At 38.0% G+C, this 118573-nt stretch overlaps 2 protein-coding genes and 1 long non-coding RNA gene across 4 annotated transcripts; 1 reads left to right on the top strand and 2 right to left on the bottom strand.

Annotated features, from left to right (window-relative positions):
* Positions 1-1698: 1698 nt before the first annotated feature.
* On the bottom strand, positions 1699-3918 carry LOC128086175 (uncharacterized). Its single transcript, XR_008209274.1, has 4 exons — positions 3752-3918; positions 3046-3173; positions 2072-2143; positions 1699-1913 (listed from the first exon to the last, which is right to left on the bottom strand). It is a non-coding gene; the product is annotated as an uncharacterized LOC128086175 (long non-coding RNA).
* A 6982-nt stretch (positions 3919-10900) lies between these two features.
* Positions 10901-111011, bottom strand: PHIP (pleckstrin homology domain interacting protein). Of its 2 annotated transcripts, none has more exons than XM_052694345.1 (40): positions 110787-111011; positions 110635-110693; positions 110430-110459; positions 110274-110333; positions 100440-100590; positions 100248-100346; positions 90753-90913; positions 84330-84551; positions 83708-83808; positions 75699-75769; positions 74794-74894; positions 74643-74683; positions 73539-73637; positions 70969-71122; positions 69955-70089; positions 55543-55671; positions 50586-50811; positions 48806-48943; positions 47497-47680; positions 46448-46571; positions 39593-39733; positions 38885-38961; positions 37941-38172; positions 35432-35551; positions 32814-32921; positions 32294-32418; positions 32027-32109; positions 27006-27117; positions 26744-26805; positions 25149-25304; positions 23085-23205; positions 21048-21173; positions 19846-19918; positions 19426-19476; positions 18916-19065; positions 17541-17693; positions 14563-14726; positions 13820-14097; positions 13326-13487; positions 10901-11683 (listed from the first exon to the last, which is right to left on the bottom strand). In XM_052694345.1, the coding sequence occupies exons 1-40, from the start codon at positions 110830-110832 to the stop codon at positions 11043-11045; spliced, it is 5466 nt and encodes a 1821-aa protein (XP_052550305.1). In that variant the 5' UTR covers positions 110833-111011; the 3' UTR covers positions 10901-11042. The 2 variants fall into 2 exon arrangements, with proteins under 2 accessions (XP_052550305.1, XP_052550294.1); XM_052694334.1 differs by having other exon boundaries at positions 10901-11686.
* A 43-nt stretch (positions 111012-111054) lies between these two features.
* Positions 111055-112178, top strand: LOC128086131 (translation initiation factor IF-2-like). The gene is made up of 2 exons (XM_052694402.1): positions 111055-111516; positions 111674-112178. The coding sequence occupies exons 1-2, from the start codon at positions 111217-111219 to the stop codon at positions 111719-111721; spliced, it is 348 nt and encodes a 115-aa protein (XP_052550362.1). The 5' UTR covers positions 111055-111216; the 3' UTR covers positions 111722-112178.
* Positions 112179-118573: the final 6395 nt, after the last annotated feature.

The raw sequence follows: 118573 nt of genomic DNA on the forward strand, positions 1-118573 counted from the left end.
ATCACAGAGGAATCACAGCCTGTGGCAAAAAGAAAGTGCCTGCTTATTCCCTCCACTGCTCTAACAGAGGGATGAGATCAGGACCTGAAGAGGAAATACAAATATGTTTCTTCTAGGATCCTCACTTCCAGCATCAAAAGCAACTGGGAATAACAGGAAGGAAGAAGGGTAGAAAGGCACAGTTCTTGTCTGAAATACCTTCCTCCAGGTGGATGTTTGGTGCACAGGCAGCTGTGATGTTGGTTTCAGCATCTAAATAAGCTGGCTGGATATGAAGAAACTCATTAAGGAAGAAGGGATTGAGAGGTTCAGGTGACTCTTCCTGCTACTTGAATAAAGACCATTTCCTTCCAGACAGCACATTCCTCCCTAGCGTTGGAAAGGTTATCTGTGCAAGGGCAAAGTCTCTCCATACAAACAGGTTGGTGTACATACATATACATACGTCTTCCCCTAAGGAACAGGCATGCTGGCTCGTGCAATGGGGCGAATTGGGTTTTGTTGGCTTCTGGCAAAAATGAAAAAATACAGTTGTGACTTGATCCACAGGGCGTCAGGTACTGGGAAAGCAATCTAAATCAGCACTTCTTTTTTGTGAACGATATGTAATGTGGTGAAAGGTATTCTTAGTTTTTTCTATTAATCCTCTCAGCATCTTGTCCTTATGTGTTCTTGGCATTGATAGGACTTGAAGTCAACTCTTTTGTTGCCCTGGATTGAATTTGTATTTTTTCAAATATTAGAAAACATTTTCTTCCACCCTTTCTTTCCCCCTAGACAGTAGAAGGCTTGGGGGAAACAATACAAGAAGAATTTGCCATGATAGCAATCAAGTAAAACTATAAAATTGAATAAAATAGAATAGAATAAAATAGAATAAAAATAAAATAAGGAGTCAGACTTGTAACTCACTGACAGCAATACCAGCCTCAGCATTTTTAAGGGCACCAGATACCAAACCAGTATTACTGTCCCTCTAATCTCACTTTTGCTCTGACCACAGCTCACAGCTGTAACTGCTGGCCATCTTTCATAGATGCAACTGTGATAGTGACTGAGCAGCAAATGTTCAATAATACAGAGCTAAAGCTTTTCTTCTGGTGAAAGATCGAGCTCAGTGAAACAAACCTTTGAAAATCAGGCAAGAGAATCTGATGTACATTTTCTGAACAGGCTGAGTCTGCGTTGTTCTTTACCTTTTTTTGAGCAGCCTCTTCCTGCGCTGTTCTTTCCTTGTCCTGTTAGCAAAGAAGTCATTTCTAGCAGTCTGAAGGCTTTTCCACTGACATGAGCTGCAAGTACCTGATGACTGAGATAAACTTCTTAGAAGGCAGAAGTGATTAAATATTAAGTGACCCATTTTCCCTGAAAACATGGAGCAGCCTGTGCAGTACAGCATGGGTAGAGCCAGAGATGAATGCCAATGTCTTTCAACTCCAGTGTTTTTGCTATCATCACCTCCATGAAGAACTTTCAGTTCGATGCAACTGTATTTCACGCAAGTTTAACCTCACACATTTACACGTGACAGCACATAACAGTACCAGCCATTTTGTAGTTAAACAGGGTCCTCTCCCCCAAAATTGAGATCCACACACACACCGTTGGAGAAAGGCATTAGCAGACAGAGCTGCTTCAGCATGAGCCTTCTCAGACTGTATCTTCATTCCTCAATGGAAGATGTTAAAAGCAGGGCAGGAACATCCCTACAAGCAAGGCCAAGTCTCAGTCTTTGCTAAAGCAGGCAGTTCGTTTGAGGGGGTATAAGAAATGATCATAAAAATGGCACCCTGCAGCACATTTGTCTCCCCATCACTTAGTTGTGTGCCTGGAAACAGTCCTGGGTTTGGTGGGACCAGCTGCAACACCGCTGTGCTGTGCTCTGTAAGGACACAAAGTTCCCCACAGGAGTTCTAAAAAAAAAAAAATAAAATAAATAAATTAAAAAATCAGGAAAAAAAAGTAATAAATGCTGATATAAAAGGAACCACGGACCAAACACTCAAAAAGCAGCTGCTTCTTGATAAAATGTAGTTGCATGCACAAAGGGAAACTGGAATTTTCCACTGACCTGAGTCTGGAAAAGGGCATTCCTCAGCCATCTGCACTCCCAGCATCCATATTCCCTGTCAGTACCAATTCTCTAAGAGAGAGAGAGAGAGGGAGAGAGAAGAGGCTGAGCTGGGAGCCAAAGGCACCCAGAGGAGGGCACAAACAGAACCAAAACTCATGAGAAGCCCTATGTAATTTTTTAATACAAATTTTGACCCTGGTACACAAACCAAAGCATTTTCTTTGAAGATTTCCAAAGCAGAATTCTGGTTTGATAAATGAGCATGTAAGAAGAAAATGCTGCCCATAAGACAATTTCTTGACAGAGAGCTTATATGTATTTTCTATTCATTTTCCTAAATAATTTAACCTCTCGTTTTCCTCCCAGCTTTAGCTATCGGCAGACTTTAATATTAATGCACATTTTACAGTCTCAAATTCTTTACAACCATTAGGCTGAATAGAAATCTCAAGTTTTGGAATCCTAATCCTTCCCAGTGTATTTTTTTGCCAGAGAAGGGACGGCTGTTGTGCATGGAGTGCTCCTGCACAAAGACCTCCTCCATGCTGAGGTGCTGCTTGGGTAAAAGCATACAGTGCTATGGAAGCTGCTGACACAATTATCAGTTGAAGGAGTTATTATTTTTTTTCCTAAGTAGTTTTGTTCTGTAAATGTAATTAACATAAAACCTTGGCAAACATGAAGATTTTGACAGCTGTATTCCCACTTTTAGCTGTTGATGGCAGCTTGCCCCAACCTTAGTAATAAAGAATATTCAGATTAGGATCTGTAATAGGGGTAAAAATAATCCCATTGCATTTCTCTACTGTGGGATGTAAATCAAGCAATTCTAGTGGTTTAATCATATTCTAAACCAGTTTTGCATTTAAGTTACAGTCAAATATCCTTGTTCAAACACAAAATCAGAGGCCTGAAATTAATCACACGTTAGCAGATTAGATACAGTACTGTATGGTACTTTGAACACTAACCAGTATAGACTTTGAGCTTGATGCTTTCAGGAATCAAACACGACCCTGCAGAAATGTGATATTGGATGAAACAACTACTCATTTCTGCTCTTTTTTTCTTCTTTCTCTGTTTTTATTCAGTGATGTACCTGAAAGATAGGTACATCAGGTAGGACCAAGTTTACGCAACATCTCCCCATTTCTGAAACAGGAAAAGGAAGTATGGATTAGAAGCAGCACTCCACAATTCTCTATCCTGTCCTCCCTTCAGCCAACACAAAGATTTCAGAGTATGAGAGAGGATCCATTACTCCTTACTACACCTCTCTCAGAGTAAATGAAGCTTGTTGTGAGAAGATCTAGCACACAGGATGCCAGCGAGACAGAAAAACAGCTGGGGACACTGGGCCATGAGTTTCCTGTCCGCAGTAGTAAAACTCATACAGATTATTTTTCCTGCTAATTTTAAGCAGAAAGTCAATTATATGCTATTTGAATTCCAACCACCTTCCACATTGCTTGCTGTATTTAGTTGTCTGCCACCTCTTTTATTTCCACACATGCTTCAAATAGAAACATTGATCAATTTTTACAGCCATTACACTTTGCTTATTTGTCTTTGGGAAAAATGACAAACCTGCTCTTTTGTCAGTTCATATTGACTGCCAGAAAAAAAAAACCAAGGGGTTTTGTATAAGAACTTTTCACTTGAAAATAAAATACCCACCTTCAATGACAGTACTTGATAGCCTTCATTTAATGAGCATTATGATCCAACAGGATTGAATGGTTTTAACAAGGTGATGAAGTCTTGGTGCACTCACAGCATCTTCTAGCAGTCAGACGTCTTTTATGCCACCTGCTGTAGTGGAAATGCAAAGTCACAGTCTGAAACAGCGACTGAACACCTGGTGGGAAGGCAGAGCCAATGCAGTGGAGCTCAGGTGCGTGCAATGTACCTGAGTGACCAGAAGGATGGAGCCAGGATCCAACCCTTCCCAGGTCACATTTAAGGGTTGGCAATAGAGATGAGGGCATCTTATTGGAGATTTCTGCCTCCTTGAGGCTTTCCAACAGAAAGCAGCTCTTTTCTTTCATTTCTTCACCTGGGGCTCCTGCATTTGGGCTCATTCTTATTTGCTGGAGCCTAAGACTTTGCTACCCTGCTATTATTGCAGTACCTTCTGTCCTAATATAGCATTACACCTGCTAATCCCGAAGGAAGCCTTGCTTTCTAATTCAAGTAGGACAACTGCAGTAGGGTTCAAAAATACATGTCTGACGTGATGAGAGAGAACAGGGACGTGATTGTATTTTAAAGATGGTGTTCACAATTACACTGAACAATGTCCCTTCAATATGGAAGACTATAAACTTGCTATACAGTCATTTCAAGTGTAGTTCTCTAAAAGAAAAGAACAAACAAAATAATTAGCTGCTGAGATACAGGCTCAGTAACAAATCTAAAGCCAGGCCTAACACCAAAACCCTTGACCCAGGGTGGTCAGCTTAGGGAACAAAAACACCACTTCTTGAACACAGTAATATTGAGAATGTGTAGAAGTACCAGTACTCCACACGAATGTGGGGGGAAACATTTGTTGCATTTTCAGAACTCTGGAAGTCTTCCTCTCAATTGCAAGACACGTTAATGACTAAAACTCACACGAGGGAACAATAGACATCCTTCTCCCATGCAAACAAGTCTTCACTTTTCCATAGGCCCCATCACGGGCAATTCTGCTAAGCGTCATGGACCCCCATTCCTGCATCATGACTGCCCCTGGTCCCAGCGCTCAGCAGCAGCCCTACCTGCATCTGTTTGGCTGAACAGGGTTTTGCTATCACTTCCTTGGGGCTTCAGGTAAAGTACGTGAGGAGAAAAGATCATTTGTTAAAGCAAGTAAAGTAACAGGTGAAATTCAACAGAATCCACACGGTGCGGTATTTGAAATATCCAGTGTTTCTTTCTGCCTATAAGTTTTTAACTTCTTCCAGAGCTGCTGAGCAGCGGTTCCTGCACAAATCGCTGCAGCTGTGATAGAGGCAGCTGTCACATGGGCAGGGTGAGAATGCCTCCTGCAGGATGAGGTTACCCAGCTGATGTGTGAAAACCAGCAAAGAGAGCTGACACCATAGCACCTTCAGTGCCAGATGCTACTGCCTTTATATTGCCTCCAGATCTGCAGTTTTAAGTGAAAAGGGTGAAAAAATAGCAAGTTCTGATTGCTCTTGCAGGTTACTGTAGCTGTAATTCTGTCTATAGCCACATAATGCATTAGGAAACACAATTCCACAATGAGCCAGAGCCAGCTGATTGTAGGCTGTTTTGAAGAACACAACGTGATTGTCCCAGCACAGTAATTCAGTAGATAGAAACAAACACTGCTGGACAACTTAGAAAAACATGTTTTCTATTTATTTAAAAATAAGTTTGTAGTTACTACATTGCAGTGACAGTAATTCTTACACATACATTCTAGTTTGTATAAAAGGATTCAAAGTATTATGCATCAAAACTAACATAGAAAGTGTCCACATAACAGTAAAGAAATTTCCAATCCTTATGTACAAAAAGAAAGGGCACTGTTATCCTGGTGAGATACTTCAGGTTATAACATGATAATCCAGAGTTCTGGAAGGAAAAGAAAAACACAACCAAACCCCTCGATAAAGCTAAGGAATTGTAGTTTTTAAAACTGTTACTCATTACATACAACAGATGTGTTTTACATAATTCTGTACAAAATAAGTGTAATTTTTTTTAATCTGAAAATGTGTCAGTTTCAAAATTAACCTTTCTCGGTAATTTCCTTAAAGTTGAGCTCAATTCTATACATATTTAAACATTATGACAGAATTTAATTCACTTGTGATCATTATCCAGTTGTCTGCCAGTTCTGCAGTTTTAGTATGGTCCAAAAATGTAACTTCTGTATGGTCTCAATGCACCAAACCAACGCACGCAGTTGTAAGCACAGAACAGTACATGTACATCGCACAGGCACGTGTACACGCCAGGTACTTGGATTTCTTTCTGCTCCTAATTTTTACGACCTCGTTCTTCTTTTGGGATAGAAATTGATAGCACAATACTACCTTCCCTCTCTAAAATGTGTGATTCGCATTTGAAGTGAATTTCCTGATGTATTTATCTGCATTAAAAAGGATTCGAATGACTACTTGTCTCACTACCTCACCCCTAAAAGCTAAATGGTGGGAATAGCACTAATCTCCTTGATCTGCAGTTTAAGAAGCCTTTTAAACCAGCCCTCTTGGGGCGTTTCCTCCTCTAGCAGGTTGTAAAATAACATGGCAAATTCCCACATAAGAATTAGCACAAGCCACAGTGCCTTGTGGTTAGCTGTAGTTCACCAGGCTACCTGCTATTTCCCCCAGACATAGTAGCAAGTGTACAAGCCTATTCCTGCCTCAAAAATAGGAAATCACATCAACCATCGTTACCAGATTTGTTATTGGAAACACATTGTCAGCTTCGGCCAAACTTATGGAATTGGATACACTTCATTCTGCATACGAACAAGCATTTATATACAATAATTTACAGCAGAAAACAAACAGCCCTTCTATCAGTTGAATGCCTAAGTCCCCTTGGAAACCAATCTGTTACAATGACTTTGGGGAAAAAAAAGAAAACATGTAGGAATCTGTAAACAGAAAATGAGCTTTTGCTGTCTCTAGGTGATGTCTGAAAGCCCTCCACCACCACAGCCTCATAGCACTGCTGCACAGATGCACTAATATTTTTTTTTAAAACATACAGCTGTATTTAAAAAGAAATGACAGAAACCTTTGAGTAACTGTGGTGGACAAAAGACACTACCTTAGAATAAGGCAAGGACTTGGGACACAATGCAATTACTATGATACATCTGTATCTCAACTGACCAGCAGCAGGCTATAATTACCTCTGCAAGATTCGCACAAATTAAATGCAAATGTTGATGAAAGTGAGCTTGAAGTCCTCCAACCTCCCACACAGCGTTTAAGCACAGGGGGAAAGGTCTCCAGTTAAGTGTACTGCTTTTATAGAACCAGCCAACCACTTAATGTGTGCCTAGATTGACATTCCACATGAAAGCATGTACCTTTAGACCTCAGTCCAACAAAGGTGAGCAAAAGATTTAACAACATGGTGCAGAAATTCTAACAAGCTCAAAGTTACCAAACAGACACACTGTTGTTTTGTTGTGTCTTGTCTCTGTTTCTATTTGGTAAGGCAAAAGCCTCTGGCACAGAATCAGAATTGGTACTCAAATATTTGTACAGCAATACAGTGAGTAATTTGTCTCTACACTACAATTTATTTTTTTTTAATAGATATTATATATCCTACGTGCTGCATCAGGGTCCTTTATCAATTAATAGTTTTACAAATATTAAGTCATAGAAATATTCAACTCAACCAACTCAATCTTACAAGTCTACCCACAAACTGATCACACGTACAAACAGACACTGTACAAAGAAACATATGCAAATATATCACAGGGCAGTCCAACCACTGGAGGAAGACATTTTTCTGTAGAGTCGTACCACTGTCATTGCTGAGTGACAATGAACTCCAGTCACTACTGACATCAACGATCAATATACCAGTAAGATTTAAGTTCAGTTCCTGGATAACACGTTAACAACAGAAAACAAAGTGGCAGAGGAGTTGTTAAATATGTAGGCACGAGTACAGTGATTTCTGTTAAACATTTAAAGCACTGGTATCACAGAAACAGAAATTACTTCCTCATCCGCAGTCAAAAAACACACTGCTATTAAGATACCACTCAGTGGTCAATATCAATTGGAACGTTCCCCAGCATAGAGCAGAAATACCAGAACAGTATCTTCATATTCATGTAAGTATAAATGAATGGAACGAATGTAAGGGCGTTAATCGCTGCCAGGTCTGTAAGATCATTTGACCACATATGACTATAAACCTATGTAATATTTCAAATGCTGATGTGAAACGAGCACATGGGAATCTGATACTCTGTTTTCTGAGTTGTTAGGTACTTGGGATGGCATTACAGAACATGCATACGGCTGCAAGTTCTTCATTATCAGAACAGTGATCAACAGTTTATTGCTCACATTTAAATATTTAAAACTTGGCCATCTAAAGCTCCTTTTCTGTCTCGATACAGCTTCAAATAACACAATTTTTCCCAACCAAATGCAATCTGATGGTGACTAAAGTCTCAAGCAGTTTGCAACCTATTGAAACTAAATGATAAAAATAAACCTTTTAAATCTGATATTCACTTCCAATTGTGTGTGTGTGTGTGTGAGTGTGTGTGTGTGTGAGTGTGTGTGTGTTCAAAGTTACCCAACTGATGCACAATTGATTTTAGAAGTTTTGAAAAAAAATGATTTATCTAATATGAATTTCACAATATTGCCTAAGTCACCACTGTCACTGGGTGGGAAGAGTAGCCCTGTTCTGCAGATAAGGCCTTCTATTCTCATAAAGTGAAGATGGATAATTTTCTACCTAGTGTTAAAGGGAACAGATACTATTTAAGTCTCCAAAACTTACATACAGGGTATTTCTGATATATAAATATATACATAAACATGCCATATAAAACATTATTACAAATGGAGTAAATACAGAAGTTGAATTTTAGATATAATCTATCTCGTATATTACAATGCAGATAACATCAGGAAATTACACGTTTTCAAATGATTGCCTTCATCAGTGAGAACTGACAAAATCAACAGGTGAAAGCAATTAGCTCTGAATTATGAAGCTGTGCTGTAACTGAACAGCCACAGTTCATCTTACCACATGATCAGTGATGCCATTGTAATTGAATAATACAGACATGTTTCTTAAAAAATAGATATAGAACAACAAATGAAATGCAAATTGATCCCTGTTCCCCAAATTCATAATCACAACAATTCAAAGAGGATCTGGAAGAATATTATAGTCTTTTTTTTTTTTTTTTTGTAACAAAATGACTGATGAAATTACATTAAACTAAGCACGATGGATACCAGTTTGACACTTACAATAGCATATTTCCATTCCTCTTTGTGCCAGATATCAGTATTCTTTGCTTAAATATTGATGCTTTCTTGTAACAGAAAATAAAGAGTGAGGAATTAGGCCCCAAATGCGTACACAGAATCTGTGCAAAATTAAAGGTTTTAATTCTGTATGCCCTCCCGGATGCTGTCAATGTTGTTTGCTAAAGAAAAGTACTACTAATAAAAAGAATCATTATAAAGTAAGGGTGTACGGAACTGAGGTTTCACGTCAGGTTTATTTCTTGAGCTAAGTTAGGGTCACACAGAAATCTGTCACACCACCCAAAGGTCCAAAATAATGCATCGTCAGAAAAATTTGGTTACATTTTTGTACCATACCAGATTTGAGAAAATAGGACTACTTCCGTATTTGTTCCTTAACACTGGACAACATTTGCTTTGAAGTGATAGAAAATGGTATTAAAGTTTGTTTGTAAAGGTATAAAATAACTAAATGTACCATAAACAAATAAATAACTGCTCTTCTTTTCCATAGCAGTACATATAACAATACATTCCCCTAAGTCATATAGTTATCATTTACAATAGACAACTTAATTTTACTAAGGATGCAAGAAATAATAGAATACAAGGCACAATCATTAAATGGAATTTTTCTTTAGGGTGAATATTGACGTATGTCAGCGTGATATACCATAAAAAGTGCAGAAAAACGCAATGTGCAATGAGACCACTGTATAAAACATGATTGCATAAAAAGTGATTTGGCCTTTTTAACCTTAATAATTGAAAATAACCAATCTTCCCCTTAAAATTAAACTATAAAGTATGACATTTTAAAATTTATTTTCAATTCTAGTGCTATCTAAAAAATCCTGAAAAAAATTTATACCTGGGAAATATTTTATACGTATGTGTTTATGTATATATTAATATATACACATACACTCTTCTTTGTAGGTCATTTTAGCCTCTTAAGCACGTCTCAAGTCGTAGAAACAACAATCAATCTGGATCTGAAAGTAAACATCGTAATTCCATACCTGTCCTGTAATTTCCTTGAATCCTTTAACCAATTGTACATGTTGTCTAAAACATCTCTGTCAAAGGACCCCACCAGTGCATTATTTTCTACCAAAAGTACCAAAAAGGATACAGTTCAGAACAATGTTAACAACTTACTATTTAAAACAATACACAGCTTTTTCACTGCAAGTTGTATGCTGTACTGACACTCAAAAAGAAAAAAAAAGGCTTTCCACTGCACTGATTCTCAGTCTTTGGCACAATAAACAGAGATTTAGTGATTGATACAAGAATCAAGGTCTGAAAAATTAGACATTAGTCAAACTTTTTCCAATGTGGATATATATATATATATATATTTGTGATTACATTTTTGCTATGTTTGGCAGAACTTGGATAAACCAACAGCCTGTGGTAGGCTTCTTTTGCAGTTGAATGTTCCAACACTACTGAAATCAAGCATTTTCAGATTAGCAAAGTTTGGTATTTTTGTATTCGTACTTAATAGAAATGCAAGTGAATTTACTGCCACTTTTTGTGAAGATCTGCCTTCCTAGGCAACCTAACTTTACAATCAGAGTGTACTTTGCTTGGTCAAAAATAGATTTCTGTTTTCAGTTTGTGGCATTAGAAGTTCCGTCACCTTTTTTAACTGTGTAGAGTACTACACACCACTCGAGTGGAATAGTTCTCAACTCTGTATGTCAGCTGGAAACTGTTTTAATTATTCTCAACTATGAACAAAATGACTGTTGAAATGCATAACCTATTTGAAGGGCAATAAATAGCAAAAGTTTAAAATATATATTTCTTTCAAAGAACGTTCTTTCAGTTTGTTTTTTTTGCTAGATCTTTCTCCCAAATCAGAACATATTCTTCTAGCCCATAATAGCAGCAGGGAAGCAGAAGTCTGTTCTGCTGTTCCTTAACTGTACCTGCTTCATAGCATTCTGAAGTAAAACACCTGGTAAAAGTTACCAACCAATTAAATTAGCTTTTGCTTTTTCAGTCAACTTTCGGACTCTGCCTCTGCTAGAAGTTCCAAAAGTTAAGGAGGTGTCTTCAAACAATAGCTGCCTTTGCTCTTCCTCAGAGTCATCTTCATTGTAAAAGGCTGTCCTCCTACCCTGGTTTCTAGTTCTCATGTGAGGTTCAGAATCTTTAAGCTCCTCAGACCCTTCTTCCATAGGCTCATCTATCTTTTTCCTCCTGCTTCTTGTTTGCATTTTAACATTTGCAGGAACTAAAAGGTCCGAGCCTGACGGATGTGTCTTTATCTTTCTTTTTGGCTTTCTACCCCCACGGCCTTTTTTTTGTACCAAGTCTTCCTTCATATTATTTTCAGAAAGCGAATTGCATGCAGTAGAAGCAGAGGCTTCTTCTGGTACATCCTTTGTGGTCTGGACTGTATTCTGCTCTGCAACCTTTTGCTGATCAACAATTTGCAGCTTTTTTGGTTTTCTGCCTCTTTTCTTGTGCACCACTTCACAAGTACTGTTATTAGCCTCAATCTTCGGTTTCCGTCCAGGGCCTCTTTTAACTGGAGGCTTTGAAGGCTGCCCTCCGTGTCCATTTACCTGAATGCTTCCTGATGCCAAAGCATTATTCTTGCAATCTGCTGTAAAGAACAAAATGAAACAAAAGATGAGAGTATGGATGATGCAACAGATTTGCATTTACATTTACTTTCTCACTACTTTAATAAAGCTCTTAGTAAGATTTTTTGAATGGATTCAAAGTAATTATCAAACCCAAGTATAACTCAAGAGTTTCATATCAGTAGGCAACAATGACCAATTTCTAGCTGGTCTTAGCTCAAGGTAGCTTGAGACAAAAAAAAAGGGAGAAAAAATACAGAACAAAAAGAACAGAAGAACAGGCGTGGTCTTTTTCTTGGCTGATGCAAAAGAAGTGACCAAAAATTTATACTTGTTATTTATAACAGCAAAAAGTTGCTCATAAAGCACTGTTGCAAGGATATGGAATATCTCACAGCAGGTCATCTCTAGATAAATGCAAGATCCTTGCAGCCCAAGGTATCATCTTTTGTAGTGATTTCATTAGACTAAGCTTATTTCAATAATAAGTGAGGATAAGGTTAGAAATGTGTGAGACAAAAAAACAACAACAAATCATGCAATTTGCAAAGACATCTCATCAGACAAATGTCAGAAGGAGACATTTGGAGAACTGTATGAACTATGAGGCTTTCTCAGCTGAGTGGTACCGAACCTGGTCATGCCACAGGACCTCTTACAGAGGTGCCCTCATACCAGAGCCCTTGCTTAAAACATGACCAAGAGCAGATTCATAGTATGATGCACCCACTCCTTTGACTGAACAACCATGCACAGGTTCTGCAGTGTTCAAGTACACTCCATAAAGCACTAGTAACACAGGGCTCCATTTTCATGAATGGTTGTGCCACAGACACCTGGATTTTATGTGACCAATCCTCCGGTCACGTAACAGGTACATGTTCTGCCATGCAATATGGTAATAACTGAGGCCCTTGTGAGAAAGAATGGCAAGGAACAGGACAGGCTATTTAAGTTATCAGACCACAGGTTGCTCATTTGGAAAGAACAAACAATCCTCAGAGAGAAGAGGATGACAGGCAGTAATCAAAGTAGGTGAGGTCCAATTTGCAGACTACTAGTTTTCCTGAAGATGCAGAAAGAAATGCTCAGCAGATCTATCTGCTTTGGTAACAGCTTAACATTTCAAAGCTTCTTCATAAGCAGGACAGCTTTTATGTTAGGGAGATTAATTTCAGTCTCCACAGAAACTTTGGGCTTGAACATATCCAGGCATGAAAAGACCAAGCAAGTTCAGCCAGAAGATTACATGAAACTAAGTCCAATCAACTCATATGCTCAACAGAGAGCAAAGGCTGCATAGTCCTGTCTTGCTGTGACCCAAGAAAAAAAAAGCAGCAGGAATGCTATCACATTTATGCTTATTGCAATGGAGACCAACAGCATCCCTCTTGAAATAACTTAAAAGCAGGTAATGATAATTTAACATATCAAAATTGGCTAGACAACCATGGAAACGATTGGTGCTGTGAGCAATCAAAATCACGTTAATTGTCAAGAAGAAAACTGTGATCAAATTATTCCATTAGACTTCCTTATTATGCAAAATCATAACATATATTAATTATTCTACTTATAAAGTTTGAAGTGCAACTATAGCCACTAAATGAGCAAGAAAGTGTATGTGGGGACAGGAAGTGTTCCAAAGAAACTTTGTACCTTGTTGATTAACAGCAGAGGATTTTACTTTGCGTTTGATTGGCTTCTCTTTCTCAGGATTTTCTTTTGTGGAGTTATTCCTAGTGTTATGACTGTTATCAGATTGGCTAGAGACTGGTAAAATATTCTGGTTCTTGGAATGTTTGGTTGAATTCTCCAGTACTAGAAGGATAAAAAGAAAAGGATAAAAAGAAAAGAAACATATTTATGAAGAGTACTTGATACCACGTTCAATCTTATCCGGCTAAAAAGTAATCACATATCCTACTACAAGAACGCAATTCGAATTGTGATCTAGGAGTGAAAAATGTTTTCTGGATTAAATAACATACCTTAACCTGTTCAATTTTTCACTGATGAACCTCAAGGCTTGAAAACAACACCAGTCTTAACTGAGACAAACACATCTGATTTTCCAAAAAGCAGCATTTATGTTTAGAAATATTCTCCACATAAAAAAAAAGCTAGCAGGAAAAGTAACTCCAGCAACTCACCTGACTTTCCTGACCCTGCAGTAGTATTAGGTTTTGTAATTAAAGGCTTTATTGTTAAAGGCTTTCCTCCCGAAGATGTAGATGGTTGCTCTGTAGAAGCCACATCTGTTGTCCCCCTATTGCTTCTAGTCCTTACAAGAGAAGAGGTTTCAGCTGCTTTTCCATTCATCTGAGGCGGAGCATGTCTCAGTGTTGTTGATCGCACAGGTATAGAAGATGAAGAGGCAGAAGGTTCTCCCTTCAGCTGAGGTTTTATTAATCTCCTTTTCCTTTCAGGACTGCAAAAGAAGTAAGAATTTGAAACCTGGATGACCACTGTGACATTGTGCAGGAATACATAAAAATAAATACTAGTGTCTGAGGCCACAGGAGAAATACCATCAATCATCTCTGTATCAAGTATGTTACAAATATGACATTTTATGAAGAAATTTCTGTATTTGTAAGCCTCTAAAAAGTAAATGTTTAATAAAGGATCACAATACATGCGAGTATGACAAAATACGAAGCTATCACTGCCCTCAAAATACTGATTTACTGTACATGTTCAGCACTTACACTAGGATAGCTCTAGTTAAAGGTTTAAAACCTCCCACACCATAGCAACTTGCATTTCAAAGCTGTCATTTTGCAACACAGGCAAAACTAAAGGAAGTATTAAGAAACCACCGCACTAAATTCCACTCTTTAGGTACATCAAACATGCACTGCTTTTCACAAATACTGCAAAGAAATGAACATACCTCGATGCAACGCTACTGGAAACTGAGCTGCTTCTGCTTCTTTTTTTCCTTCGTCTCTTTATTGTATTTCTTTTATGAAAGCGCAGGGCAGATTTATAATCTGATAAAATAGAACTTATATGTTCTTCAAAGAAAGCAGAAAGGCGCAAACTCATGCTGTAGATCTAAAAAAGAAAAAAGGCAGTAAATGAGCAAGTTTTCTACTCTTCCAAAGCATCCGTTTATATATCTATCGCAGTGCAATAGCTAGAAAAGGGTACAGACTAATACGGAAATGTTCTAAAGAAATATACAGTTTCTTGCAACACATTGACACTCATCCAGTTTGCACTAACTGTTCTCAGTTTGAAAAGTATATCATGACTGAAGATCACACACAAGCAAAAGGAAGATATGGAAAAGCCACATTTCCAGCTGTCACTTTCCAACTGCATTTCTAGAATGTGTTCCTTTCCATATTGTTCTCAGCTGAACACGAGCCAGCAGTGTGCGCAGGTGGCCAAGAAGGCCAATGGCATCCTAGCTTGCATCAGGAACACTGTTGCCAGCAGGAACAGGCAGTGATTGTCCCCTGTACTCAGCTCTGGTGAGGCCGCACCTTGAGTACTGTGTCCAGTTTTGGGCCCCTTGCTGCAAGAAAGATATTGAGGCCCTGGAACGTGTTCAAAGGAGGGCAACAAAGCTGGTGAGGGGTCTGGAGCACAGGGCTTATGAGGAGCGGCTGAAGGAGCTGGGAATGTTCAGCCTGGAGAAGAGGAGGCTCAGGGGAGACCTCATTGCTCTCTATAACTTCCTGAAGGGAGGCTGTAGTGAGCTGGGGGTCGGCCTCTTCTCTCATGTAACTGGTGATAGAAGCAGAGGGAATGGCTTCAAGCTGCGCCAGGGGAGATTTAGGCTGGACGTTAGGAAATACTGCTTTTCTGAAAGAGTGGTCAGGCACTGGAATGGGCTGCCCAGGGAGGTGGTGGAGTCACCGACCTTGGAGGTGTTCAAGGAATGTTTGGCTTTTGTGTTGAGGGACATGGTTTAGTGAGAACTATTGGTGATAGGTGGATGGTTGGACTGGATGATCTTGAAGGCCTTTTCCAACCTTGGTGATTCTGTGATATTATGAAGAAACAATTGAGAAAGACCCCTCATGGAATTTACTTGGTCATACACAGGATCAAGAAAACAAATTTTCTTCTGCATTATGTTGCACCCATACATCCTAAATTTGAGCACCACTTTATTCCTTTTAGTACTACTAATTAGTACTACTGCTGAGTTGGTTGCAGTAACTATGATAAATGAACTATGTAAGCACACAACACACATTTTTCTTTCTTCTTTTCTTTCACCCCCCTCCCCTCCCGTTCCTGGATGGCTTACAGAGACACAATCCAATCAAACTTCACTTTAGATCATAACTAACTGATGGCACACAGTTGCTATTAATTCTGAAAACAGAAATTCATAAATGAACTGACTAGATGCTTTAAGAAGGGACACAGAAAGGTCTCGAAATACGAAATATAACAACAGTATTGCAATAGTTGCCTATCCCATGACATACTGAATAATTTGAGTGCCAGACTAAATAGTGGAAGTGACAGATACTGAGAGCATTTCTGGTGAGGACATCCAAAGAAAATGTGTAAAAATACATGAAAATATGTAAAATTAGATACAAATGTATGTCTGATGTGCCAAGAAAAAAAATCCAATGGATTTTACATTTACTCTTCAAGAAAAGCATCAGTGATGCAGAGTAAGATACTAAAAATATCACTGAATTGTTAGAGTGAGAATAAAAACAGTGCCATTCCTATACACAGAAGCACATAGATTCCAGAATAAAAAAAATGCCTAACCACAAAACACTCCACTTTTCTTCTACGTAAAGTAAAAAAGCTTAATTCACTGACCCAATCTGTTTGGAAGAACATGGAAAAGAATATAACAATGTCAGAAGAAACAATGAAACCACACTGGAGTTTAAACAACAGCTAGAATTCTTCTATCTTGGTTTTAGCAGATAAAGTAAAATCATGACAGAATCTAGATCTACCCCAAAAGCTTTGCTCTTTGATACAACGACAGGAGAAGGGATTGATTTTTTCAGTCAGCTCAAACTGTGAGTGGGACTGCTACTGACTGAAAAGAGAACAATCACTGATAAAGTCTTGCTAAGAACCCCCATTAAGACATTTGTTCATGCACTTTATGATGATAAAGTCCTAATGATTAATATGCTGCTTAAAAGTCAGTCGTGAAAACTAGCAAAGACATCAAAGCATATTACCAGAAGAAAAGCTACACAGTATGCTTGGACATGCTTAGGTAGCCTTCAACAAAAGCCACATTTGTACCTTTCACCTCCAACAGATAATGCACCTATGAGCGAATTTGAGAGAAAATGTTAAGAACTCTACCAGTAGAAAGGTATTTCAGTACCAGCTTAGTAACAGCAGCTTTGTAGGCTCAATTTTGTGCAAGATTTTTGGGAAACAGAACTGTTTAAGTGCCTCTTCACTATCTCACCACATCCTAGTGAACATTAGAATTCTGTTGTTGTGATATTTTCAGTTTTGGACAACTTCATAAGTGGAGGAAGTTGGGGGTACATATATGTTCAGATCTACATGCACAAAGAAAATCCTGTTTCTTCTCCAAAATACCAGTTACACTCTACTACTGTACATACAGTCACCATCTGTGTGTACACCATTTCTACCATCTTTCCTTCAGCACAGATCTCCTTCCAGATCCACTTGGAAATATTTTGAAACAAACTTGCAGAATATCAGAAGTACAGACACTTAAACAGCAAACTTTCTTTCAAAATACAAGGTTGCACTACCTTCTCAGAAATATTCATGTTTGAAAATCAGAAATAATTGAACTGATTACTGCTTAAAAAAAAAAGTAATTTCTGATTTTCTGCCCTGTTAGATTTTTCTAAAACAATAAATATTCTTAAATAAATAAAATCTTACCCTTGATCTTTTACTTGGTGTGTAGGCCTTTGAATTGCTGAAAATTAGTCTCACATCTTTACACAACTCCATTGGTGACTCATAGTTACCAGCTTCCAGTGTTTCTCTAACAGTAGCAAAATCCATAGGTGTGTCAATAATATCTCTGTAATCCTGTTAAAAAACAGCGGAGTATTATAAATTTTTTTTCCAAGCCTCAATATATCATTTTGATTTGAATGAATTTGACACATCTACTAAAGTCTCATATTGTTTTCACATGCTAGCGTTAAAACACGCAGTTTGAGTATTTTAATCTGATGACAGTCAGTGCATTTCTGCTGAAACCTGAGCAGTCCCCCAGGTGGAGATCTGACAGTTTAAGGAAGTTAATACTGGAATAACAAAAACTGCACAGACCCTGTTCAAACCAATCATAGAATTTTTACTAGGCTACAGAAGAAACAAGAGAACGGTCATATGATAAGAAGTTCAAATACCCACAAGAAGTTAAGTTGAACCATCAGAACGTGCACAAGCAGTGCAAGTAACTCTGTAAAAAGCTAGGGAAGAGAGCATTTCATGCTCAAACCTAGTAAGGTGCTCCTTATCAGCTCATGCAAGAATCTGAATCACAACGGCTGGCTACCTGCAGTTAGCCATGGCACAAAGTTAAAGTTTCTTCAAAAATTATGGTGTACAGAGCACCAAAACTACAGTGAATTAATGTCCCCAGAGCATCAAGACCAACCTAACCACTGACTTCTGAAGAGAATCCTCTCTTTTTTTCTAATTGAGAAATGATTTATCCCAGAGATTCTTTAGAGAAGGAAGAAAGAGATCCAAGGCAACAGGACTTTTGTGTTAAAACATTCAGTTTTTACAACTGGCTGCTCAAAGCTATTTTCATTCCAACGAAATCATCCTGGCAGAAAGTTGTTATTGTTATTACAGTTAATATCTCACTACAGTGCTTCAAAAGGTACTTTTTCCACAACAGTCTTGATGACTGTGATATGAAAATTACTCTTAGTTTGTATACTTCTGAAATGAAAACAAAAAAATGTGCCGCAGTAATATGTGTCGCAACAAGCAACCAAAAATATTCACTTCATATGTGACCATTTTTCACCCAGGAAAGGATACAGGCATCTTAATCTCAAAAGCTGTGTACCTAATAACACAGCCATGTCTTTTAAGAGAGCAGAGATGCACGATTTATTTTGAAATTAAAGAGATAATAAACATTATTATGAAGCGACAATCAAGCACGGGTAGAAAAGCTCTGTCAATAACAGTGCCTGAAGTTTCAATTAACTGAGGTGAAAGAATGGTCACAGTTGAAAGAAACCTAACAACGGTATTATGATCAATCTTGCTGTTCTCAAACACTCACTGGATATTCAAGGAGATCCACCGGCTGCCGAAATGGTTCAGAGTCCTCACACTGAAAAATGAGATTCAGCAACTCCTGGCACTGTTTCTTCCATGACTGAATGTCGTATGACTGGGCCCTATTACGTAGCCGCCTCTTCGGCTGATGATCCTGAAATGACAATATTGTCTGCTATTTATTCAATAAACCATCTCTCTTTTTACAAAGTCAAATGTAAAGGGTACCCCTGCAGGACACAAATTCTAATTAATTATTTAGCAACATGCAACAGAATCACAGAACTGTAGCAGTTGGAAGGGACCTCCAGAGATCAGAGTCCAACCCAAACAGCCCATGCAGATATTCTTTTATACTGGACAACTCAGGAGAGTAACGCTTCAGTTACAATAAATTCAACACTTTCCAAAAGATGAGATTACATAATTAAAGACATACAATTTTAAATCCAATTTGTTTACAAAGACATTTCATATTATTTGATGCACTATAAGCAACAAAATATGATTTTACCTTTCTTTTTCTAGTGGAAGTCCCTGGCACATTTGTATCTTTCTCTTCTTCCTTTGAGCAAGATAATGAGTTGCATAAAAATGTTAAAAAAATATAAGCATAGATGAGTAGGTAAATTCTGTCATATTTCATCTCATAACTTGAGTCTTAACAATTCCATCCATGTCCCTCTAGAAAGCATTTCGTGTGACCATCAGTTTTGAGAATCTCTCAGTAGTCTAAGAAAAAGCTCTCTGCACTACAGGGAAGAGAGGAATCTGGATTTTTACCAGTTTCCCAGCTAACAAGAAACATCTAATTGGCAGTATACCCTACCCTATAACAGTGACTGAACAAAGTACTTTTGCATACAGCGAGAAAGATGCTTCAGTCTCATTTGTCCCATCCAGCAATGCCAACATTCGAGACACAACCACTTACCTCATCAGAGTCAGACAACACTTTCTTCTTCATTGCATTGTATAATAGAATTATGTCATAGCAACTCTGGTCTCTGTACAAGAAGAAATACATGCTAGTTTTATTTTCTGTCTTCATCTACGGAATCAACTGTATTTTGCATAGAGTACGGACAATATTTATTAAGTCATACTTAAATGAAGTGATGAAGTGTTTAGTGCCTTAGAAATACTTAGAGGACCACATTAATAAGAAAAGCTAATCTATAGTTCAAAAGCTGCAAAATATTTTTTATATTCCATAAAATACAGAATGCTTAACAGTGATATTTCAAAATGAAAAACCATAATCCCTTACCATGAGCTTATTAGCATTAGGAAAATCTACTATATCTCATAAAGGACTGTGGAGCCTATTCAGCTTTAAGAAACATTTAATATGTGTTTCTAGTTCACTTAAATGAGTATATTAATTGGCACAAGCTATAGACCATTATTAAATAAGAATAGTCATGCATTGCAGTAATTTAGGAAAGTCAATTAAAAACACACACTTTTAATAACACCAGTGTGCTTAATTAATCAAAAGAAAAGAAGCTATGTAGGATAAAGACATTAAAGAACTAAAATTATTAATAGCCTTTCTGGTGTGTATCTGTTCCTAAAGGTGGGTTTCACTAAAACTTTAACATCTGAAGCAGTTAAGTACTTTTCACTGTTTTTGCCAGTGTCTGATATCAAATCGCAGAGATTTATGTTGCGGTTACAGAAGTCTTAGATCTTCCAGTAAGTAATGTAATTCTAATGTTTTTAAAAGAAAATACTAACGCTGTGTTCGACTAATGAAGCATCTTGCCATTTAACCACGTAAAAGCAGATGCATTCACTGCCTACAAGCAAATCAGGACAGCGGGCATAATAAGCTCTAGCAAACTTTAGATTGCAGACAGTCACGAAAAAGGTTTGAGACTGTTTCTATTGACTGCAATGCCTCCAATTTTTATTTTGTACACCAACCATCACTTTCAGGCACATTCAGCTGTAAAGATTTTAGAATTAACTTCCCAGTTATACTAAGAAAAGTAGTAACAAAATTAAATTGTTTTGTAAACACAAACTTTCTTTTTTTCTTCCCTAGCAGCAGACAGCTGGCTTATTGAAGCTACAGAACCACCACTTTGTAATTTATATTTCAAAGAGCTAAGACCTTGGTAAGAAACTCACTTTATGAAGTGTAGCAGAAGATCTGTGACAAATTTGGCAGACTTGACAATAGGACTTCCAGGTTCATTAAATGTGCGAGTATTATGTTCTATGTATCGGACTTCCCACATTAATGAAGAAAGTCGTCTGTGCAAGAGAGATGAGTCAACATCATGGAAAAAAAACAAAACAGTATCAAATAGACTACATTTCTAACAATATTTTTTAAAAGAGGAGAAAAAGCCTCATATTCTTCTTCTAGTGTATTATTCTGTTCATTTTTTGACATTAAATTAGAAAACATATACGCTCACACACATTACCCTACATGACCAGCAGAAGGAAGCTTCCTCAGGCTTCTTGTCCTCCCATGTCCTGACATTATACTGACAGTTTGCAATCCTCAGAAAGATTCACTTGTAATGCTTTAGCTATTACTAATCTTTTATAATATAAGTAACCCAGCATATATCACTTCTTAAGTCACAGTTGAGAATTACCAAAACTGTAATGATGAAAACGTATTAAAAGTACACATCTTAATAAGTGGCAATGATCAGAATTCCTCACATAGGTCTGATTTAGTTCCCTGACTAAAGAATAGTCACAATATTGTGACTACATATACAAGTATGTATGTATGTATGTACAATGAAAGCAAAATAAGTGCGTGTGCGCGCTGTAGAAACATACTGGCATTATAAGACTCTTGTTTCAGAAAAGGAATAATGCCCTAAGGGCAGGCCTCACGAAAAGCTACTGAAGACATCAGAAGCAATCTGAACTGCCATTTCCCCACACATTAAAGGAAAATAATTCACTGGAATACACAAGGCAATAATAATTAGCTAACCAAGCCCAGACAATCCTACAAACTAGTAAAAACCAATTTAATGAAGAAGCTATGCCAGTGACCAAAAATAACTGATGATTTTGACAAAAGGAAACAAATCCAACTGACTGAAAACTCCTTGCCACTGCTGACGATGTGGCAGTATGTTAGAAAAGCCAAAGCTAGATCATCATGCAATTAACATGGAACCAGATGCATGTACATTATGGCATTATAAAATATAAAACCTAGGCATCCTTTAAAAAATGAAAATGTGATTTCCATTTAGAATACTATCTCCAGTCAGTACATGTGAAGTTCTATGAACTAACATTGAAATTTTGCCCAAATCAACATGCTGTGGAATCATAGAAATGTTTGAATTGAAAGGGACCCTTAAAGATCGGCTTGTCTGGCTCCCCTGCAATGAACAGAGATACCTACAGCTACACCAGGGTGCTCAGAGCCCTGTCCAGCCTGACCTTGGATGCCTCCAGAGATGGAGCATCCACCACCTCTCTGGGCAAGCTGCTTCAGAGCCTCACCACTCTTACTGTAAAAAAACTTTTTCCTTATATGCCATCTAAATCTCCTATCCTTTTAGCTCGGAACCATTTCCCCTTGTCCTGTTCAGATGAATTCAACAAAAGCATTAGAGGGAGACTCAATTGCAAACCATAAATTTTCCAAGACAAAAAAGCAAAAAGTAATGTTTTAAAGGAACGTGCACCTTAATGGATAATATTTTTACTGCATATAAAATACTATGATTGCAATCACAGTTTAGGGAAAATGTCAAAACCGCGTAAAAAAGGTTAAAAATTACTTTTGTTGCTGTCCAATCATTTAGAATTTCAGGGCCAACAATTGAATAAACTATGCTCTATTTCATGTCTTAACATGATAATGGAAGATTTAAAATCAAACAAACAGAAGTACATTATATACCTATAGAACACTTACAGGTGTCTAAGGTTTCTCCCATTAAAAAAATATCAGAAGCAAACCTAATTTACTTTGCAATACTCACATGACATAAACAAGAATTGACATCACATAATTGTAAACTGCATTTTGGTCAAGAGATGTTCAATCCCTTTAGAATAGAAGATTAGACAAACAAAAGCACACCTGTGCACATTTCTAAATTGGGTATAACAAGACTAACAGCTACCAAAACCACTGCTGGCAATATTTCACAGTAGTAACTGAGACTTGGATCTAACCTGTAAAATCTGCTTTCCAGTCTTTGTTTAATGGTACTCAGGTCTGTAGGATATGCCACAACAGTGCAATACATTGGGTAAGCTTGAAGATCCACAGGGGCCACAAAAGCAGATGCGATATCTACACAGAAATCAAAATCAATCCAAGTTACATATCACAAAAACAATTAGAGTTCCAAGAATTTCAAAGTTTCCTCCTGCAACACATGCTATTTTTTCATGCTTGAAACACATGGCATTTACCCAAAATCAACAGTAATAACCATGCTAGATACTCTGAACAATTCGTATTATTTTACACATAAGTTTGCTCACATGTATGCTGCTAGTACAAGTGCTGTATTGCATACCCATGCTATTATGCATGAAGCACCATGCTCTTCAGAGACACAGCAAGTGAATGCAAAATAAACACATTTGAAAAGTAAATTTAAACATATAAATTACACATATAAGAAGATCTGCAATTCAGAATTATTATTTACAAGACACATTCATTCCATTTAGTTTTATATTGCCACTCTCTCAACTTCAAACAAAACAACTCATTAAATTCTCACCATAAAAGCCATAGTAGTATTTTGATCTCATTAAGATATGGAGAAGAGCCATTCTCAATATAAAACAGAAATACAATTCTTCCGTCTTGACCAAATAGCAAAGAAGCTATTTCGTACCGATCCACCATAAAGCCAAAGAGCACTGGGCAATTTAAGTCTATGCACCTGGCACAAATTTTGCTTGTTTTTCCCCCCAACTATGCTTAAAGCATCATGTCTGCTTAGACATCATTCCAACATTTCAAACCAAGAAGGAAAATAAAAGAGAAAAGCAAATAACACCCTTAAAGTACCTGTCCAATGTTTTCAAAAAACAGAAACTCTCTTCTTGTAAAAGCTGTTAACTTTCTCTTGCAAACGTTTGAGCAACAGCTACTTTGGACCAATACACACCACGTATGCTATAGTTAAATCCCAAGCTTAGTAGTATGCCATACAAAAAATGAAAAATGTGAAACTATTTCTCTGATAAACATACACAGTGAAAACAATCAAAACTTCCTTTCCTCAAAATTTTTGAATATAATTCTGTAATTTGGATTAGTGCATTTACATATAGATTTTATTTCTTCTGGAAGCAAAAGGACGCTTCTTATAAAACCAAAGGAGTCGTAATGTAGGATACCCATGAGTCAGAAGTATTTCAAAAATTAATAGTTTTCTAGGATTTTTGAACATAAGTAATTCAAAATCAGAACTGTCTTTGGCAAGCTATATATATGTAATTTACTACCATTGTTACCCAAAGATCTGAGACTGCTGACTTGTCACAGAATATACAAAGATCTGTGATTCAGCCAGTATTTCACTGATATATCTCCAGCTCACACACTCATCCTTGACCATGAGAACGTCACAGTGATGTGTTTAGTGTTTTAACAATTACCTTTTCAAAAGCTGCCTTCTACTTCTAAAGAGTAATTGTTCTACATCCAAATAGCAAGTGGCTTTTCATAAGTTAATCAATTACTTTATCCTCAATATTTGCTTTTACAGAACTTCTCTTCTGTTTTTTTTTTCCAGACACAACTAAGGTTATGTGGGGGAGAAAAGTGGAGTTAAAAGAAGGCTAATACAGGAGAAACCTAGACAAAGGAATCTCTTCACTAAATATGTATGATTTTTTTTATATCTACCTGTAGTACAGTTAGTATTCTGTGCAACAGAAGGCTGGCACTTCTAAGCCTAATGCATAATTTGAGTAGCTAACAAAAAATCAAGTACTTGTTTTTACCATGCAAGACCCAACCCCCCTCAATGTCAAGTTAAAAAAAATAAATAAATGAATTACCTTTCAAAAGAAAGTTCAAGTTTTTGTATGTAATTCACTATATGGAAAATTTAATATGTGCAGTAATAAAGTTCTGTTCCATTTAATCAAATAGAAGGTGCATTATTATTATTAGCAACATTAGCAGTTACTAGTTTTCGTAATTTCAGAAGTACACATATCATAGGTACAAAACATAATACAAAAACACTTCCTGTAATATTCAAGCCATACCTAGAGTCATGAGTTGGTTTATGCCTGCAATAATTCTGTCACACTCCTGGTCTCGTGTCCTGGAGCCCCACTCTCCATCCAGAGGTTTATAGAGCAGTGTTCTACGCTCTTCATCTGTTAAAGGAACACTAGTTCCCAGTTCTTCTGGAAATACAGCTAGAATGTAACATGAAAATTCAATGAAATACTCATCTTTGTACCTTAGGAAATACATGAATCTACTCAACTAAGAAAAATTAATTCAAAATACAGATCATGATTCCACTAATCAAGACAAACATCAGTTTTGTATTAAAAACGTTTTGAGCAAATCATTCAGTATCCTTTCTATTGTTGTATTTTAAATTTAAATTTTTACAATGTAATTTGGTGTGCAAATCCTTTATTAAACTAGATTTACTGCCTTCCAAATAGCTAACTGCAGAATTTATTTTACAACCAATTTAGGGTAAACTTTTATCATAATTAAAGTTTGTTTGTTTCTTAAAACCTCAAATTCTTGGCAATGCAGCAGGATTTGTAGTGGATGATTTTCAGGCAGAGCTTAAGGTGTTTGATGTTAGAGACTGAAACAGTCTCCATGGAGGGATTCAACCACCGACGGATTCAACCCCATCAATTTTCTCAAGTCAAATACTACAAGCGCAACTTCTGAGCAAGCAAAATGAGGTGCCATCAGTCTGGCGTTCTTAATGATCTACCAACTTTGACAGCCCATAATGTAACAGGTGGATTTTCAGAGCACGATGCACACTGCTCTTCTTAAACTTCCTTTTGTTTGAAAAAAAGTTATAAGACAGCATTTGTGGATGCAGTGCGGATACAAATTCAGGTTCAGTTATCTGCTTGCTGTAGTTATTTACTCTGGTCATATTATCACTCTTGATTTTGACTTATTTATAAGAAGTACCAATTAAAAGAAGGGTTGAAATGAAATAAAAAGTGGAAATGAAACATGTACAACTTGGAAGAATGAAGAGTTACACATGGTTACTTGTGGATGACAAAATTAGCAAAAGTTTCCTGTAAAATAGAAGGAAAAAATGCTGATTTTGCTTTGCTTTTTAACCAGATTTTAATAAAATCATCAAAACATTTGAGTAAAGACGAAATGCAATATTCTGTTCTTGGCCTGTGAACAGTGCCCCTGCTGTACTGCCCACTCTGTTGCATGTTTATCTGCCACAAGTTCTGGATCAAACAGGCAGCAAAGCCTATTTCGAATGCTCTCAATGGCACATGTTGAGACTTCAATGCACAGAACACCTGCAAGTATGCCAAGAGTTCTGAGAATAGGCAGCTCAAAGCTGACATGGGGCACAGGCTTATCTTCAAAGATCTCTAAATGCACAAGTTAACTGCAACAGTACACTGCCTACTAGGATTTTTTGTAACACTCCTGGCTATTTCTACACACTTTGTTTAAGCCAGCTTTTTTCCTAAGGGAAAGGTGTCAGTCCATTTATTTTGGTCCATATTTAGTTTGGTAATTACCAGTGTTCTTTAAATGCACTCCTTAAGAGGTGAAATTGTACAACGTTTTTTACTTCTTTATATACACTCTTAAAGCAAATTGAGTTCTTAATGTACCATACCATTAGTTGGTATCAGCTCCATGTCCCAAGGACTCATCTTCTCAGTATCTCCATTATCCCAGCTTAAAAAATAACCACATTTAAATTACTAATATTGCTTAAAGTAATTTAATGTTTGTAACATAATTTATTTAGATTTAAAAGACTATTGTAATAAACTGGTACAGTGAGATGCATGACTGAATTTAATGAGAGGAAGTTGCTCAGTCAATACGTCAAACGAAATATTTAATTATAATAGATTGAAGATAAGTTTGCTAACCAGACATTGTAGCACTGAAATAAGCTATCGGGATAATCGGGCTGAAGGGGTTCCTGGCTTTCAATTGTTCCAAACCACCAGGCATCATCTATCACTGATCTGAAGCGGTCGCCTAGGTAAGAGCACAAAATAATTTCATCAATACAGGGCACCTTACTCCTATGAAGAAAATCAGTTTACAGATACCTTCAGCTTGATCTTGAATAGAGATCCCTTTAAATGCTTGCAGCATGAACAGAAATACGAATCACGTTATTTAAAGAAACAAATGGAAAAAACAATCACAATGAAACTCTTAAATTCTTTCTGAAGGTTACCTTTAAATCAAAATGAAGCAGTTAAGAATGGGCACAAATAAAAACAATCAACGGCTTACAAATACAATCCCATGACCCTTATATATGAATTTATTTCTTAATTTCATACAAAACTAGGACATTGCAATGTTGCACCTATAAGACTAAAATCTACTTGCATTAAATGCCACATGCTATCTTAAAATAACTACGCACTGACACATCCGTACAGGGAATACTTTTACATGCTGCTGAGCAAATTCTCCTTGGTTTCTGAAGTGCTTTTCAGCTATGTGTATAAACAATTTCCAACTGCAAATCAGAGGTTCATTTCCTTTATTCTGCAGGCAATCTGACTGATAGAATTTAATTTATTAAAGATTCCTCAAAAACTTTGCAGTCATTTATGATGACTTGAAATGGTTCACTATCGCAATGCAATTGTAGAGCTAAGCAAAAAGGTCAGAAGCATTACTTAAAGAATTACACATCAGAATATAAGGAACACACGTCATTGTAATTTTTAACACTTTCAATAAACATGCCACAGAAATTAGAAACAATTTTAGTGAAGCACTTACTTCACTCAATCCAAGAACAAAGATCATTTAAATTATCTGAGATTCCTAGAACTGTACACTCTTGCTTTCAAGAGATTTGAAAACTATGCACACTACTTTCTAACCTTCAGCAATGCTTTTCTCCTCCTCCAACAAACTCACATAAAGGAAATAGCCCACAACCTTTTGCTCAAATGCTTGCTGCAGTTGTCTGAATTATTAACAACTACATATATTCTCAAGACATTCTGCTGTCTTTGTTGCACTTTTTTTTTTTTTTAAATGGAATGCGAGTATACATATCAAATACAAAACTTCCATTCAGTGTGCTGAAAGTAACAGAACAAAGTAATTCATACCAGTAAAATCTGAAATGCAATATCCAAAACGAAAATAAGGGTTGATGCTGTATTCTATGGGCACAGAGTAGCCTGAAGAGATCTTACAGAACAGTCTCCCTACATGGCATTCCCCAGCCATCAGTTTTAGAAAGAGACATGAGTGGGTATGATTGTGAATTGTGAGATTGTGAGATTAAGCAGTTCAGAATCGCATAAAGGAATATATACCAGCTGTCTCTTCGCATATTTTCAAAAGCCACAGCATTCCTATGGACAGAATGCTAAGGTAAGAAGAGCACATAATTGAAAATGCTCACAGATGGATCCCTTCGACAATTATTTTGTGTGATCTCATCCGTGGGATAAGGAAGCTATCTATGAAGACATTAAATCAAAAATTCTTATTAAAAGAGGGATTTAATATAATTTTCCAAAATTGAATATCAGCAGATACTGTCAACTTGGTAGAATTATAAAATATATGCTAAACTTACAGTGGCTACTATCCAAGAGGTATGTATGCGTACCTGTCTTAGATGAATAGCACATGCTCAAGGAATCCCACCAGAATATGTTTTAGCTCAAATATGAGATGCAATAAATACATGCCTGAGTACGAAGAAAAACCTGTCACTCCTCAACCTTTATAAATGTGTTATCTTAAGGACTGATACACTTAAATCACAGGAACTCTTGGTATTAAAAAAATACAAATAATGTATATGAAAGAAATATTCTTCCTTTTCACCACCACCACAAAAAATCTCTATCATAACAAAAAAAACACATCCCACCACCTAGGATCATTATTGGTTAAGAAATAAAATATTTTAATGACTTAGAATGAAGCCAGAATATTTAATATTCGGTGATCCTTCTAACAGTAGCTATAAAAATATTCATCTGTAGGCTAAGAGACAGAAAACGTAGAGAAATAAGAAACGATGGTAATGGTAGTCCTGAGAGGTCAAACTAGCAACTGCTCAGAACGTTTTAATATTGTGTTCTACACTGCAACAAAATACTGCAGTGTTTGTTCTAACTACATTAAGTATGCACTTGGAAAATACCTATAGTGTCAAAAAGAGACCAGGGTTGCACTTCAGAAGACTCCTGGAAGAGCTGTAACAATTTTAGCATCAGTGCCCTTCCTAGCCCTGCTTTAGTGTTTCATATAGTCTCACAAAAGGAGACTATTTTAACACTATTCTTACCACCCAGAAAAGGAGCTGAACAATGAACCCTGAAACACAGTTGTCAGAGTTACGAACTGGTATTAACCAGTAACAACTTGAGACTTACATTATTTGCCCAGAAATCTTGACAAAAGATTCTGGAGCTTAGAAAAATACTTTTTGTGTAGTCATGAATCTTTCACGACTTCAGGTTTCTCAAAAAATAATTGTGAGCCTAGGGAGGAGATGCTACCTGTTCTCATAGCCTTGAGAGTAGAAAGGCTAACAGCTTAAATTCCCTCCACTACCTCTGGATTTGTCACTTATTTCTGTCTTGGCTGTATATATGAGACATGGCAGTCATTCTTTAACTACTGCCACAATCTTGTGGAAACACCTTTATAGAGTGGCAAAGGAGAAGGCCACAGATTAACACCTATCATACTAAAATGGTGACATTTTAGTAGGTGTTCACCAAGCTTGTTTCCTAAGGGATCTTCATACTATATTAATCTTTAATGAGGAAATGAAGTTATATTTTCCTAATGATTTAGAAGCTATGGGTTTTCACCATACTCCCTTAGATTTGAAGGCTAGCTGTCCTTTTGAAGAAGATCATAATGTGCGACAGGATATGGAACTTTATTAATATGGCATGACATAAGTTATATTTATATATGCTATTGGCTTTCTTGGCCCCCTGGGCACGCTTCTGGCGCATATTCAGCTGAACCAACCAGTCAACCAACATCCCCAGGTTCATTTCTTCCCACAGTCTTCTAGCCACAGATGGTCAAGAAGGCCAACGGCATCATGGCTTGTATCAGAAAGTGTTACCAAGGACATGATTGTCCCTCTGTACTCAGCTCTGGTGAGGCCACACCTCGAGTACTCTGTTCAGTTTTTGGCCCTCACTACAAGGAAGACATTGAGGCTCTGGAGCTTGTCCAGGGTAGAGCAACAAAGCTGCTGAGGGGACTGAATCACAAGTCTTACGAGGAGCAGATGAGGGAACTGGGATCGTTAAGCCTCCTCTCGTCCAGACTAAAAGGAGACCTTATCACTCTCTGCAACAACCTGAAAGGAGGTTGTGCTGAGGTGGGGGTCAATCTCTTCTCTCATGTAACTCACAACAGGACTAGAGGGAATGGCCTCAAGTTGTGACAGGGGAGATTCAGGTTGGATGTTCGGAGCATTTTTTTCTCAGGGAGTTGGTGGACTCACCATCCCTTGGAAATGCCCGAGAAATATTTAGGTGTTGTACTAAAAGGAAATATTGATGGAAGGTGGATGGTTGGACTGGATGATCTTGGGAGTCTTTTCTAACCTTCATGATTCTGTGATTCAGAATATTACTAATGCACGCACATACTCAACAAGGATGTCATAATTTACAAAGGACAGGATACCAATTCACCTCTCCTGGCAGAAAAATCAGATAAGAAACAATTAGAAAGAGCTTCTGACATCCAGCTGTTCCACTTGTTCAGGCTACTTAGCTACAATGAACTTAGCAGATGACATCAAAAAGGAAATAGTGAACTCAGAATAAAAATGAAGTGCATTTGCAGAAACATGTACCATACCAACTGTTACTGAACAGGCAATCAGATATACCATCATGCTGTTGCATTAAAATCTTCCCTTCATTTATATGATGCTTTGCCTGAAGTGGTAAATAAATAAATAAATGCCACCAAGTCAGCTTTGTATATGCTACATGCAGCTCCTGAACAGAAGAACTGCAGGAACTCAATCTGTATGCCAATCAGTGCTAGTTTACAAAAACTCAGAGTTAGTTTAATATTATAACTATATATATGTTGTCTTATAATTCTCAAAACATGGTATAAAACCAAATTTATCCCTTAGGGGAAGAGTTCATCCTGAACTCTGAAGAATCAGTCACACTTGCTCAATCTTTCAAGTTCAGGGACAATCTAAGAGTGTTCTTAGGAATAAGAACATGTTTATTTCATGACCTCCTGAAAGAAAACAGAGAAACATTTTGTCATAACGTAGCTCTCTCCTCTTGTTTGATTTCATTGTTAAAAGGTGATCTTTGCTGTTGCACAGAAAAGTTGACTAGGAAGTAGACCTGACTAGAGTTTAACAAACACTCCTCAGTATCCAACACTTTACCCAAACAAGTAAAAAGAGATAGGAAGGGTATTTTGTTTGAATAATCTAGAGATCATAAATTTAAAATGGTTGAAAAAGCATTTCTGTATTTCCAGAAATAAGCAGGTCTGAAAGAACTGAAAAAAAATATTCTAGTAATAGTTAGGTTGAAAGAGGGCCTTCAATCTGAAAAATAGAGAGAAAGGCAATGCATGCGATAAAAGATGTCAGTTACCAATAAATATTGTATTTCTGTGAAGGTATTCTTCATTCCTCCCTGTAAACACACAACTAAGATTTTCTTTGCACCTTCGTTCACAAATCAACTTCATTATTCTGTTTGCTTGCCTGTTGCTTCAGTCAAGGACAAAGTGAGACTCACATGCAAATATAGCCAGAGCTTATCCTCCAATTCCAGTATAATATAAGGATTTATTTACTACAACCTACCTTTAAATAAGTTATAATGAAAATATAGAGACGTGAAAACAATCAAATGAAAAGACCTAGAAACCCCACACAACTTACCTATATTCCATCGTCTATGTTTTGCATCATCAAATTGCTGCCTCAAAACTAGGAAGTCTATGACATCTGGCATGTCATGGTACCTAAATACAATAGAACACACAACTAATAAGTAATACAAAAAATATGAAATAAGGCACTTATGTAATAACTCAACACTTCGACTTCAAACCTTCAAAATCTACAGTTCTAATCACTGATTTTCAGAACAATCCAGAATTACAAAAAAAAAATGTTCCAATTTGAATATAACAATGCTTTTCTTACTTCATGGTGAATGATCCTCCAGTTAGTTTACCCGTATCAGGGTCAAGAAAAGCTAGTTTAAGACAGCAGAGAGTAGGCAATCCCACTTCATACTTAATCCCAACTATTTTCATCAATTCTTGCTCCTGGAATAAACAAAATGCTATGTTAGTTATCTTTAACTTCACTGGCGGTACAACTTTCTGAAACATGACAATATGAGCATACCAAAATTAGCAGATACTCAACAGCACATGTCAAAAAAACCAAGTATTTAATTCTGTATTGTTTGGAATATATTTTGCTATGAGATATAAGTAGAAGTAAAAATAAAATCAGACTAACTGAGTTTTGCTCAAATAATTCAGGGAAGAAATACAATTTAAGGTATGATTTAATTTGGCTTTTAGGTTAAATTTTTTCCCCTTACGTCTACCTTAAGAATCCAATATTAGGAACATCTGTGTCAGCAAACTTCTTCCAGATAGTCTCCAAAATTCTTATATTAAGATACCAAAGAAAAATGAAAAAGAAATCGTACCCGTAATTCCATTTTATGCCATGGTTGTTTTTTGGGATTAATACTATATATTTTGTTCTTCTTAGCCATTACTACATATGCTTCATGACCTTGTCGGAAATAGTAGACCTAAAAGGGAAATGAGACAGTTAGCTGACTAAGATTTTGAGTAATCTAAGTAATAAAGAATGCTAGTGTACTGCTGTCATAAAGCGTATGCACTCTCTCTTTTGTCAACTTCTTTTCTGCTTGTTTTTCCTGTAAAAGTCACAGGTACTTAAAGAAATTAAGAAGACAGACAAAGCAGGTATCATAAAAACTTTTCTGCTTAGAAAAGAGTAGGAAAGGATTTACACCACCATTTTCAATATGAGTAAAACATCCTAAATTACATGTGAGACCAGAACTACATCAACAGCAAAACCCAAACCATCCATTTATCATCACACTATAGCACAATTCCACAACAGTAAGAAATCCCACTAATCCACTTGCTTATTCAACACAAGACAGCCCTAAGATGACAGTCAAGTATCACTAAACGGAGTATATAGATAATTGCACCTTTTTTGAACAAGAAATACATTGGCTATTTTATTGGGAAGATCTTCACTTCCATACCACCAAATAAACAACCTAACATAAACAAAAATAAGTTTTTTAAGCACTTATAACAAATTATTACAAGTATTTTCCACTGCAAACTTCGACAAGTCAGAATCTAAAGTTTTAACAGAAATTGGAGGAACAGTTATAACTCCTTGCTGTAATAAAGAAGTAAAAAAAAAAAAGAAAAAAAAAAAAGTAGGATGAAGGAAGAACAGCTTAAATGTGAAGGCCTCACAACAAAAAGCAGAGGAAATGGCTCTCAGTAAAACTACCATTGTTTTTCCATATGTTCACAAAACAGTTGTATCACAAAATACTATAGAGAGCATCTGTCAAGCTTCTACACTGACTGCTATTGAATTTTCTTAATGTTTTATGGCACTTTTTTTTCCTTTGACATAGAGAAGGATTTCAGCTTTACTTTACATCATAAATGTTTTATGCCCTTACATTTCAGAGCACTTGACATGCACAATATCCTCAAAGAACCCAACTGGCAAGCAAAGGAACAACTGCTTCTTGCTACGCAATCACACTTAGAGGCAGGGGCTACAAATAATTCCTTCCACATTTACTGTTTCTGGTAAGTCTCTTTATATATACAGTTAACAAAAATGGATTGTTTATTTATTTATTTTGGAAATTGCTCCAAGCACTGCTCCAACAACAATTTACGAAGCTACCTGCCAAAAAAGACTTTGCGCCCTTTCTCAGGGAATTATATTTTTAATCTTAATCAATTACTGCTTTTGGATGTTTGTGTTAGTGCCTGGACATAAATGTGAAGAGCAAATATTGCAGATATGCAAATATGCATTGTATTTGAGTAAAGCTGAACTACCGTCCCATCTCTGTCATGTTTCCCATTGTTTCTCCAGACACATGACAGGACTTTAAACGGCAGTATGCAAAAAGGAAAACAGAGATGGTATGTGCTATTCTTATGCACTGAATATAACTAAATACAGCACTACTGTTGTTTCCTGTTTTTGCCACAGCTTTACGAAAACACATCTGAAATCTCTCTCCTTCCAAATCTTATAAAACCTATCAACCAGCCCACCAAAATATTCACAAGCCTCAAGACCTCTTTTTTTGATCACATTTCTCTAATTAAATTATCTTTTGTCTCTGTGGATCTCAAAAGTTACTTTCTAGTGAAAAGAAAGCATTCATCATCCTAAAACAAATCTGGGAAAAGCAAGTATCAGAGAGAGAATTTCAGACTGAGCAACTCCATTACAAACATTCTCTCTATTGATGCAACTACTTCTACTTTCACAGGATAGGAAATCCCCTGCTCACGGTGCACAGTTTTTTCAGCAAAAGAACGTAACCTAATTACGTATTAGTAGTATACAGTGCTTTTCAGCAGGCACAAAACCAAACACAGGAGTTTATCCTACTCAACTGGTATGGTAAGTCTTCTGGTAACGTGATAACGATGAATCCCTGGCTACTTCACTCTATCCAGAAGGTATCTGGCACCAAATATATTTGCATGGACTCAATATTTAGAAAAGCACTGTCCCCAAAACATGTTTGGTAGACAGTCTAAGTACCTAAGCATTTTCTTTACCTGAAACACTGACTGAACAGCTGCTTCTCACTCTCATAATTACTACATAGTTATGTTGCAAACTGGATTCAGTAAAAAAGCACAAGTAAAAATCTGCATGTGCAATCACTGGTTCAGCTTCTAAGTTGGTATCCAAGAACAGCTGCAGCTCAGAATCAGAAGTTCTATAAACATGTCATAAGGAAGGGAACACACTGAATGTAGTAGAAGCAGCAATGTTATTGCATCAGCACAGAATAAAAAGGTCAAGACAAAGCAATACTGTGTGCAAAACATTTTAAGTATGGGAAAACCTTTTAGAAGCTAAAGCAAATTTTAGCCTAATAAAAGAATGTTTTCAAGAAAACCCAAAGTATTCCAATAATAAATGGGGAGAAAACAGCAGGTGATTTTTTAAGAAGACAAAAACAAGCTGAAATTAAAAAAGAATACAGGAAAAAAGCTACAATACCTCATCCCCCATCTGTGGTACAAATGGGCACCGACGAGGAACAGTATCTGTAATCCATGCTGAAGGCAGCCATTCTTCCAGTGTCAAACCATTTTCTGCCAGAACTCCTACAGCCAGCCTCTAAAGAAAATGCACACAGAAGATAATATGAGTAAAATAACACTTAGGGCAGCCTTGTGCTTTGGGAAGTACTTTATTAAAAACTGACTGCCAATTCTCTAATATACTTAATGTAAAAAAAAAAAAAAAAAAAAAAAAAGTCAGCATGAAGATAAACCTGACTTAGCCAAAACCAAAAGTATTAACAATTAAAAAGTATTTAAAATAAAAGTATTAACAATTTAAAGATTTTTTTAAATAACGATCTTTTGTAACAATCATTATTAAAAATGAAGTCTCATGCCAACTTAAGTATGCCATCCTCTTGAACCAATTAGATAAAATACATGCAACAAAAATTGTTAAATCTTAATTCAAAAGCTGCACGTACACCTTGACTTTTAGCTCTTTTTGTATTAAGAATCTATCTAGCAACAAGATCCAGTGAACAGTTTCTACACTTATCCTTCTCGTTACTTCTCCTTGTTAAAGCTATGTTTTAAACCACCATCCCTCAAAGATGATATCCAGGAAACAGTTAGATAACTCCTAAGGACTGGAAATCACTCTTGATCAGGCCTGATCTGACTAGTGAGATGCTGGGTCTTACGCTGAAAAACCATATTCAGGTTTTGTTCTCGAGAAGGTAAGAAGAGAACAGGGAAAGAATCTTTTTTGAGTATTACGCACGTCACTGGATGTCTCTGTGTAACAAAATAAGGAAGAAAACCTTCTGTATTGGTTTCTAAACCACTGACCAGTTTATAAAAGCTTTTTATATCAGATGTCCTCAAATCTTCTGCCTGAGAGAAGTCAGTCTGTTAGTGTGCCCTAACACAGAAAAACTCTCTCTGATCTTCCTATGTACTCCCTCACTCTTGTATTAATTTTTAGACTGGCTGTTGCTGGAGGGGGATTAGAAATGGAAGTACCATTCAAGATCTTGGCAGCCAATGCATTAATAGGAAAGAAAGACTCTCTTTCTTTAATCCTTTCTTAGTTTCTATAATTTTGTGCCTAGCTACAAAGATAGTTTGTAATACTTTCCTCTTTCTTTCCAGTGGAAAGACCCAGGTTTGATTCAGATTCAGAAAACAGGAAGAACTTTATGCCGGTAAGACTATGAGCTCTCTGTCCAGGAAGGCAGTAGAATTTCTAGCACAAAAAATTCAAAGATTTATCTGTCAGGAATAATGGGTATACTTAATCCTACCTAGGCTCAGAATAAAGAAATGATTTTCTGACACTCCTTTCGGCCTAATATTTTCTTCTGATTCTAGAATAAAGGTCATCTTTAAAATATGAAATATTTAAGTCTGACATTTTTGGAATCAAAGAGTTCAATCATCACAGTAACTGGGACCAAAATAGATGCAAGTCCTCCTAAGACACTCAGTTTAGTTTTAATCTAAGTGGAAATGCTAGGTTGTTACCTGATTTCATATTTTAGAATAACAGGCTAAAGTGGGGCTTTAACCTGTTTTTTTTATATATATATATATATATATATATATATATACATACATACTTCTGTGATATTATGCCATTTTCTGATTTTAGACTGTGTAAATACCAAGATACTATTAGTACTGACCCTATAACTAATGACTCCATACAATAAACTAAAGCTTGTTTAATTCAAGAGTACGACTGCCACCTCACATCCTGTATGACTTCAGGTTTTTAACAGTATGACTGAAGGTTTTTAAAGATAATATGCTAACATGGATTTTGGTTGTTTCATCAGCCTACTACCTAATCGGAGGCAAAATGAAACAGTGACTAGTCAGGACTCCTTAGAAAATAAACCAAAATATGGTTATTTCATCACATAAATGATATAGTTATTTCCTTAGGTATTGCAAAAATAGAAGCTTTGCACTTATGAAAGCACTTGGCATCTACCAGATAAATCACCATTAGTCTTCATAAAGAAAGATCCATTTTTTTTCTGATTGAACAACAACAAAGCAAACATATAGTCAAAAACACAAAAATAACTTAAGTCACTGAAAGTTTTCATGTGCTGACTTAAAACAGGAACTATCACAAAGCAAACAAAACCCAAACAGACAATAACAAAATCGTGGTCAAGTGAAGTTCTACTTGACAGAAACATAGTTGAAATATAGTTCAAATATCATACATTGTGAAATCAATAGAATATGACATGACAGTGCAGACCTGAGGAGAAAGTGCAATTAAATGGGGAGACTGTCAGTACAGATGAAAAAAGTACAAGTACACTTAACATTAATACACCTCTCTAAAAGAAATCTATGGTCTAAGACAACACAGTGTTAAAGGACATATTACTAGTAAAAGACCTGATTTTAAATTAACATTACTGAATTGAATTCTGTCAAGACATTAAGAATGACCATTCTTCAATATACAAAATGCATCTAACCTTCTGTTTTCTCTCTTTGGGTTTTCTCTTCTTTGGTGACGTTGATGGTCCATCTTTCTCTTCACTCCCTTTCTTCCTTTCCTTTTTAATTTGCTTCTTTTGTTTTTCAGGTCCTTCCTCATCTTCTGAACTGCTTTCTGCTTTTTTTGTTTTAAGTTTAGGGATTTTCTTTGGTGGCTGCAGATTGATTCCTGCATCTGCTGTCCAGTCAGAATAATCACTAGAGTAGTCACTACATATGACGTATGAAGGAAATAAAGAAATTAAAAACTAGAAGTACACAGGTCTATATAATATAAGCCAGTACAAGACTAGACTTAATAGTCTAGAAAACTACAATATTTTAGAAGTTTAAAAGCAGCGCCTAAAAATCTATATTCTGACTTCAATTTAAATGGTAGTAAAAGAAAAGCTTTGAAATCACTCAGTCTTGTAAAATCACATTCTAGTATCACTAGAATAAACCCACTCATAACTTGGTCAGCTCAGATGATACATTTTAAATTCTGAATATTATTCTCCTGTCTTACGGCTTTGAAGAGCTTTGAACAGAAGTTTAAAAAAAAAATTGTACTCAAGAAGAAGCAATGGCTTGAAACAACCTCAGTCTTTGCTCTAACTTCAAGCTATGGACCAGCAGAGACGGTCACAAAGCTCAGACTGGCAGTCATAGGAAACTGCAACTACGTGCCTGAAGCATGTGCACCTGCAAAGAACAACCCTCCCAAAAACCACCGGGAAATACTACTGCTGATAGCAAACAAGGGTGAATTCCTGAATTTTAAGTTAAATAATCATACAGATGAAAACAAAATCCTGAAAATTTTACGTTCTCTGCCATCTTCTAAATGTACATTTTTGTTATCACTGGTTGTTTGCGTAAAGATAAGATTCTATAAAATTTGTAAGTAGAACATTTCTCTGTGAGGTATACTGTCACTTACCTAGAACTGCCATCACTGTGCCACGCTCTTTCATCATCTTCTGATGTTCCACCACTGGCAACAACTACTTCCCCTTCCTAACAAAGGGCAGAGAGGAGTGGGGATGGACAATGACAGGAAAAAAAAAAAAAAGCATTTTCTTTGGAATTCAGACTTATTTAAATGAAAGAAAATAAAGAATTTATGCAGAGATGCATAGTACACAGCAATATTTCTCAATACACAGTCGAGCCCCTAGTGCTTCTCAATCCTGATTTCAAAAGGCTAGCTTATCTCTAAAGAAAATTATTTCCAAAAGTCTTTAATGTAGAACTTCTCTATTTTTCTTTATTTTTTAATTACTATGAAAGAAAATTAGGATGAATGATAAACACCCATTTCTCCACTGTAGCTACATCACAGAAGCACAGGCTGTAAGGGACCTCTAGAGGTCATCTTGTTCAGCCTCCCTGCAGGTGACCATACTAATAGGCTATACAGGCCATACTTTTAGGCTCACCAATCGAGGAAAGATTTAATATTGCAGGCATTTATTTTGCAAAATCACTTTTGTCAATTAATTTTTATGCAAAACCGAACACAACTGCACATGAAAACATGATTCAACATTGATTTTTAAAGAAATGAAAGTGGTGAGTTTTAACTAGAAGCTTAATTAGCTGAAACAGGAGCTTAACAAAAACAGAAGTGGAACTGAGGATATCTTACATCTGAGGAAGAGTGTCCATTTTCTAACTCTTCAGCAGGCCTTGCAGGTTCTTCTGCTGCGTATCTTGTGCGGTAGTTGTGCTGGTTAGCTTGCTGTTTTCTTGATTCACTGGTGTCTAGTAAATGATCATGAGAATGGTTCTGTGAAGACATGAAAATCAAAACAGATTATTTTTGAGTATATATATTATTAGCACAGACGATTGCATTTAACATTTGTATTATAGGAAGCAATCTTTGCTGTAGCTAAGACGATACAATTTTCAACATCAGAAAATTCAAAACACATCACAAGTATAAAACTAAAGCCATCTAGAGGAGAACAGAATCTTTGGAGAACTCAAGCACGTCTTTTTTTCCATCTAAAGGGTCAGATCTGTGAAAGACACCACACACTAATGCATCCTAGTAATAGTCATCTCTATATGCTAAGTCAAGGCTTTTAAATGGTAAGACGATGCACAGAAGGATTCAAATGAATGAAAGTCACCTGTAAAGAAGGAGTTCTTACGATCTCAGAAAATGTAATGCAAACAATTACTTTAACATTTGAACTACTTAACTCCATATTGATCTCCTATTCTTATAGAAATTTAAGTGCTATAAGCTTGATTTCAAGACTTTTGTTGCAATATTTTTGGCATGTATAGTTGAACTTCAGGCCTGATCAGTCTCAAATAGCTTCTGCACTCATTCCTAGATGCCACAAAAGGTGGTATGCTCCTCCAGTGTGCCCTTTCTTCCCTAAAGGAAATCTGATATTTATCAAGTGCTGATATTGTTGACAAAACATCAGCAGAACTGGACCAAATCACAGAAAGGTATTAATATTATCAGAGCATTCTAGTAGGACAGACAGCTTGTAGCTATTCCTCTCAGACTTTTTTCTTCTTGAACAATGAAATTTTGTTGTAACAAGATTTCATGAGGTTTATACCAACTCACTTCCACAACAGAATTAACTGTTATGTTATGCTGCCCGTTTAAGACAAAACAATGACATTAGTCCTTATGGAGATTGACACAGTTATTCTGGGGTGAGTCCCATCATCCCAAAGTCAAGATCTGCCCCGTTGTTGAGGCCCACACAGTGTAAAGTGTAAAAAGTTTCCAACCCTAAAACATTCATATAGCATCCAGAAAGGGAACAAGCTCTGAGTGCTGCAGTAATAGGGACAATCTCATTAGAAAAACTCAAACATTGTAAAGGAAGCAGAAACAGACGAAAAAAAAAAAAAAAAAGAGGGATGGAGTAATAACCTCATCACTGGAGGCTTTCAAGATGCAGTTGTGGATGGTGCTAGGTAATCTCATCTAGGCTCCCTTTTCCAATGAAATGTTGGACCTGATGATTTCTCGAGGTCCCTTTCAGACAGAGTTGTTCTGTGACTTTGTGATCTTTCCTGTCCCTATATGATGAAAGTTGGCTCATAAGGTTAAATTTTCCTCACAAAAAAAAAAAAAAGACTTCTTGTTAAAAAACACAGTAAAACTTGACTAAGCAGCCATGATGTGGTTTTCCTTAGTCAAATGCAGAAGCCTGATAGCTAGAGCTTTTCTCCTATCCGCTATGTTACAAGATGCATGCCTTATTCAGGAATGACAGCACCCATCCACCTGGGTAGTTCAGCATGCTGTGCAGTTCCGTTATGGTTTCCATCAAAGTGCACAGGACAAACATACAGCACTCTGTGTTCTATTAAGCGTGTGTTTCTTCCATTCTGTTCAGTGAATTCAAGCTGGGGAAGCTACCCATGTCCTCTTCTTGAGAAGCTGACAGCACAGCTGCTTGAAGACACTTCTAGCAGGATTGTTTAGCAATCAGCATTTCAAGATTGCCCAGACTTTTGAAACCAGCAGCACTCCTTCTGGACTCAAGCTGGCAGCATACGGCAGATCTCTTTGGGCTGTTTTGACCTTACACAGACCAGCTCTAAGGCAGCCTTTAAGACTGCCTTAGACCTAGACTGCTCAGCCCATCACACAGTACATTCTGCCCTCAGCCTTCTGGGGCTGCTCACTTTTTGTTAGTCTCTCAGGATTGATTACTGACAGGTTACAAAAGCCACTGTTACAACAACTTGTTTCTGCTACTTTCATAGAATACCCACTGGGAATCACTGTTTTTGTATAAGGCCCATCCAGCATCACAAAATATTGTATGAAGAACTATTGATAACAGAAATGGGATTGGCTAAGTCCAATGTAACAAATGAGTAAAGTATCCTCTATAACTCCAAAATTAATGCTTATCGAAGGTATGGTACAACTACACTGAATTTGCTTACTTATCTTCTCTATAGAACTAAAACTCCTAAAAATTCACATACCAAATTCCATTCAGAAATAAGATTTCTCAAATGGTTATTATAAAATGCCTTTATCCTAGTTATGTTGGAACTATGGGTTCCCTGAAGAAAAAAAAAAAAAGGAAAAAAAAAAAAAGAAAAAAAAAAAAAGGAAAAAAAAAAAAGGTAATTCGCACTGCTATTTGGCCTTGGAAAGAGTTCAGTTCTTCTGACAGTTTGGAGGGTCCCAAAAAAGAAAAAAAAAAAAAAAAAAAAAAAAAGAAGAAGAAGAATCCCTATCCCTAACCACCTATTAAAGCAAGTAATACCACTGTTCACATATTGTATCAGGGTGATGACAAAGAGTAACAAGCTTTTTTGGGAAAGATACAGTACCAAAATATGAATTCTAAAAAGTTGTTACCCATGAGGAACAAAATCACAGAAAGGCTGAGGTTGGAAGGGACCTCTGGAGATCATCTCTGCTCAAGCAGAGACCAAAAAAGGTATACAGCTTTCACATCCTGCCAAAATAATTGCAATTTAATATCATTCCTATTCACCATAGCATTGCCAAAACTTGACAAGAAGCTGTAGGTGAGGCAGATTCTCATTTATTTGGTGGTGATTGTGTGGCACTATGATAAAGTTTTGAGTGGAAAGAAAAGGTAGTAAAAGCTGGTTTTGTTGTGTTTTGTTTTGTTTTGTTTTTTGCCAAAATGGAAACTATGACCAAACTCTTCAACAATGGCTGAGGGAACACAGCTGATAGGTTTTTTTTCAACAGATATTCCGAAGAAAAGAGTTTGAAATTGCACTCTCAACTCTAATGGGAAGTTAGGAAATAAAGCCAAGATTACCTATGATTTGAGGTTCAATCATCACTCTCACTCTCTCTGTATACTTTGATGAACTGTCACACATGCTGACAAATACCTTGTAGCACATCCAAGGCTTCCATTCCGTATTAGAGCACATCTATTGATACATTAGAAACTACAGCTTCTGTCAGAACAATTTTTCTGTGAAATACAAGTGATGGTATTTCCCGTATTTGAAAGGGACAGATACATATCATCTGGACAGAGCTGAAGGACTTCTTAACACCATTTCTGAAGACCCACTAATACAGTGAAAACTCAGAGATGTCCTAGCAACTTCCAAATTAAAGCACTGCCTTCTACTATCCTTAAGACCTTGACTCCACAAGGAAGTACAGCGTTACTATGCTTTTATAAGAGTTGCAGAAATCTTGATAAGCTATCATATTGTTTCTTCACCAGCAGGATGTGCTCAGAGAATCATTCCTGCTTTCTTACAACAGGAATTAGCCTTTACTAGCAAATTAAGCAGCAGTCGGTCACAAGCAAGTGTCCAATATTAGAACCCCAATATCAACAGATGCTCACAGCCTTCTTAAGACAAAGAAAGGAAACTTCGGGTTGTGGGTGCTTTGGATTTTTTTCTTTGCCTGTGTACACATTTCCCAATGTTATATTTGATACACTATAAATTTTAAAAAATGGTTTGCCAAATATTAGACTTTAAGCAAAGCTACAGGTATTATTAAATACGTTATTCACAACTGACTTTCACCACACTCTGAAATAAAAATGTGTAATAAGACTTTGGAATTTCCTTAAAAAGTTATTATAGATGCTTTCTGTTTTTCCCTATCGATCTACACTTTGGCTTGAAACCCAAAATGCTACACAGTTGGCTCCTGCTCTCCTTTCCATCTTTTTTCTTCGATATTTCTGAGTCATTTTATTAAGAAAATATTACTTTATTATTATTATATGACAAACAGAAATTTCACAGGTTGATATGAAAACAGTATTTCCTCCTGCACAAATGTAACTGAAATTTAAAGAGTACAATGTTTAATCTTTTTCTAGATTAGCTGACATTACTGTAGAATGACATATATTCTACAGTTCTTTATGCTGTAACTTTTAGGATTGAATATTACTGGAAAGTAATGTTTCCCCAATATTACACTTAAAGTGATCCCCATCTTCTTTCGACCATAAGCCCTCTCACAAAACTCTTAAGAATTTGCTAAGCTACAAAAAACGTTGCAGTCTCAACATCACTGTAATATAAATTACAAGGCATGAGTATAAAAATCTGCTTTTTCTGAAAGATCAGAAAGATTTAAATGGTATTTTGTAGTTCTATCTTCAAAAACACAAGTTGTAATTAAAGCCACACAGTCACTGTAAAGAATCGCAACAGAAGAGCTGCTGAGTTGATTTCCATTTAAAAAAAAAAAAAAAAACCAATCCAAAATACCTCACTACAGTTTTTGAAATGAGATCAGTCTTGCTTTGCTTCCCTTGTCCTTCATTTTATTACTGCCATTAGAGAAGATGACAAATTCACATGACCATTCCTACTGTTTTGACTCCACAAAGCAAGAATGTACTCATGCTAACTGTATGCAGCAATGAGAAATACTAAAATCACAGCATTTTATCTAACTGGAAAACTTAACCAATTGGGATCAAGCAGCATTTTCTCCCTGCAGATCTGCTTATTTCAGGTCCATTTGATATCTACTTACATCTGAGTCCCCCTGACGCTTATTTCAAGGGATTTTAATCATCATTATGTTTCTCATCAACTCAAGTCCTCCAGTAAGAAAGATTTAACAAAGAATAAACAAACTATCAGTTTTCTTTTCCAACATTTCATGAAAAAGAAGCATCATGTGTGGTACCAGAAGGATTTCTGTAACTGGATTACTGAATTCATCAAGAATTATTAAATGGAAAACTTCACATACTAAAAAGCAGAGATCTTGACTGTCTGCTCTTTCCTCAGAATAAAGGTGGAAAGTGCCTAATGGGGTGGCCAAGTTACCTCACCCATAACCCATACATTCTGGGCATAAAAATCCAGATCACACATCTTTCAGACCTGAGATAAATGAAGAGTACACTCTTCTCTGGGTTAACATAAGAAAATGATAAAAGTTTTTGCAAAGCTACATTTTCCTCTGTAGGACTGTAAGGGAATAAATATCTACAATATATAGGACAACAGCTATATTCTTTTCTTTCTTTCGAAGATGTAATAAATGCAATTGCTGAAACCAAAATTCCAGACCAACTAGTCTATTCTACTGTTCTTATGCTCTAGTGATATTTTAAGAGAACTATAAACCAATTAGAAATACAAGGGTAAGCCAGTAGAAATTCTCAGAGGATAGACCTTTTGACTGAGCCATAGCTTACGTAAGCAGGAAGAAACTCTACAATTAAGTATTAAAATGCATCCCCTCAGTTCAACTTTATTAAAATTAGTGAGGCCCAGCTTCCATTGTTTCTGAGAGAAAGAGTTATTAAATTTTATGATATTCTGCCATGACCACCTCCAAAACCATGAAGGACAAGTAGCTTCATATCTCTGGATAATAAATTTGGCAGATAAATTGCAGGAAAAAAAAGTTCAACTATTCTTGAGCAAACACTTAATTGCAAAGCATGTAATTTAAATGCAAGAAATTTGAGAAAGAAATAGAAAGCAGTACTCAGCATCTGAAATTTCAGAACGTTAATTATATATCACAGGAATTAAGTGTGTGGTCAATAGCTGCGCAGTATTTATACATTTGGTTTCTTAGATTTTTCCACATTGGACTTCATGATTTTTTACTTTTCAGTGGACAACTTGCAAGCAATCCTGGAGGCATGTATTTTCCTAAGACCTTAATTATAGTCTCTTCTAGAATATTACAGAAACCAAAGTATGCGTTCTCCTTTCCATTTGTTTAACATTTACTTCTTTCATTACAGATTCCGGTTGGTTATTTAGCTTAAATAAGTGCTAAATTATTGGTTGGTTATAAGAGCATAAAGAGAATGTGATGCACACATAAAAGTGATTTCTAAATTAACAAGACGTAAAGTCATTTTTGTAAATACAGAATACACAGCTTCATTTTCTTACTGCTGTAAAGGCTGATAAGATTAACTTTTTTTCAAAGGTTTATGAAAACATCAAGTCAATTATGATGACTGTTTATTTGTAGCACAGCCTGCTCCCTTCTAGTTCTTCTTTCCCCTTTTACTCTTTTCTGAAAGATACATCTTTGGTTCAGCAAAATGCATGATTTAAGAAATACCACAGAAATTTGCATTACACTCATTAGCCCAGCAAGACAGAAAATACCCAATTCTTCAATTGGAGACTAACTTAAATGCATTAAAGAACTATGACTTAATTTTTAATTGAACGTTTCCACAGAACACTATGTCAAACTCTAGACATCTGCATCAAGATGTATTGATCAACAGTGACAGCCACCCTAAAGCAAAACACATTCCCAGATCTGGATTCATAACACTTCTCATGCAGGGGAGTTCCAAGAGCAATCTCAGATTATTCAGGACACAGTGAAACATCAGTATGGACACATGCTCTCATTCTGCGGAGGTAAGCAAAATCCCATACCCCTGGCTTTCAAATTTAAAACTGAGAGTAGTTATGTAAACTCATGTGGCCTAACAAACAGCATTTATTTTATGCTTCTTACTGTGATAAAGTACCAGAGTTTGTTTACCTTAGAGAAAGTAGGTATTTTGTTCTCTCTCTGAATATGACTCATTACGTGCTTTCTTTTCTCTTCTGATCGATAGACCCTTACTTCTTCTTCTCCTTTTGCTGTTCTCCATTCTTCCTGCCTACTGAAAATAGAAAATTAAGGTGTTAACCTTAAAGCAAAAATAGTACCACTTCTCTACCAAGTCATGGGATAAACATTCAACAGTTATGACATGCTTTGAACAGTCATTTCTTTGAGTACAGTCAGAATTGGCTTCAAAATTACCCTTTCCAGATAAAGACTTCAAGTGGCAAGAACTGAGTACTGTGTTCTGTTCAAAGTACATCTGATTTAACTATTCCCAAAGCCACTAATCTAAATTCAAAGGCAACTTTCTTGAAAATATACACAGAATCTAAAAAACGTAATTGAAAAGTATTCTTCTCTTGGTTGTTTACAAGATGCCAATTTCTGAATCTAAAGAAAACCTGCACCTTCATACATCAGCATAGTGTCTGTATTAATTAGCTTCTCTTGAGAAGATTTCCAAAATTTAACCATTCAGAAAATCCTCTGTTTACATAAGAATTTCAATCTTATTTCAAAAAGCTAGAGCAGCCCAACCCAGTTATTTGAGTTTTTTGCCTTATTGATAAAAGTATTTATCACAAGAGCACATTACTGAACAAAACAAAGTTATTTCAAGTTTGAAAACCGATGTTCACCTCAGGCACTTGATGGGTCAATGCTCCAGCTGTAAAATGCCAGGAACAAACACAGCTGAAACATATTACAATGCTATGCCTCAAGTCAGAAATTACCTAGGCAGTTAGACTCTACTGCAATTACAAGTTAAATTACCATTTGCAAAATCCTTATTTTTTATTCATATTACTTGTACAATTCCAAGATTTTACAAGTGTCAAGGAAACAAGAACTATTTCACACAAACTCATTTTATAAGAATTGAGTCCACGGAAGAGGGAAGCACAAATAGGACTGTGACACTGTTCAATTTAACAAAGTTCACAAAATTAAAATATTCTGCAAACTGGACCTTTGCTTACCTGGCCACACCAGAAGACAGTTCAGGCACCACAACCCTCCTGCTCCAAGCCACAAGGTCCCGCTCGGTTGCTATTTCACTTCTGGGTGCATTACTATGCATCTGACGCACACCTTCAATTTGCCCACTACGTCTTAACCCTATATTTGGTGGTGAATGAACTTCAGAGGTAGAACTTACAGATGCTAAAAAAAAAAAAAAAAAAAAAAACAAATTAAAAAAAAAAAAAAAAATAATCAAAAGGCAATAGTTGTACTTAACTGGAAATTGCTAGAGTAACATCCACAAAGAAAATTTCAAAATGATTGGAAAGAAGGAACAAGGTTTTTTTTTTGCTTTTATTTCAGGAGAAAGCAAATATTAAAGCTATTCCTGTAACTTCCAAAGTTCTATAGGGCTGCAGAAATCCATTTTAAAAAGTCATTCCAAAAACAAATGGAAGCATCAACACTCAAGAGAAGTAAATTGTCATGTGTCTCATTGGTTCAATGTTCTCATAAAATGTCTTTGAAAATGTTTACAAGAAGACAATTTGTGCTACTGTTCTCTAAAATGATTTTGTATTTTAAAAAAAAGAAAAAGGATCTCATGTAGTCAGTATATTCCTTAAACAATTTTCTACCTTCAAAAAAAAAAAAGCCACAATACTGCAAAGTACTAGGAATCCAAACTGTAAGATTTTCAAACAAGAAACCCAAATGATCAAAAACAAACAAAAAAACCCCTAAATATAACAGCAACAACAAAAAACTCTATACATGCAGCATCCTGCAAACACCCACAATTGTAGCAAAGATTCAAGCATTTTTCCACAATTCACACACATTATTCTTGCTTATTCAGATAGATTATCAACCAAGATTCTTTTATTTTATTATTATTTTTTAAGCATTGAGATCTACCCTGTAATCTACATTAAAATATGGAATAGCTATTATGAGATACAAGTAACCTTTTCCTTCTTTCTTCCTTCTGTTTCCTTGTTTGAGACAATTCAGATTTCCTTCAAAAAGATGGGCAATTCCAGATTAAACTGCAGAATAGTTACACCTAAGGGAACACAGCCACTGCAAATCCTCTGAGTGAGCACACAACTTCAACAAAGATAGTTTTGTCATGTGAAGAATTATGAAGTTTTGCAGAAGCAGAAAAACAACAGACAGGAAAAATGAATAATGTTCTATCATTCCGCACTTCTTCTCTAGTAGCTCAACAAAATCATACAACACGATATGCAATTAGCATTTTTCCAACTTTCAGATGGTTCAGTTGGAAAACCAGAACACCCTCACCATAGGTGTGTAATTTACCTCTGTTTATCCGGCTGGTAGTACTAGTTCCTGCCTCCCCAGAACGCCTCTGATCTTGCTCTTGCTGAAGTCTTTGAATCATGCTATCCAGTGGGCTAACTTCTTGGTTTGCTTGTTGGCTAAGGACTTGATTCAATCCTGTGGAAATAAAACACACAAATATTAAAGAACCTTGTATCACAAACTGCTCATCTAAGTTTTTGGCTTTCAAATTTACAAGTACAGTACACAATAATTCGATTAAGTATTGCCTAAGCGTATTTTTAATAGTCTTTTCCTTGGTGTTCTTGTTTGTAAAATAGGATAACTTTTTCTTAAGTTCTTGCATTAAATTTCCTGTAGCAGGGTGAAGGTGACCCAAATTCCAAGAAAAGTTTAAATTTGATCAAGTGCAATAAAAATACAGAAGCTTAATACAACTTTTGTTACCTTTAATCAGTGTAAACCAAATGTTACACAGCACTGGAACAGGCTGCCCAGAGAGGTCATGGAGCGCCCCTCTTTGGTGATATTCAAAATCCACCTGAACACTTTCCTGTGTGACCTACTGTGACATGCTTTAGTAGGGGGGTTGACTAGATGATCTCCAGAAGTCCTTCCTAATGCCTAGAATTCTGTGATTCTGTGAACTGTGTGCTCAGCCTGCCCAAATGCATCACAGAACACTTTAATCAAAACTTCAATTGAACACATGGCGGGGTGGAGCCTGGGCAATTCTTGTCAACAGAAGCAGAACTTGCAAAACTTCGTAATGAGGGGTAAAAGTATTCAAAGAAACAAGCTACAGAAACTATTTTCCAAGTATCATCAAAAGAGATATCGCGGTATAAACTTTGAAAGATGAAATACTCAATATTACAGCAATTTTGCTACAAAATACATAGCTTTGACTGTGGCAAGAAAGAAACCACACTGATTATGCTATGCAGTAAGAATATAAATATTTAAGAGTGCTCTCAGTTTTTAAGTTGGTTTAGTTGCAGTCAACTTTGCCGAAGCAGCAGAAGTTTGAAATCATGAGCTCTGGTTTAAACACAGTTGGATATTCTCCGACATGTGTAGCAAGGCAGTCAGATTTATTCGGTGAACTCATAAGTAGACATACTGTCTTATGAAAACAGTTGGAAATACTACAAATAACTCCAAACTGATCTTAAAAAAAGAAAAAAACCGAACTGCTTCCTTTTCTCCACCCATATTTCCACATGGACCACATCTAGGTAGTATTCTACACAGTGACAGACTGAACGTACTCCTGTTCATCATGCACAGTACATGTGTATTGTAAGACTTCAGAAAAATGTCATAGATTTTCCATCCTTATCAAAACTTGAGAGTTCTCGTAACAAATCAAAGTTCAAGTACAATGACTGACTTTATCTACAGAGGAAGAAGACTGGTATGTTCTGTATTTTTCTCTTCTTTCAGGTGTTACCTGTCACAACTGATCTGTGGAGGAAGACCTGACTTTTAGACTTTTTGATGTAGGATATCTTAAACCAAAGGGATCAACTGAAACCTCATTCCACATCATGCAGTTTTCAAAATGAAACAAATTCCAAGCTAACTCATAGTGTAGCATCAAGTAGTATTAATCTGACTGATGACAAACAGTTACTTGTCTGTCACAAGCAATCAGTGCCAGAACAATGCAATTTTTCAATGTTATATGAACTACTACTCCCAAAAATGAAGAAAAAGAACATAATGAGAGGGAAAATGTATAACATCTACAGGCAACTACTAATGCAACAATGTACCAAATTGAAGTTTTCCATACCTGAAGATGTCACTCCCATCTGAGGAATAAGCTGTTCCTCCCTGCAGTTTTCACGACCAGGAACCAGCCTTTGATACCTTGCAGGATGCGGGTTGCCATCCACATCAACCAAAAACGGGGGAGGCATAAGGTGTGGAGCCTGCTGTGTTTGTTCATCCAGGACAAAGTTGTTGGCATCACGGATAAGGGGCCGATAATCACTATGAAAGAACATCTGATCTGCTATCTGTAAACAAAGTCATTTTGTAATATATATATATATATGTATGCATATATGTATTTTTTCAAAATGACTACTAATGAACACACTGAAGAAAATACTGACAAAAATCTTTTTATCAATGTCACTGGTGGTCATAAGCATAAGCAAGACTGCTCTGTTCATCTCACCTTACAGAGGAAAAGTGACTATCTTCCAGCATTCACTTTCTATATTCTCATCACGAAAAGAAAAAATAAATTGCAGGTTTGATTATGGAGAGCACTTGAACAGACAAATGGGGCAATTTTTACATACTTGTAGATGTTTGATGGAACACAGCATTGACATAATAAAAAGGTCTCAAATTCTCACATACACGTATCTGATAATGTAAACTATGCCATAGGCTTATGAACTCTGGTGTAAGAAGAGAATAAGGAAAATATTTATCACATTGCATCACTCCGTATATTTTATCACCAGAAGTCAGACTCACAATTTTTACTATAGTACAAAATACATCAGAAAGTTGCAGTAGCTAAAATAAAGCTAATTTGAAGCTGAAATCTTCAACTTCAAAATTATTTCAGTCCACTTGCTCATAATTTATTCTAGTTGATAATCCACAGACACTGCAGATTAAGGAATTCTGTTGTCCAAATAGTATGTAAAAAGGCTTTTGGAATCACCTTTCACTGGCACACATATCTCAACACTGCATTCAGAAAGACATTGAATCACAAGGAGAAAAGAGAACAGAAGACATATACTACATATACTACACATTCCAGCACTACTTACTGACAAGCAACCCTCTTGGTAATGCACACTCAGTTTAACTTTTAACGAGTAGAAGTAAAATCATAAAATCATGATTTACTCATAAAAAGATTTCCAGCACAGAATAAAAATAACTGAGCAAATGAATGAAGGCATAGAGAACCCGAAAAAAAAAATTCTCTTAGGTGTTAAAAGACAGATATGTTAGCACAGTCAAAGGAGTGCCCATGTAGAAAACATTCTGTTTTCCGAATATGCTCTATCGTGAACAATTCATAACACAATTTCCTGTAATCTGTTATGTAGAAATCAGTATTGCAGATGTTAGAGCATCTGGAGCATCTGGAACAGATCATGTTCAGAGGTCTACATTCTCAATGAGGGATGTAAGAAGACGAGGAAAGAATCAAACATGTCAGTTACAGAATCAGCAAGTAGCTACATGTACACAATGCAAATTTAGAAAAATAAATGTGGGATCTGGACCCCACACAAATTCAGGAAAGTTACACCAGGAAGAAAATTCAAAAGATGCATGGAAAGCTACAGAATAAAAAAAATTTACTTCAGGATTCAAAGGGTAACCCTTATAAAGTACACATGGACAAGGCAACATCCCTCATCAATAAGAAGCCCTGGATGAAAGTAAGCAGTGCCTCTGTTAACAAAGGCTGAATGAGAAAGATGCATTACAGTCAAATCTTGCTTACCAACTTTGTTCCTTCAGCTCAGCAGCTAGCTCGACATGATAAAGATATAGGTTCTTTATGAGGATTTTGCCCACAATGTAACTGTAGAATACTACTTTCACCTACTGCAAATTTTCCTATTAAGTATTTCCCACACTAAGAAAGATTCCAATGGTAAGATTGTTCAGATTGTGAACTTTAATGTGCTTTACTACGTTGATGGACTCTAACGTGTTTTATTTGGTTGTATAGTGCCGTCTACATCCCAAGCTTAAAAAACTTCATGACCAAGTGGAGATCTGGAAATTCTTCCTCTCACATCCAGCATCCTCACAGCATATCCTCATGATCTCTGACACAAGATCATAAGGGACCTCTTCGCCATTACCTTTAATTTGTATTCTGCAATGCAATCAGAGAGTAAACAATTTTTTACTCCATGGTAAGAACAGCACCCAAAACCCAGGCTCAGTGCCTGGGTTTGGACAGAACTCCTCAAAGCACCTATTGGAACCTCAAGAATGATCTTATCTTCAGGCTAGTTTGGGTCCAGAGAAAAATCAGAAGAATTTAGGGAATCTCAAATGGCTACATTCATTTGCTAACATGTCCAGCAGTCAAACAGAAGTATTAACGAACAGATCTGCTTCCTGATAAACTTTTAGAGATTAAATTCATACATACATACACACACACACAAGATTATACCACCACTAGGACATACAAGTCCTTTGAATTTCATGCTACTTGCTTCAGGTGAGAAAACTTTCCACAAGGTCGGAGCTGTACAAGAGTTAATTCTTTGGTAACTACACAACACACATGCTGAATGTTCAGTTTCTCCAGATGGGTACACATACACAAATGCAGAGATTTTTTCATTACTGCACCTATGCATCACACAAGAGCTGTCAGCGAGAAACAAAGAACTGTGGTTTGAGCAATCGACATGGAAGTACTGCATCTTCAGGTTCATTATTCCTCTCTAGTGAAGTTTCTATCTATGCAAGAACTTCAGAAGTGTGCACGGGCTCATCTGTGAGCTCAGCTCATCCCTGATGATCTTCACGCAGTCAGAAATTCAAAGAATTGATCTGAAATTGGCTCAAGTTCCATTAAATGGATCAAATACTAAAGGAGCCAAAAGTGAACAATAAGCATAGTCCCTTTTTGAAAATCAAGAGCCTGCTCATAGCAAAGCTGACAAGATTTCAGCTAGAATCATTGCCCTGAACAGATCTCACAAATGTAAGAGTGCAGAACTGGTTATCGTGCTTCTTCATCCTGTAAAAAATCATTCCCTAAGATGCATGGAAACCATTTTTAAGCAAAACAAACAAACAAAAAACCAACAAAACAAACAAACAAAACCAACTCTGTACTTCCTACTAGCACTTATTCTCACACGATATCTGGGAAATCAGACTAAAACCAGCACCCAATTAAATTAACAAAAAACAAGGAGCTGAGAGGTGGGGCATCAAAAAAACAGAGCAGCAAATCCCCAGCACCTACCAATATATATTCACTTCGCTCCATAAGGCAGGAAGACAAAAATAAAAGAAGAATTGGAACAAGAAATGAAAGAGGTCTGTAACTTCTAAGCTGACATTTAAGATGGAGATGCAAATCCTGTGTTTCCATTTCTTCTATGGTCAGTAATGACAGGATTACAACAGTAGCAGCTGAAGAGAACAATTTTAAATCACAAATAACTTCAAATTTTTGAACAATCTTTTCTTGCAGACTGCAGATAAAATTCCAAAGACCAAAAGGTCTGTAATATTCAAGGTGTGAAAATTGTTTTTCTTCAAACACGTCAAATCCCTCACAAGGAATGTTTTCAGACAGTTACATAACAGAGACTCTTGGTCCACCACAGCAAAGACAACAATTGCTTTTTGCTCACACTTCATTTCCAACACTTATGAGTTTCAGGGGATTATGCACTACCAAAATGATTGGAGAGAAAAAGACTAATTAATGAACACAGTGACAATAATCACATCAGGATTTAAAGTTTAGAAGAATAAGAACACTGAAAGACAGAAGGACCTGAAAACTGATCTGATAATGTCAGTTTTCCTTGCCTGTGGTAACTCTGCTCCTGTTTGTCTTCCCTGAAACGAAAGGGAAAATGCTCTGGTGGATTGAGCCATAGTAACAGTTACAGTTGCTAGCCTCCAAATAAGTGCTTCAAGTTATAGTTGAGAAACATAATCATAAAATATTCTAGCACATGATGCTGCTGTAACTGACATCAAAATAAGAGCTAGAACACAAAATAAATAATTGCAGTTGTTTGTATGACAAAGATTAAAACTGCTTTTGTTATCTCTTCTTCAGGCCCCTCTTCACTAATATTTGACATGGTGCTTTTGAGGCCAGTCTGAGTCAAAAGATCCACAAGTAGAAAGCAAAATCCAGAAGCCAGCATTTCAACAACCTGTAAGTACTAGATACCAGGTGCATATATGAAAACCTTGGGACAGATATCTCTGTTTAAGCCTAGAAAAGGAAAGAGACGTCACCTCATTTCTGGGTGATAAAAGAAAAACTCTTAAGTAGGACTCCTAACTAGTAACCTACACAACTCAAAGGACATGCTCATCAACAGGGAAAAACAAACCACCACCAATTATTTACAGTCATGAGGGTCTGCTGCAAGGCACCTGGACTTAGAATAATGCTGAGTATAGTCTTAGAATAAAGATGTAACATTTTAATCACACAGTAATGGTAGAGCATTGCCATGTAAGCACCATGGCATTCCTTGACAGCAGAAACACAGCAGACAATTTCTTTTTTTTTTTTTTTTAAGCTAGAATATATAATACATTTGCAGTAACATAATTGCCACTCAGGCTATGCAGTGCTTCAATACAGATACCAGGAGCTGGTTCTATTACACCTCCCCACATTTTTCATCTTAGAAACAAGAAAAATACTTAAAGCAAAATATTTAACTATTTCCAATTCCACTACCCATTATTCACGTGGATCCAGAAGGACACTGGTAACCTCGCTAATTTCACTGAGCAGAGAGTGACCGGGTGTTTTTATTTTTACTTGTAATTTCCCATGCAAATAAAACATGCTTGACAGCATGTATCTGTAGTTGAAAACAAAAGACAGTGAAAGAAAACACTGTTAACAACAACAGGAGTCACACATTCATAACTGAAAAATGAGTTAACGATGCACTCTCTTGAGCTGAAGCTCTAACAAGGTTTGTATAAACACATTCAAAACAGATAAACATTTTGACACATATCTTGTACTGTACCTTGTCATATTTGCTACTGGAACCAAAGCCAAAAATCAGAAGGTGACCGTGAGAATCAGTACATGCAAAATGCTGCCCATCAGGAGAGCACTTGCAGTCAAAAACTGCACCATGTCCTTGTCCTTCAATCTGAAATACATCAATATACAAAATGATTAAGTTACCAGAAACAAATTGTTGTCAATTATGATTAGCAAAACTGTGATGCTGATGTTGAAATTTATATAAAATCTGCAAGGTAGTGTACTGCTAGATGGAAGTTCCTTTAAAACAGCTTACTTTTTTGGCTATTCGCTTTCCATTGGATTTTTAGAGTAAAGCTCATGAAAGATGCCAAATTGATAGTAGTAGAAACTGACAGACTTAATCCACAAAGCAGGCACAGTACAGGAAGTGAAAATAAAAGCTTCCCCTTTGAATGTCCTGCTAATAAACCTAAACAGAGAGCTGGGTCCAGTTCAGGGCTTTAGTCACTACACCGTTTCAATCCTCTGCCTCTTTGCTAAGCTAGCCCATAGCAATGGCTGCTGTGGTGCTTCAGGACACCTGCCCACTGCAAAACACACTGACATTGACAACCCACATTACACAACTTAGCAACTGCCTCTTTCTGTAATTCCTACTCCTAATTTATCGGAGTGGGGGAGGTTTTGATTTTTGTAAAAACTCCACTTTTTAAAAGGAGAACTGCAAAGATTTTAAAAAAGGAATTTTTACCTGATACTCATTTTCTGTTTTCCAGTTCCTTTAAGCCAGAACAAATGGGTTTTTGTTTTTCCCTGCAACCTGTCAATCAAGCAGAGGTGACCAATCACCACTCTGAATTTTCACGTCTTCAGCACCTCTTCAGAAAGCCCCTTTCTATTCTCCCCAGTAAAGGACTTCTGCATTTTCTTTAAAGAAAAGAAAAAAAGAAAAAAAAAGAAAAAAAAAAGAAAAAAAAAGTAATTCTTTCCCTAGCTGTGGAGGGCCTATGTACTGCCAGAACAAACAACAGTATTCAGCCTGCACGCAGAAGCACTATATACTTCAACAGCACCTTCCAGGGGCCATCAGCATTACTTCCAAAGTTAATGAACTAAGCCTCAAAAATCCGGTGAAGCAGGCAGTACCTTCACTAAATTGCAGACTGAGACTAAGGCAAGAAGTCCATTTCTTTTGCCCATAGTCCTGCAGCATTCCTGCTCCCCTGCACACCCTCCCGACAGTAAAGGCTGCTACACCTGTGACCAGGGCTTCAATCATTGGACCAAAGTCTTTCCTACTACAAGTACTCTCCATATAAGTTTCTGGATTGGGATAAAAGGAACATAAATCAATTCAAGTTTTATGTTCTATTTTGCCCATTATTCCAGAAAGAACAAATTCTTAATAGAAGTATCCTACAGACAAAGATGGAAAATAACAACAGAGCTTCAAGTGAGTGGCACTAACATTGCAACAGCTAAGAACGCAGAATTACTCCAGGCTAAGCAAGATCCAACAACATGGCAAAATTACAACTTTGTGCTGCTTTTTTGCATACAGAAAGCTCATCTTATTCAAGGGAGACGGTATGGAGAGGCAGATAAAAAGGGGAAGGAACTCCATCCCAAGTGCAAGCTTTACAGATGTATAGGAAAAATCTCAAAAAGAACTACATACATAAGAGACTGCTGACTGCCTTACCCCAACAAAAGAAATATAAAAGTATCAAGCCTCCTAACATTCAAGTTCTTCCAGAGTCCTCCTATAGAGCCCAAGAATTGAAGACTTTGTTTCACAAGGAAAACAAAGCATGATTAGGAACGAACTACTTGCTAACTACTGGGGGCGGGGGAAACTTAGAAATAGAAGGAAAATAAATCCAGATCTTAGATTGTTTTTTACTTTTAATTCTTCCCAGCAAGAAATGGCTTAGATGGACCATTTTCAAGAAATTTCATGTATGAAATTCATGAGTGAAACATTATTTGGAAGACATTCCTTTATATAAGAAAGAAAATACAGTCATTTACTTATTCAGTAATTAGTACAGATTAAACAGTTTCACTGTAAATATGGTCAGAATCTGGTGTAAAACATGCTTATAAAAAGGACAGAACTAGGATTGTTTAGTACAACCCCTCAAGTGTGGTGTACCACTACTTGGAAATTAAGACCTTTAATATTACAAAAACAAAAAATTACTCTTACTGATAAGCTTCCAAGGCACAATTGCTATTAAAAGCAATTGGCAAAGCCTGCCAGAGTGTGATATCTAGTGTATATACATATACATATATATACACACACACACATAAAAATATTTTAATAAATTACACTTCACAATGGAATTCCTTTAATAATAAAGTTAACACAGGATTTGGTCACCTGGAACAGAAACTAAACATTAAGTTGCAAAAGGTAAAGCTGAAGTAAATCAATGAAGTTCTAACTTTGGCAAGCTAAATGTAGGACTGAGCAAAAAGGAAGCCTTCCTCACTCCATCCCTTTTAAGTCAAAGGTACGAGTACTGTCTGAAGACTGCATCCCAAACAAAGTGAAATGTTTTTTTCCTTTTTAAAACCTTTCCTTGCTGAATGAGAGGATATCTGTGGCAGGGAGAAGACACCACCACCATGAGAACAAAAAAGCACACTGATTAATTAAGAGCTGCGCATACATTGTGAGGACTGCCAATAAGTCAGCACATTAAGACACTTGTTAGCAAAGCAAGTAGCAAAGATTCTTCAGTTACAAACAAGGAAGAAATTCAGGCGCATACAAAGAAGAATAAGGTAAGACTACTTTTATTATCAACAACTCCGAGAATTATGCTGTATGTCTGCATTTTCATTTGCAAGGAAACAGAAGGACATCAGAATGTCAAAGAGAGGAATGTTGATTAAGAATGAAAATGGACAGCTATTCTTTTCCTCTCGGTTCAAAAGAGTTTGTTGTTCTTAAACCAGAGATAATAGTTCTGAAACTACAGTATAAAGAAACGTCTTAGATCCTCAAAGTAGTTTCTTGTTTCAAAAATGGAGAAGTACCTAGAAAAAGAGAGAAGATGGAGCTTTTTTGACCCATTATCAATAGTTAGTATGAAAGACTTAGAAGCTAGTTTTTAAGGAACACACAGCACATGCGGTAGAAATCACAGAATCACAGAATGGCCTGGGTTGAAAAGGACCACAATGATTATTGAGTTTCAACCCCCCTGCTGTGTGCTGGGTCGCCAACCACCAGACCAGGCTGCCCAGAGCACATCCAGCCTGGCCTTGAATGCCTCCAGGGATGAGGCATCCACAACCTCCTTGGGCAACCTGTTCCAGTGCGTCACCACTCTCTAAGTGAAGAACTTCCTCCTAAAGAAGCAGTAGAGGTTACCAGAAAACTTAGCAGACTTCCTTCATTAAATTAACTGATTTTGTATGCCAAGAAAATATAATTCATTTATTTAAAAACAAACAAACAAACAAAAACAGAAAACAAACACAAAACCTAGCTGGATTTCACAGGCACGGCACTGTCACATGACATGGCACTTAATTCAAATGGAAGAAATTGTGATTGGTAGGAGAACTGTGCAGTAGGCAAACTTACTAAGAACGGATAATAGTTTTTGGTTTTGAAGAAGACGCACAGAGCTAAAAGAATGCAAACAGCAAAGTCCCTCCATCCAGGTATTTCTATTAGAGACTACAGGAAAAAAAAAAACTGTTGATGAAATGAACATTAGCAAATCAACCACTAAGAACAGATGTGGGACACAGCAGCTGAAGCAATTAGAAGTCAACAAGAAAAAAATGCAGTAGGCCATGAACGTAGTAAGATTATTAGAAATAGTTTTCTAACAGAACTTTGCCCATGCACTTCTACCTATGCAGTTCCATCTCATCTTCCAACACAAGTCATCAGCATCATTTTAAGTCAGTGAACTAAGTCTTCTCTAGCCTGATGTAGATATTTTCCTTCACATTAAGAGACTGAGGCAATTAGTTGGAAACACAGGAAGAAAGATCACTGACTGCAAGGTATTACATATGATGCAACAACAAAAAGAAAACTATAATCCTAAAGCACACCAGAGGTACATCCAGACAAGAAAGAAAAAGCTCACACACGGCTAGACAAGTAGGCAATAAGACAAAAGAACTCTTCTAAAAGAATACAAATAATTTTTGCTTCTCATACTCAAGAGAAGCAAATTCCAACTGCAACAGCTACAGAGAAATATTTTCACTTATTGTGAGAATGGAAAACCTCAGAGCTCAGTCTCTTAGCACAGACACTAAGGAAAGAGAACACATATTCAGAATTCTTTAGCAGGAAGACTGCAAGCCTGCTAGAATGTTTGGGTACAATTGAAAACCAATTACAAGCAACATTCAAATTTGAGAACTAAAATTTAGATTCTTCCAATCACAACAATGATATGCCAGAAGAACTTTCTAAAAATACCAATAAAAAGCAAAGATAATTAATTGTTATTAAAGCAAATAGACTCTTTTGTAAGTGTTGACACTATATTACAGCTGCTTAAATCAAGTCAATCTCGAGCTATTTGGGAAGTCTCCCCTTGCATATTTAGGTTCTCTTTTGCTCTAAGGAGCAATCTCTGATCTGTGATAAGCTAAAAAAATATCAGACTTCTTACCAAGTCCATTAAAATATCTTGCAGATCACCCATGGGTGCTCCAACTTAGATAAATCTCCAAGAAGTATTTACAATTTTTTTTTTTGTTACTAAATACTCTGCAAATTCAGTACTGTATTTCTTTTTGCTTTTTTTTTCCCCCAAATTAACAGAGCATGATGAAGTCTTTACTCTTCCAGATCCTTTATATGTCTGTACATACTACTCAAAGGTGAAACCTTTCGAAAAGATTTCAGTAAGACTACAACTGACCAATTCAAAATCTTATTTTAAGTCGTTCTGTGTTTCAGATGAGGTCCAAGACTACAAAAATCTATATTATCCCAGTAAAACAGGAATTTTCTTCAGACATTATGAAGGCCACTACATACAAAATAAATGGTCTTTAAATCTCCACTAATGCTGGAGATAGTTTGCCCATATGAGCAAGTGGCTTGCCTTTCCAGATATTAATCCAAAAGAATCACCTCATATGGCAGAAACAATCGATGCAGAGAGAACTCTGTTGAGCTGTCCTGAATGAAATCTGATCTTCCATGCCATGCTTCTGAGAGGGACTACAACTTTTTAGTATGCCATTTAGGCTAAATCTCATCGGGAATCTGCCAACAAGGCCTAGGCAGGCAATTCAGGCTTACTGATTAATGAAAAGGAAACAATGTTGTAACTGATATGATAATGCTGTTGGGGCTTCAGTTTATCAGACTGCACCGAAAATAAAAGCAGCGTGAGAACATAAGAAAACAGATCAGTGAAAGAATACACTTTCTCTGAGAAGATGAAATTGCTCACTAAGAGTTCAAACTAATGACTAGACCTCAGAAGAAAAGGTACGAAAAAGACTGCTAAACAGACATAAGGAGGCACAGCATAGTCATTGCCTGTTATGAAATATTCATTTAAAAACAAAGGACAGAGCCAACAATCAGCTCCCTGAAGGAGGAGCATGCAAAAATAAAAAAAAGGAATTGCAACTTGGTAGTCTCTGCTTGATTGACAGCTTGCAGGAAGAAACCCCTCTGATCTCAATCAGTTGATGCTGTTATAACACTGACACAGTAAATTCTAGAAAAAAAGTAAGGATTAAGTTGTAATTAAATATTTAAATCATCACTGGGGGATGGGGAGAGGGAGTCTGGTGAAATTCACAAAAACTGGACATCTCCATTATGAAATATATTACTACAATCACCTCCATGCCAGTTCCCAATTTTCCCTCACTTTTTTTTTTTTTTTTTTTTAATAAAAACTAAGATGTGTAAGGAGAAAAAAGACACAGACTGGGGAGAGGGAAAAAGCATCCCTCAATCCAGTAGTGCGGCAGGCTCTCCAGTTACTCTAAGGAGGGTTACAATTACACCCTCAACGGTTTCCACTGCGTGAAACAGTAACATTCTTATGGGATGCTTGATCAAGTTTAGTGCATAACTCTTCTAAGTCACTGTTCACAGCTTCACATAGATTCACAATACATCCAGGCATCAAAGCTAAGTGAGAGTTTCTACTAAAATCTTCCAGATGATACGGTATATGTTGCAAGGTTGGGAAAATGTAAAAGCTTGAAAGAAAGGCCTTGCAATATGCTTACCATCTATCTTACAAATCTTACACTTGGAAAGAAATGCACTGAATCAGGAATATCAGACAAGTTTACATTAATTACGTATCAGCTAGTAGCTGTAGATACGAAAACAAAACCTCAGACATTAGCTTCAGCAATCATATCCTTATTTCTCAATGTCCATACGATTTTGAATTTTTGGATCTAAAACATAAAGCATTTATTTGCATTAACAGGTCTGCACATATTAAATAATTCCTGGCTGTAAAAAGGAATCTATTCACAACAGTAACAGTAAAGCAAAACCATTAAGAATGTATCATCTGCTTGAAGCTGTCCCACTGAGTGACAGTACACATTTGCAATTTCAACAACAAGCATGTAACACAACTATTTGATAGCTGCATTATATAACAATTAAATACAACTACTGCTTTAATATCATCATTACATTTGCTAGTTTTTTGTCTGCATTTCTAGAAGTACAACCTGTTTCATTATGATATCATCTGATACTGCAGCAGCACATTAAGACCTATTCTATTGTCATCTTCACATAACCAGGAGAGAGTGGCTTTACAAAGTATGTAACACCTGCTTGCTGATTCTAATTGCCCAAGTGCTTTTAAAGACAATCAAATGAAATAAAACAATTTCAGAGATCATCTTCAAAACACAAAATCTGGCTTTTAGTTTCTTCAGCCCAAGGCTTCTCAAGAAACAAGCAACCTTAGAAAGAAAACAAACGACTGAAGAGACACATTTTTTCATAGAGTTGGATCTAAATTTTAAGACTAGTCAGAAAAACCAAGGGACTTAGAATTAAGTTTGTCAATATCCAGAAACAAATCTTACTATTGTAATCATGTAACAGCGTTACCTACCTACTGCATAACAAGTTAGAACACAGTCTAACAGAAGCTATTGCAGCAAAGTAATAAGTATGTCAGGTACCAATGAACAGCTGTGTGTCCTCAGACAACCTTTCTGAAACGTTTCTACCTAAGTTTTGCACTGCTCTTAAAAAACTTAATAATGCTTTGATTCTCTAAGTGTAAAAAGCAGATGCTAGATTCTCATCTTCTCAATTGCAGACACAGATCTACTGAAGCAAAGCATTTTTCTTCAGATAATCAATTCAGCACATAATTTCAAAAATGCATCGAGACTTCTATTTCTATTACCTCTTAGCTTCATGAATACTTGACATGAATATAAAGACATTTTTAAAAAACAATTTTAATTGATAATTACATTGAAAGTAACAATATATATTTCTTTGTCAAAAAAAAATGAAGCTGAATATGACATTACATTGAAATTGAGGTTTCAACTAGACAAGCCAGTCCAAGCTTCTGTCAATTTGGTAAGACAGTGCACAACACTAAACACTTTACAAAAGAAGTCATAACCCAAAGAATTCAATAGTTATGAGATTCACCATTTCATTCATGTTTTTATACTAGTTCAAAATAATAAGCCTTCAGGTTTGTGGTTCCATCCACCCTCCCATCCCAGAAGTGTGTTTACCAACTTCTGCAATACCTTTCTAATCCCAACCAAGCACATAAGCATAACATCCCAGATAAGCACGAGGAGCTTCAGAGCTGCTGTTTCCCACCAATGCACTCAGGAAGGCAAATTATATTTAAGTTCTGATGCAGCAACAGAATGCAAAGTCAGAATGACGCATAGTGCTCAAAAGGTCTATAAATATTTATTTCATGTTACAGTAGGATGTCCTTTAACCTCTAAACTCCAAGGATGAAAGTTTCATCCCCAGTTATCTTTAAGCACTTAAAAAAAAATAATAATAAATAGAAGTGTTATATTTATGCAGATAAATTTGAACTTCAGTCTAAAATCTCAAGTAATTTGCTTCTGAGCTGACAATTTTGTAATAGATGGGATGAAAATCACATATTACTAACATTAAAACTGCAACTGCAAAAAGCTTAAACTTGTTAGCTAATGAACACTTTCCAATTCAGGTCAACACTGTACTGATTTTAATGCATTGTTTTCCATACAGACAGAAGAAACTACATGCTTCACACTAGCCTAATCTTCGAATAAGCTATTTAACATTCTGCAAAATTAACATGAAAGACTAAGACCTTGCTTTGCTTTTTAAAAAGTTCATATTTAAGGTTTAATCATCATCTGTTGCTAATTAGTAAGCATGCTGAACACAAGCAAGTGACAAGAAATCCTAGTTCTAGATACAATTGCAATTTACATAAAGTAAGTAACATTTTGGATGAAAGTTTGGGAGAGCTCGCCATGAGCTTCCCACAGCAAAGCACCTGGAATGAGAGAGAACAGCTAGGATTTTTGTACAAAGATTTAAATGAAAATAAGCACAAGCTGAAAATGCCACTTCTGCCCCCCACCTCCACAAACACAAGTTTTCATGTGTTCTGCAGAATACCTCGTTCTACAGCAGCTACAGCTATCAAAGATAATGCTGTCATTGTAGGTCTCAATGAAAAAGCAGGTCTTATGCTTCGGACTGGTGTTTTTCAGAGACAGCAAAGAACTGTTATAGAATACCCTATTACTTTGTCCAATACTGATGCAATAGGGAGGTCAGCATTCCCCCAGGGCTTTGCAATTCTGAAGGTTTTTTCTGCTGGTTTCCATAAAGCAGGACAGAGGGTAGAAGAATGACTAACACCCACTCGAGCAGTAACAGTTAGGGCACTGTAAGAAATCATCCATTATTCTTCAAGTATCAATCTGGTTTCCAGGGGAAGCAACATGCAGTCAGAGAGAACAATCACATTTCATGGAGAGATTAAAGTTTTTCTTTTGCAGTGTAACTGAGGCTGAGGATACAGGAGAAGGAGAGGATTTCTTTTTCTCCCTCCAAAAAGAATCAAAGTTGCTTCTAATCATTAGTTTACAGTTAGTGCATTTCTGAAGTACACTCATGTAATTCTTTGGAATCAGCAAACCCACAACAGCTGAAGACACACAGTGTGACCTTTAAGCATCATAGGCTAAGGTGGTTCGGCTTGTCAGCAAGTTGGAAAAAGGCACAAAGGCAGGAAGATTTTGAAGTATTCAGATTTGTCAATTTAATACAAGACTGTAAAAACATTCTTTCAGTATCAGTATTTCAAAGCATTCTTCAGAATATGAAGGCCACCTCTGAACTCAATTCAAAGTAGTTTCCAGAAATATCATTTACCCAGAATGTCCCAAAAAGCACAACAGTGCTCAGAGGTCTTAAAGCTAAGGTAGAAACAGGAATTGATCCAAATGAATTCTTCACAAGCATTAGAAGTAGAACTTCATGATTACAAGCAAATGTCTGAAACTAACAAGTTCAAGCACATAGGAGCTCCTGAGGCACGTGCACGACATGAGATGTAAAGAAGCCTACTAATGGCTGTACAGAGCCTAACTTCTCCAAGATTCAACTCGCAAGGAGTCAATCCAGGAAGTCCGAAGAACAATATCTCATCACGTAAGATGTTGGTTGGTCTTGCTTGGTGTTTTTGGAGTGGGTTGTTGTTGTAGTTTTTGGTTTTTAATATATCAGGAGAACCTTTTTGTTTTTTAAATATAGGTATTAGTACTCCTACTTTCCTGCTTATTAATTTCAACTTTACACAAAGCAGTTTTTCTTTATTTTAAGCATAAAGCTTTTATTTTAAACATAAAGTCAGAAAGACTCTGTTAACCAATATGAAAAGCTTACAATAATTGCAATGACTACTTACAATATTTAATTGAGTATCCGATTCAAGCAATTATATTTGAAGCTAACAGTGCAAAAATAAAAATAAAAAGTTCTACAATTAACAAAGACTGGGAAAATTCCCACCCATCCCTAGTCCTTCATTCTTGCTACTGTATTACAGTAATCATATTCTCAGCTGCATACTTGCAAGTAATGGCAGTCACCATATGTTCCTGCAACTGTTAGGCTATGCTGCAAACCAAATTATTAACCAAACACAAAAACAAAAAATAACTCCACACAACAAAGTGAAAGGCCTTTTAGTACATATCCTGAAATAGTCTAGGGAAGATTTTTTTCCTTTAAACATACTTCTCCTGGGCAGCCCATCCGTGACATAAAGTAGCATTTGCCTTTCTGCAGGAGAAACCTACTCATTAAAGCTCCAGACAGAAGGAGAGCTTGCTGCAAGTAGTCTGAGCCAGCAGACTTCAGCCCTGTCAGTTATTGCAGAAGGGAAGTCACAGAAATCAAAGAAAAAAATCGAGGGCATGACTCCAATACCACAAAGATATTTGGAGTCAAACTCAAACACTTTATGTGTGATTATAATACCAACAAAAAACAATCCAAACCAACCAAGACTTTTGCCTCTTCCCAATGTTATTAAGTACCTCCTTTTTGATCTGGAAGACTCTCAAGTTCCTGTAGTTTTCTGTCCCATCAAACATTCTTAGAACTGAGAAACTTTTGTTAAGGCCTATGGGAATTTTAAGTATTAGGCCAAGTTACAGCACACACCATTCAAGTGACAATACTGGAACCAAATACTAATAAACCAAAACTCTTGTCGAATGAAAAGTAACTCAGTGAGGAAGGACATCTGAAAGAAAACGGGCACTATGACAACTGAGTGGTGAACACATTTTATTATTATTTTTTAAATGGCCTAACAGAGCACTAATCTTGCAAATTCAAGCTTTTACAAAGCTTGGAGCCAAAGGTTTCAATTTACCTAGAACAGATGTACCCAACCCAACATACCAATTCAGATTCAAGATTCACACCTCTCTGTAGCAGCACAACTTCAAGAGTATGTTGGGGAAAAAGTCCATTCTAGAAATTCACAGATGAGACAACGTCCTGGGTAAGTAATAGGCATTGAATTGAACACCTTGCCATCCAAGAAGTAAACAGAAATTAAGTGTTCTGTTTCCTAGCTGAATATTTAACTAATAGGCAGTAACAAAGAGCTGAATACAACTCCTAGCTATGTCTTAATTCCTGTTTTTGAGAATCTGCCTTACCACACAAGGGACTCAAATGCCACACTGCAGACTGGAATAAAAATTGGCAATTCAAATGCATCTCTATGCCCTCCATCACCAACTAGCTCTGACAAGAGAGCTTACCATTCAGCATTTTTTTTTGCCCGTGTCCATTAAGACATTGAAATCTAACATACTGTTCAGTACGTTGAAGATGTTCTGGGTGATTGCATTCCACTTTGGAGATTAACAACCATACTCTCCAAGAGTTCAGGTGCCAAGACTGTCAAGTCATTCAGTGAACCTGGGTAACGAGCCACAGTTTCAACATTTACTAGGTTTGTGCTGTCCTTCTGCAGCAAAAACACTGTTTTTCTGAAACACATAAGCTCTAAAACTAAGCAGTAGTGATCACTTAAGGTTTATTACCCTGGGTTTCTTTGCAAGTCTTCTAAATGCTCATCTATACAAGCAAGTTACAACCCATGAAATTACCCTAGTATTCCATCACCAAAACCACAAACTCAGTTCATTCCTTGAAAAAAGGAATGACAAAAATATACAACACATGTTACAATAGCAGCTGTATTAAATTAAGAATGGCAAATGTATTACACAGGCTACAAACAACAATAAATGGTTGTATTTGCATGTGCAAATACACTCCAATATTTATTTGCTGAATCTCAAAATTGTTTAAAAGAGCCTTAGACATCTCAGTTTTGATATTCCTATGGCAAATTTCACTATTTGGCGTAGGATAGGGAATAAATTTCTTGAGTCTAGCCAACCATAGTCTTTAAGCTAAGCCAGTAGTGTATGATCATGAACTAAAACATCAAGCTGTGCAATTAAGACCTATACAAAAATCTATCATCACAGTGGAGAGTACAAATGAAAACATGGAATATATAAATTATATACATACTTACAGAGAGTAAGCCCATATGTGTAGATAGTCACCTATGGGATCAAGCTCTATCATTAATTAAAAAAGACTAAAATCTGGCAGAAACCAAGGGTGTTTCAAATTCAGTTGCGATTGTGCTAACTAACTTAACAGCAAATTCAAAGTTAATTAAAAAAAAAAACAAAACAACAAACTCAAAGAGAATGTTCTGCATGACACTCAGTTTCCAAGTGACATCTGTCTGCAACAAGTAGAGGAATCAAAGTTTTTGAGCCTTGATATAAGTTCAACACAGAACAAAAAAAATTATCTGGCTGGTAGGGGATTTGCAATTCCACATTCACTAACTGGATAAAAGGAATTAAGTTTCAAACTGACTCAAGCTTTGATTTTTGATGCTGAGAATGAAAGAATTCAGACTGGGGAGAGCTTAATAAATACCCAGTTCCACTTTAGGGATTTTACATGTTTTAGATATAACAAGCATTCCACATAGGAAGGGAATACATGATTAGACTGATTATCACTAATAATCACCTAAGATTTTTCTAATTCAACCAATGTCCCCAAGGTCTGCAATTTTTACAGGAATTTTTGCCATGAAAAAGATAGGCAGTGTTAGTTATATTACTACTGACAGTTTTGCAAGGCAATGATGTGAGGTTCTTGAATGACAAAGTAGATACCTCATGTCATTCAAATTTCAGGTTTGGTTATTTTAATTTATATTCCCCATCTGATTCAAGATAACCCAATCTGTAAAAGCGTTCCCATCCCTTTCTGTTTTCCAGAAGTATGAGATGACAAACTGAACAAGCCCATAAATGTTATCAGAACAGCATTTGATAACAGCAGTTATCAGAATAATTTAATAGTGGCTAATATAATGATGTTCCCAGTTGACACATTGGTTAGGAAACTGGGAAAAGACTGGCAGCTCTGCTCATTTGTGCAGTACCTTAGTAAACCAAAACATTTAACAGTTGCAGCTCTGTAACAGTAATCCAATTTCACACTGTAGGAGCACCTTTCCCCTGTAATCTAAAAAACATTCCGATTACCACTCTTGTCTTTTGAAGTATCAGACAGAGAACACAGGTGAAACATACTGTAGAAATACCTCTCACTGTAGAGGATACCTGCCTCACACATCTTTGAGTGAAACTGACTGCCAGATTTACAATTTCCCTCACCTCACTCAACAGGCAGATATTACCACATTTATTTCCAACACAAAGCATGTATTATCAGCTGCTAAGAGCTTCTGATTATCTATACATTTCTTTACAACTCTGAAGATTTTCAAATGAGATTTTCAATCTTTTTCAGTGTTTGTGCCTCTTCTCACCCTTGATTCATACATTTCAGTTTTTTCAAAGGGTTGCCCAAAGTCCCAGGCATCTATAATTTAAATTGACAGCTCCTGAATGGACTCGTCTAGGTTCTCCCACAGATTTCAGTAGAATTTCTTCTCTGTGAACTGTTCTGTACACTGAACATGTCAAAACTTTCTCTGGGTTCAGAGTCCATTTCCAAATGTCTGATTTTTGTTCTTTTGTTTGGTTGGCTGGTTTATCTTTTTCTCTTTTCTTTTTTTTTTTTTAAACCAGTGTATCTATGCCAGATCTCTTCTTCAGATGATCCTTATGCTGGCTTCTAAAACTGTCATTCCACTACAGCTGAAAGCTGGATGAAGCTTATTCTACAACATTCTACAAATTTTCTCAACTAGTAGGCAAGGTCTGGATTGCATAACACAATACCTTTTTGAAGAATATGACACATAAAGACCTACTTAATATCAAGAAGCAGAAAGAAATACCTGTTACATCCACCTTCCAGAAGAACTAGCATAATGCAGAACAGATCATAATTGAAACCTGCATGTGGAGGAGCTCTACACAGAAAGGCTGATTGCATTCAATCAGAGCTGAGGCAGCATACAACATTGTTGAGATCAGTGACTCCTGAAGAGTTTTAGCCAGATTAAGAATTAGGAACACAAAAAAATAAACGTGGTTTTATCTTGGTTTCCCAGGCAGGAGATAGAGTACTACAGGAGGGCTTCTGTCACCCTGTCTCTTACACGTGTCTCTGACAATGCAAACTAGCATTCCAATTTCTCGTGGATGAAGCACGTTGAAAAATGACACTATGGAATACAGCCAGAAGACTTCTCAGATTTTACAAATTCAGTATTTGTCCCACTACACCGATCAGAAATTTCTCTCAACTTTCCTGGATGCAGGACCTTGGCCTATATATTACAAATGCATGCTTCAAGATGGCCTACACAAAAATGTATTAAAAGCAAAAAGTTTAGAAAGGCTGCACTGGCATATCTGCATAAAGCATAGTAATTACCATGTTGAAGTAAGACCGGATTTTGACCCCTCTTGCCAAATCCCAAACTATGACATTCCCATCATGTCCAGCAGAGAAGAGAACTCTTGGATCAAATGGATGAGGTTCAAGTACAAACACTTCATCTTCATGGCCCTGAAATTAAAGACATAGCAAGATGAACTATTGGATTATCTCAAATACCATTCAATATGGTAATGCAAACAACTACATCGTTAATCTATGAAAATGTTCAGCATTACTTTGACTACAGTCTGTTGTTTGTTTTTTGTTGGGTTTTTTTTTTTGTATCTACATACTACTCTCTTCTCTATGCAGTTGCAATTTTAGATTTTTAATAAGTATGTCAAGTATGACAGCTTCAGAACAAATTTGTCCCACAACTTTCATCATGATTTTAAAAGACCAGAGTTCAAATTTGATATTTTTTGTTTTAATGCTTAGTAGACTTCAATTTGCTTAGGTATGGTTTAATTAGAAATTTAATTTAGAATCAGTCAAGAATCAACTGTAATACTACAGTTAGATAATTACACCTCCAGAGTTAATATCAACCTTGCTTAAAACATTCTCATCTCACAGTTACCTATTTTCTCAACTAAAATAAGTAAAAGCCATCAGCAAAAAACTTTATTTTCTTTAGAAGACTGCTTTTTCGTATTCATGGAATGTTGAGATTGCAGTAACAAATGTCTGTGTTTAATCAGCATAACTCTATTAACTGTATTTCAAATATCTGCCTAACTAAACAAACGTCAAAAGAAACAACTTCTGTCCTTTCAAGATAGTATTTTAAGAAAAAAGTAAAAAATTAGTTCCAGACATCTCAACAATAATGGCAATTTGCAACTTATAAGTTTTATTTTCTACAAACCAGCTGAGATATCTTAACTGCACTTGAATCATGTAAATACGTTTGCTAAAGCTGCAGAGAAAAATGAGTGAAGAAGAATTTTGATTACATACACATGAAGTCTGCATTTCAGATTGCTAAATCAAGGTAGAGCACCTTACCATGAGAATATGAATGAGTTGGCCAGTGAAAGAATTCCAAACTTTCAGTGTCATGTTATTGACAGCAGTTATAACAGAATTGTCATGGCGGTCCCACGCCACCATGGTCACTTTCAATTTTGTAATTTTATCTTCTACACCTTGTAGAGTTTGTCTAAAACAAAAGAAAAAGAAGAGCTTCAAAGCAATTCCAGTCTGCTAAAAAACATTCTGTCCAAAACAAATGATAATAAGATAATACACCTGTATATTACTTTATTATTGAGAATATCAGTGTTAATTCTTCAAGAACATGGCAATATGAGATGCTACCCATTTTTCAATACATACAATCAGAAAAAGAGCTATCAGTTCTTAAACAAAGACTACAGAGTCCTCTCAGTATTTTAAAAACTACATTATATATACCAAACTACAGTTTAATTCCATAGCAGTTGTTGAGTTAGCTGAAGAACAAAAATCCAAACTAGTCAATTAGCGAACAGTAATTTAGCCTGGAGAATATCAGTGTTAAGTACTTATAAACACAGAAAGAAGTATTCTCATACTTTCAAATGAGTTAAAATTCTCAGGAAACTTAGAAACTATAACATCACCACACTTATAACACTTTACTATCAGCAAGTTGCACTTACTCTTGCATGCATTTTCTTTTTTTATCCTTATAAAAATGGAACACTACCCTCCTGAAATGTAATCCAAATTCAAACAAATAAAGTGGACAAAAAATATAGAATCTTCCATTTGCAAGGGAAGCTCTGAAAGTAATGCCTCCTATTTTAATAATTTGGTAGATGTCAGTGGTACTGCAGTAGAGATTGAACCTTCCTGCCAATATTCTGTTCCGTTTTGTTGCTCCATGACAGATTTGACAGAAGGCAGCTGATGGGCAGTCTGACAGCACAGCACCTGACATGGAAGTGCAGATGAAGCAAAAGTGTGTAATTGACTTCCTCCATGCAGAAAACAATTGTACCCACTGGCACTCATTGACTTTTGTTGAACACTGATGGAGACCAAACAGTGGATGTGAGCACAGTGAGGTGGTGTGTAATGTGTTTCAGCTACTACGATGGGTCACCACCATCGGTGCAGATTTTTAAAAGCACAGCGTGCAGGCTCTTGCTCATTGCTGGCAAAAATGCACAGCTAATAGCAGTGAGTATGTTGAAATGAGTGCTTTGTAGCTGAGAATTTGCTTTATCAAAGCGTTATTGTGCTCTTTGTATCAGCTGTAGTTTTCACAGAAATAAATAGGAGGCATTACTTTCAGAGCACTCTACATTGAAATACAACACGTGATCTAATTATAAATAGTGTACAGTTCAAAAGTACAACATGCCACTATAGCTAGATTCCTTTCTAGATACAATGCAGAACACAGGAGTCGTCTTATAGGCTGAATTCTTTCTTTCCTTTCAGTGCACCAATTTCATTACTTCTGATAAAATTGTGCTTATGCAAAAAAAGATCACACCACAAAGTGCAGAATTGCACGTTACTCTCCTAATCAAAAAAGACAAATGAGAATTCAACTACAAGGCTGAAGCAAGCAGCTCAGTTTCTCTAAGAAGTTCTGCATTTTGACCATAATGAAAAAAGAACCCATTGCTATTTTTTCCAGGATCAGTTAAAACCAGTCATTTTTATAGGCTACATTTTGAAGGAAAAATAACTCAGATTTCATTTTCTAGTGGTAATGTACTTTCATCCAAAAGTTTTATCAGACTTTCATCCAAAAGTTTTATACTCATGTTTTATTGTGCCTACCCATAACAAGATACCCTCTGATCCAAACTTTTAAGTAAATTATAAGAGCTCATTTAGCCATCTCTTCCACCCCTCTCTTAGTCTTTCAGATGTCCTTTCATGGAATTACTTTTGAATATATATATATTCTTATTCAATAAACTCTTTGAAACCACTCAATATGATCAGCTTACGGAAAAGATTTACCCATTAAATCACTTTAAATCTTTCTAATAATCTAATGTTGGAAAATGTTTCCTCCATGTAAAAATAATTATCTTCTACAAAGTCTCCATCTTAAGTCTTTTTAATCACTTAGTCTACTGTACAGAAGTTTTCCATACCTACAAAGCTTTGTGAATTCTCAGATTGTTCCAGCCAAGTGAGAACCCATTACATGGCAGGTAACTTATTTGCTCTGGCACATGGTATGAAAGAACTCAAAACCCCTTTTCTGGGCACATAGATTCCACAATAACTTTTAAATATCACCAGAATGCAAGAAATCTCAGTAAGAGATCTAACTTGGTTTACTTGGTCCAGAAGCCTATGTAAAAAGCATGAGTTTAGCCTTCAACGTGTCTTGTGTATCTTCTACTCTCTTAATCTAACCAATGTACTAATGGAGCTATTATCAGGACAAACTAACTTCCACAGTTAAATATGTAGTTAAATATTTGATTTCAAGAGCTAGACAAGCATACTGCACATTTAATCCATAATCATTACAGGTGGCTTTTTTTTTTCCCCAACATGACAGCAAATAAAAATCAACAGACTTCAAGTATCTACGGGGTAACAGAATATTTGATATTACTTACCCTGATGGGCGAGTAGCCATATCTAACAAAATGCTTTTCCATTCCCTTCGCTTAAATTGCCAGATTCGTGCTGTTCCATCACGGCTTCCACTCACAAATCTAAGAAAAGGGGAAAAAAGTAAATTAGATAATGAAGACCATTGCACAAAAAGAGGTGGAAGCTAGACAACTCAGAACTCAGAAAAGTAAGCTGAAGTATTCAGAGTCCAAATATTGTAAGAATGCTGTACTACCAGGTTGAGGTGAAAACACACTTCATGGACCAGTAAATATTTAAAGGCCTGTAAAAATTGGAATTTTCTTCCCTAATACGAGCCCCTTAGAGACTAATAGCACTTGGATCCATAGTGCACCTTGCACAGCTACCACACTGCTCTGCCATTGGGACTTAAGAGCCCAGTGAGCACTGTAACACTGTAACTCACCTATCACTGCATGTAAAGCTGCGGAAGTAATTTAAGAGGTGAAAAAACTGAAGTGCGAGAAGAACTGAAAGCTGAGTCTCAATGTAAAACACACAAAATCTATCACAATACTTATTTGAACAACTGCCTCTGAACAGCTGCAAACAAGCTTGAGCTTCTTCCCCACCTTCAACTTTTTTGGGGGTCAGAAGGAAGAGAAAGAGGTGGACAGAGGAACACAATGCAGCTTGTTTTTCAACTGCTTGCTTTGCAATAAAAGTTTATGTTACAGCATCATTCGAATGAAATATCAGAAATTTCACAATAAAATGAGGTATGTTCTTTAGTATTCTTCACATTCAAAATCCAGAATTTCAATGATGCATTTATAAAGGGTAGCTAAACAAAGACTTGTCTGATTTAAGTGATTGTTGGGTAATAGGAAAGGTACTGAACAAACTGAGAATATATATGCATATTAAGTAAAAAATATATATATTTCTACATTCCTTAGTTCACACAATTCATTGCAATGAAGACTGGTGTAAAGCTGAAAGATATTATTTAAAACAACTTACAGATGTTTTCTGTGTTGAGGTTCATATAGTAAACTTAGTTTTTTCTAACTACATCAAGAAGCTGATATTTACAAATTTCCAAGTCAAAAGACTAGCTGTGAATAAATAAATGTTTTGCTTACCTGCTACTACTATTAGAAAACTGAATGCTGTCAACTTTGTCCTATGCAAAAAAAAAAAAAAAAAAAAAAAAAAAAATATCAAAAGTGATTCCAAACTAAACAAAATCATTATTTAAATCAAATACATATGTAATTTTAATAAAGTATTTACAGTATGAAACTCCAACTCTGATATCTTCTCTGGCTGACCTGATCCAAAGAAATAAACCCTAATGATGTGATCTGTACTCCCAGTAGCCAAAAACATTCCACCTGAGAAAAGAAAATACGGGTAAGTAATAATAACAAAAATGGGCAAGCTAATGATATTGCAGAATTTTCAGATGTGCCTAAGATTAAATATCTGTATTTATTCTCTTAACTGTACAGTTGTATCTCATTTCAGTTTTGTCTATAGCTGACCCTTCAGTAAAACCAAAAAAGGTTGGAAACTCAGAAGTTAAACTTGTGTTTAATTACCTCACATTTGTTGTCACATAAATAGGCATCTGGAGACATATTCAAAAGATTAGCTAACTACAGTGATTTGTTTGTGACTTGGCTCTCACTGGCCTCAGTCTTAGAGTAAATAGAATGGAAAAAGAACTCCAGTAATTCTGAAAATACTTCTCTGCCATTTTACTATTTTATCTCATTGTTTACACTGCATTCTTCACCAATTGCCAGTTTCAGGAATCAATGAAGTTCAGAGCATAAGAACCTGTTAATCAATGTTTTCTTAGTAAAACCCCTACAAATTCCATTTTAGGTGAAGATAACTTTCAGAATTGCTCTGAGGAAGAAGATTTTACCACTTTTTAAAGGACTGTGGCCAAGAAGCTTCCTTTCGACATGTTATGCTCAACTGTTGTCCAGAACTTCTACATTACCAGAATAATAATGCACAGATTCAGAACATTATTAATATTTAACATTTCTTTCAGTAACCATTTTAACTCAGTCTCATCTTACTAACAAGAAATATGCTACAGTAACTGCGTTGGACTTCACTTTATTCTCCAAATGGTTTCTTAAACTGAGACAAAGATTAAATAAATCAACAAATCAGTCTTTTACCAGCGCTAAAAGAAGAGCAGATCATTTGGACTCCGGGCCGAGGGCGTTCCGTAAACTTTGTTGGCCTCGGACTACAATAAAAGAAACAGTGAAATAATTTCCTACTATGAAGTAATTTTTTTCCTAAACAGAAAAGCCAGAATCTTAGAAATAAAGCACAGAGAGACAAAATTAAATATGATAGAACAGATGGCTGCCCATCTATAAACCATTTGCTGTGACTATGCTTCATGATCTGATCTTCAGGAAACTAAGACACACATATGGACCAAGCAATTGCATGTATCACTCAGAACTGTGCCACAACTTAAATCCCATATCTCTCTCCCCTCAAATATTGACATAGAAAACATTTTCCTTTAAGTCACCTGTGAAGTGGAAGAGAAGACATCAGAGCCAGTTACCCAAGGTTCAGTTTCAAACCACTGAGTTTATCAGAGCTCTGGTTTTCTCCTGCTATATGTGGCTGTTTTTACTAAAAGAAAGAAATAAAGTCTGGCACTCTTTGTAGGCAAATACATATACAAGAAAACGTAAATAAAATTTCACGTTTTTTACAGTGTTAGAAGATAAGAGTTTCATCAGAAAGCACGTATTATTTGCAGGTAGCACTAGTTCCAGATAACCCCCACAGAGTGTTACAATAATGCCTGGAAGCATTTAAGAAATTTTACTTCCTGCACTGTGCTTCCTCTCTCAGGTATTTCAATAGCTGATGTGCAAGCAGAACTAAAGAATCAGTGACTTGGCACTTTAAGAACGCATGTATAAAAACAAAACTAAATCAGGTCCTTCAATCACTTCAGTTCTGCTCACAAACTGCAGCAACCCCAGATCAGTAGGTGGTCTTGCACAGCATACCATCTGCAAACTTCGGTCCTTAAAGAATAAACTTGCTCGAGAACAGCAGCATTACACCCACAAGTGTCATCACTAAAGATCTGTTTAACATAAAAGAATGCATATTCATGATTTATCTAAAGTTTTCTCTTTTTAAATCAAAATGGCTTTTTTTTTTTTTTTTTCCTCAGCTGAAGGCAGATGCATAAGAGACCTTTCTCCACCTATCAGCTATCGCTATCTCAAAGAAAGTAGTAAGCATTAAACCCTGATAAGAGTTTATATACAAACATGCTGTGAACAGCAGTTAAGAAATTTTTCTCTAACTGTCCATTCAGTACAGGTTGTTTCTGAACCTTCCTTCAGGAGCTAAGATTACTCTTAACATCTCCCTGCCAAAAGTCTTTACAAGACACATTAAACAAGACAGATCTATCACACAAAACAGTTCAAATCCTTCTTAAGTGAGACACTAATTTAAAATGAACTATCAGATGATTCAATATGCAGCTTACATAACATGGAGCAAGTGTAAATAGAAAAATAGGCTGCTGTTCTCTTCCACTGTGGTTTGTGGACTCTGCCTTTGGAGTTAGGACAGCTGCAAAACAGAGCAAGTATGCACTTACGTTCTAGTTCAGATAATCAAATTCTCCAGCTTACATCTCTCTAATGTGTGCTATTTTAGGCATTAGGAAACAAGATTATGGCATTCTTTCACACTACAGCAGACCGCAATCTATATGACAAACTGGAGAATCAGTAACTTGGGGAAGTAAGGGAGGTGGACGAAAGGATAACATCTGGAAAGTTAATTGTTATGTTTTAACAAGCCATCTCACTCAAATTATACAAGCAGTTGAAAGACACTAAGATACCTTCAACACTTCACAGGTCCAGGAAAGCCCTGGTAAGCCATTTTCCTCCCAAAATGAAAGGCTTCCATCAAAACACAACTTGAACTAAGAGCAGCAGTCAAAAAAGCAATTTCACACAGAATGGCCCAGGTTGGAAGGGACCTCAAGGATCACAAATCTCCAACCCCCCTGCCACAGGCAGGGCCACCAACCTCCCCATTCAACTGTAGACCAGGCTGCCCAGGGCCCCATCCAATCTGGCCTTGAACACCTCTAGGGACAGGGCATCTACAATCTCTTTGGGTAGTATGTTCTGGCACTTCACCACTCATAGTAAAGAACTTAATTTGCACTATTTGCTTCAACCAAGGACAACAATCCCCCATACAAACAGCTCACAATTTATCTTCAATGCACGCTCCTAGTGCAAGAATGGTTATACAACCAAGCCATGCAGTCTAACCTCGCTCTGGACAAAAAGCAGCTTAAGCAAGATTTCTCAAAAAAGAAAAAAACAAACCAAAGCAAACAAACAAACAAAACAAACAAACAAACAAAAACCTCATCCAACTTGAGCACTCTTGGTTTACAAACCACCAGCGAACAAGGTCCAGCATATGTGCATTTTAGTGTATGACCAGTTCCCTTAACATGAGCTGCTTTCTGCACAAAAATGCAAATTCCAAGTATGCTACCACCCTGAAGATAGTTGAAATACTAACGTTTGCTTGTCCAAAATAGGAATCACAGAATCATAGGATAGCCTGTCTTGAAAAAAGGACCTTGAAAAGGACCACAATGATCATTGAGTTTCAACCCCCCTGCTGTGTGCTGGGTTGCCAACCAGCAGACCAGGCTGCCCAGAGCCACATCCAGCCTGGCCTTGAATGCCTCCAGGGATGGGGCATCCACAACCTCCTTGGGCAACCTGTTCCAGTGTGTCACCACCCTCTGGGTGAAAAACTTCCTCCCAATATCTAACCTAAACCTCCCCTGTCTCAGTTTAAAACCATTCCCCCTTGTCCTAGCACTATCTACCCTTGCAAACAGATGTACCCCTCCTGTTTATATGCTCCTTTCAAATACTGGAAGGCTATGAGGTCTCCCCCAAGGCCTTCTCTTCTCCAAGCTAAAGAAGCCCAGTTCCCTCAACCTTTCTTCATAGGAGAGGTGTCAAAATAATCAGCATGTTTTGCTGATTTTTTTTTTAAATAGAGCAGACAGAAGGCAGTACAGTGAGTTCCTCTATCCAAATCTGTGAGACAGTTCTGCTGCTCTGTGCACTTGGTCTGCCAATAACAGACTAACACTGGAAACTCATGATCCAAATAGGTGGCATAAGAATAACGAGAAAACACAGCATCTTCCTTGAAGCACTTACACAAATATTTTGCAGTGCAAGCTACTTAACTTCTGTGCACTGACAACAATTCTATCTCATACCTGAGGCAATTATCCATCAAGTTTTGATGATCTACGATTGATTTTCTCTTCTCCCCACTGTCACTTGAAAAAGGATGCAATTCTTGTTTCTTCTATTCTAACCCAGAATAGTAACAGAGATTAAATGTGGGGGAAGTTGTTGATCACTTTATTTCTTATTTATTTCCCTTTGAACCACTTTCACTGACCTCTTCATCTACAGAAACAATTATCTGACCCACTTCTCTATTTAGAAACAAAAATAATACGACTGGAATGTTACTGGAATGCCTCTGGGCATACTCTTTAACTGCCTGATTGGAAAGCTCTTCACTGAAAGAACAGGAGCACACAGGTGGCTCCATGCAAGTGAACATCATGAACCCACACCAGTCACAGAATCATATGAACAGTTAGTCGTTCTCTTTTGAGCAACACTGAGAATTTTGTGGCCTGCCATTCATTCTATGGCACAAATATCTACTGTAAAGAATCTTCCTGCAGTTTATGAAAATAGAGCCATTGCCAGAAATCTCCTGTTCCAGGCTATGTGTGAACAAAATATTCAACATGCCCCAATGAAGTTATCCAAACAAGGGGATACCAACATAGGATGCCTCTAATTTCAGAGATACAATTAATATAGCAACAGAGCTACTGGCAAATAGATTGCAGAAGTCCTTATGTTTAGAAGAGTTAAAGAAATAAACATTTGTCATGGTTTTGTGATTTTTGCCTTTCGATATTCCACATCATAATATCATGTGGGGCACTGGGACTTTAACTGTCAATGCTCAAGTCCTGGGTACCTGCCCTGAAGAGAAGAAGAACTCCATTCCCCAGGGGACCTTGTGGTCAGGGAGAGGAGGTTTAACTTCTGGCAAGGCCACCTGATTCCTCTTTCTCGCCTGCCCTTGGTTGTGGGCGCTGCTCCCGTCTCCCTGCTGCTCAACTGGACTGCGCATCTCGCCTCAGCGTTGTGGTGAGGCCTATCCACCTTTTGGACATTCTCTCTCTCATTATATTTGATTTATTAGCTTCAATTCTGATTATACTGTATTATAGTGTGTTATTTTGCATTCCAATAATATATTTAGTAAATTAGTTTGTTTCTCCTCAGATCGTGGCCACTGTTTTTAATTATTTTGGTGTCCCCTGTTTCCTTTTTTTGCAGAGGTGCAGATCCACAGATCCCTCCACTCTGCTTGTCATGGAACTGGGCTGAACCAGCCCGTAAACCGTTGACAACATTTGCAATAAAAAAAATAAAAATAGAAGAACCAGGATAAGGCCTATAAGAAAACAAAACAAACAAAAAAAAACCCAACAACAACAAACATACAAAATGCTTCATAATGGGCCTTAGGAATAAGATTCCTCTTTCCTTTGACAGTTTTACTGCTACTACTCATTTTCCCCAGCACATCACTGAATGGATATGGAAGGAATACGCCATGTTTCCATAGTTCTGGAAGTAGATCTAGATCTAAAGGTATAAGGAAGAACAATCAAACTCATAGAGGTTAGAAGTGACCCCTGGTCAGACATCTAGTCCAACCCTCCAGCTAAAGCAGGTTCTCTACAGTAGGATGCACAGGAAAGCATCCAGGTGAGTTTTGAATATCTCCTGAGAAAGAGACTCCACAGCCTCTCTAGGATGGTTGTTCCAGTGCTTGGTAACTTTTCAAAGGGACAATTGCCTCATCCAAAACTACAATAATCCTTACCTATTACTGAGGCTGAGTGTCCATGAACAAGGTCTTCTGGTGAAAAACTACACTGGATTCCCAGTTTCACAGTATGATTAACATGATTTACAATGATCACACTTAGAAAAGTTTATAGTTTAGAAAATTAAGTAGAACCTCCTGTAACTAACAAGGTTAAGAAGAGAGACATGGAGACTTTTCTGAGCGTGCAACTATTTCAGTATGCTATGTAACATACAACTATGTTCCAGTCCTAAAAGACACAAACATTTCCTATTTAGATTTAGTATATGCTCTAGTTTTCATGAAAAAGCATGAAGTATTTCAAATGCATAACTACACTAAACTGGAACAAATACCTACAAATAGTTTCCTACTTCCAGCTGTAGCCGAAACAGGGTGTAAGAACAAAAAAAGTACACAGTGATAACTTTCAGTTTCTTCTTTTATGCTTTCAACACGTATAATAACCTGTGACAAGGAGTTCCATAACTTAGCTGCATGTTAAAAGCCATCTCCTTCTGACTGTAAATTAGCTAGTTTCAGTTAATATCCTCCAGCACAAGAAGATTCCACAGCCAATTACTATACAACCTCTTCAGGACACTAGCAAATGTACAGGTCTTATTCATTTCATGCACTCACTTTCCAGACTGAAAAGACATACGTAGGTTGCTCCAAAAGTAATGCCTCCTATTTATTTCTACGGAAACCCAACAGCTACAAACGGCAAAATTACTCTACCTGATAGAGCACATTCTCAGCTACAAAAATAAATAAATAAATATGATTAAAAAAAAAAAAATCAACACAATCAGCACCATTAGTTGCACATCTTTGCCAGTGACGAACAAGAGCTTGCATGCTACACTTGCAAAAACCTGCAACAGTAGAAGTTATTGACTGTTTCACAGCGGCTATAATGGTCTCACTGCTAGCAAAATGTTGCACAACTAGTCTGTCCCTCCTTGGCCCAAGTAGACAGAAGACTGGAGGCATCAAATCCAGACTATAACGTTTGAGTGGTAGGACAGTCTCCAAGCAAGACCGGCAGTGTGCTCTACAGTACTCAAACTGGTATGGGACTCAACATTATCACGCTCCAAAAGAAAAGTTGTTGTCTTTGGCTTGATGCTTGAAGCTCAAACCTTGAGCACAATCACTGTCACAACATAGCAGTCAGAATTGATGGTTTGTCCAGATTCCAGAAAATCGGGGTGGGTCACCTCTTTCCTATCCCAAAAGACAGGGCACATCACTTTACCTATTGAGGGCTACATCTTCAGTGCTGAAAATTGACATGTCCCCACTCCACAGATTACACATTTTATCTTCAGCTTCATAGTGATAACATACATCTTGTCACTGTTAATGAAGCAATCCGAGAAACTGTCACCTTCGGCCTTGTATTGCTTCAACAGATCCTAACGAATTTGAGTATGGTGCACTGAATGGATCCACCTAGTGCACGCTTTGTGTACTCTAATGTTGCCACCATTGTTTCCTATGCATTCAAGCTAATATTAATCTCCAAAGTTCCCTGTCCATAATCCACCAATTAGCATGGACGAGCTGACTGAGATGCTCTTCACTGAGTGGTGTCACAGCTGTACATGACCTTTCAGAACACAGTTTGTCTTCCACGTCGCCACTGTCACCATTGAAACGCACCACCCACCACCCCACTGTGTATCCACTGTTCAGTCTCCATAAACATTCAGCAAATGCCGATGAATGTCAAGAGGTGCCATCTTTTCTGCACAGAGGAACCTAATGACACACCTTGGCTTTATATGGACTTCCATCTCAGACACCATTTTGTTAGACTGCCCCTCGGCTGTTATCTGTCACATGACAACAAAATGTAATGGAATACTCACAGTAAGGTTCAACCTCTACTGCCATATCACCTCCATCCACCTCTGACATCATGGGCCAACATAATAAAATAGGAAGCATTACTTTCAGAGTAGACCTCATAGTTTAAAGGGTCCCTCTATCTTCTCAAACTCAACACAGAAAATACCAGAACAGTTGTTAAGGACAGCGCAAGCTCCTCTCACAAAGCTACTCTGCACTCTCCTGTTGAGCAACATGAACTGCTGCATGACTTGGGTTACGAGACTAACTCCTTTCAATTCTGCAACATGCAACTGAACTGAATTTTTTTTTTTTTTTTTTTTTAATTGCAGACACTTTTCTGTGGCTCTTTACATATGAAAGCATTATAAAAATTAAAAAACAACACCTTAATTCTTTTAATATTTTCTAAGTGTTAAAATTTGTATTCTACATCTAGGAATTGAGAATCCTTACCATAACTGAAACCAGCTCACTTTTTTTTTTTCTTAACCTCAAGACAAATTTCATCTAACTTTAAGATTCACCCAAATATTCATCTCCCAGCTTATATAGCGTAAGCCATTTAAGTCTCATTAATTCTACTACTCTCTAATTAGGAAAAGGGAAGAGATCCTTGCTCAAAACTGAATTATCAGTGATTATTAACTATTTCTAATTTTACGCTCCAGATGTTTTGCAATTAAGAAGGAGAAAAAGCATTTGAAAGCCACTGAAGTTATTTTTAATACTCATAATAAAAAACGAATTGAGGGCTCTGGCAAGACTTTTCATATCTTATCCTTTGAAGGCAGAAACTTCAGAGTCAACTTCATCCACCAATACACAGCCCATGAGTGTCACCCTCCTTACCATGCTACATAAAGAGCAACTAAAAACAGGTTTTGGAGAGAAGAAAATGACAGACAAACAAACGAAAATTAACCCCATCCTAATTTCTTGCTAGGACATTACCTCCTCCCACTAAACCTTAGATTCTCAAGTCTAAATTGCAATCATCTTGTAGCACATTTTGTCAAAACTTTCATGAATTTTTGATAGAACAAAAAAGCCAACTTTGACATCATGTCGCTTTATTAACAGAGCCACAGAAACAAGTGGTTGTATATTGATTTAACCGTACAAAAACCCTCAGTGATTACTTATGTTTTTAACTTAGTCCTTAAAAGACAAGCAAGCAAGTTATAGCAACCCCCAGAAAAGGATCAATCCAACTATTGCACAGACAGCAAAACAACCAGTGACAAGACCTTTCTACAACATTTGTATATCATTCTTAATCACAAACAAAGAAATAGCAATAAATAAAATAACAACTAACTTTATTTTAAGGGTGCCAGCATCCCACAGCCAAAAGCATATTGTTCCATCTGCCCCGGTTGAAGATAAGTATCTCTTTGAGCCACTGCATAGTGGAGAGAACTGGGAGGAGGGATGGGGAAAAAAAAGAAGAGGTCAGTACTCCAACAACACAGTGCTTCTTAGAATAACTTTCTCCCTTCAGAACAATCTTTCTGGCTTGCATGAAAAGCACTCTGGCTTCTCCTTCCCCACAGCCCAAACTGTACAATAGCAAGCAAATCCAGACAGGAAGCAGAGCAAACTGTTCAGCACTGACTGCAGTTTTTACTCAATATATTGATACTCAAAATCACAGTCTGCAAAGCAATCATACTTCATAACAGAACTGTCCACATGCATCATGCAATTTTTTAAGAAGTTTCTTTTTTAGTTTTCCCTCCCACAAATAGATTATGCCTGGCATTTTGCTAGGATCAGATACTGTGACAATAAATGTGTCATTTTTGCAACAAGTACCATGAAAATTTCTTCTTCTTTCACAGCTTAGTTGCTCCATAGACATTATAATTTAGAACGTTCTCAAGTGGTTTCTCTTTCAGTCAAAAAATGCACGTTGCTTAGGTGACTTTGTGAAAACCTACCTGCAATGATGTTATAGATGCACTGTGGCCCTGCAGAACTGCTAAGGGTGCACAAGTTCGAAGGCACCAAACTCGGATCATTTTATCACAGCTTCCAGCAGCTATCATGGTGTTCTCGTAGTTCACCGCCATATCAGATATTTCAGCTGCATGCCCTCTCAGGGTAGCCAACAACCTGCCATCATCTGTTGCCCAGATTTTTACAAGGCAATCATCTGATCCCTAGAAATAAGGTAGAAATCATTAGCTGTTTCTATTGTACAGTTCAATTAAACAAAACTCAAGGTATCGAGCATTAGATTTTTTGAGCAGAAAAACAATTCTGATAACTATTCCCTTAATCTAAAAATCTTGCTCTGCATCTTAAGGAAATCTTATGTGATGAGACGCTGCTTTTCAAAACAGCTGTTCTGAAGACACAACAAGGGAAGCAGAGCAGGACTCTAGGAACAAAGAACATGCAATAAAAATCCTGTGCAAAGCAAACATCAGTATCACATTAATCCCCGCCTTCCAGCTGTTGGGTACGTCTCATCAGGTTTTACGTGAGAAAAAAGTTGGCTTAGACAACCATGCAGAACAAAGGTCTGAAGCAGACACAAAGTCTGAGGGCAAACATCTCCATCCCCCCCTGTCTGCGTGCGTATTGTATGCACTAGGACTTGCGTTTCCATTCCTTCTTGAAGCTCCGCAATTCAGAAGAAATTACCTCAGAAAGCCAAGCTTCGGAAATACCAATATTCCTGAGCTTGAAATTGCCAAAACCCTAAGTAAACTGTTGTAAGAGAAGTTACTCCGTTAGTTTGTACTTTATTTTAGCCTAAACTTTTCTCCTCCTTACCGATAGCAGCTATAACAGGAACCACTGAAAACAACAACAAAAATAAAACTAATACTCTCCATTGATAAATCTGCACAATGACTCAATCTTTCCTTTACCTTTACACTCCACACCTAAGGCATGTTAGAACACTTTACTAGCAGGTATCACGTTCCAAAATTTTGAACAGAGCCACAACAGTTTTTTTGAGCATTTGTTTTCAGTTTTTCCAATATCATCATCATTAGTGTATTACCATTAAAAAATAAAAATAAATAAATAAATAACCACGTATTCCAGTAGCAAGCAGAATGTAACTTCTGTAACTTCTCTGAGTTTTGCCTGAAGCAGGACCTCAATGGACATTTTACCCACAGTGCAGTAGCAGAAGTATATATTAATCCAATTATTTGCCTTGAATCTCAAAATACCTTCTGAATTACCTCAACTTCTTCAAATTTTACCTCACAAATCGTAACAAATATCTGCAGTTTTTGGTTTTTGCTTCATCGTGTTCAGGTTGCACGGCCTTGAAAGCCAAGTGCTGAATTGTTTAAATCTTGTTAATTTTATCTCTTCCTCTATATCAAACCCTTGAAACAGTCACTTTCCTCCACATCACTTTTCCTTTCTTTTGATTCAGACCCACTGAGTTAAGATCCAGTGAATGAACCTACTACACATTTGATCTACCATTATTGCAGCACTGAATTCATCTCAAATATCTGCATGGAAAGAAAGTACACCGCTTTCAGGAAAATTTTTTAGTCTATAGGTCGAATCAGGAACTCCCCAGTTAAGAACTTCTACAAGAAGAAAGAAGACCCAAGGATCTCTTAAATACTGTTACAGCTGTTTAAGTGAATTTAAGTGCAGTTGTGAGCATTTAATGCTTTTGAAAAAGCTCCAAATCTCACTCGTACTGAATATATTTATTCAGGCTAGTTTTACTTATCACCTGATTTATTCACATTAAGTTACCGAAGATTGAAAGAGTAGAAAAATAACTGGGAAATGCGCTCAGTAGTTCATATGTTCAGACTTACCCAATGCACAATTTAACAGGCTCTAAACTTGCTGTTTAGAGCTTACAAATAAGAGCTAAAAGAAAAAAGGGCAGCATTTTTTCCTCTAAGCTGTAAGTTTTAAGTAGATTGTTTTAGTCCCTTTGCTTCCTTAAAATGAACATACAAGCTGGCTATCAAGTACCCACATTACTCAACTAAGGTTTCAAACTCCAAATCGAGCCCAATCATTTAATTAAAAATTCTCATGCTCCCAAAGTAAGAGTCATCAGTGCACCAATATCTTCCAGTCCTAAACATTCTTCAGAAGTTTATATTGTTCTTTACAAGTACTGTCGTACTACAAGTTTTGTAAATGACAAGAGCCCTTAACAGAAAGTGAAATACACTTTTGCTTCAGATTTTTATTACAAGAAGGTTTTTCTGACAGCTCCCTGGGCCTGAGAATGTTTAACTAAAATTTGGCCAACAACATTACCTACTTAATGCAACAATGATCTGAAAAGTATTATAAGGTCAATCTGTTCTACACTGATTACACTGTAAGATTTTGAGCATGAAAAGGCTTGCATATTTGTCTTAGAAGTCTGGTTAGAACCAAAAAAAAAAAAAAAACCTAAACACAGAAGAGATAAAAAGGGGTGGAGTGAGTGAAATTCATGTGATAGATATAATAAATAATACTTTCAGCCACAAAACAGAGATTTGAAGCAAGAAGAGAATAGGGATCCCAAAACTTCCAAAGGAACTCAAAACCTCCAAACATTCCAGGAGCGTGGGGATGGAAAACACAAGTGGATTAATCTCTTACGCAAAGCAATAAATGCATGAGAACAGAGCCAATCCATTAACATTAATTACTTGCATCACAGTGTAGAAGTCTCAAACCACCAGTCCCATTTTTCTTGGAGCTGCACAAGTAATACTCTCTACAGCACTGTACATATCACATAAAACATGCTTCTGCAGTTCTCACATCGTAAGGATCAACATTATGAATAAGCTATTCACTTACAGCTTGCAGCCATTCCACTGGATGAACAGATTGTTCAAAGAAAATAAGTAAACAAATAAAAGACAACCCAATAAACTAAACCTCGCATTACAAGACCCCTAAAAAGCTGCTTGCCGAATGTAATTGATGGAGAGAAATCTGTGCATAGATAAAGAGAGACGCAGAAGAGTCAGAAACAAGGGCAGAAAAAAAAGTAAAGAAACAGAGAAAAAGAATGCTAGCTTTAGGACCTAATGCCACCTGGAGAAACCTCAGAGGTCTATTTAATAGCAAACTGAGGAAAGCAGATCAGCATAAAATCAGACTGCTTCCTACCAGCTGGCTCCAGGACAGCTATAGAGGCATGTGCTGTACCTCTCCCCTGTAGAGGAAAATTAAACTGTTAGCAAGTCTCAGCAAGAAAAATAACTACGGTAAGTTATAAATTCTGCAGCATCTTGGCAAGATAGTAATATTAGAGCTCAAATAAATCCATAAGATTCTGTCTGAATTGAATGGGATAATTCACAACTCTTAAAATACTATTCCAGTTCTACCAGCAAGGGCATCAGCTTACACCACAGCTTCTGTTTCCAAGGTTATGTCTGCAACTACTACAAATTATGTGGCTATTAAAAGCATTTGTCAAAAACAAATCCTAGAACAGGCTCAGGCCCTACAGAGAACTGATGACAGCATTACCAAGGTATGGAGTAAAACTGGTTTACTTTCCTACCATTACAGAGACTTGTGGGCTGCAGTGAAACTGCCAAAAACCATACAGATCGGTCTCTTTCCAACCACAGGTTATTACTCTCCTCTGCTTATTATTATTCCCTAGAAAGAGGATCTCAGTGGAGACAGGAAGATAAAGATGAGGGAAATAACACTGGCAACTTTCTGATTTGGAAGGATCAAGCAGTACAAGAACCAGAGAAGGCAATGCCTGCCCCTATCGCTAGCACATGGTTCCAAGAGATCCAAAACGGCCTCCAATAGTAAGGTTTCATTCACTGAAGGCTGACAGTTCCTTCAGTTGTGTCTTTGCAAGTAAAGCTGTATTCATTGCAGTTAGGTTGAAAACAGAAAACATCAGGTTTGTATACTGGGAATATTTTTGTATATTCAGAAGAAAAAAATTAAAAACATCTTAGAGGCTGATCTTTGGAAATCTCTTGTGAAATCTTTAACATAAGGTAAATAGGACCAGTCAATGCATGACCTACTAGCTAGCAGGAAAACTGTTTTGTGTCCTGTTTTCACCGTCGTTAGGTAAACCAAGAGCATCTTCTTCCTAACAAAGATAACATCTCTCAGAACAGTATGACTCAAAAATGTGCTGAGATCACTTTTTATTTCTTTTAATTTGAAGCAGCACATAAATAGAACTTAAATGTGGAGGCTTTCAGTCCTTCAGAGGAAAGGAAAATGCAGCTTCTACAACCAATCGTAAAACTAAAACAATCTCTTACCTAGCTAACGTTGCACTAAATGTTGGAGGTTACAGAGTAAAAATCAGAGCAAGAACAATTCCCTATTGATACACACAAATTTATATGCTGGTAACAGACATGTCTAGAATGAAATCTGTCTTCCTTTTGTTTATAAATTCAATGATATATGCCAACTTTATCAACAAATTGCATCACCACAGCAACTAGAACTTGGATTTTACTGCAATATGGAGTAGAACACTTTGGTATTCTGTTTGCCAACAGACATTTAAACATCTACACAAAGAACACTGGATTTATCCAATAACACTGAGGTAAAAGATTTTGATCCAGCCCCACAGAGGAAAATCCATCAGCTACAATTACTTTCCATGGGCACTTTATTCAACACCAGATTGAAATACTTTTGATCTGAACCCAAGATCTTTTTAAAGCAATTATACCTTGGACACCATTTTATCTCTCAGCAAAGGACTGCCAGCAGAGCTCAGGGGTTACATATGCACAACTGCTCCCCTCATTTTATTCCAGGTTCTTCTACTTTTCTTTTAGAAATAAACCGTTGTTATAGTCAAGAGAAATGTCTCTCTAGCCACTTTAAAGTCACACTGCAAAACACAAGGGAATGTGCAACTCTACTCTTCATTACAGATGCACTCAAGGGAACTTTAGTAAGTCCCTCAAAGACAACAGATTTAAGAAACATGGGATTTAAGAAAATGATGAATCATAAGACCTTAACAGGGAGTTCCAGGCACTTCAATGAAGCACAAACAGAAGTTTCTACGTAGAGTTGAATAGGACGAACACTGGGGATTTTTATGCTTGCACACAAAATCCCTAACCCATTCTGCCTTGTCACATCTAAAATAAGCCCACAGCATCAGAGCAACACTTTTTCTGACAGGTGAATCATGCACAAACTAGAGGACATGGTAAGAATTTAATGCCTATGACTGTTGAGGGACTTTAGCTTGTCAATGAAAGCTAAAGAAATATTTAGCTTTCAAATCTTTACTATGAACAAGTAAACAAACAGAAGTCTGCCTGTACTTCTATAAGTGCCACAGACCCCGCAGCTATACATTTTTCCACACAGTGAATTAAATAAATTGTATGTGGGCAGAAGGGCAAATTGTATTCACAACCACGTTAAAAGCATGTGAGAAGTTTGAACTGCAGTGTCAAACCAAACTGCACTTCCACCTGCAGTGCTCAAGTTGTCTGTCTTGGCATTCCAAAGAGTGCAAACAAGCTCCCAGATCCACAAACGCACCACAGGAATCCAGTAATAGTGAGAAGGCAATAAATGCCACCAGAGCATTCCAGATTGACACAAGGTGTGCATTTATATGATCCTTGGCTTTACTGAAGTTGACTCCTTACTAAGGAATCCAATTATACTGATGTGCATCATTTCTCCTAATTCCCATTCTTTAAGAAACTTTAAGAAACATTCTTTAAGAAATTTTCAGTACTGATTTCAGACATCCTCAGAGTAAAGAACAAAAAGAGCAAAAATAAACCAACCCACCAAAGCAACACAGTGAAATTAGCTATAAATACTGATAACATTCCTATAAAAATCAGTTCCTGGGATCTCACAGATCACAATTCCTCATAAACCAACATTTGTTATAAAACACTGCTATTTTCAACCTTCTATCATCAACATGCTGTATAAATCTACCAGCCTATTAATAGTAATTTAAAACGTAATAAAAACTACAGAAAAAAGGCTAAAATAATCTAACTACAAAACGATTACCTACCCTGACTTCTAAAATTCCCTGATAGCAGTCTGTTCTTTTCTCTTTCCTAGAGAGAAAAGAACTTTCCTAGAGAAGTTTTTGCCTTTCCTAGAGAAGTCCAGAAGAAGAAAGAATCTGCACAAGGTAATTTCATGGAAAATAACTGCAGTTTTCTGACTGAACTGCATGGATCAGCAGTCACCAGCACATTCAATATGCTGAATTATCTTAACATGTAAACTGGCACCGTTATGAAAATTCATCTGAAAGTAACAGCAGCAAAGCATTCATCTGGTACTAATAGATGTCAGCACACTCAGGTTTGGGCAACTATGCTATCTATACTCTAAAAAATTAGACAAAAAATATTTATACTCACAGTAAATATTCGCCTTCCAGTCCGATCGAAAGTTACACAGTATACAGAAGATAAGTGTCCTAAAATTCGTTTATGCATCTTCATATGTTGGTAGACTGCAGTTGGAACAAGGCGTTCAAGTCTGTATTTTCCATTCAGTTTTCTTGAGAATAGGGTATCCACTACCAAATGGGGAAAGAAAAAGGAAAAGATATTTATATTGGGTTCATAAGCCAAAACACACCTGCAGAAGAGAAAGTTCATTGCAGCACTGCACCACATGAACACCTTACTACAGTAACTCTCTCCATTTACTATCACTGGGGAAAAATATAACACAAAAGCAGCCTATGATACAAACATTAGAAAAAGTACTAAAGTGCAAGGCAGAGCATGAAGATATGATACATCAAACCCCCAATTTTAATTGCCCAAATGTGTGCTTCTTATTTTATACCTAGAATGGTATTCAACAGGACCAAAACAGCTTCTACAGAGGAGAAAACTACCTCAGATTTAAGATGCGTACAAGTATCCACATAGCTATTAACTGCAGACCAGCAAACATTCAAGTCTTCTACAGGACAACATGTTTTTAGACAATTACAATCACTTACTCAACCTTTAAAAGACAACTCTTGTTTTGAATAATATTACTACTTACTATGGTAAAAAAAATTAAAATAAAAATAGAATAACCACAACAAAACAAGCAAACAAAATCCAAAGATGATCAAACTTAGCAAATTCTCATGGAAAGCTCCGATTCTGACTAACAGAACTTTGTTCAGAGAACTTGGGTTATTTTTTTTTCCCCAAGTTATAAGCCAGGGAGGTCCAGAAACCTTTGTTGTAACAAAACAGAAATCTTCATTCAAAATAAACATCAGCATTTCCAATTTTAAACTGCTATTCACACAATGATAAAGCAACAGAGTATACTGTTTGAATGCATGGATACGCACACACGTTAGCCAAACGGTTCCCCATACCATTATCAGAGCAAAGAAAAAAATGGCCAAAATGGCATAAAATATTTTATATTTCATACAACTGTGACCAGCAATATGCAAGAAGTAAAAAATAAAAAATAAATGCCCAGCAATATCCACAGCATCATGCATGAAAACAAAGACCTATCACTTCCAAGACAGGTAGCTGCTACTGTCATTATTACTCTGGTTAGGCATTCCTTACGCTGGACCAAGGCAACACCTGTCCTAGTGAAGTAAGCAGGACCGGGCGCTGGTCTAGGCACTCAATAACCTTTAGCATCAACTGTCTACAAGCCTCTTGCATTGCCTGGCTTGGCCCAGGCAAATGAGACAGAAGTTCATGAGTCAGCACAGGTCAAACTTCTTTCAAACTGGATAGCAGCTGCTCTACATAGGAGCAAAAGCACTTTGTGGTATGGATAACTGCCAAGACTTTTGGCTTCAGGCCATGAGAACAGCCCTGAAACATTTAGGTTACTGCATATGTAGCCCAAGGATTCAAGGAAGTTTTCCTTGTTCGAGATGCTTTGTGAAGGAGAAGGATCATTAGCTGTAGAGTGAAGCACCAACTCAATGGACACTACTGCCTTAAGGCTCTGCTATAACCTCTTCAACCTACCCTTCTACAAGAACAAGATGCAGCTGCATTTGCTTTATAACAAAGCTTCTGCTTGCCAAAAGTCTACTTCAAAACAGCAGGAAACCCAGATTAGCTCAGTCACAAGATAAATCCAGTTTCTGCTTCCGACACATCAACCTACAGTAAAAAGGCATCCCACACCCACCACAAAGAATAAAACAAAGTCAGAAAAGTATTTGTGACAACAATGAAGTGATCTTCCGCAATCTCAGCCTATTCAGAAGTTACCTTTTATTTGCTCCTAATACAAGACGATTCTTGCTTGGAAATCAGCTTACAGCAATGCCTTCAAATCAATTCATAGCTCACGTAACAGAAAAAAACGTAAGCTAGAGTTTAATTTGTAGATATGTTCTGCCAGTAAGTTTAAAAACAAGTGCATTCTTTAACATAAACACAACAAACTCATCCAAGCATTTAACTTCTAACACCTGAATTTATGGAAAACTCTACAAATGTAATAGAAATCGATTTCAAAGATAGATATATATATTAATTTAATAATCTCCATTAGTAAATAAACAGAGCTTAAGCCAATATTTCTGCTGATATTCTTGTTGCTGTCAAACAGTGACAGGCAACTTGCTACAAGTTCACAGATCTCTGGGGATCTCAACAGATGAAGTGTCCCCAGTTCAGTAACATCAGCCTACTGCAAAATAGGAGCAGCACGCAGTGACAGTGGAAATAAGAAAACCAAGTCTCACAAATTTGCATTGCCTAAAATTTATATTTAAAAAAAAAAAAAAAAAAAAAAAAAAAAAAGCATTACCATTTCAAAATGAATCTAAGTGAACTAAAAATTAGTTTTACAGGGCAAAAAGCAGCATTATAAACCTGTATCTATCACTGCATCTATCGTTGCTCCTCAGTTTCCTCAATACAGCTGTTTATTTAATCTCATTCACTTTGCCAAGGGATTCAACTCACTTCTCTAGAAGTATTTACACATTTTATTCCAAATGTTTATGGCTCCAGGGTGACACCTGCCCACCTTGTTAGCAGAGGACCCACTGCTTTTTTCCTTCAGAGTACAGGCAAAAATGAAAGAAAAACAGCCACATCTTATGCAAGAGAACAGTAAAACTGATTTTTCCAGTGCAAGTCAAGGTAAGAAAAACTACCAACTGTTAATAATAGTGCCTTCGTACTAATTATATGTCTTAAGTTTAAAGGAGTAGTTACTTGTATCTGGCTTTACCACCTTTGTATAGTCCTTAAGCCACTTTAGCTTGATTTTTGCTGTATTTAGGGAAGACTGATTTTAGAAACTCCTGTACAGCAGTTACTCCTGTAACTCTCATTTGAGCTCTACTAGCAGTTTTCTGCTTTTGCTTAGGTTCTGCTTGGCTTCACACAATTGAGTCAACATGAGCAAAGGTGATGATTCAATCACAGGAAGAGGGACAACCTATAGGCAATTGAACAGCTGCAGCGGGAGCCACTTGCAGTACATAACCAGCCAAGGCAACAGTATAAACTTTATCCAAGGAACACTTAAGAGAACATTGTGTCAACCAAGAGAATAAAGAAGGGTTTGATGCGAGAACAAAGCTACACAGCAGAGACTGGCTGGCTTTTGCTTACTGGAAAAGCACTGTGAAGTGTATGCTACAGAAATAAATACCACCCAATGCCTGGCCAACTAAGGAAGTTAAAATTATCTTAGCTCTCTATGCCTCTTGTACCCATGCACAAGATTGATCCTTAGTAAGAAAAAAATAAATCACAGATGTTACCAGCTGTTGTGTGTACAACACAGAATAACATTTCACTTAGTCCTAATTGACATTTTGGTTATATAAAAAAAAAAAAAAAAGAAAATCAGGATTCTTCCTAGTAAATACTGGAGCTGCCTCATTAGAAAAAAAACAATGCCTTAGAAAGCTACATACACTACAGATATTCAAACACGTAAAACACACATTTCCACAGAATGTTATTATTTAAGTTGTTATGAATTATCAGTTGCTTATTAATACAGAATGAACTGGCTTGCAGGTTTTAGTCCTGTAACTGTCTGCTATCACAGAATCACAACTTGTCTGAGGTTGGAAGGGACTTCTGGAAGACACTAGGTCCAAACCCTTGCTGAAAAGTAGGGACACCAGAGCAGGGTGTCCATGACTGAGCCCAGTTGGGTTTTGAGTATCACCAAGGACAGTGCCTTAGTTTCAGCTGGGACAGAACTGTTTTCTTCAGTGTTTGGTATAATGCTGTGTTTTGGTTCTAGGAGAAAAACAATACTAGTAACACACACCAATGTTTATAGTTGCAGATAAGCAGCATTGTACAGAGCCAAGGCCATTGACAGCAAAGTATCCAAGGAGCTGGGAGGGAACAGAATTTGGACAGCTGACTTAAACTGGCCAAAGGGATATTCCATACATCAAGCAGAAGTGGGGGAGTGAGAAACGATTTTGTGGTGCAGAGCCTCCTGCTGGGTCAAACCACAACAGGTGGAAACTTCGTAAGGCAGTCTGTGGTCAACATTATAGTGAATGAAAGTTCCCCGGTGTTTAGACAGAACCTCTTGTGTTCTGGTTTGTGGCCACTGCCTCTTGAGCACCACAGTAAAGAGCCTGACTCTTCATTTTGTGTCCCACATCAGGTATTTATACACACTGACGAGAGTCTTCTCCCAGCTCTCTCAGCTTCCCCTTAGAGGAGAGGCACTCCAGTCCCTTCATCAACTTCACGGCCCCATGCTGGACTCTTCCCAACACAACTCTCTCTTACATCCAAACCAAATATAGCACTCCAGTCATGGCCTCCCCAGTGCTGAGTAGTGAGAAAGGACCACCTCTTTTTGATGAAGTCAAAGTCTTTTTGATGTGAATGGAAAACTGGGATATTAAAAACAACCTAGTGAAATTGAACTTCACTTGGTTGGTTTTGTTTTGTTTTTTAAATCTCATTCCTACTGTTATGATTCAGTGCTAGTAACAACATAAATCTGAAAACCGCACACCTCAGAGTCAAGATCACCTTACTTTGCTTACTTTGTTTGCCTTGAATCAGAACAATTCAAAATCAAACATAAAGCTGCTGAATGCAAAATGGTAGGAAATTTCAACAGAACATGAAGAAAATTGTCACAGGCCTTCTTTTACTCAAAAGGCATGCAGCAGGCACCAACTTGAATGCCTCCAAAGTTTTAGAATGTCTCTATCTCACCCAGTACCCAAAACAAAACTAGCAACAAAAATGGCAATCTATATAATCAAGATAAATGCTGGTATCTGACAGACATAGCTGTATTAATTACGTTGATCTTTTTATTTCCCCCATGGATTTCTTATCTTAGTTTTATCAAAGCAACCAATTTGATCCCTTTATTTATATAGTTTTGCCCTGGAACATAAATATGCCTTTTAAAGATGAGGGAGCACAGTGTGCTTTGCCCATTGATAAACAACATAATTTTTTTTTTTTTTAACCAAGTATAAGTTGCATTTTAAAAGCATGCACAAAATCACTGCGGCTTATGTATTATTTTCTTCCATTCTGGACTTGAATTCAATCGACGAAAGTTCTATTCCACAGAACAGAAACCAACTTTGTTCCTTTTCCATTCACACAAAAAGTGAATCTGGTTCAAGAGAAAAAGCTGGAAGGACACCTGAAGAACACATTATTTACAACTCCTACCCATAATGAATCGAGTTTCATAACTTGAGAAGCTAGTCACACCTCTAATGACCTTACAGCACTTAGGGCTGTTGAAAAACAATAAAGCAAGACTGCCTGACTCCTCCTTCTACTGTCAAAGCTAGTAATATTAAAAGCACCATGCATTCAGGCTTCCTCCCCCATGCCCCTTCTGTAAAGATGTTCAAAGTCAAGAAGGCAGCTTGAGTTGACTTCTGCTTTTCTGCTATTTCTCTGTTCAGCTTCTAAACTCCATGCATAAATCTAAATCTTCTGGCTCACAGGTAACAGCCACCATGGTAAAGCTAGCAATTTGAGCGAGTCAGGACTTGTCTATGGGAAAGTTAAAGCATACTGACTCCCCACAGGAGTGTTTCTGAGAATACAGAGTCTACCTACATCTTAAGCTTCACGTATGAAGTCAATTTGCTCAATGGAATTAGGTGTCAAATCCTTAACAATTCAGAGAGGGGAGGTGAGACACTTGGAAAGGCAACAACAAATGAAAGCTATCCTAAGTACTTCCAACCTGATCCTTGACTTCAATATAACCCCACTTACATTCCATGTTTTATTTAGCCATTGAGTTTCACTCAAAATATGAGTACCTTAAGACTTCTTATTTCTTCTTGCAAAAGGTTTCCATTTTAGTATAATTTTCTTTAGACTTGAATAAATAACAAATGTTACTTTTACACAGGTACTTGAAAATGTATCACATTTGTAGTATAAAAAAACTAAAAGTTGGTCTTTTGGGTTAGTTTATTTTGGGTTTATTTTTATTATCACAGGGAAATGGTTATACAGCATAGTCTGAAGTTAGCTTTTAAGCCTTAAGTATTTACTAAATTTCTGAAAACAAACATCTGCACTGCTTTTAGAACATGGTGTTCTGTTTTCAGCCCAAACAGCAGGATAACTGAATAGAGAAACTGAGAAAACAAAAAAATCTCTCAGAACTTTTCCTGAAGTGGACTATTCAGCAAAACCAGGCAGATGCATTAATCAGCCAGGGAACATATTCTTCATTAGCAGAGAGTGAGCAGCCAGTCTCACTCAGGTCTTCACACATGAATAACCAGCTTCCCTAAGAGCTCTGAACTCAGAACTTCAAGTTTTGGCTTTGTGCTTTTCCAGAGCTCCTGAAAGTTACTTAAAAAGAGTTCCTTTTTCTGCTTCTGCATCCCTGAAGGTCTTTACGGATCTTTAACAAAACAAAAGAATCATAGAACGGCTTATGTTGGAAGAGACCTTAAAGATTATTGAGTTCCAATTCTCCTTTTTGATTTTAATTAAACACAGAGAGAGATTACTCATTACACAAGTTTTGGTTTTCTATTATATTCTAGACATACACTGTAGATTTCTGGTGAAGTACGTACCTGTCCAGATGTATTTTAAGTGCATATAAGTTAGCTACAAGGCTGCTATCATAATGTAGAAAAAAAATTAATACTAAAGCATATAATAACAGTATCATGATTGCATTGGTTCCTAAAGCTAGGAAATGAACAAATATAGCTACATGTTTAGTATATGTAAATAAAGGAAAAAGCCTCCACAAAACAGACAGACTTCTTTTCCACTCCCCAGTCATTAGTGGGCTCTCCAACTGAAATATACGCAGCCTGAAGAATAAGTTTCCAAACAGCAAATATGTAAAACACAGCCTTCCTACAGGAATTTACTTAAGAATAATTTCAATTTATGAATTAAGTGTTACTCCAACTCCCAGTTTCACTGCAAGGATTGGACTAGAATAGGATTAATCAAAAGCAAATGCTTTCACACACAGGTCTGAATCAAACATTCAAAAAACAGTTGAAAATATGCAGTTACCAGCACTTATTTGGATGTTCGGAAAAGGAAATTATTGGTCATGGAAAAAAAGTGGTACGTTGAAGTAACTGTAATTCTGCAGATATTCGGTGCTCTGCAAAAAGTTTCCATAAAAATAACATTTACCTAGAAAGCCCTAGTTTTTCTTCCATAAAAAGACTCTTGAGAGTTATTTCTCCTAACAGTCAATTTCTGTACATGGCAATTCTACAACTTCCTTTGATACCTAAGTGGCAGACCTCATGCACTGGTCCTGTCCCTTGAAAAAAAGCACACCATGGATTAAGCTACAGTACAAAGTAACACAGAGCCTTCTGCTCTAATTTTTTCTTCAAGCACATTTCAGTATACATGCCAAGTACAGAGAAAATCAAGACAGTCACCACCAAGGAAACCTTCACTATCAGACAACTCTGTCTTCCACACACCTTGCAGGTAAGGCTGCTCACCTGGCCCAAGATTTTCCAATTTTCAGTGTTCGAGACAATGCACAGACACTTGAGATGAGAAGTATTCAACAACAAACATTTCTTCCCCCACATCTAGAATACAACATGGAAGCAATTCTTTATAATTAAATATTAAAATGATATCTGTAAATAAAATCTTGTTGATGTAGGGCTTAAGAGAATTGCCTCAAGCCAACACGTTTAGTAGGTGAGGAAGTTTTGAAAACTTAGTTCTAAATACCCACCAAAGCCACACTCCTTTAAAGCCTTCAAATAACAAGTCCACTAGAACACCAAATACTTTGCCATCTGACCAAATCAAGGTTGGCAGCGCTCAACCTCAAAAGCTTCTTAGCTGTAGCATGTTTCTGCTTCAGCTATAGGACAAAACCATAATCCTCTGGGAGTAATTTTATTAAACATTATGTGTCTTTAATATTTGATTTTGCGATTCTTCAACATTAGAAATAATCTAAATATCCAAATTGAGCTCTTATCCCCATTCATTAGAAACCTAACAGGGTAACAATATCCCAATAACAGAGTTCCAACTTCCAAGAACTGCTACAGCAAGTTACCATATTGAGTGCGCCTGAAGAGCACCCAGCTGTGCATTTCTACATTGTTACTAGCTCTCCCAATGTATCTTCAGCTCTCTGTTTTCAGCAAGCCAGGCTGCTGTGAAGACCAGGTTTCTATCTTTCAGCAGCAAGGTGAAGCATCACAGCATTAACGTTGCTTAAACAACTCAACTTCAGGTTGGCCCAGAAACCTGCTGCTACTGCAATATTTACTCCTCGAGGCATCTCAACTCATTCAGTCACCTTTAAGTTTCCCAGGTCCTTAAATTTCCAAGTGTTAAGAAAAATAAAAGTGCTTCTACATCTAAAAAAAGAATTCTGGATTGCAATATGTCCTTGCTTTATGATTGAAAAGAAATCTGTATAACATTGCTGCTGCTCATTACATCTATAGAAAGATTCTAGAGAATGTATGTTTGTCCTCCCCCCCCCCACACACACACACTTAGAGGTCAAATGATGTTTGACTAATCGTGTGCTTAAACAGCTTTCAGGAAAGAAGGTGTAAATTAGCCTGTTCAAGGCATACCTTTAACTAACCACTGTTCTGTTTTTAGAACTAATTAGATGCTTGATCTACTCTGAAGCCTTGTAAGATTTTCTGAATATGCTTTTCTGCACATTCAGCTGTACATAATTGAAAAAAAAAAAGAAAAAAAGACCACTCCCTGACTAAACTAATATTAGAGAAGTACTGGTAGCAATATACATCATGTTTTGACAGTTTTTCTTCCCACAGGTAGTTTTAACACAGAACAGAGATCAAAATATCACCTTAACTAAAGCTTAAAAAAGTAACTAATGATATACCTATTACATATAATATACATCATGTATATGCATGCTTCATGACACAACACAGCCAACTAAAGCAGAGCTATGAAATTACTCAATGGACCAGAGAGCAGAAATGATCACTCCTACAAGACACTCACAACTTTCCAAAGAAAACATCACCAGTCCATGTGACTTATTCTTTTTCTCCAATAACAGGTATAAACTATGCTGTCCTGGTTTTAAGTTGGTCCACTGCACAAATTATTTATCTACTGACAGCATTATTATACCTTAAACAAAATGAGTTTTATTGGTATTATTCACTGTTGAAATGTAGTTTATTCAGCCGTATGCTTCGAAGAGAAAAATATCTAGCTTCAGAGCAGAATTGACAGAGCAGAACTTCCACATACAAACATGCAAATATGACCAGTTATGACATCTGATTAAGCATTAATATTCAGTGCAAGGAATATGACACAAACAAGGACAAACAGAACTCTACTTCGCACTCATCATTACGACAGTCAATTACCCTGGGAGTCAGGTTGTGCAGTGGCAGTGCCTCAGTAAAACTGACTTACCTATACTAGGTGGACTGCCATAGTTCACAGGTGACTCCGGAGGCCTCCCGCAATGTAACGCAGCAAGAGCAGACCCCTTCCACACAACATGTTTGCAACCTGTTTCAGAAGAATTACACAAAGAATGGAGAACAGGATTTTCCCAGGCACGAAATAGCAAAAATTCTCAAAGCTCTCACACAGTTTTCATACTTTTGTTCGTACGAAGCAACGACTGTCTGCCAGCTCCTAATAACGTCTGCACTCCAGGGACGCTCTGGGGGATTTCTTGCTCTAGAAGCGGCCCGAGTCGATGACATATTTGAAGCAAGTGATCGGGTGCCAAGTGTCGGTAGTATTTCACCTATTGCACAAAAGAAGCAGCAAAACATCGGATAAAGAAAAGCGTAATATTTCTGAAGAATTCCTAAGCTTGTTTTTTGTTGTTTGTTTTTTTTTTTTCTGATTGTTACACAAATTCATATACCATTATTTTCTTTAGAAGATAAAAACATATAATGACCTTTAAGAACAATAACTCGTTCCAGCTGGTCCTAATTAAATTTGCTATTCAAAGTATGCTACTTGTAGAGAGATCTGTTGACATTTATTACTGTGACTTTAAAGCACAGTTGTTCATAGACTAATAAGCTCCTTTATAACAACGAAAAATGTATAAGAACAAATTCAGTATTACATTTAATTGTCTGTCTGGTCAATTTCAATTACCATAACATAAGATTAAGAAAAGGACTCTAAGGAATGCAGTGTTTACAAAATTACTGAAAGGTTCGAATACACTGAATACGTAACGTAGCTCTGCAGAAAATGCACCTGGCACAATGGCATTCAACTCACCAAGTTTGTGGGGCATTACTGAAACTCCACAATTTGCCTTGTTTCCTTTTTTTTTTTTTTTAAAAAAGATGTAAAACATCTAAACCAAAACATTCACTTGAGGAATTCAACTTAAAAACTGTAGTTTAACACAGGAATACACCCACCAGCCACGACCACTTTCTGTCACTGCTCAGTTTTCAGCTGCACAGAACCAAACAAGCTCCTATTCTCAGCAGCAGATCTCCTTGCCACTTGACTGCATCATCAAACCAATGTGATCATTCTATTGAACTACCATAATTATAGACCATCCTCTGCAACACCACCACATACATCTTTACGTAAAAGTTTCAAAACGCACGACAACAGTAACATGCTATTAAGCACAAAGCTTTCAGATGGACATTTTAAAATATTTCTTCTTCAGTTATTGCCAGTTTAAATAAAATAGAAAAGAATATTTAAAACAGAAAAATGAAGAGGGAGAATGAGAACTCAATCCTCTGCTCTAGTACGGGATCTGGCACACAGTAGTTTGTCCTTCACCCAGCCTGAAGCATGACTTCACAGTACTGCTTTGCAGAAAAGACTTGCAGTAAAAACTTGTGATGCTGTGTTATTCTGCAACTACAGAAGGCCACGACTGGCATTTTAGGCAGATGGGTCCTTCTGTACTGCAATTAATAGGAATATACCTGGTTCTTTGTCAAACAAGCTCCCATCTTGCTGACACGCTGCAGTTGCTTCAGGTATTCCAATGATTTGCTAACATACAGACTGCTCGTGTCTGAGGGCCTGGAAGAGCTCTGCTCATACCTGGAATTGCCACCACCCCACGCTTCAAGTGACGAAGGAAAAGCTGTCTCTTCTGCCACTCCTGCCGTTAATTACAGTTCCCCTGCAGAAGGCCTTGCAAGATGCCTGAATTTGCCTTACAGTTACATGATTTACAAAATTCACACAGGTTAAAAACAAAGGAAAAAAACAGAAAAAGGCTTCTCTTGAAAAATATTAGAAATTATTTGAGAAGTACTTGAAAGTTACAGCTGATGGTACAGATTAGTTCACTGGAGTAAATTTAATGACATCAGACAGGCACTCGTAAGAGACAAAAAATTATCCGCAGCGCTCAGAACTTGCTATTCTGATTCATTTTCCTTATCAATAACATGCAAATGAAACTCGCTTCTCTTTACTTAGAGAAGGAGGAATCGCAGTCAGAATGCACGCTTGAGTGCCCCAGAATATTAGAATAGCTGCAAGGAGCAACAAAGTCATGCATGGTTCCTGCCATCAGCAGCCCAGATCTATTTCCTTCGTTTTTATTCTCCTTTGCTCCTATCAGCAGCACACAAACCTAACAAATACAGCCCTTTGTACGAGAGCTCTGTGCAGCCAGACCTCGTGTCCGTGGAATCCAAACTTGTCTCCCGAAGACTAACAATTAGCGATGCTTTTCATCCGACCACCAGCATTAAGCTCCCTGTGCAACGCAGTTGCCATTTTATCCCGCTCAACACCCTTCATTTTTACACACCCTTGCAAGCGCACAAAATCTCAGGCAAATGAAGCAAATCAGCTTTGACACGTTCCACAATTACAGCTAGCTTGCATCTTGAGTCACACGTCTCATGATTTGTCAGAAGCCATGTGTTCATTTTTTGTTTGTTTGTTTTCTAGCAGAAATAAGGCAGGCTCAATTCCTAACGCAATTGTTTTGAAATAAGGGAGCTCTTAATCATTAGCAGGTACAATCTTCAAATCAACCTTTTATCCACACTACATCCTCTTCTTGTCTAAGCCCATTTGTGTGAAAACAGGCAGCAATACCAAGCGGCACTGCGATGCTTCTGGGCAGTATTTCCCTAACAAGCAGTTTGCCACCAAGCAGCCCTTGCACCCAGCTCGTTAACAAACCAACACAACACCAAGTGAGCTGTGTGCTGAAATAAAGCAAAAATAATAAGTCTAAGGAGTGGCATGGGCCCATGTAACACTTGCAAGTTCCAGGAAGTTTATAAAAAATTCAGGAACCAAATGCAGTCAACACGTGCCTCTTATTTTCCTATGTAAGAGGAAAGTAAATATATTCTACATCTATGAGATTGAGCATACACAAAAATTTTATTTTTAAGAAAAAAGCAGAGTAAGCTTCATTTCATTGTAAAATCTACAAAGGTGAAAAGTCTCATTTCACTGCAAGTGTTATTTACTCACTCCCTTCCCTTTTCTGCTTCTACAAAGAGGCAAATGAAGGGACTTCATTTATTTAAAACACAGTATTAAGTTTTCTCTGGGTGAAAACTTCTTTCTTCTACTTTAGGAAAAAGAAAATAATCCTCTTATAACACTATTAATTTGTTAATGTGACAATTAGCATTACAGTAGAAACCAAAAATGAAAAAGTGCTTAAACACAGAAATTCATCTTAGTTCTATGATTTCTTCCTTTCTGGTAAATCGTGAAAAGAAGCAAAACCAACACCAAATATTCCTAGTGCTCTCAGAGAGAGAAGGGAAACCAAATAAAAAAAGACTTTGAAGTCAGATTTAAGTGACGAAAAAGGAAATTAAATCACTTTTTAAAAGGATACTTTACAGCTTTGTCAGAAATAGAAAAGCTCATGACAAGCCAAGAGAATGACGGAAAGTCGTCTTAATCTCAAAAGGAGAAAGTGGAAGCAGGGAAAAAGCCACAACAGATGTACAAGTAGTTACAATTCACGCAGCTCTAAGCTGAAAGCAGGCTGGACTACAAACACAGATCTTAAAATTTGATGTCGAAATTGTGATGTCAGACAGTAAATAAAAAGCAGGGATATTTTTTACTGCCAGCCCCACCTAGAAGAAATTCTAGCTGGTTTCTTTCCTTCTCCTGCCAGTATTTCTGCAGCATTTAACTCTGAATGCATAGGACATGCTTTTGTAAGGGGAATAATGAGCTAATTCACTTCTGTGATGATTCCGTCATGTTTCTTAAACATTACCGTAACAGGAATCTGAATTTCATTAGTGGAAAAATTTCAGATCTTAAGTATGACCAATGTTTTCTACATTGCATTATAAAGCATTACCCTCAGCTTTGCCCCTCACCTCCTACCCCAGCTCTGCTTGTGACAGAAGAACAGCAGGGGAACACACAGCACACAGCCACTGCGACTGACGCTCAAAGCACCGTTACCTTCCAACCAGGCCCAAGTGCTCATATTTTCATTCTGCATGACACTGCAGAATAATTCAGCATCCGAATCTCAACAGATGAATCAACAGCATCACAACTTAACTCCTCAGTCAGATGGGCACTGCACAACGCAGCTGTGTGCCGACTCTTTCAGACACCAGCTAAAAGATAACCCCGTTCCGGACTCTTCCCCAAGCACTGCACATACTGAAACGTTCCCCAAAGTGCAGCTGCTTTCCCCCCGCACCAATAGTTAATATGCTTAACAATAAGTTTCATTGTACATCTTTCCAAAGGACACATTTCCACAGCAGGACAACAATAAAATCTGCCAGTCAGCTACCTTGATCTCAAGATGCGAGTTCAATCTCACCAAAACCAGCACTCAGCCCAGCCTTAACTATTCTGCTATACAGCACATTACCCAAAACAAGCTCCAAATAGAATTACAGTAATTGTTGCAATACATCTGACCATCAATCAAACCAAATAGCCCGTACCGCTCGCTATTGCCTCAGCACCACAACATTAGGAATTGCAGGAACATGCAATTACTTTTCTCTGGATCGCTTTGATTTCTGAGAGGGGCAGCTTGGAAGGAAAACGGGACACAGAGGTAGAAACTGGAGAATTTCAGTACCTAAAGGGAGCCTACAAACAGGAGGAGAATCAACTCTTTGAAAGGGTTGGTAACTGCAGGACAAGGGAAATGGTTTTAAGTTGAGGGAAGGAAGATTTTGGATGTCAGGGGACATTCTTTACTATGAGAGTGGTGAGGTGCTGGAACAGGCTGCCCAGAGAGGTTGTGGATGCCCTGTCCCTGGAGGTGTTGGAGGCCAGATTGGATGGGGCCCTGGGCAGCCTGGTGTGGTATTAAATGGGGAGCCTGGTGGCCCTGCCTGTGGCAGGGGGTTGGAGATTCATGATCCTTGAGGTCCTTTCCAATCCGGACCATTCTGTGATTCTGTGAAGAATTCACAATTAGCCCAAAACATTTTTTTGTTTCTCACACACTTCCCAATTATTTGTGACCTCACAAGATAAGTCAGTAACCCCTGCAGAACACGTATTATTTTAACATACACAACCTCTACTGAAATAAACAGACCTTGATGAAAAACTACCCACTCCAAGAAGATACATCTTTTCCAACCTTAATGATTCTATGGCTCTATGGCTCTATGAAAAGACACAACCTGTTATTCAACTATTTTGTGCTTTTAATAGGTGAGGTCTGAGCAGATAAAAATCCCCAAGCCTCGGCAGACAAACAGGCTGCTGCAGGTTTGCAACTCACTGCACAGTAAGTTAGGAACAACAGTAGCAGCATTTTCAGCTTGGTGGACCACTCAGCTGTGTGTGTTACTCTGGGCTTGCATGTAAACTATACTCAACTTACTGCATATGTTTTGTTTTGGTTTTTTTCCTTTTAAAAAATAATTCTGAAGCGTGCCTTACGAAAAATAAGGAAATTTTAAAAATTTTTAAAATAAGACAAAGAGAAGGCACACTTTGGAATCTTAACAGTCCTCCGGGGTCCATCTTTCAACACTTCAGTCTCAGTCCAAAGGAACAAGTGCAGGACAGCTCACTTTGCCATGCAGTGGTTTGGTCCTTAGCTGTGGGAGTAATGTACACAACAGCAATGCTCCTCTTTTGGAGCTAAAAGTCATGTCAGTTTACGTATGTCCAATAGCAGCACTGAAAATGAATCCCAAATCCTTGCCAGGGACCAACTCACCTCACAGGTTTTCTTACCATCACTCATATGCCTTCCAGATCACCTTCCAAAATACCAAGACCTTCATCAAAATACATTTAATAACTAGAACAAGGTGATGGTGCAGCTGTCGGATTCAGTGCCAGTTTTCCCTCTCCTCCCTGTTTCTCGAATACTTTCACAGCACAGGATTCCCTGAAGAAATGAATCACTTAGTGCTTGGTTACTTATTAAGAAACCAATTACTAAACAGCAACCATACTGCTGCCTGAAACACTCTGCTGTGTCACAAACAATGAAGGTCAGTGTCAGTGTACAGTGCCAGTGTCCCAGTCCCACCAATTCTCTCTTTCTGTTTACACTAAGGTGCACGAAGTTACATAGAATGAACACTGAAACGGCCTAAAAATAAATTGTCATTTTCACTTTGAATCACATTTAGCATTTGAGGGCAGAGGAAGAGGAAGTGGCAGATGCTAGCAAAACAGCAGCAAACATTTCTGAGAACAACACAGCACACCGCACTGCCTACGAAACCCATGGCACTGCCATCCTACTGGGTGCGAGTTCTCTGCCATCTCCTTCCTCAAGCACCATCGACACAACTGAAATTGTAACTCAACAGAGAAAAAAACCACCACGGTTGTGTGGATATTTTAAATAAGAATGAAGCTAATGCAGGAGTTCTCATCATACGCACTGCGTTTGCACTCTAGAAGACCTAAAGCAGCCGTAGGGTAGCTTCACATCATCACAGCACATCCCGAGTCACCTTCAGCTGGCTGAAGCCCCCCGTCCTTCCCCAGAAGGAACAGCCCCAGCAGACTCCCAGGCCCTCACCATCTCCCTGACGTCGGTGTGGGGCCCGCGCTGCTGAGCGCAGAGCTCGAGCTGAATCATCCCACAAGCATTCTGGTGCTGCTCATTTTTCAGACAGTTCAGCTCCCTTACCCGACTGACCGCACACTTGGATGGGCGCATAAAGGATGCGGCAGAATTGGACGGCTTTCAGCAACGGCACGCAATTAGATCAGCGACACTCACATGGAACTGGAACATGAAAAAACAATTACCCCGGTGTCAAATGATGCACCGTGGCTTGTTTGTGTGCCGAGGCCCTAATAAAAATGTTTCAAAGCCTATAAGCAATTTGCTCCCCCAACTCGGCACCGGTGATCTACTGACTCCTCAGTTTTCATCCCCTCTCACGAGAAACCCCCAGTCCTTCAAAATTAAAGGAAAAGCAGTGCTTCGCTCAATTTTCACAACTGATAGAAGAAAACAAAAAACATCCCTACCTGCAGAGTCCTACCACCATCCTGCTGCTGTGTCACCTGCAAACAGACTCCTAAGGACACAGCTGTCAGAAAGCCTCTGTCCCAACACAAACTGTAATAGCGACCATACAAACACTCAGCTGGCACGCTGAAAGTAACAGCCTACAGCCTCTGAGCAAGAATCGGACAGCTTCACCCCCAAATGCTGACTGCAGGAAAAAATACAGAACCATCTGAGTTGAAAGAAAGCCACTTCAGAATACAAAACATAGCAGAATGGCTTTTCTGAATTCATGTATTTTCTTGTAGCATTACAAGCCTGCAACAGCATTAGCTTGTAAGGAAACAAAGTTTTCTTTTGCTGACCAAAGAGAAAAATCCAAGTAATTTACAAGGTTAAAATTTTAACAAGTTTAACATCATTTGCATCAATTGAGCTACAGCAATAGAATATTGAAGACTGTGAATTTCAGTCTAATATTAAAAAGTCACATCCAGTAAGATTTCCTAAGTAAATGTTTTCACAAAGGAGACAAAACCAGAAGCATCATTCGCTGAGAAATACACGCTCTGCAAGATCCACATAAATACATCTGTAATAAGTAGCATCAGTTTGCAAATAATAAAACGGGAACTGGGGCTTAAATCCCATCAGCTGTTGCACAGAGCCTTTATGCCCCTCTAGAGCAAAAGGCTTTACAGCACTACATTCAGTGGTATTTTTGATTCTTAGCTTTTCTCGGACCCCTCTGTAGAGTTCAGTGCAAGTTCAGGGTACCCGAGGGTAACATCAACACATGACAAAGACTGCTTCCTTCAGAAACAAGGATCAGCATCTTAAAGGTGGGTATTAAAAAAGAAACAGAGGTTCAAACAAACCAACAGCAGCCTCTCGCTTCAGCTAACGATTCTCAGGTCACAGACCAACAAGCTTTTGTTTAATGAAACAGGACATCCTGAGAACCACTTCTTTGTATCAAGTGTAACCGACACCCTGCAAATACGCTTTTGCACCTGAAACGTCAAGAGATACAAAGTTCACACAACTTCCACAAGGGAAGCTAAAGCAAACACAAGGAAGGACAGTATCAAACGCAAAGTAACCAACTTCTTTTTCTCCCCTCTCCCACTCCAAGGTCGGACAGAGCAGAACAGGAAGACTTACTGATCGGTGCTGAACGCTAGAAGAAAGCTTTCTTAGGAATAAAGGAGCAGGAAAGGAGAAAGGATCTAGTCACTACCATATCTTCAAACATACGTACTCACACTCGAGGCCAAATTGTAAGACGTACACCTGACATCCTTATATACTTACTCTGACTAAATTAGGTATTTACCTACATTCCAGCAAACAAAAAATGCTTCGAAACAAGAGTCCGAATGAACTCATTTCTCCTTAAGATTTCTTAGCTCAACCTTTCAATTTTTCTTCCTCGCTTTCTCTGTCCACGTGTCTCTTACATGCTGATGATATAAAAGAATCTCAAACCCATCCCACACCAAAGCTGCACCTCCAATCTTTGAAATATGAAACACCTTAAGAGAAAAGTTCATATCAAGTTTACCAAGTCATTTGCGATTGTTACTTGAAATGGATAACACGTTCTTAAAAAAAAAAAAAAAAAAAAAAAAAAAAATTGATTTTAAAATATTTGTTAATAGTTTAAGAAATCATGCAGAAATATCAACACTTTAAAATTCCTGGTAGAGTTTCTTTATTATCTTTAATCTTAAGAAAATGGGAAAGTATTACCATCCAGGAACACTTTTTCAACAGGACAATTGCTATCAATGTTTTGACACCCACGTGTGTTACAAAGCATTGGCAAACCCACTTGATGGTTTAGAAAAAGACAACCACAGCACAATATATAAACTGTTCTAAGTGCAGTCAGCACCCACGATTCATGTTGTGGCATTCACCCACATGTGTCTAGAACAACACACATGTGAGCAGGGCTTATTGGCTGGGATGGGGACTGTTCTCTTCCCTGTGGTGTGAGCTCAAAATCATCCACACCTCAGTGCTGAGCTCAGAGCCACCGCACACAGCCTGGAGAGAAGCTCTGCTGGGACAGGCAGGGTTCAGCCTCCTAGGTGTATGTCATTTGCAGGTAGAGAATGAATTAGAACGTGGTACAGAAAACAACACGGGCAACAAGTTGCTAACAGGCATGTGTCAGACACCTGAAGTTCAGTTTCTCAACTAGCACAGCTCACAGAGTGCTAGAAAACAGAGATAGACAGATGGATGGATGGATGGATAGGTTCAGGCCCACCATTGCTAGCAAGAATTACACCACTGCAAGGCAGTACCTTTACTACCACAGACCCTCACCTGTTATGAAAGCACACAGTAAGAAGAAAAAAAAGGATTTAAAACAAAACGAAACAAAAAAACAAGTAATCCAACAGCAAAACAACTTGCATCTGCTCTAAGAACCCGGCAGCTCACCACTGCCGCACACAGCAGGCCCTGCACCTCGGAAACACGGGCACCGCGCACGGAGGCCCGGGCCGATCGCCGCCGCGGCTCGGAGCCATTGTGCGTCCGCGCGGTGCCCGCGGGCGCGGGGCGCGCCGCCGCCTGCTGGCGGCACTGCTGACGACGTTGCTGGCGGCCCCGGCCGCGCGCCTCGCTTGGCCCCGCCCCTCGGCGCGCCCCCGTGACGCGCCGCGCTGCGTGCCCGCACGGCGCCTCCGCGCCTCGCGCAGTGCGGCCGCGCGCTGCGCCCCTCGGCCGCGTCAGAGCCGTGAGGGGAGAGAGGGGCGCGGGGGGATCGGCGCGACAGAAGCGAGTAAATGCAGTAATAAAAAAATCTGGAGGGGAAGGAGAAAAAAAATAATAAGGAAACAACTTCGGAATTTTTTTTTCAAGTTGCTTTTTTTTTTTTTTTTTTCCTCCCCTCCTTCTTTTTGCGGGAAATTCAATTTTTCTCGGACAGGCAGCTCAGGGAGGGGAGAAAAATAAAAGGGAGAAGCAGCGAAGCCCCGCACGCGGCGCGCGGCCGCGGCCCGGCGGTGCCTTACCAGGTTCTGGTAGCTGCGCGGATGCTCCTTGCCCGTCCAGTCCGTGCGCTTGGGCAGCAGCTGCGGGGGGAGCGGAGAGCGTGAGCGGGGCCGGGCCGGGGGCGGGAGGCAGAGGGAGGGGGCGGGGGGGCCGCGGGCGGGGCGGGCCGCGCTTACCTCTTTCTCCGCCACTTCTCGGATCAGGACCTGCGGCAGCAACAAAAGGGGGTCGGGGGACAGGGAAGGGGGAAACAGAGACAAAAATTAGATAGGAGGACAGAGGGGCGGTGGGCGCGCGCCGCTCCCCCCCCCCTCCTTCTCCTCCTCCTTCCCCGGCCAGGCCCGGCGCCATCCGCCCGCCCGTCCGCCCGCGCGTCCCTACCTGAGCCGCTTGCTGGCAGGGCCCGTCCTCCAGAAAGCGGGCGATGAGGAAGTAGAGCTCTGCGGGGAGAGGGCAGGGTGAGGGCTGCGGCTCCCGGCCCCGCCGCCCGCCCGCCCGCCCGCCCTTTCTTCCCCCTCCCGCCCGGCACTCACCCGCTCGCAGCTCCGCCGTGTGCCTGCCGCCGCCGTCCCCGGACATGGCGAGGGGAAAGCGGGAGGTGCGGGGGGGCCGCGCCCGTCACCGCCGGCTCCGCGGGCAGCGCCTCGGCTCCGGCATTCGCCCCGCGGGCAGCGCGGCGGCGGGAGGAGGAAACAACAACTCGCGGCCGCCCGCAACGCCGCCGCCACCGCCAGCCGCCGCCAGCGCGATCCCTCCGCCCGGAGAAAGAGTCCCTTCCTCCTCCGCTCCGCGCCCCCCGCCTCAGCCCCGCCGCCCGCAGCGCCCCTCCCCCCGCGTCCCTGGACGCAGCTGCCGCCGCCCGGTCGGGGAAGGAGGGCGGGCGGCCCGCGGCTCCCGCCCCGCCGCGCCGACACCGAAGGGAGCGCTTTGACTGGCGGGCCGGTCGGCTCGCGCGGGGAGAAGATGTCGGAGCGGCGGAGGCGGGGCGGGCGGGAAGGCGGCGGGCGGGATGAGGCCGCTTTCTCTGCGCCGAGCAGGCGGGCGGCCGGAGCGCGGAGGGATACGGCGCGCGGCGGTGGGAGGCGGGGCCGCGCGGGCAGCGGGAGCCGGGAAGTGGCCGAGCGGAGTGGCGCAGCGCGGAGCGGAGCGGGCAGGGCGCCCCCGGGCAGCGCGGCCCCGGTGGGGGGCGGGCGGCACCGCGACCCTCCTCCTCCTTCTCCCTGCTGCCGCTGCCCGCGGGCTCCCCGCGAGGCGTCGGAGCGCGTAAGTGACGCGGTGCTGCGGTTCCTGGTGCTGCTTTTAGGACAAAAAAAAACCAAAAAAATGTCGCTTTTTAAATTTTTTTTTCTTGCTTGCTTTCTTGCTTTTATTTTATTTATTTTATTTTTTTCCCCTAATCGCTGCCCTCCTCGCACAAAAGCGCTGCCAGAGCGATCGTGGCGCCTTGGTTCGCCGCTCGGTAAGGTAACTGCCGGCCGTGCGGAGCCGCCGCGGGGCTGCGGGCACGCGTGGGCCAAAGCGGGACGAAAGCGGTACAGATAAATCAAGGCCTGGCCGTGGGCACCCTCTATTTAAAAAGGCTAAATAAATGCAAATGGACGAAGATCATAATCCCAGCCCGGTAAGTAGGGCTGTCGCGAAGCGCAGCCATCCGCGGTGATGGTTTCGCGGCGCGCCGGGCCCGAGCCGCGGCCCTGCCTGCCCGCCTGCCTGCCTCCGTGCCCGGGGCTGCTGGGCCGGCCCCGAGCGCGCTCTGATCGCTGTGTCCGGAGCTGCCCTCGTTTCGTGCGTCTCAAAATGTCCGCGTCTCCCCTTTTGTAACAGTCCCCGTTCTGTCTTTGGGCTCCTCTTTAAATAAACGCTTCGGCCGAATCGAAATGGCAAAATTAGATCTTCCGGCGTCTAATAAAGGCTGATGAAATGAAGTGACTCGAGTCGTTCTTAGCGCTGTACAACGCGTGCGGTAACGTCTCTCGGAGGTGGCTCTCACAACAAAGGGCTGCGTGAATGCTGCGATTAACGTTTTAATTTCCCCTGATGTTTACATATAGGAAAGCAGACTTATGTACAGCATCAACTACGCGACGAGGAAGAGGGGATTTGTAACAGTTAAAGAGTCTGAAAGCAGATGAAAACTGCTGTGGATGTACTGAGCTTGGTCGTTCTGCAACGGCTCGTAACTTTCCGTGATGTGTTTCAAAATACAGCCACAGAATTGAAATGTTTTGATGCTAAAATAAAGGTTTTGTCTCTGATTTAATATTTTAGAGGGTCTCCCAAAATGGAATCCCAGTCCCTGACTCAGGCCTGACCAACAGCAGTCCTCCAGACGGCACCTAATGAGAGCTCTCACAAATGCACATCCCGCTTCTTCTTACTGATGAGATCTGATTTTTTCCTTGCTTATTTGTGGCTTTACATGAAGCCCTGCTAGCCACAAGAGAAGATGCGGGGTTGTAACTGTTTGGTGAGACGTGCTGAGGCCAGTTGTAAGAATTCCTGCAGCAGCAATAAATACTGCATTAATTTGGGGGGGATTAATGGGATTTTTATTTTTTTGCCTGTTGCAGTTCAGTTGAGGATGCTTTTGTTACATGGAGAAAAATAACCCCGACTCTGATTTTTGTGGTCTCAAGTGTTGTGCTTTCAAATAGTTCCCCCTCCTTCGTGTGATCTTGTCACCTTGCATTATCCTTATGTACAAACGCATCACTGCTGTTTTATCACGGAGATTTAATGTTTTTTAACAAGACGTTTTCACTCTGAAATATCTCTATTTAGGGGGAAAAAAAAAAAAAAAAAGAATTCTTTTCTTTGAGTATAATAATCGTTTGAGTAAAAAATGAAAATCTCAGATTGTTTTACTCTGGTAATTCAGTTGTTTTAACACTGATCGCACTGCGTATTCTTTTTGCAGATACGAAGAGTGTTACAGCATTTTGTGACTTTCAAATGGGAATATTCACATACGTTCACTGCAATAATGTTGTTAAAAGAAAGATTACTAGAATTTGCTGCTAATAATGCTGAGACATAAAACTGAGTCACTTATGAACTGCACCAAAGGTTTTTACATTTCCTCTACTTGCTGCCATGGCCTGTTTTCTAATTTTTTTTTTTTTTTTTTAATTTTTATTCTCATTGTTTTCCCCTTCTTCAGTAAGTGTAAATATCCTAATACAGATATGTTAAGAGCAAATGTCCTTCAATTACTCTTTGCTTTTGGGAAACAAGAATGTAGTATCTTTGATTTCTTCTTGATTTTTGTGTTGGGTTTTTTGTTTGTTTGTTTGTTCGTTATTGTTTTTAATTCGCTTTCTTTCCCCATATTAGTTTATCAGTGTAGTTTAATAATGCTGTAACCAGAAAGTGCGCTGCTTGCTGGCTGCAGCTCTCGATGTGAAAGGCTTTCTGTTTCTTGTGAAATCTGGGCTTTTCTTTATAGACAAAGGGAAGTATTTATGGTTTGTAAATCGCTAAGCCGGACAATGTAGCTAAATATTTGAAGCACAATATTGGGGGCTGGGGGTTGAGAGCAACATAAAACATTAACTGAGCTTCCTTAGTCGATTTGTTTTGTTTCATTTCTCCTCCTTTCCTCCCCCTCCCCCCATTGGGAATGATCACCACCAGTTGCTCATCTTTTTGTGAGTGTTGGTTCTTACTCTTGAAGCCAACCATTAATTTTTCGAGGGTGAGAAGACAGGGATGTTACCATGGAGCCAGCCAACTTTGTTTTGTTGTTATTGTGTGTGTTCTCCACCTGAGAAAGAGCCGACTGTGCCAAAATACAGTGCCTCCGTGAGTAAATGCCTTCTGCACTTTTAAATAATAACCTACAATTTAACAAAATAGCTTCACATCAAAATGGTATTAAATACTCGCTTGTTTATGCCTCGTGCCTGAAATGCATCCTTTCTGCGTGCTGTATTGGTGACCTGGCTGAGCCCCACTGCAGAGCTCCTTACTGCAGGTGTAGCCGGTATGACCAGCTCGTACCAGGCACCAAATTCCGAGCCATGTGCTTCAATCCTGCGCCTTCCTCTACATTTTTCAGTGCACCCTTTGGCACAGAATGTAGGTGCCTTCCTGCTCAGCCCCAAATAAGCCACTTCTCCTTTTGTTTTCTTCTCATGATGGTGGAAAGCACCGTAGGATTAGAAATCTATGCTACTCAAAGTACCATCATCATTGGCAAATTCGTGTTTTATAAAAGTATGCAGATCGATTCACCTCTAATATGTTTATTAGTAATCTTCCATAGGCAGAAGAGCTAGAGCCAAGTCGATTATAAAAACGTCGCTGTGGTTCTTTTACGTGACATTTGTGTATAAAAAATAAACAATACGTTATAAATTATACCATCAAGCTTCTCAAGTTAGATCTATCTGCCATTTGTATTTTGACCAGTAAATGAGTCTGATTGAAATTCATTTTCTGCAGCCTCTTGTTACCCAAATACATGTAAATTGCAGCAACTGCGACATTCTTTCAGTTTCATTATTAAATCTCTGAATGGACTCAAAAAAAAATCCCTTAGGCGGAGAAACTAAGAATCAGACCTATGCAATTCCTACTGAATAAAGGACTTCTACTAGTTTAAGGGTTTTTTTCCTTTTTTTTTTCTTTTTTTTTTTTTTTTTTTTTTGAAGTCATTTAGTTTGTCCCCCTGTATTTTGTAACAGAGTTTTGATGGAAGTTACCGAATCAGTTTGACAGTACAATTTCCTATGCTGAATATGCTGCCAAACTATCCACACAGTTACAACAAAAAGACTGAACTGTTGTGCTGAACTGTTGCCCCTTGGGCTGCGCTTCAGTGAGAGTTTAGGATCTTTGCCATCTTTGGTTTCATGCCCATATGACATCTCAAAAGTTTTCTCAGAATTTTAAGGGTTATGGTTCGTTTGTTTGTTTGTTTTTTAAGTGAGACTTCCAAAACACAAATAGACAGGGTGTATTTTAGAGGAGGCATACTCAAAAGCACACGAGGAGGAGGAGGAGGAAGATGTGTTTACACTGTTGCTTTCCATACTGGCAGTTATTTTCTTAAGTCACTCCTAGAAAACTTTCAAAACCAGTTGCAGTTACTGTACTTTCTAGTGGTATAGCCGTGGAACTTCCATAAAGCTAATGCAGTGGACTGTTACAGATAAACATCAATGTAATTACTCCACAGATTCTGCCATGCTGTTATCCGATACACGGTCTGATACACTTATAATTACAGGAAAGGCCGAAGGAAAATATTTCAGTGTTTGCAGATATGCACAGCGCAGTTTAGATAAAACCAGAGGAGGCCGTGAGAAACATCTGCCCAGAGAAGAGTGGAAGATCAATGTTAGTAAAATTTTGTGATGTTACATTTAAAATGATCTGTCAGAAGAAGTGAGTCAGTTATGCTCCTCTTGGGCTCCTAAGACAGGCTAAATTTGATATCTGGTCATAAATCTTTTAAAAAGACTGCTCTATTTATTATGTACTCACCATTGAGAATATGGGATTTTTTTTCCCTAGAACTCTAACATGAAACTGATGGTACACCTTACGTTGGAATTCTGTGTTGACTCTTTCGCCTTATCCCCAAAGAATCATAGTTCAGAGGTATATGAGGAAAGCAGTTAGGATCAAGAAAAAGTATTCTGGGCAATAGAATTAAGTACTGAGGAAGTAGAATTAAAAATGTGAAGGAGGCAAGATATAAGATATATTTTGCTTCAGAATCACCAGGGCAGAGATTTTAGCGGTCCGAAGAGCTGACACTTAGAGGTAGGAATACCCCGTGATAGCAGAATGCAGAAGGAAGGGTCATTAGTGTGATCCACCCCAGCATCACTGCGTTGCTGGCGCTGAGGCGGTGCTTCATTTCTCCCGAGCCTTTCCTTCAAATGTCGTTTGATTTTCATTTAGAGCTGTGACGTGGTTTTATTTCTATGTTATAGAAATATCTGCTTTCCCCAAAATAACAGCGATGTAACGTGAGGAGTACCAATATTTGCACTTAGGGTGTAAGACTTCCATGCTGTCAGCATTGAACGGCTTGGTTGGCTGTGCCAACTTGGCACAGTGTGTGTGATCTGTCAGTCATCCACGAAGCACACATCGCTGAGGTCCTGATCCCCATTTACTGCTACACCTTCTGAGAAAATCCTGCGCTGTGGATCCACATTTCTTCATATTTTCTTCTCTTCTGTGTTCACCTACGTGGGGAAGAATTTGAACTACACTGGTATTTCCCACACATCCAAGCAGATAAAAACCACACAGCTGCTGTGTGAGGGGCAGGCCGCCATTTTGGTGGGGTCCATGTGGTAAGCATGCTCTGGAAATGCTTTTTGCATCAGGTTTGCAAGTAAGACAAGCAGCTCTGTGGCTTCCAAGTGAGAATGGATAGCTGTGGGGACCTGAATATCCTTTCAGGGATCTACAAGTGATGCTACAGTCTCTGCTACAGGCATTCTCACTTGGGGTCAGTGTCTCATGGACAGGTGCTCTTGAAGTGTGCTCCGCAACTTTTACAAGCTGCAGCTTTTTGCACGTGTGGGTTTTATTAAAGCTCAGGCTTCTGAGATGAAATAAGAAAGTAATTGAACTTGATCTTTCAGCATCAAGTTTCACTATTCCTGATTGCTTCTCAGCAGGCCTTTGTAAGAAAAGCACTGAATAATACTAAAACTCCATCAACTAATGTAAAGAAACAAGATGTTTTATGATGACTAGACCGAGCACTTAAAGAAATGCACAGGTATTTCTTTTTAACACACTTCTAATTTTGGAGTTCATTACTGCAGCCATGATAGAAATGCATCTATTTGGTCCAGGTATTGCATTTTTGTATGTGTTTGAAAGTGTCTTCAGAGACAAATGAGTGCATGAGATTCATCGAGCCTCCTGTGTACATACAAATGGTGTTTCAGACACCCTGTTAAATACTAAAATACCACACTGACATGGCAGCACTTGAGGGGCTGGGACTTTCCAAAATCCTCACCCAGAAATACCGTCTTTTTTGCTGTTTGCATGCCAGGCAGGTTTGGTCTGACAGAACAGCTGGGTCATGCTTTAAGCTTTATCAGTAAGACATTTATTAGAAATGAAAGCTGAGGCTTACACAGTTTGTTTTCTCCTAGATAAAAAAAAACCATCAGATTCCCACAAGCTGAGAAATAAAAATAGAAAACACAAATTCTCCTATGTAATCTAACACAATTCATACAAATCAGGGGGGTGGAGAAGAACAAGGTGTGCTGTTCTGCTGAGCTGCGGGAGGAATTGCTCATGGGGAATTGAGGTGACACTGCACATAGCACACTGACTATCAAAGAAAGGATCACTTGGATCCTGTTAATCAAAATTGCATCAGAACCTATATTAACGTCTCAGTTTAAAGCTTAAATTTCAGCCCACAGGTAAGTTTCAGAGAATTCTGGTAAATTTGTTTTGTATAAGCAAAAAAGAGTTGACTAACAACTACCAAAAATCCTTCCCAGAGTGCTAGTGGCCTCTGAGCTTTGGGTTCATTGTATTTATGAGATGAACATGGAACAGAGATGATCAGAAAGCCGTGGGTGAACAAGCAGTCAGGGGTAGAACACCAGTGCTATAACAAACTCCAGAGCCAGTGTGAAGCTATTTAAAAAACTGGAAAAATAAGGTTAAAAGAATTGGACATTCTTTTGGCATGCCGGAAGCAAACTCTACCAGCCCTGCATCCTTCAGGTAAATGCCTGAGCTATGAAAGAACTGGTTTATCCCAAAGCTTAGAATCAGAAATTTCAAATCAGAGAGGTTTCGGCTGAGGTTTCAGCCTCAGTGTTTCTGGTTGCTGAAGGTTAAGCACTGCAGCCAGGTCTTAAAGCCCAACATTTTTGTTTCCTTGGATTGCAGGCAACTCACTGACAAATGTGAGCAAAACAGGCAGCTGAGCTCAGTCGCACACACCCAAGTTCTGGTGCTGTTTAAGTTATTACTTATAATTGATTTTCAATGTAGCCCACGTTTAAAAAAAAAAAAAAAAAAAAAAGAAGAAGCACAAAAAATCCCCAACCAAATCAGTGAAAGGTACTCCTGTACGTAGTCTAATTTAAAACAAACAAACAAAAAACCCACAACACAACTATTAAATTCTCATAATGTGGCAGTGCCTCAGCTCTCTTAAGTTCTCAAGTAGTAAAGGAAACAATCCGTATTAGCAGTCTTAAGTCCTGCTTCTTTCTTTAGGTCTTTAAACCAAATAATTTAAACTCAAATAAAATGAGATAAACCTCCAGCTGAAGCGGCCATAGTGATTCCTGGCCCACCACTGTCCCGGGGTTTTGTC

Source organism: Tympanuchus pallidicinctus, unplaced genomic scaffold, assembly GCF_026119805.1.
Source record: "Tympanuchus pallidicinctus isolate F22 unplaced genomic scaffold, pur_lepc_1.0 scaffold1, whole genome shotgun sequence".
In the NCBI taxonomy this organism is placed as follows: domain Eukaryota; kingdom Metazoa; phylum Chordata; class Aves; order Galliformes; family Phasianidae; genus Tympanuchus; species Tympanuchus pallidicinctus.

Coding starts and splice junctions, on each gene's coding strand:
- PHIP (XM_052694334.1), bottom strand. CDS start 110,832: ATGTCCGGGGACGGCGGCGGCAGGCACACGGCGGAGCTGCGAGCGG. Junction 48,944..50,585: donor GATGGGAGTGACATCTTCAG/GTATGGAAAACT, acceptor TTATTTCCACAG/GATTGAATCAAGTCCTTAGC. Junction 27,118..32,026: donor ACATAGACGATGGAATATAG/GTAAGTTGTGTG, acceptor GCTCTTACCTAG/GCGACCGCTTCAGATCAGTG.
- LOC128086131 (XM_052694402.1), top strand. CDS start 111,217: ATGTCGGAGCGGCGGAGGCGGGGCGGGCGGGAAGGCGGCGGGCGGGAT. Junction 111,517..111,673: donor CCCGCGAGGCGTCGGAGCGC/GTAAGTGACGCG, acceptor CTCGCACAAAAG/CGCTGCCAGAGCGATCGTGG.